Here is a 144,179-nt window from a genome sequence, read left to right as displayed (position 1 = left end):
TTATCAAAGTCATTTGCATACATACAAGGCATTGATTCAAAAGAAGAGAAGAAGATGGGAAGTAAAGCAACAAGAATTTCAAGTCCAAGAAAAGGCACATGCATGTGGAAGATTTTGGAGAAACTTGAGAGGCAAGCGGGTTGAGAATTTTGGTAACTTGAGTCTAGTGGATATGTACACACATTGTAGGCAATTATCTGAGCAAGCAAATACTGAAAAAATGCCATTTTATGGTTCACTCCCATGTATGCCGTCTTTTTTTACTATTGAGGATGTATGCGGTGGGCTTGAAAAGTTGGCCACTCGCAAAGCGGGAGATCTTCAAGGTATCAAGCCGGAGATGATCAAATGGACGGGAGATTTTACCCATGAGTGGATGTGTGATATGTTCAACCTTGCACTTCAACATGGTATGCCTTATGATTGGAGTACTAATTGGGTTAAGCCTTTGCATAAAGGAGGGGATGTAAAGAATGTAAGCAACTACCGGACTATAATGATTGGGTCTCTTATGGCAAAGTTGTTTGGGTGCATAATGGAGATGAAATTGAGTGATTGGGCTGAAGAGAATGACAAGCATGCAAAGGGACAAGCGGGTTTTCGTCGATGCCATAGCACCATTGATCATCTTGTCACTCTTCGTGTTCTCATGGAGGAAAGTCGGTTGAAAGGCAAGCGATTGTATTGTTGTTTTGTGGACTTTAAGAAAGCCTTAGATATGATTCCACGTAACAATTTGTGGAGAAGGATGGAAGAACTCCAAGTGCCAAGTGAGTTTATGCTTGCGGTTTCTCGAATCTATGAGAAGGTGATTTGTCAATTGCACATGGGAAGAGAAATTTCAGAAATTTTTGTAAGCACTATTGGGGTTAAACAAGGATGTCCATTGTCACCAACTCTCTTTGGTCTATGCATCGATCAATTGGAACAAATGGTACTTGACTTTATGCAAGAAGAAGGCATTGAAGAGGTCACTATTTGCAATGCGGTAATCATGCTTTTGTTGTATGCGGATGATGTAGTGCTTCTAGCACACACTTTAGAAGATGCACAAAAGCTTATGGTTGTCCTTGAGAACTTTTGCTTGCATAGTGGGCTGATTGTAAATGAATCCAAAACAAAGGTTATGCTTGTGAAAACCAACCATAAGGAGAAGCCATGCATTGTGTACAACAACGAGACACTTGAAGTTGTTGAGAGCTTTAAGTACCTTGGCCTTGAGGTTCCATCCAATCACAAGTGGCATGAATGTGCTATGCGTCGTTTGGAAGGGGGAAAGAGAGCATATTATGCATTTGAGAACATGTGTAATGCGGGAAACATCAAGTGTTGGGTTCTCAAGAAGTATCTTTTTGATGCATTGGTGACACCGGTTCTTCTTTATGGAGTTGAAGTGTGGGGCGGGATCATCTCAAAGTCTACTTGGAAAGAGTTTGAGAATGTCCAAAAGCGTTTTCTTACAAACTTTCTCCAAGTTAAGACACAAACACCATACATGCTCCTACTTCTTGAGTCGGGATCTCTTCCAATTGAGGTTATGGGCATGGAAAGGGTTGTGGAGTACATGATAAAGATGCGTCAAAACCCCTCACATCGACTTCCTACAATTGCATGGGAAGCAAGCAAAAAAGTTCAAAAGACGCATAAAAGCAAGATCTTGAGCACGGGATGGATGCAAGACATAAAGAAGTGGTTTGGGAGATGGGATGCATTACACTTGCTACATGATGCTTCAATTGACTCTCAAGTGAATGAAGCTTTTCTACAACGCCAATGTATTACGGCTTGGGAGAAATCCGGTGGGTCACGCTTCATACATTACACCACCTATATTGCCCCCAACTACAAAACCATGTTCTTCGCTGAGAGAGGAAACCGTACTGACACTTACATGCTTGAGCCTATTCCCTTGTCCGCGATACGCACTATCACAGCAATTCGGCTTAGCTCCCATTTCCTTCGATGCGAGATAGGGCGTTGGGGCAATGGAGAAGAGTCAAATCGATTGTGCACATTATGCTCACTGCAAGTTCGAGAGTCTGAGTACCACACACTACTAGAGTGCTCATCTTTTGATCACATCCGAACTTGCTTCTCTCACATTTTCAGCCATAACTTAGACCTACACACTTTCCTCTCCCAGCCAAAGTGTGGGCTCTCCATTGCGACTCTCATCACTACAATTTTGGAGCATCGAGAGTCACTCATCAGCCATACACATACTACATCACATGTAACTTTGGTCCCATAGGTCATATTTGACCTCCGAGGACGATAATAAAATCTATCTATCTATCTATCTATCTATCTATCTCTCTCTCTCTCTCTCTCTCTCTCTCTCTCTCTCTCTCTCTCTCTCTCTCTCTCTCTCTTCCTCTTGCACACTTGTACACAAGGATAAGTATACACCCAAATCATTTAACACAAAGTTTACTTTTAACAACACGAAAAAATTAAGGATTTTAAATAATCCAAACTAATTTTTCAAAAGTCAATACATAACAAAAAAAGGAGTCACAAAACTATCGCATCATTGGGCTTTAAGTTTGGATACGTGTGTTTGCAGCTAAGAGCATTGTAGACATCCACTTTACCTAGCACTACATGATGTATGAGCATGTTTTCATTTTGGCGCAATCCAAGCACTCTCAAGTAAATGAAGTACAAATGCTTGCAAGCCAAATAAGATTTTTTCTTAGTTTCTCTGTCGATGAAATCAGGGCATGTGTAGCTTTTGCTGAATGGTTTCTTTGTCTCCTTGAAGAATGTGCAAGCTCTATAGATGCATGTTTCTAATGTAGCATCATTGACTACTCTTATCAGTTGTGTAGGACTAGGGGAAGCTCTCTTCTCAAGTCTCTCCAACAAAGGACCCTTTCCAATATGTTTACTTTGAGAGTAAGAAATTGCATTTGTGCTTTGTAGTATTGTTTTAGGCATATCTAAAGTACATACATAATATAATGAGATTTTCCTTTTGAATCCCTCATGTGCAAGCTAGCTCCCATGCTTACTCTCAACCAAGTTGATTCTTGGAGTGTTTTCTCCATCATTACTTCTTTTCATTGCTGTCATGATGCTCCCCCAATGTGCAATACACACCTCCCACTAACTCAACCACGAGTCCATTGCAGGGATATTCTTATCCATGCAATGCCCATTGTACCACAATTGTCGACGAAGGAGACACAATTTTACCTCTCTAGAGGGGGCTAAACACCAATTTCACACATTTCTTTGTGAGTTTCTTGAAATGAAGAAACAATGTACTTTGTTGTGTGTGTCACCATGTTTTGTTTCCAATGAAAAAGGAAAGATTTCTCTCAACTTTATAGAACATTATTTTTCCTACCATTGAACACATTGCAAACTGCATTCCAATAGGCTTGTGATTTGTCAGCTAATCCACGAAATCTGGTTTCTTACATCCATGCCCCTCCATAACTTCATTTATACATGCTCAAAAAAGGATTTGTGCTTCCATGTCCTCCTCTTTCATCCCACAAGTTGCAATAGTGAGGAGGTCTTGCATGTTGTAAATGAGAGAAATTCATCTTATTATATATATTAATAGTCATGTTTGAAGATATATCAAACTTGAAAAATATGCTGTTACAAAGAAAACCTTGGATTGTATATATGGCATGCCATGGTCACCCAATCCGCCACCCTGTGATTGTGATCAAATTACATCCAAGCGTGTCGAAGATCTCCACCTCCACTATAACTCAACACAAAGCACCTCTCCCCTTTTGCTCCTTGCCCTAAAAAGCTACTCCTATGAAAAAAAACATATGTACAATCCCCTTTTAGCCACACAAGGGAATCCACCAAAGCTCTCTTTTGTTGGGCCACTTCCTGTTACTGCCAGGGATCTACAAAACTTTCAATATAGAATTTAGTTACTTTGAAAGAATATGCACAAACAAGAGCAACAAGAAGTCATCCTCATCAATTGTCCTCGACTAGTAGGTGGGCCCATTGCTTGAGCAACATTTAGAAATTCTTGCTCATCAAGCACATGGAGAGATCCCCCTTCTTGCATCAAGTTGTCATTGCAATTTCCTTCGCCACACATTTGTATCTTTTGCACACCTACGTATCTATCTACATTGAGAGCTCATGAAAGCATTTCTTTGGTTTTATGGGTAAGTATGTGTTGGGGTTAAAGGCAACGTGCCTTTTCTCGGGCCAGACGTCCAGTGTCCGGCCATCCACTGAACATTTCTTGTGTATATACAAAGAATAAGGGGCAGCTCATTCCTTGAGTCTTGCTCCAACCACACAACATCTCTCCCTTATCCTTCTCCCCTTCTCTGCATGCACGCATTCCACACTATTGCACTCTTTAGCTGGGATCAAAGCGTTGGAGTGAAGGCCTTGCATCATTGCAACATCGCACTGAAGAATACAATGAAGCTACAAAATTTTCTAATCTATTTTGCAGTAGAGATTTGACTCAATAGAAAGCTAATTTTGAAAAGCAGGTACATTGGAAGCGCTTCAACAACTATTGCTTTCCAAGACGACTCTTTGTTTGCTTGCGTTTTGCGACTTGCCCAAAACAAACTTGATGTGCTGCTTGCCAAGCGCCAGCCTCTTCCTGGAGGGATTGTGCAGCATCAAAAAATCAAACAGAGGGAATAAATTCGGCTTGTGGACGCTATGGGTAGCCAAGAGAAACATTTGGTGGGGCTCTTTATGTAGATGGAGATTTAGAAGGGGCTACCAGGTCAAGCAAGGCCACATGCCAATCATGCCAAGAGATGGCAAAAAGAGCGAGCACAAGGCAGGGGAAACCGATGGAGTAGGCCATGTGAGGGCTAAGCCAAGAGAGTGCAACCGGCAATCAACAAGGGTCCGACACCTCGGAATGCTAAGATGAGAAAACTTGAGATGGTGATAAATGCAGAGCAGACAGATGGCATAGAGCTGGGAGCGGGAGCAACACACAAATTTAGCAAGGACAAGTGGTGATTCCTCAACGATGTTGAGAACCCGATAAGGACATAAGTTCCACGACAAAAGCTATACAAGACAAGGACAAAAGTTGGAGAAGCAATGCCAAACGAAGATCACAGTAGACATGATTTATATGATGATGGAGATCTAGGTAGACATAATCGGCATGAGAGAATCTATAAAAGACAACGAAACCATGATAGACAGGATGAATATAGAGGAGACCGGTTGAAATTTTTCAAATTCCACATCGATTTTGTTGTATGTCTAACAGACTGCCTATAGGTCATGGGTAGACAGCTATATATTTTTTTCGATCTGTTTTGACTTGCAAAAACAGCTCATTTCAAGCTAATTCCCGCAACCTTTGTCCATTTTTTTGTCCTCTACAACTTTGCAGAAGGAAGTTTATGTAAATTTTGAATGGTTTGAGAGATATTGGTTGACAAATAGCAGGGTGTTCTCGTGGGAGAGTGTTATGCTGTGAGCTCATATATTTTGAGCTTGTTGCCGTCATAGAGCTTTGTGTACATGGTGTTGTGGCAGTTCATAGGCATTTTAGGATGTATATGGGCTGATTTCACAGCCATTGTGGATGCTTATTTGATGCCCGGTTAGTGCATAGTTTGGTGTATTGTATTGCCCTGTAGTTGCGCTTGTAGTGTGCTTTTCGGACATAGTGCTCCGTGATTTACCATGGCAGTCTAGGATGATTTGAGCTCCTTCTTTTGAGCATCATTTGTGCCTTGATTTGGCAGTGGTTATGCATCCAGGTTCATGCCATTGGATTTGCCTACTGACATAATGTATGTGTCAGACAGTTTTGTAGATTAGGAGGGATTCGGCATGTGTGGTCTCATGCGATGATATGCACAGTTTGTGTTGAGCTTTGGGGATAGCTCACATGTGTTGAGTGTAGATTCATTGCACATTGGCTCTTGTTGAGCATGTTCTTTTGGCTTTGGTTATTTTGGGTTAGATAGCCATTTTATATTCAAACTCTGGCAAAACATTGTCATGAGTTCTTGTTCTTATGCACATGGTATTGATTGATTTTGCCTTGAGTTTGGCACTTAGTGTGGCTACGAGTTACAGGTAACCAAACACTTAAGCTTCGATAGTGGTCGAGACTTTCTTACACTCGCTCTACAGGTTCTAGGTACATTTTTTGGAATTGAGACTTGCATCAATGTTGTGACAATTGTAGAGCATAGTGTGGTTATACTACTGGGGGAGATTTTATGCGTTGAAGCACTTGAGCACTACGAGTGTTGATGGTGAGATTTTTGAGAATGTTTTCTCCCCACAGTGAGCTCCTTTTAATCCAGGTTCGGTGCACTTCTCCTCGGCATTGGTTTATGCATTTTCCCTTGTAAATGTTGTAGAGTGAGAGCTCTTTGCCATTAATTGGTGTGATAGTGGTCGCACAATCTCCCACTTTATTGCAATTTTGGCATAATTATGGTTGAGATTGTGCTTGAGAATTTGCTCAATTTATAGGGGAGACTCTGCCAGTTTTCTCCTAGGATTTCTCTCCATAATTTGGTTTCTTGGGTGTCAGGCACTGCTTAGAGAGCAATCTTTCCAGATGCATTGCAGTTCATTAGTGATTGCTAGCAGTGCTCGAAGTGTCTCGGTGTATCCTATGCATTTACTGAGGTTCGAGACCACATAGTCTTGATTTCATTTTGCTGGCATGCTTTGAGCAAGAGATGAGACATGTCTCTTTTGTGGGTGAGCTCCACCATGCTCACAAGATAGAGCATTTAGCTTGCAGGACATGCCAGAGAGACAGAGGTAGAGCGGCAATGCTCTAGTGATTCACAATAGTTGTCATCAGAGTAGAGCGGGTCTGTTCTCTAGAGACATAGACATAGATGACGGACATGGAGTTCTTTGATATGCTCATGCTAGGGGCTGATGAGTTGATGATAGGGCACACAATACCACCTATGGATGAGAGGGAGTCACCCATCTCAATGTCGACGATGTCACATCCATACATGATGAGCAGTCTTGATGATGCAATACATGTAGATAGCACTGAGGAGGCTAGTATAGCCAGGTTTGCGCAGATTTTGTCAGCATTCGGACGTCTCATGTACAACCTACTAGTGTCGAGGCTCGACCTAGCACCTACAGTGGGAGCATTTGTAGCAGAGATTATCAGTCGTATGATGACTGACACTAGCATGGTGCATAGTGGAGTTTTGCAGACCATACAACGTTTTGCGAGATTTACATGCAGGCTCTAGCGTGGATATGCACGCTCGCCTATCACAATAGCCAATACGGCTGCATGTAGGTCAAGTGAGACCCATCGGCCATAGGTTTAGAGAGTCTCTCACCTGTTTTCTTGTACATACTAGTAGTTTAGCTAGTAGGCCCCACTTATTGGCACATTCACCTTTAAGTGGGAGGTTATTGGGATTAAAGGCACCGTGCCTTTTCTCAGGCCGGATATCTAGTGTCCAACCATCCACTAAACATCCTTATTCTTGTGTATATACAAAGAATAAGGGGCAGCTCATTCCTTGAGTCTTTCTCCACCACACAACATCTCTCCCTTAGCTTTGTTATTGTGTTTGGCTTCATCACTGTGCTAAAAAAAGACAAAATGCTATTTGTTCCTCTTTCTCTACCTGCTATCCAAAAGTATTACTCTACTTGCTAATGATTAGCACACCTCACTCAAATTGGAGAAAGTGAGCAAGGGGGCATTGGCATTGTTGGTGATTATGCCCAGGAGGATGCAACTTGCTCGATTGTTGGAATTAGGGTTACAAGAATTCACACACAACTTGGAGAAGATGAAGAAGCTCAAGGCACACAACAGAGAGTATATTTCTTAGTGTGAAAAAAAAAGAGAAGATAGCCCTAGAGTGATGGGCCTTTATACAATGCACAAGGGAAAAAACCTCCTAGTGAGGGAAAAAGTAGCCTGATGGTCCAAAGTGTGTTCACACACATCACTACCACATATATGGTAACATAGGTTGATGTGTGACATCACCTAAAACCTACGTAGGTTGAATATTTGCCTCATTGGACTTAAGTTTATATTGCCACCATTGAAAAGAGGCAACAAGGTATTAAAAATGTCTTGTGAGATTACACCTATCTCTGTAGTACATGATAACAAGGGTTGAACTACAACTTCCACCAAAACTAGATCTCAAGAAGTCAAGATACATTTTGACTATGAATTATATAACCTATAATTCTTGCTTTTAGTAGTGTAACCAACAAAGATGCATTTGGAAGCCTTATCGTATAATCTTGTATGTTGGTGTTGTCGCACTAGAGCATAAGCCAAGCAACCAAAAACACACAAGTGACCATTAGATGGCTTCTTATCATGTCATGCCTCATATGGACTCATAGACTTTAAAGCTTTGGTGGGACACCTATTAAGTATGTCGGCAGTACACATGAAAATCTCTAGCTAGAAAGCATGTGGCAAATCTTGTCTTATGACCATACATGGGGCATCTCCATAAGTGACCTATTTTTTTCTTTCAGTAACACCAATGTATAAGGCATTGTACATTGGTAGTTTATCCCACACCCAACCAAAATGCATCAAATTCTTTTGACATATACTCCCCTCTTGATCAAAACAGAGGGTGGCCACAATACAATTGGATACATTTTCAGTCACAATAGCAAAAATTGTTTGAAGCACATAAACACTTTGAATGGGGATTGCCATTTTTTGAGCTAAAACCCACGAGCTAGCGAGCCAAGGGTCAAAATCCTTAAACAATTTATCCTATTGTGATAGAAAATCTTGATGATAACAAACTATATTTTTAGTTAAGATTTATCTACTTATTTTTTGATGCCATTGCCTTTGATTATAAAAGCTATTGTAACCTTGCAATAAAATTTTCCACTCAGTAGGATAGTAAAGCGTTGCCTTAAAACACATAATAAACACTGATATTTTAAATTGATTAGCTTGGACCTTGAGGGAAAAAAAATACGGGAGATATAAAGTACAAAAAGATAAAAATTGGCCAAGGGAACCAAATTTGTACTACATAATGGTATTTTAATTGTATTAGGTGAGAATTAGAGGTACAAAAGGAGGAGATTTGAAGGACAAAAAGATGGCCACATCACCAAGGCACCAAAAACTAGTATTATCAAACTCTTGAGAGTGCAATATGGAGCTTGTCTTTTGTCAAAGCAACCTGGTGGACTAGCTTATGGATTTCCAAGTCATATCGCAGGTAATGGAGAAGGACACAATAAATATGTTTAAAAGGCATGTAACACTCTACTCTGCACAACCTACAAATAAAATCCTCACAAGAACAAGATGAGAACACATATATTATCATAGTGTATGGAGTACCTTTCCTCCTTGACCCAAGAGTGGCAAAAAAAAACTCAACATACTCCTTTTGTTAAATAACATGTGTAGGTAGCAACTCATATTCCAATGGCATTAAAGAATCAATCCTACTCTACTTATCCTGATTGTTTGATCTTCTAGTAATAACTTTTTGGCCTTCTTTGTACTCGGACTTTAGTGTTCACAATATTCTCATGTGCTTGTCTAGATGGGTTTAGGGCACCCATTCCCTATAGGCCATCAAGAACAAATCTTGCATCTTGAAGACTTTGAATTTCACCCGTAGTAAGTGATGTGCCTTTTACCACCAACCATTTAGTACCTGCAGGTGATATCAATCCATAAATAGCATTTGTTGGCTCCCAAATATGCTCAACACTATCACCACAAAACCATATCATATGCTGTCAAATGTTAGATTCATCTCATGATAATCTAATTCTTCCATAGAAAGAAGGTGATAGAACTTGATTGGTTGCACATCCCTTTGAATCTATGTATTTACTACGATTAGCTTTAATGGAATTGAGATATCCTTGACATCTAACCATACTCCCTAAATTGGTCCCACATATTGCCCATGTTGTTTGTCTCACATCTACCTTTGCTATTTGAATATTATCATCTCGTTGAGGAGCAAAACTGGCAACACGAGGAACATATTTGTTGTTGCTAAGGGATTGTCACCTTTTGAAACTCTTGCCTATGTGAGTCAAACTCATGAACCAATGATTCAAGTGATTTGGGTCCATTCTTTCTAACTACTTGGTGGTATTTTGATAGTTAACGACTACCTCAACAACAATACCAATTCTTTCTTATTATGATAGTATTTTGACAGTCAACATCTACCTCAATAGCAATACCAATCCCTATAGCAACTTCATTTGTGAGGACTAATATATTCCTTTCTGAGTATGTTTGCTTCATCATAATTGTCTCAAATTTTATAAGCTGGGTCTAGCTTCTATGTGTTGCCCGTTTAAGAAAGTGAGATGCCGTGCACCTTTATAGGCATGCACCAATGAGATCTGACACACATGTCTCATAGAAGGACATATATCTCACACCATTGTTGTGGCCAAGCAACTCGCAATAATAGATTTAGATAGGTGACAATGGGGAACCATATATCTATCATCTTCATCCATTTCTTGGAGAAAATGTAAGAATGTTTAAGAGAAACAAAAAAATAAATAATTATTGACAAGATTTTCACAAGAAAGACAAGCTAAATCTTTAGAATATATTATCCCTAGTGGAAAACTTTGGCATGCCACCATGAAATCCAAGTTTTCGGCATTCTTTTATAGTTTGGTTTTGTGTTACCCTTCTCCAACCCCTCACATAGAAACTTCAGCTCCATAGTAGCACTTTCAACAGATAGAGCATTTTTCCAAGCCCGACACCAAATTTTGAACTCCTATTGATACTCTGGTTGGAAACATTTTCTTGAACATTTATCCAAGTTGTCTTCCCAATTCCACCATGAACCATGAATTCAGCTCTTGAGTAGCCCTCTATTTTCAAGACTTCATTCAATAGTTGCCAAAATAATAGTTAGCCTTTGTATCCTCATATCCAAACTCACCAATTATGGTTATTGTTTGAAGTTCTTGCATGTATTGATTATACACACGACATCCCATGGTATGCCAATCTCTAATCATCTTCACATGGTCAACGGATACCCAACAATGGTATACCAATCTCTAATCCTCTTCACATGGTCAAAACATACCCAAAAAATTGTTTGAAGTTCTTGCATGTATTGATTATACACATGACATGCATGGTCAAAGCATACCAAACTCTCCAGATGGTCGGACAAATCACTTTCTAATCCATGTTCTAAAACACACATACTATCTTTGTGATCCCTTTTCCACCTTGAAAATTTATTGCAATTAGAAGAAAAGCATTATTAGTATGATTATTAGTAAGAAAAATAGGTAATCCAAGTGAGTGCAAAATTTTGGTACTTAATAAAGGTTTAAGTCTTTGATATAAGTCATTAATCTCAATATATGTCATTTGGCCATTGTCTTTTGTAGATAACACAACCTCCAACATGAAGTCTTCTCCTAGCTTCTTTGCAAAGCAGCCTTAGGTCTTAAACTTGTACCTTGATGCAATATATCTTGCAGCCTTTGTTTCAAATCAACCAGGTCTTAATAAAGGTTTAAGATTTTGAAATACCAGCTCAATATCTATCATTTGGCCTTTTTTTTTGTAGATATCACAACCTCCACCATGAAATCTTATACTAGCTTCTTTGCAAAGTGTTAGTTCTTAAACTTATACCTTGATGCAATATATCTTGTGGCCTTTGTTTCATATCAACCAGGTCTTATTTTGAAGACCCTTCACTAACCCTATCCATATGATACCCTAGATGAATGACACAAAACATCTGGCTAGCACACTTTCTTAGACTTACTATCCCACTAGATCATGAGGTGTGTTGTGGCATCTGCACTCCAAAGGTGCCCACTAGATTTGGGACGAGATTATAACCCGATGTACATAGGACATATTTCAAGGTACGCATAATACTACATAGTCAAGCTAAGATACACTTTTTGACATTCTAGCTAGTTTAATCATATAGTAGAGGTCACATTTTAGAATTAAACCTGAAGGCAAAGGGGTTTTGTCTACTACATGCATTGTAGTGGACAAAAGACCTAGGTCCATAGTATCACAACAACATGGTTCTACAAGGGCACCTATGACACCCTATGGCCCTAGAGTCATATGATCTCTTATTAGATTACACACTCATGCCATAAGGTACCAAAGTAAAATATCAAGAGCAGCATTTAGGCCACTTAAGGGCACCAACATGGCCACACTGGTAGCACTATGACTCTATGACCATGAGATATCTCATTAAAGTAGAGAGCAACCTATGCTCCCAGAGATTCTACTTTAGAGCTTCTACCTCTAATTTAATGAGAGATACGTGGGTGTGCACGTATGTAGGACCCATGAAAATAGGTATTGACCAATAAAAACAAGATTATAATCTGATGGTCTTAATCTCCATGCACCTCTAGACCAAGGTGTACGGGGTATTGGGCATGGCTAGAGAATGTGAGGTAGTTTACACTATGCCAATATAGAAAATCTAAAAGGGACTTTTTTGCCACTGCAGGGCACCTACATTGAAACCATGTACATAGATACTCTCATTACATTCGAGTGAACCCTGTGGCCCTAGTCCAGTGGCCCTAGTCCATAGGGTGCCAATGTAGAAGCTTTAAAGGGCACTTAGAACATTCAAGGGAACCTACATGGGTACCATGGACATAGGAGCTCTCATTTGGTTAAGAGGGCACCATGTGGAACTAGAGCCATAGGATGCCAGCGTAGAAGTTCTAAAGGGCACTCAGACCATTCAAGGGTACCTACATGTGAACCATGGACATTGAAGCTTTCATTTGATTAGAGGGTCCCCTATGGACCTAGGGAAATAGGGTGCCAGTGTAAACGCTCTATAGGGACAAAGCACCTGCATGGGTAACATGGCATCCTTATGACTTTAGGGCTATAGATACTATCATTGGAAATAGTGGGTGATGAATTTAAATTAGAGATCTTATGGCCTTAGGGCCATAGGTATATTGGCACCCAATGGACCTAGGGCTATTGAGTCCCCTCTATGCTACTACGGAACCCTACGGCCGTAGGTCCACAGTGTAACGACAACAAAGTTTCTACAAGGGCACCTATGCCATCCCTCTATGTTATTGAGGAACCCAATGGCCCTAGGTCCATAGTGTGCCAACAATCGGGCTCTACAAGGGCACCTATGCCTTCTCTCTATGTTATTGAGGAACCCTATGACCCTAAGTCCATAGTGTGACAACAATCTTGTTCTACAAGGTTACCTATGCCACCCTAGACCCTAGGGTCATATGTAGCTCTTATTAGATTAGAAGCACCCTCCTAGGGCCATAAGGTTCCAAATTAAAAGCTCTAGAGGAGCATTTATGCCACTTAAGGGTGCTTACATGTTCACACTGGTAGCCCTACAACCCTAGGACCATAGGATCTCTCATTAAAATATAGATCAACCTATGGTCCTAGAGCTTCTACTTTGGCACCTTATGGTCCTAGGGACACACATGCTACCTCTAATGTAATGAGAGATAATATGACCCGGGGGACCATAGGGTGGCCTAGGTGCCCTTAAAGAACCATTTGATTGCACCATTGGTTGCTAGGGTTAAGGACTTGTAGGAACATTACAGAATGGGACATATTCTCAGGTACGCATATTACTACGTAGTCAAGCTAAGATGCAATTTTTGACATTTTAGTTACTCTAGCCTTACCGTTGTCGGAATGTGTGTGGTCTAGCTAGGAAGGTGCAAAACCTCTGACTGTGAGAGTTCGTGATGAGAGTCACAAACACTTTGTGAAAAAGCGTTTGTGGAGAATCATCAACCCTCTTTCTAAGGGTGACAGAGAATCTCAGAGTGTTCGTGACAGCAAAGTCACAAACCCTCTTTCCTATCATGCTTGGAAATTGCTTGTTTTCGTAGTTGAGATTATGATGAGAGGATCATCAAATCACATTCAATTTCACTTTGAAAGACCATTTGAAAACACTAAAGTTTCAGCCATGAAACCTCAATGCTCATACAAGTACAATTCTTAATCAAAACCCAAACCTCTTGCATGGTATCATGTAGCCTCGCTCCCAATTACATACTCGTAGCATCAAACAGTTGAAAGGAATGCTCGAGCTTCCACCTTCACGACGATAATTTTTTGATTTTGCAAAGATTTATGAGCTTCTAAAGTGAATCCCACACACCATTTTGATAAGGGGAAACCCTAATTCACTCCCTCACAAGCTCAGATACAAGATTGCGAAGAGGCGGCGGGACTGCCCTACACATAGATTGAGCAACCATGCAAGCCATTACACAGTAGTGATAAATTGCAGGTTTTCTCTATCAAAATCCCCCTTCTCTCTCTTCCCCACGGAAATATGAGCTGATGTATCAATTTTTGGGCCATTTTGCCACTTTGGACCAAAACTAGGCCATTTTCAGCTCATTTTTGAGCCAAAAAATGTCATTTTTTATGCGAAAAATCCCAAACGGAGTCAAGAAAACCCCTAAATTTGTGGGATCACACACATAAGAATAAAAAGCATAGATAAGTATCATTTTTCACCAATATACCATTTTGGGTCACTTTCCATGCAATTTTGCAACTGTGCCTGTTAGTTGCTATTTTTGGAAGTTTTTGCTCGCATCAGTCTTTGTAGGCAAGATGGGTGTGCCACCATGAAACACTTGGACTATGTACATTGTCAAACAAAATTAGGCATCTTATCAAGTGAAAAAGCAAGCAAATGAGCCACATCCAGGGCCACGACTCCCCAGATAGGTATGTACATGATTGCGACCGCAGTAGCTGCTTTAGCATACATGCGATATGTACATTATTGCTTTTCTTTCCATGCATCGAGAAGTGTCAAAAGTGAGGTGCATTTTTTTATTTCACACTATGTACGTGCCACATCACAAAATCCACCCCCTCTGAACCTGCACATCCTCCGGCATGTGCCAACATTTTTCCTATATAGGTTTAATCTTCATTTTTCCTATATAGGTTTAATCTTCATTAAGATCCACAAATATTTAGATGTCATTTTTATTTTCTGCAAAGTCTGGAAAATCATCCTCTGCTTCTTCATCCTCATCTGTAGCAATGTCATTAGGTTCTTCATCATCATCTTGTTGTGAATCAAAAGGATCATTATCATGTCTCCTCTTAAACATCTTGATTCTTTTGCCCGCTATGGGAATTTTAAGCTCTATTCCATCGAGCTCCCTCAAAGTATATGTAGCATTTCCATGCACATGTTTGACAACATAGGGACCAAACCACCTTTTTGTAAGTTTTCTTTGTGTGGTGTGTTGGTTGTCAAGGCTACTGTCGTACATTAGGACCCAATCACCCTCTTCAATAGGCTTTGGTCAAAGCCTATGTCTATTATCAAACCTATCTTTATTCTTTAGTCTTGCATCCTTCAATCGAGCTTTAGCAATGTCTATGTCTTCCTGTCTTCTTTCCAATTGCCTTATGCGCAAAGCAAGTAGACTTTCCCTACTTACACCATCTTCCCAAGGTAACATGTTTAAAGTAGGAACTACATCCTCAATTGGCATGACTGGCTTATGATCGTACATCAATTCAATAGCCATGTAACCAGTCACTGAGCTATGAGTTGTACAATCATCCCACAAAGCATATGGTAGCAACCTTGGCCACTCACGCATTCTACCTTTGCATGCCTTAGCCAAAGCTTTGACAATAGGAGGATGTCCTCTTTCACTTTTCCCATTTCCCTTTGGATTATAAGCACAAGTCAGGGCTAGCTTGATACCAATTCTTGTAAAGAAATCCCTTGCTTCATCTGCATCTAACTCACCTCTATCAACAACTATCTTTCCCACACAGTCATAGCGGCAAATTACATCTTCAAGCAAAAATTTACAAATAGCTTCTGTAGTTTTTTTCCTCAATGCATGCCCTTCCACTTGGTTTGTCAAGTCTTCTCGTGCAAGTACCAAGTATCTCATTTGCCAAAGTCCTAAAGGCATTGTGACTAGATCAACATCCCATTTATAGTGCATGGCTAATGGGCCCGGGGCGGTCACTTATCAAAAGCTTCCTATATCACGTGCGTTCAAGAGGTTATTAATAATACCTCAATATACATACTATATTTACACTACGTGCCGATTTAAAAAAACCCCCACCCCCCTCTGTATGTATACATTTTGATACATTTTGATCTTTTAATAATCCTCTCCGGTTAACTCACGTGATAGCATACACATTCTAAAAAATGACCACCACAGGCTAATGGGTATGTAGGATGCAACCCATTACGATGACGTACATTGGAATACATTTGGCATGTGACACAAGACTCCACAAAATCCGCTACATCCTTATACATGCCTTTCCACCAATATCTCTCTTTCACTTTGAAAAAAGTAGCCCATACACCTTGATATCCAACATATAGGCTTTCATGAAGCTCTTTGATAACTTTGAGCTGCGTAGGCTTATCACATACTACTCGTAATGGAGTCCCATCTCTTCTTTTAGGATGTTTCCATAAGTAGCCATCCCTCAAGAAGAATCCATATGCTTTCTTTCTGATCCTTTTGAGTTCTGACTCACTCCAATCATCTTGCTTTTGTAAAGTACTCGGGTAGCGACCTATGAGCAACCATTCATCCTCATAGAACTCCTCTGAAAAGGATTCAAGTGAAGATACAATGCATATATCATCACACTTTGCATGAGAAATTGTGTAGAATTTTGTGCCCACATCTTCTTCCTCATCAATCATATCATCCTCATCTTCATACCTTGCCCTTGAAAGCATATCTGCCATTGCATTATCTTTTCCTGCAATGTGATTCAATTCTGGGTTCAAGGACTTTATATAAGCAACCCACCTAAGCATAGCAATATTAGGAGTAGAGCAGCTTGCAATCATCCCCAGAAGTGGTAAGCAATCAGTCTCCACAACTACAGATGCTCCAATGAAGTACTCTTTGTCACACTTTAATGTTGTAACCACCCCCCATAACTCCCTTTTTACCTGTGGATATGCTCTTTGGAGAGAGCTTAGAACCTTGGCCCCAAACCTCACCAAATACCTGTGTTTCTCTTCATCGTCTTGTCCTACTACCCATCCAATTCCCGTTGGACTAGTGTCCACTGTCATAATCACTGGTCTTCCACACTCATAGTCAATCTTCCTCAAAGTTGGTGAAGACAACAACAATTGCTTCAACTTCCTCATAGCTTTTACATGTACATCATTCCATTGAAACCTTTGATTCTTCCTTAGCAATTGATAAAGAGGATCTACAACATGTGCATAATGTGGAATCCATATGAGATAGAAGACATGCACCTAGAAACCTTCTCACCTCCGTGATATTTACGCATACTTCCTTCATCCTCTGTATTGCATCCACTTTAGTTGGACAAGGCTGGCGGCCATTACAAAGATGTCCCACGATCAATATTTCTTCAACCCAAACACTGACTTTTGCCGAGATAATGTAAGGTTCACTTCTTCCAGCCTTATTAAAATTCTATCACAATCATTGATGTGGTTTGCTACATATTTACAACACCCCCTCGAATCCAGAGCCTCATCTTTTTTAGCTAAGTCGCATCCTTTGATTGGAACGTCATCAAGAAAAGGCATTGTAATTTGAGGTATGAATTCACGAAGGACTTTGTTCATACCGTTCATCATGTGCGCAACCGAGTTGGTTTCTCCCTGCGGTAAGGTGCACATCCTTACCAAACCCAAGGGTGTTCTCATGGTAGTCAGGTCCCTGCTTTCCATTGCTAGTTGGGACTGATCATACCCTGAGTACAAAGCCCCCATAGAATATATTGCCCTCCCTGAAAATGCTTCTGCAAACTCATCTACAATTGGCCCTATACCCATATTCCTGATTGTGACTTTGTTGATAGGCTGCATGTCTTGAATGAAACGTAGAGCTCCATTTTTCTTTGGTACTGTGAACCATCTGCTTGAGTAGGGGGCACATGAAGGTTCCAAAATCCCCATCTTTATCTTTTTATTAAGTAAATCTATAAGCATTGGAAAGAGTGCTTTTGGCACTGGAACTGGTTGTAGATTTCAAGGCATATGAGATACAGTGAATATTACCATTGGTTTGATTATAGATGGATCCACACACCCTATCTCATGCGGCTTAAATGTAAAAGCTTTTCCATGTTTGGAGAGTGTCTGTTCAAAGAATTTTCTTTCAATCTCTGTCAAGGAGTCATTGCCTCCAATTTTTAACATCTTCAATGACTCTTGCGTAAACTTGCGTCCAATTCTTTTGCGATCTCGGCGACTAGGTTGCAAAGAATCCTGGTCCATCATTTCCTTGCAATCTATAGGCAAAGGCAATGCCACTGGTTTCACCTTCTTTGCTATAGTTTTGTACTTCGTCTCCACTCGCACTTCTAGATCTTTTTGCACATTGAAGAACTCCTCATCTTTTTGCACATTGAAGAACTCGCACTTCTAGATCTTTTTTGCACATTGAAGAACTCCTCATCTTTGAAAGACTCAATGATTCTATACATGTCCATAGAAGCTACTTTTACGAGATCATTTCCTTGTTGGAAACTAGAACTTGTTATAGCACTGAGATCAACCATAGTATCTACAAAACAAACCTCCTACAAAACACGTGAAATGTACTCGTCTTCATCTAGCAAATTATGGTTTTTTTATTTTCTTTGTACACTATTTACATATTGTTTTTGTCCTTTCTTTAAATCTCCAAGCTTTGTGAAAGATATCGATCCATCCTTTGCTACTAAGGCACCTGTAGAAAAAGCTTCATCTCCCTTTGGATCAAGCGAGAACCTTTTTCTTTCTGTACCACTGCACTCCCACTTTACAATGGTACTCGGCCAAAACCCCTCATCTCCCTTTGATCTTGAAACTCCTTGCTTGGTTTTGGTAGAGAGTGGTCCCTTAAGCTGTCACGATTTTGCTCATGGTGAACGCAAACTGTCGAGAAGACTTTATTTTGCTGGTTGTGTTATCTACAATGGATGACTAGTCCATTTGGTGCTTGAGAGCCTGAGGCTGCCACAAGCATGTCTTCACATTAGTCCTATCAATCTTCCATAGTAGAGTGACAAGCTCTACTTGGTGTTTGGGAGACGTCGTCTTCGCAAACTTGATATAAGTATGCATACTACTTCATTTTTGTGCACAATAAAGAAAAAGAGAGTCTTATAAGACAAAAACTTTGTTCATTTTTAACATTTTGTACATTTGCTTACTCTTGGGAAGCATTGTAAGCATTGACAAGGTTTAGGTTATCCTTTAATTGTATGCCTTGCATCCATCTAGCATCTTCAAAAGGATAATTCTTAAACTTAATAAGATATCGTCGGATAGTCTTACCGCCTCTTAGTACCTTGTCTTCATGTTGGAGAATGGACTCGGGCTGCAACACCTCCTCTTGGTCCTCGATGTCCGATGGGTCTTCAATAGTTGGTTCTTGAGGTTGGTCTCGTTTGTAAGGCTTTAATAGGCTCACATGGAAAGCATTATGTATGAGCCAACGATTGGGTACCTTGAGTTGATAGGCCATCTCATTGATTAGCCTAGGAATCTGGAAGGGACCATAGTACCTTTTTGCTAGTTTAGCATAGTACTTTTGGTGTCCCGTAGGATTCTTGACCGTCGTGTGCCTTAATCAAGCCTCGGGAAATTTTAATAAGACCCAATCATTTTCTTTAAAGGATTGGGCTCTTCTGTGCTTGTCAGCAGCACCCTTTTGCCTTTTTTGTGAGATAGAGATAGCATCCTTAATCTTTTGAAAATATTCTTGTAGGTCTCGGCTATACTCATCTGCAGCGAAGATCTTCCCATGTACCTTAAGTAACAAGGGATAACTTTGATGGATCCATTTGGATGCCATCTTGAGAGATAATGTGACCTAAATACTAAATATCTTGCAAGAAAAATTCGCTTTATTTAGATTAACATAAAGTTTATTCTCTCTTAAAACTTGAAATATTACCTGGAGGTGTTGCTTGTGTTCATCTAATAAATTAGAGTAGATGATAATATCATCAAAGAACACTCCATTGAAGGTTCAATGAGGCCTGAACAGCTTCTCCATCAAGCAGTTGAATGTGGCTAGTGCATTCGTCAAGCCAAAAGGCATGACAATGTATTCGTAAAGACCAAATGTGGTGCGAAATGCGGTCTTTACAATGTCTTGATCAACTATCCTTATTTGATGATAGCCACTCTTTAGGTCAATCCTACTGAAGTTGGTCAATCCTTGTAGCTTATCAAATAGGTCTTCTACCCGTGGAACGGGAAACCTATTCTTGATAGTGATCCTATTTAGTGCTCTATAGTCGACACGCGTACGATATGTGCCGTCTTTCTTTTGCACTAATAGCATAGGTGAGCAAAATGGAGATGAGCTAGGCTTAACCATGCCCTTCTCAACTAACTCATGTACTTGCCGCATACTCTCCTCTTGTTGAGCTTGAGAAACTCTATCAGGAGGTTTGTTAGGCAGTGAACTTCCTAGAAGAAGTTCAATTGCATGGTCATCATTACCTCGTTTAGGAGGTAGCTCACAAGGGATGTCGTCAATAAAAACATCTTGAAACCCCTTGAGAAAATTGGATAACTCTAATTCCTTTTGGTTGCTTTTATTTTCTTTTGCTAAAGCATTAGGTTTATTTTGAGAATCTTTAACAAAAATCATGTACACGGAAATAGAGCTCTTTATTGACTTGGTGAAAGCTGGTGTATGTACAATGGGGATAGTGTTACCCATTTCCTTAGCATCTATATACATATGTTTTTCCCTGAACTTAAAGGAGATTCTCCTTTCAGGGAATTTAACATTGCCAGCCAGGCGATCAAACCATGGTGCCCCTAGGATTACATCCTCATGGTTGAGAGGAGAGATAAAGAAGTCCTCTTTGTCCACATAGCTTTGGACATGAAGCCTCAATTTCCCGATTAAGGGAGTGACTGAAGCTTCTTGCCCCTTGAAAGCACTGTCTGCCGGTAGGACATCTCCCATCAAATAGGCTTGTATGCCTAGCTTGGTGGCCAACTCTATAGATATAAAATTGTGAGTAGAACCAGGGTCAAAGAGAATAAAATAAGTTGGCTCAAAATCTGTCCTGTGCCGAATCTTTCCATATTTTCCATGTTTGAAGCCCTTGCTTTGAAGTTTTGGCATTTCCTTTCAAAGTCAATCCCGACTTTCCTCACTCAAATTATTAATTTTAGTTGATTATTTGTCGTTTTTAGCTTTTTAGTAAAGGAAAATTAGTTACAATGATTATCAGTTGGCCAAAGTTTTGCCAAAATTAGTGTAATCACTCATACATACATAATGTTAACCCGGCATTTAGATGGTGTCAATATGGATCTTGATTATGCCTACTAAGAGTTATAAGGCTTTGAAAAACTGTTAAAAGGAAAAGAAAAGAGAAAAAAATGGTGCTAATATAAACAAAATGATTATCTTGCTACATTTTTTTCCCCCTTCCTAGAGTGAGTCTCCCAGACGAACATGTGTCAGAGTGCATGGGAACGAAGTATGTGTCTATGCATAGCTGTATATTGTGGCTCTATGATGCGAATTGAGGATATACATGTGGTAATAAAATGTTGTGCAAGATATGGGTTTTGAACAATAAGCTTAGTGGCTTTTGATGGTGAGGTTATGTTGAACCTGCGTGGTCCGAACAGAAGTAATTGTAGAAGACGCGCCCTTTGTTTGACAGTGGCCTCTAGAAGTTGTGACCTTGTCTTGTCTTGTGATTGCGGCTATCTTTTGGTCACCCACTAAAATTGCTTGGATATGGTCTTCATTGTCGAGGCATCCCGTGATCAAGTTGGTCTCGGTTTTCGTACCCACTTGGCTTCTTTTGGTTGTTGATGTTAAGATTGGATTGGCCTAGGTTGCTTGACAAAAGCCTTGGGCGGTTTGTCAAGGTTGGGTTTCGATTGATGCATCATGGGTTGTAACATTTAATGGCCTAAAAATTTGTGTGTAGCGGAAATTAGCATGAACATAGTGGGCATTTCATTAGAATAGATTCCTAATGATAATTACAAGAGTGCTTGGGTGGAGAGAGCAACTAAAAGCATAACACCTCGTTAGATAGCATGAACAATACTTTCAAAAGAGAGAGAAATTAAGCTATTGACAACAGTTGAGGAATGGATTTTCATGGAGCCGGTCCCCCTCCAAAAGGCTTTGTATTATGGTTTCTCCCATCAAGAGAGACATTGTACAATACAATTCTTTGTGTTCCTTCAAGACTAGCTAGTGCAATGAAGATGAAAGCTTCATGCACTAAGCAAAACACTTATCAAAACACAACATCAATTATCCCTGGTCTCAGACCCAAGACCTCACACACCTTCAAAGATGGTGAGAGCTAGCAGGGTATGAGAGTAGATTGAGAGGAACTACGAGTATTATTACGAGAAAGATGTATATCTCCTCACATAATCACTCATAATAGCATAGCTTACCTTAGTAATTAGCATGGTAGAGGAGATGAGCATGCATTGAAGCTTGGCTCTTGGTTGGATTTGCATCACAAATCCAAGAGTTGTTGGTGTAGGCCTCCCTTCTCACAAGCTTGGAGTAGGTGGTAAGCTTTCCATTAAAGCTTGAGAAGGAGAGAGAGAGAGTCTTCTTTACTTCACACATGAGATTTTGTCAGTGTGTGTGTGATAATGCCTTGCAAAAAATCATCCCCCTCTCTCTCTTGGTCGACCCCTCTTGCTATTTTCTCATGCTCTACTCTCATTGGACCTCCCCAGGCCTAGCCAATGGTAATTAAGCAGTATAAGTGATAGTTTTCTGACATGTGTCCCCCTTTCCCATTTTGTGAGAGCTTTAGGTAATTTAATAATTCAACTAAACTCTCATTGGACCCCTTTGCCTCCTGGCCAATAGGAATCAGGCAAGCCATTGGGTTGTTGAATGCTCATTGGACCCTTTGGGAGATTGTCCAATAGTCTTCTAGAGGACTGGATTCTCATTGGTTCTTTTAATAAGTGTTTTTAAATTAATTAAACTAGATTTACTCTAGCCTAATTCTCATTGGTCCACCTCCAAGGCCATCCAATAGGAATTGGGTACACCTTGTGGGCATCTGGCCTAGGGAGCTGACATGTGTCCCTCATTCCCTTTGTGTAAAGGGAGCTTGTGTGTGTGTGTGTGTGTGTGTGTGTGTGTGTGTGTGTGGCTTTCTCTCTCATCCTCTACAAGCAAGGCTCGCCCCCTCCTAAGTAGGGATTGTAAAGACTTTTTTGACACACATTAAGCATCCAATTCCCCCATGGTTGACCTTTGGACACAACCTTTGAATTTTGGAACCTTAGCATTTTGGAAGTCTTGATGGGCTGACGTCGTAACACGCCTAATAGAGAGCCTAGAAGTAAGGCATTACAAATAGCCAAGATCACACAGAAATTTAGTGGAAACGGGGATGTGAGAATCATATCGAAGTGTTTGAACAAATATGCGATTCTCTAGGAGAACACAAGGACCTGCATAAGAGTAATGCTTTAAGCCTAACCTAAGTGGGAAGGCAGGGGATTGGTATAGAACCCTAAGGGTGAAAGAAAAAACGATTTACCCTACTCTTAGAGAACTGTTCTTGAAAGAATACATACGAGAGGGAGTGCTTTGGGTGTAGCCTCTCAGCTCCAAAAAGCCCAACGAGAGGAAGGAGAGTCGGTGAGAGACTTTATTAGTCAAAGCATTTGAATTCTCGTCGTAATCCAAATGAGCGCTTAAAAAATAATCAATTGCTTGATAGATTCATTAGGGGATTACGACATGAGGATATCTACAATGGCATAGCCATTAAAGGTATCACCACTTGGGAAGCAGTCACCACCAATGCGATCCAATTGGAGGATAATTTAATGATTCAAGGAGAAAGAGTGTTTGTTGAGCCTAAATCTATTAGCTCGCAAGCATCGAGGCATCAACCAATGACCTTAAAGCCTATTGCTAAGGAGCCAAAGATATCCGAGATGACTTTAGCATATCTCACCAAGGCCATTCAAGAGAGTCTTAGAGATGATCGTGCTCCCCAAAACAATCATATGTATCCAAGAAGGGAGCAACAATGGTGCTCAATATGCTATGGTCCACATAGTACTAGTGAATGCCCTACTTTTAGAGTGAAATTCAATGGGAATTGCAATGCCTGTGGAGGTATGGTCATCTAACTAAACGATTGCATAGTATTCAAGTGTGCGATGGCCAATGACCAACCTTAGCATGGACAGACAAACCTCGAGTGCCTGCATTGATGTCGGCTCCACCTCTTGAACAAACATCACAACACATGGTCCCTAGGGCCCAAAATGTTGTTCAAACAACACCCTTACCACCTCCAGTGCTAGGATCGCAACCACCACATCCAAGAATCACTTCTATGAATCGAGTGGGTTGTGGGTCATCTATTGCTTGTTTGGAAGGCTGTGAGGAAGATATAGACCCTAATATTTCCTATGGGATTGATGCGCTTAAAGAAAGTCCACAATACTACATGGTGGACTATTAGGGACAAGTTAAACTTGTTTATCAAGTAGCTGCTCTTGCTACAAGAGGCCAAAATATCAATTACACTGTCGAGAGATCACCTCTTCAATGCTAAGAGTGTGGAGGTCCACATCGTGTGGCCGAGTGTCCTATTAGGCTACAAAATAACGCCACACTAATGCAAACCAATCAAGCGAGCACGTCTACAATGCCGATACTCATGTGTAATCGATGTGGCATAGATCATTTGATTGCCCAATGTTCGAATAATCCAAAGGCACCAAAGATCACGCCATTAAACTTGATTGAGCTTACCAAGGAGTCATCATAAAGTACACATGTGGTACCAGTAAACGTACTCACACAATTGATGCTCCAAAACAAAATTATATTCTTGAAGAAAGAGACACGACATCAATTGCCCTATCTCAGAAGAAGAAGAAATCTCGAAGGAAGAGATCGCAAAAAGTAGCGCAGTCAGACCCCAGTTCAAAGACCAACATAGGACTGTGACGACCCTATATAAAACGACACTGAAGAGGATCTGATTCAGTGAAACCATGGAGACCAAAACGACCACTAGGAAAGAAACTAACAAGGAAGATCGTCATGAGCCACAATGGCCTGGATCCAAGAAGAAGATAGGAACTTACCCAAACCCTACAGAGGAGATCAAGCGAATCAAGCAATTAAGGAGTTTGGTAGAAGATACCCAAAGGATCTGAAGCCAACACCTAGGCAAATCCAAATTACAAACACAGTGTTCCCTACGCAACAACAACCTCACCAATTCATAGACACTTAGCCATACCTAGTGTCATCCAAGAAGAATGTGACTTAAAAAGTCATGGAAAAGTGGATGTACTCACTTCTTGATGGAAAGAATGTTTACAGAGGGACTACCTGACCCTATCGAAGAAATAGAGATCCCATCTTCCCCACGTCAAGGTAACTAAAGCCCAAAAGGTGCCGTTAAATATTGCCAAATTGATGGATTTCATGGCTTCAGAAGCTAGAACCACCATCATGTCCAAACTATATGGAGAACCTGAGCTATTCTTAGCTCTTCGAGCTTTCTTCAATGGAGAACTGAAGGTCAGGTTACCACAATTTGCACAGATGGATGGAGCTAGGGAGATGCCAATAGAGGAGGAACACTTAGATCCACAACCCAACCTAGATGAGAACCTTGTTGTATAAATACATGTTAACAAGTTAGGACAATACTTTGAGGAGATGAATCCAATGCAACCATACCAATCACTATTAAGGGATTAATTGTGAAGGGAATCCTTGATGGTGGCATTGGGGTTAGCATTGTGACTAAAAATTGATGGGAAACTATGGAAAGACCTCACCTTGCGACCACAACCGTAGTAGTAAAGATGGCCAATGGGTCTATTGTTAAACCTATTGGATGCTAGAGGATCTCAAGATCAAGGTCTTTGGACATAAAATAAGAGTTACCTTCATTGTTATGGATTTCTCCAAGCACACTATGGCATTTGAGATGACCTTAGGACGTCCTTTCACGAGGGAAGCAAAAATGGTGCATGAATGGTTTAAAAACCATGTCTACTTGCAGTTCCAAGATTCTATCATTCGAGTGGATCTTGTCACTGGTCAAGCATATCCTCTGGGAAATAGTTTTATAATTTATCATAGATCTGACACCACAGTTCACTCGGCCCCATTGTAGTATTATTACACATGTAAAGCGGACACTGATATTGGGGAAGATTCTCCTTATATGGATATACTACCTGGGATGACTGAGTCGCACAATGTGGATTGGGTCCACCTAACAGCAACCATAGATACTTGGGGAAACAAGGGGACGACCTGGTAACACATGAGGGGGATGAATGCCACCACTTGTACCCTTAAATATGCTAAGAAGCAATGCATATAGCTTCTGACAAGACTCATCCTAATATAACAAAGAAAATATACAAGTGGGTCCCTAAAGCTTCTTTAGCGACCATAGCTAGTGCTGAAAAACAGAAGCCTTGTAAGAAACGTACCATTCGCTCCAAGAAAAGTAAGAAAAATATGTGATGGATTTCTAAACGACTATTGGAAGCCCAAGGCTACTATCAAGGAAATGATCAAATCCGGGTGCCAAAACGTAGATTGTGTTCTTACCTGTCACATGACCCATGTGCACCCAATCCTGAAGCTCCAAAACAAATTGACGATCGTAGAAGGAAAAAAATCACAGAATGCTACACACCCGCTCTAGAGCTAGTTTGGGTACCGAAGAAGGAACAATTTGTTCCACCTAGCTCAGGAAGGGGGGAGTCCCATGAATCTTCTAGCTCCTCATGTAATGCATCCATAGAGGTAAAAGCTTCTCCCAGCCTCCACCTACAATAGTGGACCTCCATGAGGCTACAAAGGTATCCACCCCTCCCAGTGCTCAAGAATCACCTGATGAACCACTTCAAGTTCGATCCTGGGAGAGTACCTTACCACCTTGCAACTTGATGAGGCACCGAAGGTAATAGAAAACTACTGGCAAAAATCATCACCTATTACCAACTGGAACAATTGGTTTCAGTGGGTGACGAGCAAATTTCAAACAGTATGACCTACCCAAGGAAGGGGGGAAGTCTTCATTTACTTCAGCCTATTGAATTATTTCCCTCTTACCCTTCTTTCCCCTGACCTCTCAATTACCAATCTTAGGGAATGTATATATAAAGCCTTATACTCACAAAAAGAAAAATAGTAAAGAGCAAGAGCAATTAGCAAACGAGTGTGCATAATAAAAGTCAAAACATTGACCCAGACCTACACACTCACATCCGGTACACTGAAACAAAAGCCTATGTCATCAAACACATTTGATCCTCATCACTCAAGTGATGGAGGGTAGGTAGGATTAGTACGATAGGAGTGTTTCTGTTTTAGAGTTTAGTGATCAGCAAATTTGTTCCTTCCCACTGATGTGCCTCCTAGAGGTAGTCTTTGTGTTTCCTCGTGTGTATAGAAACGTGTTGTTGTTGTTAGGATTTGGACTTCGTTCACTCTTCAAATCAAGCGCGATCATCAACACAAATAGGTGTTTCTTGTCCATTAGCATTGCCCCTTATCTTTTTTTGTTTGCTTTAATTGTGATTGCTAGCATAATATTCAATGCATTTGCTTAGTATCAGACATTAGATTCAATGTAGGTTTTTTTCATAATCACTTGTCTAGGTTTAAAAATCAAGCAGTCCGACTAAGCTAGGTGTTAGAGATCTTCTCTTAATCTCATGGGAATGCCTTCCTAATAATCAATGGTTACCGATTTAGGCAGCATTGTGTGAAATGTACTAGGGCTTTCTAGTGGGATTAGTCCCTATTGACCTTTAGCTTAAGTATGATAAAGGGAGTTTACAAGTGTGATGAGCCTGGGGAGGGTAATAGTGTTATATGACCCCCCAAAGTTACAAAATTAAAATGTTGAAAGCAAACAAACAATAAAAAATCAAAGTGCCACAATGTAAAATCTTAAGCTGGAAGAAAAATCTCAGCTTGATTTGGTACTTCACTCACATGTATCATCTATCCCTAGAGGTTTCCCAGTGTGGGTACTTTTTCTTAAAAAGCCAAAAACCCAAGGCATACAAAATAAGCACACACATCAAAATTGAATCACTGTGAAAAGACTGGGGGGTCAAAGAAAAGGAATAAGTCAGGCAATGATTTCATGAGCAATTCCTTTTATCGTAGCTTAACTACAAGGTCTTCTAAGTATAGCCTCTGGTCGGCTCTCGGACATGAAATACTTGGCTCTAGCGATTAAACAACTTAATTGACCAGAGAAAACTTTTTCCAAACATAGAGCAACTTCTACGTGAATTCGCTGAGGAATTCTCTAAAAGGGGAACCAAGCACAAGACTCTGTCCCAAATCTATGCTTTCAAGCAAAAAGAGAATAAAAAGGTGAAGGAAGCTTCGCTTTGCTTCAAGCAGTACATAGAGAGATGTCCTGTATGAGAGTTATTACAAGATGAAATATTATCATTTCTCTTCATTAAGGGCTTAAGAACAAAACTCTCAAGAAAGATCTGCACTTAAATGGATGCACAACCTTTGAGCAAGTCTCTAGAGAAGCTTTGTATCTAGTGGACAATTGTAAGGCTTACGGAGAGGTTACAAAGGATACAGGCAATGCAACTAGTAGTGCCTCTTCCACGACGAGCGAATCCACCACAAAGCTGGGTGTTAAAACTCCAATCATGCCAAATGCTGATCAAATGGTTGGTTAGGAGAATGAGTCAAGGCTATCAACAAAACAAAATCTACGCCAACCACTAGCAGCAAAAAATGTACCACGCATGCAAAAGTGGTATGCAATTGAGAAAAAATGGACAAATCATGACACAAGTTAGTGTTTTTACAACAAAAATTACATGAGAGAAAGGCCATATGGACCTCTGGTAGTGCTACCTTTGCCGCTATCACCGAGATACCAAATAGGCCCGAATAACTCAATACAACGAGGCAGACAAGCCTCAACCAGTGTCGGGTCACTAATCTCCTTTACCCCAGGATAACAAAGCAATCATTAGATACACATAACCGGTAAAAATACGTGCTAATCAGAGAATGTTGTTAGTAGCTTCGTACTACAAAGAACCTGAGAGCATTGCATATGCTAATGAAGGTCGTCTCTTTTGCGGAAGTACAAACGATGTTGTAAAGTCATAGTATGTACCACCACTCAAGAAAAATATTTATACAATGATCAAGAACACTCTCATGTTCATAGAAAATCAAGATTATGGACCATTCTTACCAGGCGAGAACAACCATCGATTGCACCACCAACAACCCAACAAGTAGGACCATGCTATGAGTGTGGAGGCAATTATTGGGCAAGAAATTGTCCACACCAAGGTGAATGTGTTGAGATTTTTGGATTTTGTGATGAATGTGCCATCAATCACCTTCTGGTGGAGTGCCCACAAAATCTTGAAAACAAAAGAGAAAAACAACAATGAACATTGTAGGAGTGTCCAACTTTGAGCGGATCAAAGGCAGCTCCCATAGTTACTATGAATGTGATGATTAGGGCTCAAGCTCAAGAGACTGCCAAAAACAAACCTCTTGAGGAGGAGCATAAACTGCCCATTCAAACAAACAATGAGAGCATATCAGTGAGGACTCAAAGTAAAGCTTGGAAAGCTAAACGAGACTAAATGAAAGCAAAAAGGCTCAAAGAGAAAACTGCCTTAGAGACCGAGCTGCAACAAACTTGAGAACAACTGCAACAAGAAAAGGAAAACAAGGAACGAGTTGAAGGAGCAGTGACTTCTAAAATGTCATCAAGAGGTCATGTCCTTGTAGATAAAGTCCTAGAACCCTTAGATGCCATATTAAAAGCCTATGATTGAAAAACAACCAGACGTAGGAACAAAGATGGTTGAGAAATCCATATCTTGAGGGAGAGAAACAGAGACTCGGAATGTGCAAAAGTCTCATAGAGACAACTCAAGCATTAATCCTTAAAAGGGATGGGGAACTTGAGCACAAAGAACCTAAAATGACTTAGCAAATGAGACTAGAGCTTAAAACATCATTGGATACAAGGGTAGTGGCTAATACCACAAATGACGCCAAGTCACAAGTAATGATGCCAATCCTACAAGTGGATGAACCGTGGCCACAATCCTTGTGAAAAACAATACGGAACAAAAAGGATGGTAGTGCAACTTTCAAGTCTGCACCCATTTTTGACATCAATAAGAATCATGAATTTTACCTTAGGGATATACAATCTCTATACGGAGATGCCGAAACGGAAGCATTTGGGGAGAATAAACCTGAATCATTAAAGACTTTGCCATTTTCCATAGGAGAACATGAAGCCAAATCTGAAGTGAAAGTTGTACCATCTCAAAGGAAAGCAACTCCAAAGATGATGGATACTAAAAGCCTCCACTAAATAATGTTGTCTCTTATACATTGCACGATAACTCTCTCTGAGTTGCTACAAATTAGACCACATCTATGGGGAGAAGTGGGCATAAACTTAGAAAAGATGGGGCTTAAAATTCCTCATCAAGACATCCCGTTAGTTGAACATATGGGTAAAACAATGCAAAACACACCCGAGGCAGAATCAATACCTGTGAACAAGGTAAGTGATTACTGCAAAGGAGAAGAAGGAAACACCACCTTGCCAGTGGAACACAAAGGAGTAAAAACAATTGCAATACTTGATAGTGGGGCTAGAGTGGTCATTTCTACCAAAGAGATATGGGAGAGTGGGGAAAACCGAACAAGAATGAAGGTGCAACTTGCAGATGGTTACACCGAGAAACCGGTAAGTATGATGGAGCAGATTATAGTATCCTCTTGTAGAATTGAATACAAGCATACTTTTGCAATAGTGGATTATGGCAAGGGCAACAATTTTGATATCATTTTAAGAAGACCATTCATGCGTCAACTTAAAATGGTACCAGATTGGGGCTACGACCATATCTACCTGAGGCACAAAGAGATTGCCATGAAGATCAATGTCAATGACCATAGCTACATAGATGTTATTCGAACTCCTATAGAGTATTTTGGCTCAACAATGATCAATGACAAGAAAATACTTGCATGGTTGAAAGGCAAAGCACATCTTTGGATGTGTGGAGCTTCAGAATGTGGAAGCTTGAGTAAAGAAGATTGTATCCTAAACAGACTAGTGGAAGACAAGGACTATATTCCATAACCATTTTTGGAGGATTTATTTGAGCCATTTGGATGGGACCAAATACTGGCTACTCTAGATGTGTGTGTCAATGGAATGACCCCAACCATTCTACAATGAAGACGACTATGACATAGAAGGCTACAACCTAGTTTTGTGTTTTATGTTTCTTGTATTGAATGAAGTTAATGAAACATGTGAGTTTGAAAGTAAAAAAGTCAAAACAGATAGCTATTTCATGGATCATGGTGTGAAAGCACAAACGAAGGAAGAAAAGAAACCACAAGAACATGTCATCATTTGACCTACCTGAAGAGTCAACAATAGGTGCTCCAAAGAGACCGACTATGAATAATGCACAATTGAAAGCACATGCAGAAGTAGTGTTGTTGAGCTCCAAACAAAATGTCCAACAAATTCAAGATAAATAGAAGAACGGGGATGAGACAAAAGATCAATTGTTGCCTCAGTGATCAAATTTAGCTTATGCGGAGAAATAGGACGCAAAGTTACGTGCTTCGTCACAACAAATGCTCGTGCTACAAAGAACTTGATGTCTTATGATACTTGGATACTGATGGGAAATCCACCAATCAAAGAGCTGGAAGAAATAGTGTACACAATTTCTACAGTAGCAAATCCTAGATTTGGCATGGAAAAAGCCGTACTCAAGTTGAGTTCGGGAGCGTATAAGGATGCTTTCTACATAATAGACTCCCATCATAGCAATGAGAATTTAGTCCTAACAAAAAGCTGGATGAGCATCTTCTTTGGACAACAACAAAAAGCTTCAACGCCAAAAACAACAACAGTCATCTGAAGCATCCCAAGCCCTTGAAGAAAAAAAACAGTCAACCATAACGAAAAAAGGTAAAGCTAAAGCAAGCATTGAGACAGGTCAGCCTTGCCAGTCAACTTTACCTTCCACAAGTCTCCAACAAACCTCATATGAAGCCTCTTCATCAAAAGCCAGACTGTCTACAATGCAATGGAAACCAGATTCTAGCCTTGCAGGAGACGCCGAGCTCCTCAAGCTTGACAGCTAGATCAACCTTGTTGAACAAGGAGGTCCAAGATCTAAAGGAGGCCCTTGCTCAAGAAAAATATGACAGATATATCATGACAGCAGGGCATAGAGCACTGCACAAAACCAAAGACAAAGAGATTGAAGATTTGAGAAAGCAGTTGGCATAGGCACAGGGAGATTTGGAGGCTCTAAGGGCAACACAAGCAAAGCCCGAACAAACAGCCCCAGTGGAATTTGAGCAGACAGGAGGAATTGAGCATTTCACCTTTAAATCTCACCAAACAGATGTACCAAGTACAAGCACAAGAAAAGCAATACAAGAATCTGAAGATCCATCCACAACATCTCCAATTTGAAAAAAGAAGAAATTCAGCGCTAGATCTCAGAAGTCAATGACCCCTCACACAAGGAGTATCTGCAATATGAGCTGAAAGTGTTGGAGTTAGCTGTTCTGCTTATGATCACTCTAGATGAAGTGGTGAAAAACCTTGGGCATGAGATGATCAGCCTGTCATTGATGTGGCAGGAGGACAAATTATGGAAACAAAAAATGTTGACTGCCCTTGAGCCAAACAACAGAGAGGATTACAGGGATGTTCCTGTCACCGCGCTACAAGTTCAGACTATCATTGACAATCAACCCCTCTGGAAAAATAAATGGTTTGAGCAAAGACCAACAAATGAAACGTACTATAGAAATGCTCCACAACATCTCAGGATTGACCCAACTTACTGTCCCATCAACAGAAGACGATCCTGGGAAAGCTTTTACTCTTGGCAAAGCAAAAGACCGATAGTGTTGAATTACCCCGTCATAACAAAGCCAAGCAATAACAACCCCCCATTAGAGAAGTATATGGTTCAGACACTCAGAGGGGTCATCAACATGATGAAGGAGATCCCAGATCTCGCATGCCAGATGCTTGTGAAAATTACCAAGATACTAATCACCCGCATAACGACATTCAATGACATAGAGGCAACGAAGCATCCTTGGCAGGTTTTCGTGGAAGGCACAAGAGGTCTCTGCTGGAATATGGAGACAGAAATCCCAAGCAAAAATGTCATCATCGGATTATATGCGAGAATCATGTTCCTACCCTCACACTACATGCAGACCTTTGAGGAGACATTCATGATAGGCTTCTTTGAGGTAGACTCCTCTATATTTAATCCCATGACCAAAGATCTGCCAGTCCCAACACATAGCCTATCAAAGCACTCTCAGTAGTTATCCCTTCAGAGTTGGTGACAAAAGTGGAGACCGAGGCACGGGCACAACAGTTCAGGCACCTCACTGGGATGCTAGAAAAGAGACTGATCAATAACTAGAAGACAGTCAAAGACAAATTGCACGAAGACGTGCAATGAATAGGAAGGGGGGAATGTTTGGTGGACACAATGGACTGACACATAAAAGGCGGATGTACACCAAACCTTGTTGTACTCGCTCATTTTGTCAAAAGAAGCGGTGTAGTTCTACTAATGAGGAGTCCCAATTGTAATATATTTTGTCATGCCCCCTTAGCCTCTCTGAATCTACACCCCTTGTAAGTGGCCGAATGGCCGTGGGAAAGTCCCGCTAACCCTTAAGTCAAAACCCTTAGTTTTTGACTAACACACTATCATTAGCTTGTAGAAGTATTGGACGTCCATTGTGAGAGCCTCTTGTTGCTACAACTTGTAATCCACTTTTCTCCTTGTCTGATAATCAAAATTCAATTTCAAATAGCACATCGTGTTCCTTGTCTATTGCTCTACAATCTAAGTGGAATACTCCTCTATATTTAATCCCATGACCAAAGATCTGCCAGTCCCAACACATAGCCTATCAAAGCACTCTCAGTAGTTATCCCTTCAGAGTTGGTGACAAAAGTGGAGACCGAGGCACGGGCACAACAGTTCAGGCACCTCACTGGGATGCTAGAAAAGAGACTGATCAATAACTAGAAGACAGTCAAAGACAAATTGCACGAAGACGTGCAATGAATAGGAAGGGGGGAATGTTTGGTGGACACAACGGACTGACACATAAAAGGCGGATGTACACCAAACCTTGTTGTACTCTCTCATTTTGTCAAAAGAAGCGGTGTAGTTCTACTAATGAGGAGTCCCAATTGTAATATATTTTGTCATGCCCCCTTAGCCTCTCTGAATCTACACCCCTTGTAAGTGGCCGAATGGCCGTGGGAAAGTCCCGCTAACCCTTAAGTCAAAACCCTTAGTTTTTGACTAACACACTATCATTAGCTTGTAGAAGTATTGGACGTCCATTGTGAGAGCCTCTTGTTGCTACAACTTGTAATCCACTTTTCTCCTTGTCTGATAATCAAAATTCAATTTCAAATAGCACATCGTGTTCCTTGTCTATTGCTCTACAATCTAAGTGGAATCATTCTCAATCCTACTCTGGTTTGTGCCGTATTGTTTGTGAGCTCAATGCATTGATTTGAAGTCTTAAATGGTTGTTTTATAATGTTTTGACCTTGGGTAAGTGTTTCTAAGCTTAGGGGGGTAGTTCTGTTTCAATTCTTTTCACATTTTTTTTTATGGATCGTGATTTATATACCTTCCTAGATTGCTAGCAGAACCTGGTATAATTGTTCCCCTAGGTGTTGTGATACCTCTCCTTAAGTTTTATTACATACCAAATTCATTTGGATGCCAAAAAGGCGCGATGACCTAGAGCGGTGAGATAAAAAATATACTAATTTTCTGACTAGGAAGTGGTTGATTTGCTTTTGTCGCAATATGTATAGCCCTCTGAGTTCACTTTGATGATATTGACACTCTCATTAATTCTCTGTGCCCCATCTCGAGTCGCTTCCTTGCATATTGACATTATGTTAGTACAAAAATCTATGCTGCAGACGATCGTCTCGCGACGACCCGATAACACCATCCCTCTATGTTATTGAGGAATCCAATGGCCCTAGGTCCATAGTGTGCCAATAATCCGGTTCTACAAGGGCATCTATGCCTCCTCTCTATGTTATTGAGGAACCCTATGACCCTAAGTCCATAGTGTTACAACATTCTTGTTCTACAAGGGCTCCTATGCCACCCTATGGCCCTAGGGCCATATGATCTCTTATTAGACTCGAAACCCTCCTAGGGCCATAAGTCTCCAAAGTAAAAGCTCTAGAGGAGCATTTACGCCACTTAAGGGTGCCTACATGGCCACAATGGTAGACCTGCAACCCTAGGACCATATGATTTCTCATTAAACTAAAGATCAACCTATGGTCCTAAAGCTTCTACTTTGGTACCTTATGGTCCTAGGGACACACATGCTACCTCTAATGTAATGAGAGATAATATGACATGGGAGGCATAGGGTGGCCTAGGTGCCCTTAAAGAACCATTTTGATTGCACCATAGGTTGCTAGGGTTTAGGACTTGTAGGCACATTACAGAATGGGACATATTCTCAGGTACGCATAGTACTACATAATCAAGCTAAGATGCAATTTTTGACATTTTAGTTAGTCTAGGCTTAGTGTAGAGGTCACATTTTAGAAACTAACCAGAAGGCAAAGGGGTTTTCTCCACTACATTCATTGTCATTTAGACCTTGGTGTGCACATATATTGCACCCATAAATATAGATATTGATCAATAAAGACAAGATTATAACCCGATATACATGGACATATTCCTAGGTACACATAATAATACACAGTCAAGCTAAGATACACTTTTTGACATTCTAGTTACTTTAAGCTTATGGTAGAGGTCACATCTTAGAATTAAAACAAAATCCAAAGGGTTTTGTCCACTACATGCATTGCAGTGGACAAAACCCCTAGGTCCGTAGTATCACAAGAACATGGTTCTACAAGGGCACCTATGCCACTCTATGGTCCTAGCGTCATATGATCTTTTATTAGATTAGAGACACCCTCATAGTGCCATAAGGTGCCAAAGTAATTCTCTAGAGCAGCATTTAGGCCACTTAAGGGCACCTACATGGCCACAATGGCAGTGCTATGACCCTAGGACCAAAGATCTCTCATTAAAATAGAGAGCAACCAATGCTCCTAGAGCTTCTACTTTAGAGCTTCTACCTCTAATTTAATGAGAGATACATGGGTGTGCACCCCATGAATACAAATATTGACCATTAAATACAAGATTATAACCCGATGGTTGTGATCTCTATGCACCTCTAGACCAACAAGTTGTGCGTGTATTGGAAACAGCAAGAGAATGTGAGATAGTTTACACTGTGCCAATGTAGAAGATCTAGGGCCACATGGCACATACATTGAAACAACGTACATAGATACTCTTATTATATTTGTGTGAACCATGTGGCCCTAGGTCCATAGGGTGCCAATGTAGAAGCTCTAAAGTGCACTCATGCCATTCAAGGGAACCTACATGGGTACCATGGACATAGGAGCTCTCATTTGATTAGAGCGCACCACGTGGACCTAGGGCCATAGAATTCCAATGTAGAGTCTTCAATAAAAGGTACCTACATGCGTACCATAAACATAGAATCTCTCATTTGATTAGAGGGCCCCCTTAAGCACCTAGGGCCATAGGGTGCCAGTGTAGACGCTTTATAGGGACATTTAGCCACTCAAGGGCACCTACATGTGCACAATGGTTTCTTTATAGCCATAACACCATAGCAACCTTCACTAGATTAGAGGGCCATAGGGTGCCAATGTAGAAACTCTAGACGAGCATTTGAGCCATTCACAAGCACCTACATGGGTAACATGGTATCCCTATGACTATAGGGCTATAGGATCTCTCATTGGAATAGCGGGCAATCAAATTTAATTAGAGATCCCATGGCCTTAGGGCCATAGGTATATTGGCACCCAATGGACCTAGGGCTATTGAGTCCCCTCTATGTTATTGAGGAACCCTATGGCCCTAGCTCCATAGTGTGACAACAACAAAGTTTCTACAAGGGCACCTATGCCATCCCTCTACGTTATTGAGGAACCCAATGGCCCCTAGGTCCATAGTGTGCCAACAATCTCGTTCTACAAGGGCACATATGCCTCCTCTCTATGTTATTGAGGAACCCTATGACCCTAAGTCCATAGTGTGACAGAAATCTTGTTCTACAAGGGCACCTATGCCACCCTATGGCCCTAGGGTCATATGATCTCTTATTAGATTAGAAGCAAACTCCTAGGGCCATAAGGTTCCAAAGTAAAAGCTCTAGAGGAGCATTTACGCCGTTGAAGTGTGCCTACATGGCCACAATGGTAGCCCTACAACCCTCGGAGCATAGGATCTCTCATTAAAATAAAGATGAACCTATGGTCCTAGAGCTTCTATTTTGGCACCTTATGGCCCTAGGGACACACATGCTACCTCTAATGTAATGAGAGATAATATGAACCGGGGGCCATAGGGTGGCCTAGGTGCCCTTAAAGAACCATTTTGATTGCACCATAGGCTGCTAGGTTTTAGGACTTACAGGCACATTACAAAATGGGACATATTCTCAAGCACTCATAGTACTACATAATAAAGCTAAGATGCAATTTTTGACTTTGTAGTAAGTCTTGGCTTACTATAGATGTCACAATTTAGAAATAAACCAGAAGGCAAAGGGGTTTTCTCCACTAACATGCATTGTCATGTAGACCTTGGTGTGCACATATATTGTACCCATGAATATAGATATTGCGCAATAAAGACGAGATTTTAACCCAATGTAATATTCCCAGGTATGCATAATACCACATAGTCAAGCTAAGATACACTTTTTGACATTGTCGCTAGTTTAAGCATATGGTAGAGGTCACGTTTTAGAATTAAACATGAAGGCAAAGGGTTTTGTCTACTAAATTCATTGTAGTGGACAAAACCCCTAGGTCCATAGTAACACAACAACATCGTTCTACAAGGGCACCTATGCCACCCTATGGCCCTAGAGTCATATGATCTCTTATTAGATTAGAGACACGCTCATAGTGCCATATGGTGTCAAAGTAAAAGATCAAGAGCATTATTTAGGCCACTTAAGGGTGCCTACATGGCCACAATGGTAGTGCTATGACCCTAGGACCATGAGATCTCTCATTACAATAGAGAGAAACCTATGCTCCGAGAGATTCTACTTTAGAGCTTCTACCTCTAATTTAATGAGAGATATGTGGGTGTGCAGGTATGTAGGACCAATGAATATAGGTATTGACCAATAAAGAAAAGATTTTAATCCAATGGTCCTAATCTCCATGCACCTCTAGATCGAGGTGTACGGGTATTGGGCAGGGCTAGAGAATGTGAGGTATTCTACATTGGCACGAGGTATTCTACATTGTGCCAATGTAGAAGATCTAAGGGGACATTTGTGCCACTATAGGGTACCTACATTGAAACCATGTAAATAGATACTCTCATTACATTTGAGCGAACCATGTGGCTCTAGGTCTAGAGGGTGCCAATGTAGAAGCTCTAAAGGTCACTCGGGCCATTCAAGGGAACCTACATGGGTACCATGGACATAGGATCTCTTGTTTGATTAGAGGGTGCCATGTGGACCTAGGGCCATAGGATGCCAGTGTAGAAGCTCTAAAGGGCACTTAGGCCATTCAAGGGTACCTACATGTGTGGGACATGTGTACCATGGACATCGAATCTCTCATTTAATTAGAGCCCCCCCTATGGACCTAGGGAAATAGGGTACCAATGTAAATTCTCTATAGGGACATTTAGCCCCTCAAGGGAACTTACATATGCATAGTGGTTGCTTTATAGCCATAACACCATAGGAACTTTCGTTAGACTAGAGGGCAGTCTTTGGACCTAGGGCCACCATAAGGTGCCATGTAGAAACTCTAGAGGAGCATTTGAGCCATTCAGAAGCACTTGCATGGGTAACATGGCATCCTTATGACTCTAGGGCTATAGTGTCTCTCATTGGAATAGTGGGCAATGAAATCTAGTTAGAGATCTTATGGTGTTAGGGCCATAGGTATATTGGCACGCAATGGACTTGGGGATATTGAGTCCCCTCTATGTTACTACGAAACCTTATGTCCCTAGGTCCATAGTGTGACAACATCAAGTTTCTACAAGGGTACCTATGCCATCCCTCTCTGTTATTGAGGAACCAAGTGGCCCTAGGTCCATAGTGTGCCAACATGGGGTTCTACAAGGGCACCTATGCCTCCTCTATATGTTATTGAGGAACCCTATGACCCTAAGTCCATAATGTGACAACAATCTTGTTCTACAAGGGCACCTATGCCACCCCATGGCCCTAGGGTCATATGATCTCTTATTACATTAGAAGCACCCTCCTAGGGCCATAAGGTTCCAAAGTAAAAGCTCTAGAGGAGCGTTTATGCCACTTAAGGGCGCCTACATGGCCATAATGGTAGCCCTGCAACCCTAGGACCATAGGATCTCTCATTAAAATAAATATGAACCTATGGTCCTAGAGCTTCTACTTGGGCACCTTATGTCCTAGGGACACACATGCTACCTCTAATGTAATGAGAGATAATATGACCCAGGGGCCATAGGATGGCCTGGGTGCCCTTAAAGAACCATTTTGATTGCACCATAGGTTGCTAGGGTTTAGGACTTGTAGGCATAATTACAGAATGGGACATATTCTTAGTTACACATAGTACTACATACTCAAGCTAAGATGCAATTTTTGAGTTGGTGGTTAGTCTAGGCTTACCGTAGAGGTCACATTTTAAAAATAAACCAGAAGGCAAAGGGGTTTCTCCGCTACATGCATTGTTATGTAGCCTTGATGTGCATGTATATTGCACCCATGAATATAGATATTGATCAATAAAGAAGAGATTATAACCCAATGTTATATTCCCAGGTACACATAATACTACATACTCAAGCTAAGATACACTTTTTGACATCCTAGCTAGTTTAAGCATATGGCAGAAGTCACATTTTAGAATTGAACCTGAAGGCAAAGGGTTTTGTCTACTAAATGCATTGTAGTGGACAAAACCCCTAGGTCCATAGTATCACAACAACATGGATCTACAAGGACACCTATGCCACCCTATGGCCCTAGAGTCATATGATCTCTTATTAGATTAAAGACACGCTAATAGTGCCATAAGGTGCCAAACTGAAAGATCAAGATCAGCATTTAGGCCACTTAAGGGCGCCTACATGGCCACAATGGCAGCGCTATGACCCTAGGACCATGAGATCTCTCATTAAAATAAAGAGCAACCTATGCTCCAAGAGATTCTACTTTAGAGCTTCTACCTCTAATTTAATGAGAGATATGTGGGTGTGCACGTATGTAGGACCCATGAATATAGGTATTGACCAATAAAGACAAGATTATAATATGATGGTCCTAATCTCCATGCACCTCTAGACCGAGGTGTACAGGTATTGGGCATGGCTAGAGAATGTGAGGTAGTTTACATTGTGCCAATGTAGAAGATCTAAAGGGACATTTGTGCCACTGTAGGGTACCTACATTGAAACCATGTAAATAGATACTCTCATTACATTTGAGTGAACCCTGTGGCCCTAGGTCCATTGGGTGCCAATGTAGAAGCTTTAAAGGTCACTCAGGCCATTCAAGGGAACCTACATGGGTACCATGGACATAGGAAATCTCATTTGATTAGAGGGTGCCATGTGGACCTAGGGCCATAGGATGCCAGTGTAGAAGCTCTAAAGGGCACTTAGGCCATTCAAGGGTACCTACATGTGTACCATGGACATCGAAGCTCTCATTTGATTAGAGGTTCCCCCATGGACCTAGGCTAATAGGGTACCAGTGTAAATGCTCTATAGGGAAATTTAGCCCCTCAAGGGCACCTACATGTGCACAATGGTTGCTTTATAGCCATAACACCATAGGAACTCTCGTTAAACTAGAGGGAAGCCTTTGGACCTAGGTCCATTAAGGTGCCAATGTAGAAACTCTAGAGGAGCATTTGAGCCATTCAGAAGCACCTGCATGGGTAACATGGTATCCCTATGACTCCAGGGCTATAGGATCTCTTATTGGAGTAGTGGGCAATGAAATTTAACTAGAGATCTTATGGCCTTAGGGCCATAGGTATATTGGCACGCAATGGACTTAGGGCTATTTAGTCCCCTCTATGTTACTACGGAACCTTATGGCCCTAGGTCCATAGTGTGACAACATCAAGTTTCTACAAGGGCACCTATGCCATCCCTCTATGTTATTGAGGAACCCAATGGCCCAAGGTCCATAGTGTGCCAACAATCAGGTTCTACAAGGGCATGTGTGCCTCCTCTATATGTTATTGAGGAGCCCAATGACCCTAAGTCCATAGTGTGACAACAATCTTGTTCTACAAGGGCACCTATGCCACCATATGTCCCTAGGGTCATATGATCTCTTATTAGATTCGAAGCACCCTCCTAGCGCCATAAGGTTTCAAAGTAAAAGATATAGAGGAGCATTTACGCCACTTAAGGGTGCCTACATGGCCACAATGGTAGCCCTACAACCCTAGGACCATATGATTTCTCATTAAAATAAAGATCAACCTATGGTCCTAAAGCTTTTACTTTGGGACCTTATGGTCCTAGGGACACATAGGCTACCTCTAATGTTATGAGAGATAATATGACCTGGGGGACCACAGGGTGGCCTAGGTGCCCTTAAAGAACCATTTTGATTGCACCATAGGTTGCTAGGGTTTAGGACTTGTACATTACAGAATGGGACATAATCTCAGGTATGCATAGTACTACATAATCAAGCTAAGAGGCAATTTTTGACATTTTAGTTAGTCTAGGCTTAGTGTAGAGGTCACATTTTAGAAATTAACCAGAAGGCAAAGGTGTTTTCTCCACTACATGCATTGTCATGTAGACCATGGTGTGCACGTATATTTCACCCATGAATATAGATATTCACCAATAAACACGAGATTATAACCCGATCTCAACCTGATGTACATAGGACATATTCCCAGGTATGCATAACACTACATAGTCAAGCTAAGATACACTTTTTGACATTCTAGTTACTTTAAGCTTATGGTAGAGGTCGCATTTTAGAAATAAACCAGAAGGCAAAGGGGTTTTTTCCACTACATGCATTGCAATGGACAAAATCCCTAAGTCCAGAGTATCACAACAACATGGTTCTAAAAGGGAACCTATGCCACTATATGGTCCTAGGGTCATATGATCTCTTATTAGATTAGCGACACCCTCATAGTGCCATAAGGTGCCAAAGTAAAATCTCTAGAGGAGGATTTAGGCCACTTAAGGGCGCCTACATGGACACAATGGCAGCGCTATGACCCTAGGACCATAGGATCTCTCTTTAAAATAGAGAGCAACCTATGCTCCTAGAGCTTCTACCTCTAATTAATGAGAGATACATGGGTGTGCAGGTATGTAGAACCCATGAATATAGGTATTGACCATTAAATACAATATTATAACCCTATGATCGTGGTCTCCGTGCACCTCTAGACCAAGATGTATGGGAATTGGGCACGGCTAGAGAATGTGAGGTAGTTTACACTATGCCGATGTATAAGATGTAGGGCCACATGGCACATACATTGAAACAACTTACATAGATACTCTTATTATATTTGTGTGAACCATGTGGCCCTAGGTCCATAGGGTGCCAATGTAGAAGCTCTAAAGTGCACTCATGCCATTCAAGGGAACCTACATGGGTACCATGGACATAGGAGCTCTCATTTGATTAGAAGGCACCATGTGGACCTAGGGCCATAGAATTCCAATGTAGAATCTCTAAAGGGCACTCAAACCAATAAAAGGTACCTACATGCGTACCATAAACATAGAAGCTCTTATTTGATTAGAGGGCCCGCTTAAGCACCTAGGGCCATAGGGTGCCAGTGTAGACGCTCTATAGGGACATTTAGCCACTCAAGGGCACCTACATGTGCACAGTGGTTGCTTTATAGCCATAACACCATAGGAACCCTCTCTAGATTATCCTTTGGACCTAGGGCCATAGGGTGCCAATGTAGAAACTCTAGACGAGCATTTGAGCCATCCATAAGCACATACATGGGTAACATGGCATTCCTATGACTTTAGGGTTGTAGGATCTCTCATTGGAATAGTGGGCAATCAAATTTAATCAGAGATCCCATGGCCTTAGGGCCATAGGTATATTGGCACCCAATGGACCTAGGGCTATTGAGTCCCCTCTGTGTTATCGAGGAACCCTATGGCCCTCGGTCCATAGTGTGACAACAACAAGTTTCCACAAGGTCACCTATGCCATCCCTCTATGTTATTGAGGAGCACAATGGCCCTAGGCCCATAGTGTGCCAACAATCTGGTTCTACAAGGGCACCTATGCCTCCTCTCTATGTTATTGAGGAACCCTATGACCCTAAGTCCATAGTGTGACAGAAATCTTGCTCTACAAGGATACCGTGCCACCCTATGGCCCTAGGGTCATACGATCTCTTATTAGATTAGAAGCGCCCTCCTAGGGCCATAAGGTTCCAAAGCAAAAGCTCTAGAGGAGCATTTACGCCATTGAAGTGTGCCCACATGACCACAATGGTAGCCCTACAACCCTAGGACCATATGGTCTCTCATTAAAATAGAGATGAACCTATGGTCCTAGAGCTTCTACTTTGGCACCTTGTGGCCCTAGGGACACACATGCTACCTTTAATGTAATGAAGATAATACAACCCGGGGGACCATAGGGTGGCCTAGGTGCCCTTAAAGAACCAATTTGATTACACCATAGGTTGTTGGGGTTTAGGACTTGTAGGCACATTACAGAATGGGACATATTCTGAAGCACACATAGTACTACATAATGAAGCTAAGATGCAATTTTTGACTTGGTGGTTAGTCTAGGCTTATCGTAGAGGTCACATTTTAGAAATAAACCAGAAGGCAAAAGGGGTTTTTTCCTCTACATGCATTGTCATGTAGACCTTGGTGTGCACATATATTGCACCCATGAATATAGATATTGATCAATAAAGAAGAGATTATAACCCGATGTACATAGGACATATTCCCAGATACGCATAATACTACATAGTCAAGCTAAGATACACTTTTTGACATTCTAGCTAATTTAATCTTATGGTAGAGGTCACATTTTAGAATTAAATCTAAAGGCAAGGGGGTTTTGTCTACTAAATGCATTGTAGTGGAGAAAACCCCTAGGTCCATAGTATCACAACAACATGGTTCTATAAGGGCACCTATGCCACCCTATGGCCTTAGAGTCATATGATCTCTTATTAGATTAGAGACACACTCATAGTGCCATAAGGTGCCAAAGTAAAAGATCAAGAGCAACAGTTAGGCCACTTAAGGGCACCTACATGGCCACAATGGCAGTGCTATGACCCTAGGACCATGAGATCTCTCATCAAAATAGAGAGCAACCTATGCTCCCAGAGATTCTACTTAAAGACAACATTATAATCCGATGGTCCTAATCTCCATGCACCTCTAGACCGAGGTGTACGGGTATTGGGCATGGCTAGAGAATGTGAGGTAGTTTACACTATGCCAATGTAGAAGATCTAAAGGGACATTTGTGTCACTGCATGGCACCTACATTGAAACCATGTACATAGATACTCTCATTACATTCAAGTGAACCATGTGGCCCTAGGTCCATAGGGTGCCAATGTAGAAGCTCTAAAGGACACTCAGGCCATTCAAGGGAACCTGCATGGGTACCATGGACATAGGAACTCTCATTTGATTAGAGGGCGCCATGTGGACCTAGGGCCATAGGATGCCAATGTAGAATCTCTAAAGGGCACTTAGGTCATTCAAGGGTACCTACATGCGTACCATGGACATTGAAGCTTTCATTTGATTAGAGGGCCCCCTACGAACCTAGGGCCATAGGGTGCCAGTGTAGACGCTCTATAGGGACATTTAGCCACTCAAGGGCACCTACATATGGACAATGGTTGCTTTATAGCCATAACACTGATGGTGGTAGCCGGGATTTAAGAATCAGTCACACGAAGAGTGTGTGATGCCAAGAAAAAAGCCTTTTGTAAAACTTCTTTATACTCGTGCCAAGGACCTTGCACACTATCCTCTTCCCTTGCCTTGGCCTCCGAGTGAAAAGAACTTACTATAGAGTCCTTATCTTCCGTGCTCGCTCCATGTCTCCGTGCATGCGAGAACTTGTTCTCTACCCACCCAATATGATCAAATGTCGGGCCTATGCGGTCGTAATTGAAAGCATAGTTAGCTTTTTCATGGAAAACATAATCTAGCTAGTTGCGATTTTTTTTTGTTAAGATAATCCTTACCTCTCCACTTTCTCTTGGCTACTTGTGGCGAAGTGTGTCTTCAATGGAAAAAAGGTAGAAACTTGGACTCGCTCTAATTCTACGAGACTCCTCACATCTGTGTGTGTGTGTGTGTGTGTGTGTGTGTGTGTGTGTGTGTGTGTGTGTGTGTGTGTGTGTGTGTGTGTGTGTGTGTGTGTGTGTGTGTGTGTGTGTGTGTGTGTGTGCGCACACGATTACAATTTCAGCCAAGTTGCACGATAGCAAAGAGCTCCTTTATTGATCAAAGCACTGCAAAGCACTACATCTTTCACGTAGGTGAACACATCTGGAGAAAATAGAGGATTCCCAACACATTCCAAGAATATGGGTACCTTGCAACCAATGCGATCAAACTAGCGACAGTTTGGAAAAAAAGATCATCAAGAAGTTACTGTGCTTTCGTAGGACACCACACTTGGCTTATATATTGATCAAAGCACCTCAAAGCACTACCTATATCATGTAAGGACATAGGTCTTTATTGTGCAAGCATAAGTGAATGCATATAGAGAAAGGTATTTCCTTTGCATCAGGTTAAAATAGCCAAGGGCTTGGTTGCCATAGCCATGATGGGCATAGTCTGCAATCAACACATTCCAAGAGATGACAATTTGTAGAGGATGCCCAACACATTTCAAGAACATGGGCATACTCTGCAACCAATACGGTTGAACAGAAGACAATTCGAATAAAAAAGCTCATCAAGAAGTTCTTGTGCTTTCGTAAGGACACCACACTTGGCCTACATATTGATCAAAGCACCACAAAGTACTACATCTTTCACGTAAGGACATAGGCCTTTACTGTGCAAGCATAGGTGAACGCATCTGGAGAAAGGCATTTCCTTTGCATTAGGTTAGCACAGCCCAGACCTTGGTTTCCATAGTCATGATGCACATATTGTGCAATCATCACATTTCAAGACATGACAATCCATAGAGGATGCCCAACACATTCCAAGAACATGGGTATACCTTGCAACCAAGGCGGTTGAACAGATGGAAACTGGGACAAAAAGATCATTAAGAAGTTCTTATGCCCAACACATTCCAATCAATGACATGCAACGACCTGCTGCAATTAAAACAGCAAGAGCTGTTGATGGAGATGCACATATTCGCTATATAAAGTTGCGACGACGTATTGCGTTTAAAAAAGTGAGAGATGGAGCTGCTGCAAACTGCGACAAGCTATTGAGATTAAAATAGCAAGAGCTGCTGATGGAGATGGACATTCACTATATAAAATTGCGGTGATGACTTGCTGTGATTGAGAAGAGTGAGAGCTGGAGCTGTTGTGGCATTAAAACAACGAGAGCCACTGATGGAGATGCACAAATTCACTATATAAAACTGTGAGGCTCGTTAAAAATAAGGATGGAGCCATTTGAGAATCACACATGTGGAAGAACATGCTACCATATTTTTGAAAGTACCTCTTAGCCATCGGAGTAATAATAAGTTGACAAAAGACATTATACCTAAATGAGTACATAAGTAAATACATAATCCTAGGATGTCCATGCATTTCATGTCTAAATGATGAATAAATGGGTACATAATCCTAGGATGTCCATGCATTTTACGTAGTAGTATTAGTCCCATAGTTGCTACTTCTTAACATCAATATTACATCTCAAAGTTATTAATAAAGGTCAAATAATAGATTAGAAAAAAGAAAAATTTAATGAAATATTGACAAAACTATGATATTATTAATAGCCATATTTAGAGTTTACAACATCCTAGAGTTTCTTAGAGAGCTAGAATTAAATTGACAATGACATAGTTGACCATCCAAGCTCCAGACAAAAGGGGAAGAGATGTTACCTGCCACCATCCAAAAGCAAAAAAAAAAAAAAAAACTTTAATTACAACTAATTTGTAGACAGGTGTCAATACCCATCCTTAGTTGTTATCCATGTCATAGGGGTTGTGCGCGGCTGTCGCATGTGTCAATGCAAGGGACTTGCCGATACACTATGTGCGAGCCACAATGGCTTCATGATTGCAACTAGCCTAAACTAGTAAGCTCAAAGATGACGATGGTGTGTCACTCATCGCTCTACGGTTACCGTCGTGGAGGATTCCTCGCCATGAAGAAGAGGGAAACACCGCTATGCCGCGCTCAACCGCCTCGCCGCCGTCGTGCAGCCACAATGCTCGATCACACACACACACTCTCTCTCTCTCCCTCTCTCTCAAGCGCACACACACACACACACGTACACAAGGGAGACAGAGAAGGAAATGGAGTAAGAGCACTCTTCTTGCATTGCACAAATGAGAGAATGAGGTATTTTAGGTTTAGATTGACTTTTATATGGGCTTGTCCGTTCACATTTGGGCGCCCACACTTAGCCAATCTTCCCCAAACATTATAGCTTCCAGTTTTAGAGTGCGCCTCTCATGGGCGATCACTCTTAACCATTCCTATTGGACCGACAATCCTGGTACCTGACTCTACTAAATAAATAATATGGTGTCTATCGTAGGTGATAGGAATGTGCGTGAGGGTTAACATGCCCCCCTTCCTGCCGTCCTTAGAAGAGCTCGTTCGTCGAGTTGGAAGAGCCTTTGAGATGAGTGTCCCTAGCCATTTTTTAATCACTGCAAAATCAAACAAAATTGGCACAGTAATTGCATTCTTATATACAATTAAAAAGCATATGCAACCATTTGTTAGCAATAAACATTAAATTGTAATATAATCAAGCGCATAAACAATTGTAAAGGTCAAAAACTAAACAAGTCTAGGGCTGCTAATTTAACAGTCGGAAGGCACTAAAGATCGACTATTAATACCATGGGCAACCTTCTCAGTTTTCTCTGGTCAATTAAGTTGTTTAATCGCTAGAGCCAAGTATTTCATGTCCGAGAGCCGACCAGAGGCTATACTTAGAAGACCTTGTAGTTAAGCTACGATAAAAGGAATTGCTCATGAAATCATTGCCTGACTTATTCCTTTTCTTTGACCCCCCCAGTCTTTTCACAGTGATTCAATTTTGATGTGTGTGCTTATTTTGTATGCCTTGGGTTTTTGGCTTTTTAAGAAAAAGTACCCACACTGGGAAACCTCTAGGGATAGATGATACATGTGAGTGAAGTACCAAATCAAGCTGAGATTTTTCTTCCAGCTTAAGATTTTACATTGTGGCACTTTGATTTTTTATTGTTTGTTTGCTTTCAACATTTTAATTTTGTAACTTTGGGGGGTCATATAACACTATTACCCTCCCCAGGCTCATCACACTTGTAAACTCCCTTTATCATACTTAAGCTAAAGGTCAATAGGGACTAATCCCACTAGAAAGCCCTAGTACATTTCACACAATGCTGCCTAAATCGGTAACCATTGATTATTAGGAAGGCATTCCCCATGAGATTAAGAGAAGATCTCTAACACCTAGCTTAGTCGGACTGCTTGATTTTTAAACCTAGACAAGTGATTATGAAAAAAACCTACATTGAATCTAATGTCTGATACTAAGCAAATGCATTGAATATTATGCTAGCAATCACAATTAAAGCAAACAAAAAAAGATAAGGGGCAATGCTAATGGACAAGAAACACCTATTTGTGTTGATGATCGCGCTTGATTTGAAGAGTGAACGAAGTCCAAATCCTAACAACAACAACACGTTTCTATACACACGAGGAAACACAAAGACTACCTCTAGGAGGCACATCAGTGGGAAGGAACAAATTTGCTGATCACTAAACTCTAAAACAGAAACACTCCTATCGTACTAATCCTACCTACCCTCCATCACTTGAGTGATGAGGATCAAATGTGTTTGATGACATAGGCTTTTGTTTCAGTGTACCGGATGTGAGTGTGTAGGTCTGGGTCAATGTTTTGACTTTTATTATGCACACTCGTTTGCTAATTGCTCTTGCTCTTTACTATTTTTCTTTTTTGTGAGTATAAGGCTTTATATATACATTCCCTAAGATTGGTAATTGAGAGGTCAGGGAAAGAAGGGTAAGAGGGAAATAATTCAATAGGCTGAAGTAAATGAAGACTTCCCCCCTTCCTTGGGTAGGTCATACTGTTTGAAATTTGCTCGTCACCCACTGAAACCAATTGTTCCAGTTGGTAATAGGTGATGATTTTTGCCAGTAGTTTTCTATTACCTTCGGTGCCTCATCAAGTTGCAAGGTGGTAAGGTACTCTCCCAGGATCGAACTTGAAGTGGTTCATCAGGTGATTCTTGAGCACTGGGAGGGGTGGATACCTTTGTAGCCTCATGGAGGTCCACTATTGTAGGTGGAGGCTGTGGAGAAGCTTTTACCTCTATGGATGCATTACATGAGGAGCTAGAAGATTCATGGGACTCCCCCCTTCCTGAGCTAGGTGGAACAAATTGTTCCTTCTTCGGTACCCAAACTAGCTCTAGAGCGGGTGTGTAGCATTCTGTGATTTTTTTCCTTCTACGATCGTCAATTTGTTTTGGAGCTTCAGGATTGGGTGCACATGGGTCATGTGACAGGTAAGAACACAATCTACGTTTTGGCACCCGGATTTGATCATTTCCTTGATAGTAGCCTTGGGCTTCCAATAGTCGTTTAGAAATCCATCACAATATTTTCTTACTTTTCTTGGAGCGAATGGTACGTTTCTTACAAGGCTTCTGTTTTTCAGCACTAGCTATGGTCGCTAAAGAAGCTTTAGGGACCCACTTGTATATTTTCTTTGTTATATTAGGATGAGTCTTGTCAGAAGCTATATGCATTGCTTCTAGCATATTTAAGGGTACAAGTGGTGGCATTTCATCCCCCTCATGTGTTACCCAGGTCGTCCCCTTGTTTCCCCAAGTATCTATGGTTGCTGTTAGGTGGACCCAATCCACATTGTGCGACTCAGTCATCCCAGGTAGTATATCCATATAAGGAGAATCTTCCCCAATATCAGTGTCCGCTTTACATGTGTAATAATACTACAATGGGGCCGAGTGAACTGTGGTGTCAGATCTATGATAAATTATAAAACTATTTCCCAGAGGATATGCTTGACCAGTGACAAGATCCACTCGAATGATAGAATCTTGGAACTGCAAGTAGACATGGTTTTTAAACCATTCATGCACCATTTTTGCTTCCCTCGTGAAAGGACGTCCTAAGGTCATCTCAAATGCCATAGTGTGCTTGGAGAAATCCATAACAATGAAGGTAACTCTTATTTTATGTCCAAAGACCTTGATCTTGAGATCCTCTAGCATCCCAATAGGTTTAACAATAGACCCATTGGCCATCTTTACTACTACGGTTGTGGTCGCAAGGTGAGGTCTTTCCATAGTTTCCCATCAATTTTTAGTCACAATGCTAACCCCAATGCCACCATCAAGGATTCCCTTCACAATTAATCCCTTAATAGTGATTGGTATGGTTGCATTGGATTCATCTCCCTCAAAGTATTGTCCTAACTTGTTAACATGTATTTATACAACAAGGTTCTCATCTAGGTTGGGTTGTGGATCTAAGTGTTCCTCCTCTATTGGCATCTCCCTAGCTCCATCCATCTGTGCAAATTGTGGTAACCTGACCTTCAGTTCTCCATTGAAGAAAGCTCGAAGAGCTAAGAATAGCTCAGGTTCTCCATATAGTTTGGACATGATGGTGGTTCTAGCTTCTGAAGCCATGAAATCCATCAATTTGGCAATATTTAACGGCACCTTTTGGGCTTTAGTACCTTGACGTGGGGAAGATGGGATCTCTATTTCTTCGATAGGGTCAGGTAGTCCCTCTGTAAACATTCTTTCCATCAAGAAGTGAGTACATCCACTTTTCCATGACTTTTTAAGTCACATTCTTCTTGGATGACACTAGGTATGGCTAAGTGTCTATGAACTTGGTGAGGTTGTTGTTGCGTAGGGAACACTGTGTTTGTAATTTGGATTTGCCTAGGTGTTGGCTTCAGATCCCTTTGGGTATCTTCTACCAAACTCCTTAATTGCTTGATTCGCTTGATCTCCTCTGTAGGGTTTGGGTAAGTTCCTATCTTCTTCTTGGATCCAGGCCATTGTGGCTCATGACGATCTTCCTTGTTAGTTTCTTTCCTAGTGGTCGTTTTGGTCTCCATGGTTTCACCTGAATCAGAATCCTCTTCAGTGTCGTTCATATATAGGGTCGTCACCAGTCCCTATGTTGGTCTTTGAACTGGGGTCTGACTGCGCTACTTTTTGCGATCTCTTCCTTCGAGATTTCTTCTTCTTCTGAGATAGGGCAATTGATGTCGTGTCTCTTTCTTCAAGAATATAATTTTGTTTTGGAGCATCAATTGTGTGAGTACGTTTACTGGTACCACATGTGTACTTTATGATGACTCCTTGGTAAGCTCAATCAAGTTTAATGGCGTGATCTTTGGTGCCTTTGGATTATTCGAACATTGGGCAATCAAATGATCTATGCCACATCGATTACACATGAGTATCGGCATTGTAGACGTGCTCGCTTGATTGGTTTGCATTAGTGTGGCGTTATTTTGTAGCCTAATAGGACACTCGGCCACACGATGTGGACCTCCACACTCTTAGCATTGAAGAGGTGATCTCTCGACAGTGTAATTGATATTTTGGCCTCTTGTAGCAAGAGCAGCTACTTGATAAACAAGTTTAACTTGTCCCTAATAGTCCACCATGTAGTATTGTGGACTTTCTTTAAGCGCATCAATCCCATAGGAAATATTAGGGTCTATATCTTCCTCACAGCCTTCCAAACAAGCAATAGATGACCCACAACCCACTCGATTCATAGAAGTGATTCTTGGATGTGGTGGTTGCGATCCTAGCACTGGAGGTGGTAAGGGTGTTGTTTGAACAACATTTTGGGCCCTAGGGACCATGTGTTGTGATGTTTGTTCAAGAGGTGGAGCCGACATCAATGCAGGCACTCGAGGTTTGTCTGTCCATGCTAAGGTTGGTCATTGGCCATCGCACACTTGAATACTATGCAATCGTTAGTTAGATGACCATACCTCCCACAGGCATTGCAATTCCCATTGAATTTCACTCTAAAAGTAGGGCATTCACTAGTACTATGTGGACCATAGCATATTGAGCACCATTGTTGCTCCCTTCTTGGATACATATGATTGTTTTGGGGAGCACGATCATCTCTAAGACTCTCTTGAATGGCCTTGGTGAGATATGCTAAAGTCATCTCGGATATCTTTGGCTCCTTAGCAATAGGCTTTAAGGTCATTGGTTGATGCCTCGATGCTTGCGAGCTAATAGATTTAGGCTCAACAAACACTCTTTCTCCTTGAATCATTAAATTATCCTCCAATTGGATCGCATTGGTGGTGACTGCTTCCCAAGTGGTGATACCTTTAATGGCTATGCCATTGTAGATATCCTCATGTCGTAATCCCCTAATGAATCTATCAAGCAATTGATTATTATTAAAGCGCTCATTTGGATTACGACGAGAATTCAAATGCTTTGACTAATAAAGTCTCTCACCGACTCTCCTTCCTCTCGTTGGGCTTTTTGGAGCTGAGAGGCTACACCCCAAAGCACTCCCTCTCGTATGTATTCTTTCAAGAACAGTCTCCTAAGAGTAGGGTAAATCGTTTTTTCTTTCACCCTTAGGGTTCTATACCAATCCCCTGCCTTCCCACTTAAGGTTAGGCTTAAAGCATTACTCTTATGCAGGTCCTTGTGTTCTCCTAGAGAATCGCATATTTGTTCAAACACTTCGATATGATTCTCACATCCCCGTCTCCACTAAATTTCTGTGTGATCTTGGCTATTTGTACTGCCTTACTTCTAGGCTCTCTATTAGGCGTGTTACGCATATTCTCAGCAATAGATCGACCAATAGCTTGAGAAAATGTTGCCAAGTTACCTAAGTGAGCAGGCACCATGGGTGAAGGTGCTCCAGAGACTACATGTGGAGTAGGTATTGGCATTGGGCTTGGCGCATAGGAAGCCCTTGGGTTCCACATTTGGCACCGTGGGTGAAGGTGCTCCAGAGACTACATGTGGAGTAGGTATTGGCATTGGGCTTGGCGCATAGGAAGCCCTTGGGTTCCACATTTGGTACAGTGTTGTGCCATGTGGCAGCCCAAAGTTCATATGTGTGGCCCTAGGCATAGCAGACGTCGAATGTGACATACTAATGCCAGCCAGCATGGTCCCATGGAAATAAGAGCTTGGGTATTGTGGTTGTGGAGCATAGGTTGTTGAAACAATGGGAGGGGTAGGAACTACATGAGTACAAGGACCCATGGGTGTATACGATTGGTACACACTTGTAGGTACTATTGCCGGCATTGAGCTACCATGTAGCGGTGCTTTACTAACAAATGAGGTCCATGGTGTGTTTCTTGGCATGTCCATCATTGGGGTAGGCATGGTAGCCGTGGTGTCATCAAGGGAAAGATGAGGTAGGCTTGGAAAAGTAAAGCTATCACTTGTGGGCTCAGATTGCACTGAGACCCCTGGCAAAACAACATATGGGGATCCATCATACTTACCAAGGGAGTCTCCATTTGTGATAAGGTTGGTTGTTTAGCCTTCCCTGTTTCTTGGCATGTCCATCATTGGGGTAGGCATGGTAGCCGTGGTGTCATCAAGGGAAAGATGAGGTAGGCTTGGAAAAGTAAAGCTATCACTTGTGGGCTCAGATTGCACTGAGACCCCTGGCAAAACAACATATGGGGATCCATCATACTTACCAAGGGAGTCTCCATTTGTGATAAGGTTGGTTGTTTAGCCTTCCCTGTATCCATTTGTGATAAGGTTGGTTGTTTAGCCTTCCCTGTTTCTTGGCATGTCCATCATTGGGGTAGGCATGGTAGCCGTGGTGTCATAAAGGGAAAGATGAGGTAGGCTTGGAAAAGTAAAGCTATCACTTGTGGGCTCAGATTGCACTGAGACCCCTGGCAAAACAACATATGGGGATCCATCATACTTACCAAGGGAGTCTCCATTTGTGATAAGGTTGGTTGTTTAGCCTTCCCTGTATCCAAGAATCTCATGAGACACGTTGAAGGCATGTTGATCCCCTTGTTCTGTCTCTCTAACTCAATAACCCTATGGATGACCTCACAAATTCTTTGTTGTTGATCCTCCACACTAGTAGCACCCATTGTGGATTGTAGGACACCTAACCAACCCATGTGATAGGTGTGACCTGTGTATAGGTCGGTTAGAGTTTTCGTTTGTAGTTCATACTCCCAGTTCTCATTTAAGAACACTCCATCTAAGCTTGAGGTGCTAGGGGTGTCCTTTGAGCTAGATGCAATGTTGCTCTCTATGGGTTGGCCCTTAGCAACTGCTAAGTCAAGAGCACTCAATTGCTCTCCTAGCAAGGATATTTACATAGGCGCTTTCGCTTTTAACTCTCTTCGTTGCTCCGCCTTGCGTAAGCTCTCACTTTTCTTTTCCCTAGCCGCAATGATACATCGCTCAACCTCTTGCACTTTGGCAAGGCTTCTACCATTGGGTAATATAACCTCGGAGGGGAATAGCTTTGAAGAGTCAGGGTGTGCAGTGAATGGAGCATTCACGTGCACACTCTCCAAGAGCATGGGGTCAACGTTGGTCATGAATGGCGAATTTACTTCCCCACCCCCCTCATTTACATAATTAGCTCCATGTTCGAAGTGAGTGGCTCTACTAAAGGTTTCCTTCAAGCGGCTAAGCACACTTAACCCGGATAAGGTCGCCGTGGGATAAGGTCATTGCGGCCGCGCTGTGTGCGCGAGCACACACACACCTAGCCTATCTACTTACAACTAATACAACTATTGTTACACACTAACACACTACTATAGTAACTCATTAGCTAACATATCTACTTACTGTACTTTACACAGAACTAGTATTATGGATATACTACCTTAATCCTAACACCTTATCACAAAGAAAACACCTTATGAACAGAAACAACATAAGGTTTTTTTAGGATAAGGTCGCCGCGACCGTGCTGTGCGCGTGAGCACACACACATCTAACCTACCTACTTACAACTAATACAGCTACTGTTACACACTAATACACTACACAGTAACTCATTAGCTAACATATATACTTACTGTACTTTACACAAAACTAGTATTATGGATCTAATACTGTAATCCTAACACCTTATGAACAGAAAAAACATAGTACCTTTTAATACTTTATTAACAAAACAATACACAGCAGCAAAACAAACTCCTTCTCAACACATATCTTCCTTCTCTACCTTTCCTACATTTGAAATTGCACCATAACGCAGCACAGAGTGCCATTCAAGCTTAGTGTATAACATTTCCCCGGCAATGGCGCCAAAAATGTGCGCATCTATTGCACGCGTCAATGCAAGGGACTTGCTGATACACTGTGTGCCAGCCACAAATGGCTCCAAGCATGCAACTAGCCTAAACTAGTAAGCTCAAAGATGACGATGGTGTGTCACTCACCGCTCTACGCTTGCTGTTGTGAAGGATTCCTTGCCGCGAAGAAGAGGGAGACGCTGCTACACCGCACTCAACCGCCTCACCGCCGTTGTGCCACCGCAATGCTCGATCACACACTCTCTCTCTCTCAAGCGCGCACGCACACACACACACACACACTCGTACACAAGGGAGACGGAGAAGGAGATGGAGCAAGAGCACTCTTCTTGCATTGCACAAATGAGAGAATTAGGTATTTTAGGTTTAGATTGACTTTTATATGGGCTTGCCCGTTCACATTTGGACGCCCACACTTAGCCAATCTTCCCCAAACATTATAGCTTCCAATTTTAGAGTGCGCCTCCCATCGACGATCACTCTTAACCATTCCTATTGGACCGACAAGCCCAGTACCTGACTCTACTAAATAAATAATACGGCGTCTATCGTAGGTCATAGGAATGTGCGTGAGGGTTAACATGGGCATGTATAGATAACTTAATCATAAACTTGGAAATTCATCCTAGTATTATTAAATGCGAGAGAGAGAGAGAGAGAGAGAGAGAGAGAGAGAGAGAGAGAGAGAGAGAGAGAGAGAGAGAGAGAAAGAGAGAGAGAGAGAGAGAGAGAGTCAATAGCATTTCCCAAGTTTAACCTCTTCTACTTTGTCTCGATATAGAGAGAGATAAGGTCCATAGAGTGTGTCAATAACCTTTCCACATAAATTTATCCATTAGATACTTATAAAATCTCTATGAGACTCCACCTACTTGAAGATTCAAGGGTTGTATAGTTATAAGTTAGAGATTTAGAGACTTGCAAAACTTACAAATCTAGAGGTAAATTGTCTATATTTGATGATTTTCACACTAAATTTCTAAAATTTTTGTAGGTTTCTCACCTTCAAGTTTAAAATTTAGGCAAATTTGTTGTTAAGATAACACTAAAGCTAGGTTTCTTTCAAGTACTGAGACGCAGGCTTCTGCGATTGCTTATTTAAAGCTGGCATTCTATGGTCGCATAGGTTTTGTTCTTGGTGGAGTGCCTACCAACATAGTGGATTCTCAGGTGTTTTGTTTCTTCACGAAGGCCATGATTGTATACCCGAAGTACTTGCTATGATGATGGCTATTTTGGGGCGCCTGGTATGTAGTCTCTCTATTCATTTTCTTTCTGTTCGTTCTCCTAGACAGAAGCTGTTGATAGTGAGGGAGCACTCGTCCCCTGCGTGGTAGTTTTCGAAACTAAAAGCAGAGGCAGAGCAGCGAAGGTGAAGGCAACAGCGGAGGCAACGAAGGTGAAGACAGAGGCGATGGCCGAGATAATTGCAGAGAAATTAAAGCTTTGAAACAGAGGTGCGACTCCGATGCACAGAGGCAGTCTGTGCATCGGAGTTGCACCTCTGTTTCAAGGCTTTTAATTTCTCAGCAATTATCTCAGCCAGAGGTGCGACTCTGATGCACATAGGCAATCTGTGCGTCGGAGTTGCACCTCCGTTTCAAGGCTTTTAATTTCTCTGCAATTATCTCAGCCACTGCCTCTATCACAGAGACAAGATTGGAGATTTTGCAATATAAGTACCAATTAAACGCAAGAGGCATCCCGTAGCTTTTTACCAAGGCTCTTACAAGGGATGCCCATCTCTATTGCTATAGAAAGGCGCAGGAGGAGCAGTTATCGGAGGTGCAAAGAAGATTTTATAAAGATTTGACCACTAATTGGTTTCCTCAAGAAAAAAAGGAGCTTTGGCAAGTTTTTCTCGAGATGCCTACCATGACTGACTTCAAAGAGGACATGCAAAATGTCCTCTTTTCACATGATCTCGACCTTCTTGTTACGAAGGTAGTGCACTACCTTCCATGGGGAGTTTCACCATTTTCATCATGGTGCAATAAGGCAGAGGGATGGATTGCTTTGGTACGTGAACACATCCGGAAAGGAATCCATGCTACTACCGTGGATCCTTTGCAATTGGAAGGTTTTATGTGTGCTATGGCGAAAAAGATAAATCTGAATGTTTGATTTCTAGATGAATGCGAGGTGATTGAGGGTGCCAATGAAGATTAGATGCACTTTGTATGCGGAACTTTACTTGTATTCAGCTGGTACAATTCTCAAAAGGATATGATATGGCATCGACTTAATTGACATGTATCCAGGGAGTATGCCACTTTGAATTTTGCTAACAAGTTAATCGACATGCTCTGGCTATGCTAGATTTCTGGTATTTGTGTACAGATTTTTGAAATTTTTTATGGTTTAGGTGTATTTCGGTCATGCTAAATGTTTGGTGGCTATATACAGATTTCTGAAATTTTCATGTTTTATGTGTACTCTGCTATAGTCTCTCAAAAAGCACGTTTTTGCCATGCACTGCTTATGCTAGATTTTTGGTGGTTGTATACAGATTTTTGGTACGTCAGAGGTTGGAACATGTTATTGCCTAACTCTAATTCGTTAAGACATCAAATGCTCGTGGTTACACAAGTAGCTTTACATCATTTATGGCAAATGATGTTTTTGCATTATTTCATTTGTTTTATTGCCATGCAGTGGTTATGCTAGATTTGTGTGGTTGGATTTTTGGTACGTCAGAGGTTGGACTATGTTACTGCCCAACTCTGGCCATAAATGATGTTTTTGCATTATTTCATTTGTTTAATTGCCATGCACTGGCTATGCTAGATTTGTGGTGGTTGGATTTTTGGTACGTCAGAGGTTGGACCATGTTAGTGCTCAACTCTCACTTGGGGGTGTGGGAAAAAAAGGGCTTAAGGATACTCACCTACCCCTAGGGTAAAGGGGCCAATAAAAAACCACCCCCCAAAGAAAGGACAATGACAACCCCAATAATAAGACAAAGCTGAACCAACTTTGTGCAATTCAAAAGAATGCTCAACGTTCATCTTATTTGAAATGCAACCTTTTCATTGGGCAATGGATGACTTTAATCCTTGTTGGCACCCATGTCTTTCTTTTGGGGTTGGTGTGTATTCTTTTTCACACCCATTTTTGTTACACAGGAATGCATAAATGGATTAATAACTTTCGGCTCCGATCGTAAAAAAAGTTGAGATCAATTTTTTCGTGAAACTCTCAACGAAGCGAATCAAATGAGCTACTGATTCGTTATAATTGGGCTCAGAGATCGGAGATCTAGGCTCCCTCTCTTAGGTGGCCTTAAGTTGGGGGTTTTACCCTAATCTTGGTGTGCAGGATACCTAACGTTAAGCGAGTCTATCCCCAATATGTAATAACCCTTAAGTTGGGGGTTTTACCCTAATCTTGGTGTGCAGGATACCTAACGTTAAGCGAGTCTATCCCCAATATGTAATAACCCATTCAGTAGCCAACACCCGGCTCCTCGGCTCCTACTGCATTATCTCACTATCTTGTACGCTCGCTCTTGCTCACGCTTTCTGGTGCACCCACCGTCTTCCATCTCCTTCCCATCGAGTGTGTGTCCCGCACCGAATGTCTACGTGCATGAAAGTCTCTACCTGCTAGCCCTTCCCTCTTTCGATTTGTGTTTGTGTTCCGTCTCACAGACATCAGCTTGCAGCTTATACTGGCTTTTATTAGTATGTATGTCTCTGTCGCCAATCGAGATTATCAGCTTTGTACAAATGATATGCTGGGATCTGTAAGTATTGCTTATGAGTGTTTTCTTTAGAACTTCTTTCTGGAGAGATTGCGTCCTATGGTAATTGCTTGACTCAAGATTGCATGGCTCAAGTGGGCTTAGTAAGACCTTTGGAAATTGTTGTTTGTCCCACTCGGAGGAGTTCAATATCAATGCATTGTTGCTTATGCTGGCTGTTCTTAGTATGCTGTATAGAATAGTATCAATGTGTAGCAATATAAGCAACATGCAATCGGATGCAGAATGCGAGGGGGTTATTTGAGGCAGCAACGTCTGGTAGCTAAGCCTGGCCTTCTTCTGCAGTACAGCCACGAGCTCTTATACTGCTACTTTGCAAAAGAGCAACGCCCATGATTACAACTAGCAGCTCAAGAGGACCTCCAAATGAGAAAAGCTCAAACAACAAGCTCAAGGTGAGATCCATTATGCATGCATAGGATTGGGCTAGTCTTCTACCTATTTTTGTAGATTGAAATCTAATGTGTATACTTATGTATTTTAGGTTACTAAGGGACGGCGGTGGACGTATGTCATTGGCGATGGATGTGACTGAAGGGCATGAATAGGAATGCTCCTCAATATGGTGAGGGTCTTTGATGCTCACTCAGTAATTATGACAGTGCTCAGTGTTGATTTATAATGTGAAACTGTTTACTGCATCAGAGAATTTGAAACTCTTTTAACAATAAGATTTGAACAATATAAATACACTCTTAGAAAACAGTGGAGATGATATGAACTTGAAACATTGTTCTTGTAGTTGATACACATGAAACTTATAACAATAAAACTCTTGTAGCTTTGGATTTATGATCAGCAGGGACCAAAAAGGGAACCAAGATATTTGAACGCGGCTGGTAAGATAGTTAAAAAATTTACATCTATTTGAACAAAAAGATTCAAAAGATACTTGAACGAAAAGATGTGTATGAAAACAATGCAGGTACATTGTGTTAAGGAAGGGAGGATATGAAGTTGGTAGGCAAAATAACTTTGTAATCAAAGTCTGGTCTTTAAATAGGGAGGACGTCTCGGTCTCATTTCTGGTTGCGTTTTTGGATTCGCATTTTTTCCAATCGTCTTCGAGCAAGGGCATGGTAAGGTGTGTCGAATTTTGTTGTTGGAAAATTTTGTAGGTTTCTCACTTAAAGTTTAAAATTTAGGCGAATTTTGTTGTTGGGATTACAGTCATAGTTACAGGGAATGGCCATTTTCAGGTTCCCATTCCCCGTTCTCATCCAAATTTCCCGTTCCGGGTCCCCGTTCTGTGTATCAAACGTGAGAATTCGAAACAGGGGAAGGCATTTCGCGGATGTTGCCGTTCTCCGTTCCCCGTTCTGATTTCTCGTTGCGGGTAACTATGATTATAGTAAAGCTAGGTTTCTTTCGAGTACTGAGAGGCAGGCTTTTGCGATGGCTTACTTAAAGTTGCCATTCTATGGTCGCGTGGTCGCTAGGGCTTTGTTGTAGGTAGTGTGGGCTTTGCAGCTGGTAGAGCCATTATCCAAGGATTCTCAAGTATTTCTTTACTTGATGAAGGCCATGATTGTATACCCGAAGTACTTGCTACGATGATGGCTATGTTAGGGCGTCGGGTATGTAGTCTCTCTGTTCAGTTTTTTTTCTTTTCGCTCTCCTAGGCTTTGCAACATAAGCTGCTGATAGTGAGGGAGCACCTGTCTCTGCGTGGTAGTTTTGGAAACGAGAAGCAGAGGTAAAGGTAGCGAAGGTGAAGGCAGGGGCAGAGGCAAAGGTAGAGGCAGAGGCAGCGGCTGAGATAATGCAGAGACATTAGAAGCTTTGAAACGGAGGTGCGACTCCGATGCACAGATTGCCTTTGTGCATCGGAGTCACACCTCCATTTCAAAGCTTTTAGTTTCTGTGCAATTATTTCGGCCACTGTCTCTATCACAGAGACAAGATTGGAGATTTTGCAATATAAATACCAATTAAACACAAGAGGCATCCCGGAGCTTTTTATCAAGGCTCCTACAAGGGATGCCCATCTCTATTGCTATAGAAAGGCGCACGAGGAGCAGTTACCGGAGGTATAGAGAAGAATTTATAAAGATTTGGCCACCAATTGATTTCCTCAAGCAAAAAAAGAGCTTTGGTAAGTTGTCCTCGAGATGCCTACCATGATTGACTTCAAAGAGGACATGGGAAATGTCCTCTTTTCACATAATCTGGACCTTCTTGTTACGAAGTTCACTACCTTCCATAGGGAGTTTCACCATTTTCATCATGGTGCAATAAGGTAGAGGGATGGGATTGTTTTTGTACGCGAACACATCCGGAAAGAAATCCATGATACTATCGTGGATCCTTTTCAATTGGAAGGTTTTTATGCGTGCTATGGTGAAAAAGATAAATGTATACTGATTCCGATTTTATTCCGGTTATACTGAATGTCTGGTTGTTGTATACAGATTTTTGAAATTTTCATGTTTTATGTGTATTCCGCTACAGTCTCTCGAAAGTCTGGTTTCTGCCATGCATTGGTCATGCTAGATTTTTGGTGGTTGTACATAGATTTGTGGCACGTCAGAGGTTGGAACATGTTACTGCCTAACTCTGATTCGTTAAGACATCAAATGCTCGTGGTTACACAGGTAGCTTTACATCGTTTATGGCAAATGTAACAGACTTGGACACTGCAAGCCAAGAATCAATCACGACAGCACCAAATAACCACTTTAAAACAACTCATAGGTCACAATAGATTTGCGGTGGCCTGGCGAAGTTCCGTGCCTAGAGATATTGGCCCCAAAGACTGGCGCCCCTCTCGGTATTTCTTTATGTATTAAAAATCAATGTCAGAGTACAAGAGGAGTTAGGGTTTCACTGTTAGACCATGTTCCCGCCCAACTCTGGCCAGAAATTATGTTTTTGCATTATTTCATTTGTTAAAAAGCCATGCACTGATTGTGCTAGATTTGTGGCGGTTGGATTTTTTGTACGTCAGAGGTTGGATCATGTTACTGCCCAACTCTGACTTGAGGGGGAGATTTGATGTATGAAATGCTGGAATTTTTGATGGGGAAGAATTTCATTAGAGTCGCTAGACATCGCTCAACAAGTGGAAGTGGAATGATGACGTGGCACCATGGTTTGAGGAGTGTGCGGAGGATTTTTCCAAATTATGTGGGAAAAAAAAGGGCTTGAGTAAGGATACTCACCTATTTCTATTCGTGGTGTGCAGGATACCCAAAGAGAGGATAAAAACTAACGTTAAGCGAGTCTATCCACACCTAGCTCCTCGGCTCCTACTGAATAGGTGAGTATCCTTACTCAAACTCTGACTTGGGGGGGATACTCACCACGATTAGGAATAGGTGAGTATCCTTACCCAACTCTGTCTACGTGCATGAAAGTCTCTACCTGCTGCCCCTTCCCTCTTTCGATTTGTATTTGTGTTCAGTCTCAAAGACATCACCTATCTTTGTAGATTGAAATGTAATGTGTATACTTATGTATTTTAGGTTACTAAGGGATGGCGGCGGACGTATGTCATTGGCGATGGATGTGACTGAAGGGCATGAATAGGAATGCTCCTCAATAGGGTGAGGGTCTTTGATCCTCACTCAGTAATTATGATAGTGCTGAGTGTTGATTTATAATGTGAAACAGTGTACCGCATTAGAGAATTTGAAACTCTTTCAACAATAAGATTTGGACAATATAAATACACTCTTACAAAACAGTGGAGAAGATATGAACTTGAAACATTGTTCTTGTAGTTGATACACATGAAACTTATAACAAAAAAACTCTTGTAGCTTTGGGTTTATGACCAGCAAGGGACCAAAAAGGGAAACAAGATTTTTGAACATGGCTGGTAACATAGTCAAAAAATTTACAACTGTTCGAGCAAAAAGATTCAAAAGCTATTTGAGCGAAAAGATGTGTATGAAAAAAATTCAGGTACATTGTGTTAAGGAGGGGAGGATATGAAGTTGGTAGGCAAAATAACTTTGTAATCAAAGTCCGGTCTTTAAATAGGGGAGGACGTCTCGGTCTCATTTCTGGCTGCGTTTTTGGATTCTCATTTTTTCCAATCGTCGTCTTCCAGCAAGGGCATGGTAAGGTGTGTCGAATTTTGTTTTTGGAAAATTTTGTAGGTTTCTCACCTTCAAGTTTAAAATTTAGGCCAATTTTTTGTTGGGATCCTAAAGCTAGGTTTCTTTCGAGTACTGAGACGCAGCTTTTGCGATGGCTTACTTAAAGCTGGCATTCTATGGTCGTGTGGTCGCGTGGGCTTTGTTGTAGGTGGTGTGGGCTTTGCAGCTGGTAGAGCCATTATTCAAGGATTCTCAGGTATTTCTTTACTTGATGAAGGCCATGATGGTATACCCGAAGTACTAGCTACGATGAAGGCTATGTTGGAACGCCTGGTATGTAGTCTCTCTGTTCATTTTCTTTCTTTTCGCTCTCCTAGGCTTTGCAACAGAAGCTGCTGATAGTGAGGGAGCAGCCGTCCCTGCGTGGTAGTTTTAGAATCTAAAAGCAGAGGTAAAGACCGTGAAGGTGAAGGCAGAGGCAGTGAAGGCAGGGGCAGAGGCAAAAGGAGAGGCGGAGGCAGCGAAGGTTCAGGCAGAGGCAGTGACTGAGATATTGCAGAAACATCAAAAGCTTTGGAATGGAGGTGCGACTCCGATGCACAGATTGCCTTTGTGCATCGGAGTCACACTTCCATTTCAAAGCTTTTAGTTTCTGTGCAATTATTTCGGCCACTGCCTCAATCACAGAGACAAGATTGGAGATTTTGCACTATAGATACCAATTAAATGCAAGAGGCATCCAGGAGCTTTTTCTCAAGGCTCTTACAAGGGATGCCCATCTCTATATCTATAGAAAGGTGCAGGAGGAGCAGTTATCGTAGGTATAGAGAAGAATTTATAAAGATTTGGCCACCAATTGGTTTCCTCAAGCGAAAAAGGAGCTTTGGCAAGCTGTCCTCGAGATGCCTACCATGATTGACTTCAGAGAAGACATGCAAAATGTCTTCTTTTCACATGATCTTGACCTTCTTGTTACGAAGGTCACTACCCTCCATAGGGAGTTTCACCATTTTCATCATGTAAAGAAATCCATGATACTATCGTGGATCCTTTGCAATTGGAAGGTTTTATGCGTGCTATAGCGAAAAAGATAAATCTGAATGTTCGTTTTGGAGATGAATGCGAGGTGATTGAGGGTGCCAAGGAAGATTAGGTGAACTTTGTATGGGGAACCTTACTTGTATTCAGCTGGTACAGTCCTCAAAAGGATATGATATGGCATCTGGTTAATTGACATGTATCCCGGAGAGTATGCCATTTTGAATTTTGGTAACGAGTTAATTGACATGCTCTGGCTATTGGCTATGCTAGATGTTTGGTAGCTGTAGACAGAATTTTGAAATTTTCATGTTTTATGTGTATTTCGCTACAGTCTCTCGAAAGGCAGGTTTCTGCCATGCACTGGTTATGCTAGAGTTTTGGTGGTTGTATATAGATTTTTGGTACGTCAGAGGTTGGAACATGTTACTGCCTAACTCTGATTCGTTAAGACATCAAATGCTCGTGGTTACACAGGTAGCTTTACATCAATTATGGCAAATGTAAATGACTTGGACACTCCAAGTCACGAATCAATCACGACAGCACCAAATAACCACTTCAAAACAATTCACAGATCAAAATAGATTTGCCTTGGCCCGGCAGAGTTCCGTGCCTAGAGATATTGGCCCCATAGACTGGCCCTCCTTTCGGGTTTTTCTATATGTATTAAAAATCAATGTCAAGAGTACAAGAGCGGTTAGGGTTTCACTCTCAGACTCTGCGTCCAGACTCCAAATGCTCTGAGAAGTGAGTCCCTTACCGCATATGAAAAGGTTACAAGGGATGCCCAATCGCAAAGCCCCAAAAGCTTGCAAGCAAAACCAGATTCTCTCTCTCTCTCAAATGAGAGCAAGTAAAATTTAGCATGTTCTTTCTCTCTCTCAAAGCGTAGCAGAAAGCCAGCAATAATGTGTCGCTAGCTGCTTTTCTTCCAGCCCGCTTTTTCCGCCGCAAATTACGGAATCCTCCGTACATTGATGCTTGGTACTGGTGCCAAAATTTAGTGTTTTCTACCACTTAGGGTTTCAGCCAGCAGTGAGGGTTAGGGTTTCTGTAAAATTAGGGTTTCTGTAAAATTAGGGTTTCTGGCAGAAATTAGGGTTTGCAGGATTTTTAGGGTTTATGTCAGAAATTAGGGTTTCTGTTGTCGGTAGCCACGTCATCACTTTGTGACAGCAAATGATGTTTTTGCATTATTTCATTTGTTTAATTGCCATGCACTGGTTATGCTAGATTAATGGTGGTTGGATTGTTGGTACATCAGAGGTTGGACCATGTGACTGCCCAACTCTGTGGCCATAAATGATGTTTTTGCATTATTTCATTTGTTTAATTGCCATGCACTGGTTGTGCTAGATTTGTGGTGGTTGGAGGATTCTCAGGTATTTCTTTACTTGATGAACGCCATGATTGTATACCCGAAGTACTTGCTACGATGATGGCTATGTTGGGACGCCTGGTATGTAGTCTCTCTGTTCATTTTCTTTCTTTTCGCTCTCCTAGGCTTTGAAACAGAAGCTGCTGATAGTGAGGGAGCACCCGTCCCTGCGTGGTAGTTTTGGAAAATAAAAGCAGAGGTAAAGGCAGCGAAGGTGAAGGCAAAGGTAGTGGCTGAGATAATTGGAGAGACGTTAAAAGCTTTGAAACGGAGGTGCGACTCCGATGCACAGATTGCCTTTGTGCATCGGAGTCACACCTCCATTTCAAAGCTTTTAGTTTCTGTGCAATTATTTCGGCAACTGCCTCTATCACAAAGACAAGATTGGAGATTTTGCAATATAAATAGCATTGAAACGCAAGAGGCATCCCATAGCTCTATCACAGAGACAAGATTGGAGATTTTGCAATATAAATAGCATTGAAACGCAAGAGGCATCCCATAGCTCTATCACAGAGACAAGATTGGAGATTTTGCAATATAAATAGCATTGAAACGCAAGAGGGATCCCATAGCTTTTTATCAAGGCTCTTACAAGGGATGCCCATCTATATTGCTATAGAAAGGCACTGGAGGATTAGTTACCGTAGGTATAGAGAAGAATTTATAAAGATTTGGCCACCAATTGATTTCCTCAAGCAAAAAAGGAGCTTTGGCAAGCTGTCCTCGAGATGCCTACCATGATTGACTTCAGAGAAGACATGCAAAATGTCCTCTTTTTACATGATCTCGACCTTCTTGTTAGGAAGGTCACTACCTTCCATAGGGAGTTTCACCATTTTCATCATGGTGCAATAAGGCAGAGGGATGGGATTGTTTTTGTACGCGAACACATCCGGAAAGAAATCTATGATACTATCGTGGATCCTTCGCAATTGAAAGGTTTTGTGCGTGCTATGACGAAAAAGATAAATCTGAATGTTCGTTTTGTAGATGAATGTGAGGCGATTGAGGGTGCCAAGTAAGATTAGGTGCACTTTGTATTGGGAACTTTACTTGTATTCAGCTGGTACAGTCCTCAAAAGGATATGATATGGCATCAGGTTAATTGACATGCATCCCAGAGAGTATACCACTTTGAATTTTGGTAACGAGTTAATTGACATGCTCTGGCTATGCTAGATTTCTGGTGGCTGTCTACAGATTTTTGAAATTTTAATGGTTTACATGTAATCCGGTTATGCTAAATGTCTGGTAGCTGTATACAGGTTTTTGAAATTTTCATATTCTATGTGTATTGCTACAGTCTCTCGAAAGGCAGGTTTCTGCGATGCACTGGTTATGCTACATTTTTGGTGGTTGTATATAGTTTTTTGGTACGTCAGAGGTTGGAACATGTTACTGCCTATCTCTGATTCGTTAAGACATCAAATGCTCGTGGTTACACAGGTAGCTTTACATCATTTATGGCAAATGTAACAGACTTGGACTTGCCAAGAATCAATCACGACAGCACCAAATAACCACTTCAAAACAATTCACAAATCACAATAGATTTGCCCTGGCCCGGCGGAGTTCCGTGCCTAGAGATATTGGCCCCAGAGAGTGGCGCCCCTTTTGGTATCTCTATATGTATTAAAAATCAATGTCAGAGTACAAGAGCGGTTAGGGTTTTACTCTCAGACCATGTTCCTACCCAACTCTGGCTCGAAATGATGTTTTTGCATTATTTCATTTCTTAAATTGCCATGCACTCGTTGTGCTAGATTTGTGGTGGTTGGATTTTTGGTACGTCAGAGGTTGGACCATGTTACTGCCCAACTCTGACTTGGGGGGGAGATTTGATGTATGAAATGTTGGAATTTTTGATGGGGAAGGATTTCATTAGAGTCGCCAGACGTCCCTCAACAAGTGGAAGTGCAATGATGACCTGGCACCATGGTTTGAGGAGTGTGCGGAGGATTTTTCCAAATTATGTGGAAAAAAAAGAGCTTGAGTAAGAATACTCTCCTATTGCTAATCCTGGTGTGCAGGATACTCAAAGAAAGGGTAAAAACTAACGTTAAGCGAGTCTATCCACACCTGCCTCTTCGGCTCCTACTGCATTATCTCACTATCTTGTACGCTCGCTCTCGCTCACGCTTTCTTGTGCATCGATCGTCTTCCATCTCCTTCCCATCGAGTGTGTGTCCCGCACCAAATGTCTACGTGCATGAAAGTCTCTAGCTGCTGCCCCTTCCCTCTTTCGATTTGTGTTTGTGTTCAGTCTCACAGACATCACCTATTTTTGTAGATTGAAATCTAATGTGTATATTGATGTATTTTAGGTTACTAAGGGATAGCGGTGGACGTATGTCATTGGCGATGGATGTGACTGAAGGGCATGAATAGGAATGCTCCTCAATAGGGTGAGGGTCTTTAATCCTCACTCAATAATTATGACAATGCTGAGTGTTGATTTATAATGTGAAACTGTTTACTGCATCAGAGAATTTGAAACTCTTTTAACAATAAGATTTGAACAATATAAATACACTCTTAGAAAACAATGGAGAAGATATGAACTTGAAACATTGTTCTTGTAGTTGATACACATGAAACTTATAACAATAAAACTCTTGTAGCTTTGGATTTATGACCAGCAAGGGACCAAAAAGGGAAACAAGATATTTGAACCCGGCTGTTAAGATAGTTAAAAAATTTACAACTGTTCGAGCAAAAAGATTCAAAAGCTATTTGAGCGAAAAGATGTGTATGAAAACAATGCAGGTACATTGTGTTAAGGAGGGGAGGATATGAAGTTGGTAGGCAAAATAACTTTTTAATCAAAGTCCGGTCATTAAATAGGGGAGGACGTCTCAGTCTCATTTTTGGTTGCGTTTTTGGATTCTCATTTCTTCCAATCGTCGTTTTCGAGCAAGGGCATGCTAAGGTGTGTCGAGTTTTGTTGCTGGAATATTTTGTAGGTTTTTCACCTTCAAGTTTAAAATTTAGGCGAATTTTGTTGTTGGGATTACACTAAAGCTAGGTTTCTTTCGAGTACTAGGACGCAGGCTTCTGCGATGGTTAACTTAAATGTGGCATTTTATGGTCGCATGGTCGCGTGGGCTTTGCTATAGGTGGTGTAGACTTTGCACTGTGTAGTTGGTAGAGCCATTATCCAAGGATTCTCAGGTATTTCTTTACTTGATGAAGGCCATGATTGTATACCCGAAGTACTTGCTACGATGATGGCTATGTTGGGACGCCTGGTATGTAGTCTCTCTGTTCATTTTCTTTCTTTTCGCTCTCCTAGGCTTTACAACAGAAGCTGCTGATAGTGAGGGAGCACCCGTCCCTGCGTGGTAGTTTTGTAAACTAAAAGCAGAGGTAAAGGCAGCAAAGGTGAAGGCATAGGCAATGGCTGAGATAATTGCAGAGACATTAAAAGCTTTGAAACCGAGGTGCGACTCCGATGCACAGATTGCCTTTGTGCATCTTGCCTCTGTGCATCGGAGTCACACCTCCATTTCAAAGCTTTTAGTTTCTGTGCAATTATTTCGGTCACTGCCTCTATCACAGAGACAAGATTGGAGATTTTGCAATATAAATACCAATTAAACGCAAGAGGCATCCCGGAGCTTTTTATCAAGGCTCTTACAAGGGATGCCCATCTCTATTGCTATAGAAAGGCGCAGGAGCAGCAGTTACCCGAGGTATAGTGAAGAATTTATATATATTTGGCCACCAATTGGTTTCCTCAAGCAAAAAAGGAGCTTTGGCAAGCTGTCCTCGAGATGCCTACCATGATTGACTTCAGAGAAGACAAGCAAAATGTCCTCTTTTTACATGATCTCGACCTTCTTGTTAGGAAAGTCACTACCTTCCATAGGGAGTTTCACCATTTTCATCATGGTGCAATAAGGCAGAGGGATGGGATTGTTTTGTACGGGAACACATCCGGAAAGAAATCCATGATACAATCGTGGATCCTTTGCAATTGGAAGGTTTTATGCGTGCTATGGCGAAAAAGATAAATCTGAATGTTCGTTTTGGAGATGAATGCGAGGTGATTGAGGGTGCCAATGAAGATTAGGTGTACTTTGTATGGGGAACTTTACTTGTATTCAGCTGGTACAGTCCTCATAAGGATATGATATGGCATCGGGTTAATTGACATGTATCCCGGAGAGTATGCCACTATGAATTTTGGTAGCGAGTTAATTGACATGCTCTGGCTATGCTAGATTTTTGGTGGCTGTGTACAGATTTCTGAAATTTTTATGGTTTACATGTAATCCGGTTATGCTAAATGTCTGGTAGCTGTATACAGATTTTTGAAATTTTTATGTTTGCTCTGTATTCCGCTACAGTCTCTCGAAACGCAGGTTTCTGCTATGTACTGGTTATGCTAGATTTTTGGTGGTTGTATATAGATTTTTGGTATGTCAGAGGTTGGAACATGTTACTACCTAACTCTGATTTTCGTTAAGACATCAAATGCTCGTGGTTACACAGGTAGCTTTACATCATTTATGGCAAATGTTATAGACTTGGACACTCCAAGCCAAGAATCAATCACGACAGCACCAAATAACCAGTTCAAAACAATTCACAAATCACAATAGATTTGCCCTGGCCCAGCGCAGTTCCGTGCCTAGAGATATTGGCCCCAAGGAGTGGCGCCCCTTTTGGTATTTCTATATGTATTAAAAGTCAATGTCAGAGTACAAGAGCGGTTAGGGTTTCACTCTCAGACTCTGCATCCAGATGCTCTGAGAAGTGAGGCCCTTACCGCGTATGAAAAGGTTACAAGGCATTCCCAAACGCAGAGCTCCAAAAGCTTGAAAGCAAAAGCAGATTCTCTCTCTCTCTCTCTCTCTCTCTCTCTCTCTCTCTCTCTCTCTCTCTCTCTCTCTCAAATAATAGCAAGTAAAATAAAGCATGTTCTTTCTCTCTCTCAAACTGTAGCAGAAAGCCAGCAATAATGTGTCGCTAGCTGCTTTTCTCTGAGCCCGCTTTTTTTCCGCTGCAAATTCCGGAATCTTCCGTAAACTGTTGCCACGTGGCATTGGCGCCAAAATTTAGGGTTTTCAGCCACTTAGGGTTTCAGCCAGCAGTGAGGGTTAGGGTTTCCAAAAATTAGGGTTTTTGTAAAATTAGGGTTTTTGGCAGTGAAGGTGAAGGCAGAGGCAATGGCTGAGATAATTGCAGAGACATTAAAAGCTTTGAAACGGAGGTGCGACGTCGATGCTCAGATTGCCTTTGTAGTCGCACCTCCATTTCAAAGCTTTTAGTTTCTGTGCAATTATTTCGGCCACTGCCTCTATCACAGAGACAAGATTGGAGATTTTGCAATATAAATACTAATTAAACGCAAGAGGCACCCCGGAGCTTTTTATCAAGGCTCTTACAAGGGATGATCATCTCTATTGCTATTGGACGCTGAGTTTGCCGATGACTCAGCCTTGTACATAAAGGGCCAGGAGGCCAATCTGCGCAGATGTGAGGAGGCTTTGGAGACTTTCTGTTGTGCATCGAGCGCAATGATCAACTGGAGAAAGACAGTGGCTTTCTCGGTTGACAGTGCTCTTGCGTCAGATTAGATGCGAGGAGAGGGTTTCAGGTGGATTTCTCCAGGGACTGCATTTCGGTACTGCATTTCGGTACTTGGGTTGTCAGGTTGGTTCGGACTTGTCCCTCGAGCAACAGATTGCTCCTCTTCTCCTGTCCATCAGGAGAAAGCTGTTACATTGGAGCTCAACACGACTTTCGTTGGCTGGTAGAGTAGTAGTTGCCAACCAGGTGTTGTTGGCAACTATGTAGTACATCACTTCTTGCTGGATCTTCTCGAGTTCTTGTATCAGCCAGGTAGAGAGGCTGATTAGGAACTTCCTTTGGTCAGGTCGTGACACTCAGGTTGCCCGAGCCAAGGTGGCTTGGTCGGTCATCACACTTCCTTGTCCTCAGGGAGGGCTTGGGATCATTGAACCAGCATAGCAGAGCAGAGTTCTTGGGAAGTTCGTAGTCAGAGGACTTCTTCCAGGACAGGAGCCCTGGAAGAAGTTCTTGCCGGAGAGGCTTCGTGCCAGGGTGCCTCAGTCAGGAGGCCCTTGGCAACCTTCGACCAGATGGATCTTTATAGAGTTGCACCGAGTTGGTTTGAGCAGGAGATTGGAGGACCGCTTCACTGTGAGTTTGCTTCGATCTTGGGAGCTCTTACGGCGTGGCCTGGAGCAGAGACAGCCGACGTGAATGGAGGAGCGCCTACGGCAGCCCCTCGTCTGGAACCCCATGGTTAGCACTCAGAAAGGCCACTTGGTTGGTAGTCGACCTCATGTTTCTTGGGGTCCCATGGCAGCAGGTCCAGCGCGCTCTCTAGGTGACTGGCTAGAGTTCACAGGTTTGTCAGAGGAGGTGCAGGGTTTCCAGTTACAGGGCATGAGAGGGGTGCAGAGCATGTGTCAGGACATCTCAGAGTCAGTTCCAGCTGAGTGGCTCACGCCTCTCGAGCCAGTAGCACCCCTGTGGATGGGAGCCTTCACACGACTAGAGGTTCTCATTTCAGTCAGGGCCTGCTCAGAGTCTATCTCAGCTCTGTTCTTCGAGCTTCAGGGTGGGGGACGACTACAACGAGTTGCAGTAGAGGCCTCGCAGGTAGCAGAGTGCTGTTTTCAGAGGATCCGAGTAGTGGGCATCTGTGGGAGGACCTGCGTCATAGACCCTGACCCAACAGTTCTTGAGACATGACACTGGAGGCTATGGGCTTGTGAGTGTAGTTCGTTGGCACGAGTACAGTGGGATCCTGGTGAGTGGCTATGGAGGGACCCCTTCTCTTCTGTAGACCACCCAGGAGTCCCGTTCTTTTGAGTACACTGTTCGAATGGGACGTCATATACTAGCAGCACAGAGAGGGGCCCTCCCCACTGTAGCACGTCATTGGCAGGAGGAGGGTCTAACAGTCGAGTTCTTGGCAGACTTTTGGGAGGGGTTGTGGGACTCTAGACAACCGAGGCGAGTCACGTTGTTTCAGTGGCTGGTCAAACATAGAGCCACAGCAGTAGGGAGCTGGCTAGTGCATAGTGGTCTCTCGGCCACATGTGCAGCTCGTGACCATTTGGTGGAGAGTCAGCGTCACTGTCTTTGGGACTGTCCCTCAGCCTAGCAGGTGTGGCTACGAGTTCTTCGGCTGATGCCTGCTCTCTCCACGGCTCGATTGTACACTTGGGGGACAGCGGCTTGGTCCACCCTCACGGGCCCGGCACTTCAGTTTGAGCTATCTTCCACCAGCAGGATGATAGTGATGCAGGGGGGACGACCTACACTCCAGCCTGCTACTGAGCTTACTCCACAGGAGTGGTGCAGTGAGAGAGAGGAGTGTTGGGAGCTCATCAGTGGCCTGACACTTTGGTTCATCTGGCGGGCCCGTTGTTTCCGCATCTCTGAGGCTCGCCCTGTGCCACCAGCAGAGATTGTTCGTGACTCTTTGCTAGAGCTGATCCATACTCTCAGAGGACAGCTTGAGGGACTACGGGGCAGCTCCGACCGCATGCGGGAGCGCCGTGAGGCTTTCCTTCGACTCTAGCGCCTTGGGCCTTTCTACACCATAGTCCAGGGGGTGCTCAGATGGCACTACTGTCCACCTGTGTGGCTCTTCCCTCCTCCCATCTCTTGATTTAGCCTCATTGTATATATGCTGTTTTTTCATTGGGAGAGTCTCCCCATCATGCTTGTTGTAGCCCTCTCTTGCAGAGGTGGTTGTAGCCCTATGGGCAGTTTTCATTAACTAATAGAAGGATCTTTTTCTCGGAAAAAAATAATAATTTATAAAGATCTGGCCACCAATTGGTTTCCTCAAGCAAAAAGGAGCTTTGGCAAGCTGTCCTCGAGATGCGTACCATGATTGACTTCAAAGAGGACATGCAAAATGTCCTCTTTTCACATGATCTGGACCTTCTTGTTACGAAGGTCACTACCTTCCATAGGGAGTTTCACCATTTTCATCATGGTGCAATAAGGCAGAGGGATGGGATTGTTTTTGTACGCGAACACATCCGGAAAGAAATCCATGATACTATCGTGGATCCTTTGCAATTGGAAGGTTTTATGCGTGCTATGGCAAAAAAGATAAATCTGAATGTTCGTTTTGGAGATGAATGCGAGGTGATTGAGGGTGCCAATGAAGATTAGGTGCACTTTGTATGGGGAACTTTACTTGTATTCAGCTGGTACAGTCCTCAAAAGGATATGATATGGACGTTGGTTGTTGATGTTCTGCAAATTTCCTACATTAGACTACCAAGAGTTACAATTTGTGGAAAGGAACTGTTGATACCTACCTTGGCACAGCTCTGTGGCTGTTCGTCAAGGCCCATGCGATCAAGGTAAATATTTGGTATGTCGTGATGACTATAGTTGGGTTAAGGCTGATTCCTCTCAAGGTCTACTTTCTTAGAGATAATCTCGCCGTCAATGCTTTCAACCAAAATGTGAGTAGATGAGGTAATATGTACCAAGGTTGCTCCATCTTGACTTGCACTGGTCTACATGGCGGATAGTTTAATATAGAGTAACATCAAGATATATGTTGGTTTTTTTAAGTATGACATAAAACACCTTATTGTTTGAAAGTTGAATCTTCTCAGGGTTCACTTCATTAGAGATAGTTGAAGGAGAATTATGTCCGTCATTGATTTCAACCAGAATTTGAGGTGATGATTTACTGTGTGCGAAGGTTACTGTATGCTGATTTGCAATGGTCTACATTGCTGATAGTTTAGTACAAATAATAACATTACTTATGTTAGTTTTTATTGAAGTATGACTTGAAATACCTCATTGTTGGAAGCTCTCACTGTATGCTACCTTTGAATGTGACAATAATATGAGAAATCTTCATCTTCTAGATGTTGGGAGTAGTTGATTCCGTGCATTTCTACTACTCCACATGTTGTGGAGAAGTCTTGATCTGCTTGAGTCGCCATAGACCTAAGCGCCAAAATAGCTTCATCTTCTCCATTTGCTGCAAATGGCATGGCTGGGACGCGAGAATCAATGTCCTCTGTAGCAGTGGTTTCTTCCTCTTCCACTATGTTCATGTGATTACACGGCATATTTTCGAATTTCACTGCACAAGGATCAAGTGGCCCAATCCCTGTGGCCTTAAATCCAGCTTTGATATTGGTTTCTGTGAAAGATGAGTGTATGGTTTCTTCCTCTTCCACTATGTTCATGTGATTACACGGCATATTTTCGAATTTCACTGCACAAGGATCAAGTGGCCCAATCCCTGTGGCCTTAAATCCAGCTTTGATATTGGTTTCTGTGAAAGATGAGTGTATGGCTTTGGCAGCAATAGTAGCTAGCTCGATCTTGCTAGCTTGCCTTGAAGAAGTCCTTAAGTGCCAGATGTCTCTTTCCTTTCTAAATTGAGCTTTCAAAGGTTTTAACACTGATACATCTAGTGGTTGAAGTTTGTGTGATGTGTGAGATGGCAAAGTAACGATATCAATACCTGATGCATGTGCCTTTGCCACCACACCTAGAGAGACGTGGCTGCCATGACCGTCTAGAATGAGAAGATGTCGACTCTCCTTTCCATAGTGTGCAGTTATTGCTTTGTCAAAGTGGTCCAGCCAAGCTTGAAAGAGTTCGCCTGTCATCCATGCCTTTCTCTGCACAGCCATGGCTGCACCTTCTTCACCGTTTTGAATATAGTTGCTAGTGATTCTGCTGCCTTTAAATGTGTAAAATGAAGGAATTGTATGTCCCGCAGCATTAACGCAACGCAGAACCGTCATCCACTCACGAGAGTCGCATGCGATGCCATAAATTGCCTTCGCTCCTTTTCTTGCCAACACCTTCATACCTTTGTCTCTTGAACTTTGAAAGCCTGTTGCATCAGCATTCCGAATGTTGGAGGGGGGATATTTGTGTGCTTGATATAACTTGACGAGGTTATCATGCAAGGATCTCACTATCTCCGGCCTGAATCGGGCTGCCCTAGATTGGTCCAAACTCTCTGAAACTCTGAATACCAATTTTGGGTGTCTTCTACGAAATGCGTCCCACCAACTTTTGCCGGGAATGCCATTTGAAAAGGGTGTGTGTCTGATCTGGCAGATTTTAGCAACTTTTAGCTTCACATCTAGTACCTATACGCCATACCCAGAATCACATTTCAAAAAGATCCATTTTAATAAAGCCTCCTCCTCTTCTACAGTTAGAACTGTCGTTGGCCCCCCTTTTTTTTAAAGAGTCCTTCCCTCTTCCCAATTTGCAATTGCTGTTTTGCTCATGCCAAATTGCATCGCACATTTCTCCAATGGTAGACGTCCTCGTGCCTTGAGGGGGGCCTTAGCCATATCCTCTTCAGCCCATGTCTTTTGATTGCGTTTCTTTTTAGTTGTGGTGGTTGGATTCTCGAGAATAGGTTGCTGAATCTGTGGCTCCGGAGTTTTTGGTTTTGGGAATTTTGGTTTGGCTTGCAAGGCAAGTGGGGGTTGTTGATTTACCAACTTTCCAGACCTCTTCTTTGTTCTCACAGCTTCTACTCGTGAGGATACTTTAAAGGATGGGCTGGAAGTTTTTTTTGAGTGGATGTCTTGCTTGTGGTTTTCACATTGTGTCCCTTCACAACTTTTGTTGGTAGTGCCATGTTGTACCTGCAGACAAAGCATATATTGGAATGTTGCTTTCAAGGCATGATGCATGCTAAGTTGTGGAAATTAATGAACTGCATGTTTGTAACATTTGACAAGTTACTTGCAGCTGTTGAAAGATAGTTACCTGCAGCTGTTGTTATGAAGTGCATATTTGTAAACATACCATAAATTGGAACATATGCTGTTTTATCTCAGATCAATGCGACTCCTCCTTCACAGAAAACTTCCTCTTGGGTATTCGTTGTGTGACCCCCTCAGGGTTGGCTGCCTGTTTGTTATCGACTTGGATACATTTGTCACTCGTGGGATGATAAGTGGAGCTTTCTCTGTCTCAGGGCTGGCTGCTCGTTTGTTATCTATTTGGATAGGTTTGTCACTCTTAGGGCTGATAAATGGAGCTTTCTTTCGTGGTATCTTGCAAAGGAAGACTGGTAACACGTACTTTTCCACAGCAGCAAACTCATCCGCCTGTTTTGTGCAACAAAAGTGAGGTGCATAAGTAGCCGTCTAATTGAGGATGCCTCTCTATTAGACAAGCTTTACATTCACAAGGAGCAGTGGATGTCATTTTTGCCTGTCAAAGCGGGAAGTTTTTGATTGAAACCTTGTGGTAAGTGAGGTTGCATACTTGAAAGAGCTTGGAGTAAGAGGTTTCTCTCAGTGAGTTTGCATTAGCTGGGATATGCCAAGCACGGTGAGAGAATACTGGGGTATGCTTGCAGGGTGAGACCATACATGAGTTGGGGAATGGTTAGCAGGGTGAGAGACTGTATCTTTGTACTGGCTGGAATAAATAAGGAGTTGCGCATTGTTATCATTATCATTTGATATTTGGAGTATTAAATGCTGAGTTAATTTCGTTGAATCTGCATTGGTTAGTAAATTTTATACGGGTCTGTTCATGATTACTGAGGATGGTCTGCTGTAATTACGTGCAGGTGTGGTTCCTGATTCAGACTAACGATGGACAAAAGCAAAAGGCCAGTCTCAGCAGTAGTGTCACGAAATGCATCCTGCAGAGGGGGGCGTGTATTGGAGTGGCGGGATGGAGCAGGACCTGTTGTGATTGAGTGTATGTCGTTTTGTCTTTTCAAGGACACATTGTAAAAGGTTTCTATTAGTGGATTGAGTTGCGGCTATTTCCCTTCCTTGTTCTTCACTGATTTTTGTCGTCCTTGTTCTTCACCTACTGGCCCCTCTACCCTATAGTTTTAAGTTTGAGGATTAAAAACATACGCACCGGTCGCAAAACTTGCAAAACCTACCAATTTAGAGGTAAATTGGTTATATTTGAAGATTTTCACACTCAACTTCTAAAAATTTTGTAGGTTTCTCACCTTCAAATTTAAAATGTAGGTGAATTTTGTTGTTGGGATTACACTGAAGCTAGGTTTCTTTCGAGTATTGAGATGCAGGCTTCTGCGATGGATTACTTAAAGCTAGCATTCTATAGTCGTGTGGGCTGATGGAGTGCCTACCAACAGGGTGACTTCTGGTGGGGGCTTTGCAGCTGGTAGAGCCATTATCCAAGGATTCTCAGGTATTTCTTTTCTTGATGAAGGCCATGATTGTATACCCGAAGTTCTTGCTACAATGATGGCTATTTTGGGGCGCCTGGTATGTAGTCTCTCTGTTCATTTTCTTTCTTTTCGTTCTCCTAGGCTTTGCGACAGAAGCTGCTGATAGTGAGGGAGCACCCGTCCCTGCGTGGCAGTATTGGAAATTTGAATGTTCGTTTTGTAGATGAATGCGAGGTGATTGAGGGTGCCAATGAAGATTAGATGCACTTGTATGGGAAGCTTTACTTGTATTCAACTGGTTCAGTTCTCAAAAGGATATAATGTCAGTTTTTTGGGTTCTTTTCATCGGGTAAATTGACATGCATCTGGGAAGTATGCCACTTTGAATTTTGGTAACAAGCTAATTGACATGCTCTGGCTATGCTAAATTGCTGGTTGCTGTGTACAGATTTCTGAAATTTTTATGGTGTACATGTATTCTGGTTATGCTAAATGTCTGGTGGCTGTATACAGATTTCTGAAATTTTTATGTTTTATGTGTATTCTGCTACAGTCTCTAGAAAGGCAGGTTTTTGCCATGCACTGGTTATGCTAGATTTTTGGTGGTTGTATACAGATTTTTGGTACGCCAGAGGTTGGAACATGTCACTGTCTAACTCTGATTCGTTAAGACATCAAATGCTCGTGGTTGCACAGGTAGCTTAACATCATTCATGGCAAATGATGTTTTTTGCATTATTTCATTTGTTTAATTGCCATGCACTGGTCATGCTAGATTTGTGGTGGTTGGATTTTTGGTACATCAGAGGTTGGACCATGTTACTGCCCAACTCTGATTCGTTAAGATATCAAATGCCTGTGGTTTCACAGGTGTGGTTACTCGGGGAGCTCTACATCATTTATGGCAAATAGGTTGCTTTTTTAGCGTCGATATCAACCGTCCATGTTCATCGAGCATCAATCTCGACCTTGCAATGCAATTTTATCCCCAAAAAATACCCATTCTCTCTATCCACCCCATTATTGTTCTTCTGACACTTGACCCTTCAAACACAGTTGTGACAACAGAATCGTCATGATGGAGGTCTGTTGACTGGTTCGGCTCACTAGATCTACCAATTGCAATCTGGAACATTTCAACACAACAATAGGGTGCCCTTTCATTTGGAATGGACCTCACATGGAACAACATGGATATGTTGGCTGTCTCACAAGAGGCATGCATGGCTGCTTGCTAAAAGGCTCATCTGGCATTTGATAATGTATTACAAGTGGAGAAAAATGTTAATGCAGTCTATATCTTATTGGTCAATTTATTAGATGCAATTTGGCTGCCACATTAACTTTTTTCGTGCCACCCTCACTTGCACTGGTTTATGGCTCTATGTGGATGCGGGTGCCATGAAACTTCCGAATTTGATCATTTGCTTATTGATGCAATGGCGTGCCATTGTCAGTAATAGTGAACACGTCTTAATGGCCATCAAAGGTAGCAAGTTTGACCTAAACGTTGCGATGTACGCTAGTGCCTGTGTTTCATATGTTTTTGAATTATTAACGTTAATGTCTATTGCCTGTGAACCTGGCAAGTACCTTCATGGTCGAGTCAAGCAAGCAGAAAGGGGATTTTTCATAAAGTTGGGCAGACAAGTTTTCTGGAACATAGGCTCTCCTGCAACATCTTTAGCAACTTTGATCGCTTGGTTGGACTTTTTTCTTTGTGGTTCTTCACACCACAATATGGAAGGAAAGTGTGTTGCATGTAAGTGGTCAGCTTCCAAAAATGCATTCATCGGATTCTTGCAGGTAATAGAAGTGTTTCTTTTGCCAACATGTAGGTTTTTGAAGGAGATTGTGATGGTTTTAAAACCTTGTACTAATGGTGGTCCTCGAATCTCCATATCTAGGGTATATTGCACGTGTATTCTTGTTGTGATATGCTTGCAGGTGCAAGTTGCATGACAAGGACGGAGGTTCAACAAAGGAATCTGCATAAGTGGCCCCGATCGAGACAGCATTGGCGATTCAAGAGCCCTATCAAGCAAGGCCCAATCATTCTCCTTAAAGGTCAAGGCTCTTCTTTGCTTGTTAGCAACAGTCTTTTGCCTTTGTTGAGATATGGATATAGCCTCTTTAATCTTGTTGAAAGATTTTTGTAAATCTGAGCTATACTCATCGGCAACGAAGATCTTTCCATGTACCTTAAGTAGCAGGGGACTTTTGGATCTTCCCTCTATGATCTCAAAAGGTGCTTTACTTGTAGAAGTATGTACAGTATTGGGAGCGTTGATCTACTTCCATGACATAGGCTTTGGTAGATCAAGGATTGTAAGGTTGGCTATCTTGCTTTGGCCATTCGTTTTATCTTGCTTTGGCCATTCGTTTTCGTTTGTGGATGATAGGCCGAAGATAAGTCGAACCTTGTGCGTAGATTCTCAGAGAGACTCTTCTTGAAATTATTGGTCATTTTAAGATCTCTAGCCTACACGATAGATGTTGGCAAGCCATGGTATTTGAAAAGCTGTGATATGAAGAGTTGCCATTTGGTGTGCCTTAATAGTCTGACAGGTATAAAATGGGCTTCTTTGCCAAACCTGTCGACTATTGTCCATGTTCTTCCATTCCCATGGATAGACTTTCGAAGAAAAATTCCATGGTTATGCTCTACCATGGTGAATTAGGAATTGGCAATAGCTGAAGCAATATAGGTTTTGCTTCTCTCTATCAAAATTCGTCTTTTGGCATACCACGCATTTTGAAACATACTCTTGTATGTCTCTCTTCATGGAAGGCCAGTAGAAGTACGTTTCTACTTCTCATAGGGTAGATTGAAACCCTCTATGCCCCGCATAAGGAGGGACATGGGATTCATACATTATTTTCTCGCAAAGTGAGTCTGTGATGCTTATTGTATTACCAAAGAGGAGATAACTATCCTCAAGAGTGAATGGTTGTTCGTTCTTCCCTAGTGCAAGGGCTGATATGACATCTTTGAAATCAGGATCAGCAGCATACTCTATGACACTCGTGTCTAACCATCCATAAGTGGTATGCAGATGAAGCAAGAGAGTGGAGAGGAGGGCCCTCCTTGTTGGGACTTTCATTGTGACAGCATAGGATTCCATTGAAACCAAATGCTCAATCAGTTAGATTGTAGAAGTTTTGTTGACGTTAGATGGCTGAAATTTATAATTTTTAAAGGCTTATTAGAATGGGAAGTAAAAAAAGGCATTGGAGTTTGTTAACCCCTTGCTTTGGCTGAGAGATAATATAGAAGGCTTTGCAGCCTCATTGAGAATGGCATAAATCTGTTAATTCACTGCTCTCACCATTTCCCCGTGCGCTCTCTTCCCAAGAACGTGGGTAGTTTGGGGTTTCCCCCTCCCCGTGCGCTCTCTTCCCGAGAACGCGAGCATTGGTTTTCCCCCCCGGTGCGCTCTTTTTTCGAGGATGTAGTATTGGGATTTCTCCCCTTCTCGTGTGCTCTCTTCTCAAGAATGCGGACTTTCATAAAAAATCCCCCCCCCCCCCCCCCCCCCTTAACGTTGATCTTTCTTGCCCAAGAGCATATCGTTGCCTTCCCGAGAGCCTTTTGTGCGAGCTTGTTACCGAGGTCTGCCACGCCCTGCAAAATGTGCATCGTCTCGAGGATGCATCTTGTCTCGATCGTGTAAGTTGGATAATCCTCTCTTTTAATTTGCATCCAAATAATTTACCGGTCTTTTATTTTCCCACATCAAATAATCATTTCAATATAGAAAAATCATTTGGAACAGTTAGATATTAGTTTTTATGACATTACCTCTCTTGAAATCATAGTCATCCTCGACTATGCGGTAGAGAAGGGAAAGTCTTAGTCATCCATTGTTCTTAGATGTTAGAGCTTATCCCAATTTTGAAGAAATTATCCCCTTCTACACATTTAGTCTTGAGTGCTCCTCATTTCTCTGTATCTGAGGTAATCGGATACCTGAGTTGAATACCAGATGTATCCGAATCTGAATCTGAACATGACTATTTACTGAGCTTAAAAACACCTTAAATTTCAAGCTGTAATGTGTTATTAGAGTCCATCCCAATTTTGAAGAAACTATCTCCTTCTAGACATCTAGTCTTGAGTGCTCGTCATTTCTTTGTATCTCATGAAATCTCATATCTGAGTTGATAACCAGATGTATCTGAATGTGAATGTAAACGAATATTTATTGAGCTTAAAAACATTTTAAGTTTCAAGTTGTAATGCGTTATTTTTCTTTCCAAAAGAACAATCATTAATCAATGTCTAATACAACAATTGCCAGCTAAAAAGAGGAAGAAGAAAATTTTTTTTCTTCCCGTTACCGTTGCGGCGATCTCTCATGCGCGCGACCTTGAATTAAAGTAAACTCCCAAAATGGTAAAAAAACTCCATATTTTTAGGTCACCTCCACAAGCGTCAACTCCAATTGGCAATATCTTTACATCTCAAGCACCGATTGAGGAGCTGTCACTTCCGGTCGACTTCATCATCACACACTACCTCTGCAAACCCTAGCGAGCCCCAAAAACCAACAGATGGCACGCTTTTGGAGGCGGTCAAAACATGCCAGAAGTAGCCCCCGTGAAATCTTCAAAAGCTCATAACTTGCTCTGCGGGACTTCGATCACCAATCCACATTGAGCACTTTGAGCAGTTTGAGCTCCACATTCCAAGCATGAACCCCACATTTTGAACACTTGGACCTGCAATCCCAATTGGCCCTGTTTGGAGCCTTCTTGGCCTAAAAACCCGAATTGATCATACATTTTCACTACCACTTGCCTGCCCAGGGCCTTCACACCTGCTTTAACACTCCAGCTTGCACTGATAGGCATACACATCCTTGCATGTGTCCTCTGTTATGGTTAACACACTTCAGTTGCACCAACGTGTGGCAGGTGGTTAGAGCCTATGCACGCACATTGAGGAAGATATGTTGGATTTTGTGGTCTCTTGGTGTTGATTTGTGGAAGAGGAAGCTTGTTGTCTTCAAGTGAATTGGTTGGCTTGCTCCATAATTCCCCAAGACCGGTGCTTTCTAGCTATGGGTGGTCTGTCTTGGGTGGGGAGTGCCAACAAATTTCCCAAGGGATCACATGGCTTTGTGATGGTGATTTTTGGAGGTTTTTTTGACATGTTTTTTCTTGCCAATATTCTATGTTGAGTGCTATTGGAGACGTTGCTATAGAGGTGTCCCTTGTTCTTATTTTTCCAACAACATTATAGAGATGTATCAAAGAAAGGAAAGAGAAGGTGGATGATGCCACAAGAATGCCAAATTTGAGTATAGGTCATTATGAGGATGATTCAAGTGGCTTGGAGCAAACCCTTGATGAGGAGTTTAGTATACCTTTGTGAAGAGACCAAGTGAAAGAAGGGCACATGGCATTGATCTTGAAGAGTAAGGAATCTTATGTAGAAATTGATTTGTAATAGTTACGTGGCTCGCCATTGTCCATATATGGCAAAGATTGTGCAAGATGGAGAGCATTTTTTGAGGATTTTGTTGGATATCTGAACTAGAATCAAATTATAGATGAGAAGATGGTTGTCCTTGAATTTAGTGCCAATTTCAACGGAAAATATGTGGTTGGATGTAGATAACTTTAAGAGATGAAACACAATGCAACTAGTACAGTGAGAAAATACAAAGCTAGATTGGTAGCAAAAGGGCTATGCATTGATTTACGGCATTCATGATAAGGAGTATCAGTCTCATGGCTAAGATGTCTACTATTCATATCATTACTATAGAAGTTGCAGCAAAGCGTTGGGTTTTGCATCAAATGTATACGAAGGTGCATTGTTGCATGGTGCCTTGCAAGAAGAGATCTATCTAGAGCAATCATAGGAATATAGAAATGTGAGACATCTTGATTATGGATGTAACTTGAGGAAAGCACTTTATTGCATGAATCCCCAGAACTTGGCATGAGAGGATTGTAGCTTGCTTGGTTACTAGTTTCTTTTGTATGACATGAGACAGCATACGTGAAGATCACTATGAGTGCTACTATAGATGGACTTTTACAACTTGGTCTACCTACTCAGAGTGATGGCCCTTATCTTGCTAGCTCACTCTAGAGCAATTTCACATTGATGATTGCATATACCCTTTTATTATAATGTATTTCCTACTTACGTTTAAAGACCTTGTCATCATTTTGAAGAGTGAAGAAGATGAAGCAGATTTCAGATTCTCTATTGTGTGCTCTCTTGGTTGTGTGCATGTGCTTGCAAGGGTTTAAGCTCTTTCCTTCTGTAAGGTCCCTCCCTAAACCTTAGAACCATTTAGAATTTTTTCAGCCTAGAAAATAATTTCGAAAAGCAACACCGACAAAGAATATATACGGACAACGAGACTTTACTCCAGAATAAAAAGACACGGATATTTCAGATAAAAAATTACGTCATCCCTATATTTTTCCTTTAAGATTAAAATTATTTTTATACTTCTTCGTGAAAATCCGCGTGGGAACTGATCTAGATCGAGAACTAGGAGAAAAAGGGACTAACTTAATTGAAAGGTAAAGTTAAGAGATAAGAACTAAGAAGAAAATTGGGGTCCAATAGCATTTGAGAAGAGAAATTGGGGTCCCATAGCATTTGAGAAGAGAAATAGGGTCCAATAGTATTTGAGAAGAGAATTTGGGGTCCAATAAGGACCCCCTCTCGTTTGTATTTTTACACACACATATTGTTAAGCTACTTGCATACTTGCCATGCTCAAGACTATGCTTAAGTAACTCAAGGTTTCCATTAAATCTTGCTCTTGCTCTCTCCCTCTCTTGAAGGCCAAACCCTCAACTCTCTTCCTCTCTTGAAGGCTAAAATCCTTGAGGGTTTTGTGAAGAAGCTCCTCTCTCTCCTTCCTCTTCACCATAAATCCCTTCCTTCCTCCTTGAGCTTCACATCTTTTCAAGAAGGACTTCAACCCCATATCCCTCTTGCTTAGAGGAGATAATCTTCATTTCTAGTAGGTTTAATTAAATGTGTTTTAATACTAGGAAGGTTTATGTGCATCATTTTAGGTTTAAACTTTAATGGAAACCTTGCAACTAGGGTTAAATGGTAAGAGTATCTACGCATCATAAAGTTAAGCTTCAAAGGTAGATTGGTACTCGTAAGCTAAGCTTTAATGGTAACTTTGCACTTAGATGTAAGCTTTAGTGATTACCTTGTATTTTTAGGTTTTAAGCTTTAATGGAAACCTTGCAATTAAGATAAGTGATAAGAGTATCTATGCATCATAAAGCTAAGCTTCAAACGTAGATTTGCATTCGTAAGCTAAGCTTTAATGGTAACTTTGTTCTTAGATATAAACTTTAACGATTATCTTGCATTTTTAGGTTTAAGCTTTAATGGAAACCTTGCAATTAGGATAAGTGATAAGAGTATCTACGCATCATAACGTTAAGCTTCAAAGGTAGATTTGCACTCGTAAGCTAAGCTTTAATGGTAACTTTGCACTTAGATGTAAGCTTTAGTGATTACCTTGCATTTTTATATTTTAAGCTTTAATGAAAACCTTACAATTAGGGTTAAGTGATAATAGTATCTACGCATCATAAAGTTAAGCTTCAAAGGTAGATTTGCACTCGTAAACTTAGATTTAATGGTAACTTTGCACTTAGATGTAAGCTTTAATGACTACCTTGCATTTTTAGGTTTTAAGCTTTAATGAAAACCTTGCAATTATGGTAAGTGATAAGAGTATCTATGCATCATAAAGCTAAGCTTCAAAGGTAGATTTGCATTCGTAAGCTAAGCTTTAATGGTAACTTTGCTCTTAGATGTAAGCTTTAGCGATTATCTTGCATTTTTAGGTTTAAGCTTTAATGGAAACCTTATAATTAGGGTAAGTGATAAGAATATCTACACATCATAACGTTAAGCTTCAAAGGTAGATTTGCACTCGTAAGCTAAGCTTTAATAGTAATTTTGTACTTAGATGTAAGCTTTAGTGATTACCTTGCATTTTTAAGTTTTAAGCTTTAATAGAAACCTTACAATTAGGGTTAAGTGATAATAGTATCTACGCATCATAAAGTTAAGCTTCAAAGGTAGATTTGCACTCGTAAATTAAGCTTTAATGGTAACTTTGCACTTAGATGTAAGCTTTAGTGATTACCTTGCATTATTAAGTTTTAAGCTTTAATGAAAACCTCGCAATTAGGGTCAAGTGATAAGAGCATCTATGAATCATAAAGTTAAACTTCAAAGGTAGATTTTCTCTCCTAAGCTAAGCATTAATAGTAACTTTGCACTTAGATGTAAGCTTTAGTGATTATCTTGCATTTTAGGTTTAAGCTTTAATGGAAAGTTCGAAAACTCATAAATTATAGGATGATATTCTAACTTCTTAAAATGAAAAGCTAGGTACCATAAGAAAAGAGTAGTTGTCTAAGCTCGATAGAAGTAGTTAAATTTTTGGTATTGAAGAGTATTTCTGAAGTTTTTAATTTTAAGTTTGTTTGCAAATACGGGAAGGGGGAGATAGGGGATAACTTTGCGGAATTGATCTCCGTGTTGTTTGAACCGAAAACTTTACAAGCTTCCATGGAAATGCCCCATGGATGGCAAAGGATTGCAAAAACCTGGGAATCGATAAAACGGGGATTGAATTTAAAAAGTTAGCATTTCCAAAGAGACATTAACCATCAAATGTTTATGGCAAAAACTCGCTTGTATTTTCTAAATAAACTTGGCTGGTAGATAATTAATGAAAGTAAGAATTAAGATTGATAAATGAATGAACCTGAAAATTATCAACTAAGAGTTAAAAGGAATCTCGAGAGGTAATAGGGATAGCCCATTGCAAAACATAGATTTAACTAGGAGTTTTGAAGATTGTTTGGAAATGACCGGGAACCAAGATAGATCTTCTTGGGGTCAATTTGATTGAAAGGCCGGCCCATTGAGAGGATTCTCTTGGGGAACTTGTTAGAGATTAGCCCTTTTCGGCTAGCGCCATGTAACCGGAAAGTTGTTATATCTAGGTCATTCATGCCCGAGGGATAAGGGATGAATGGATTTGTTTTATTTTTGCCCGATCGGGTGAAGTACCCGCGGTATCTTATTGGAAATCGGCCATAATCCGGGTATGGCCTGATGCCAATAGTTGGCTGAGAAGGTTATTCGCAGGGAGGATGGTGTGAATTTAATTAAGGAAATTTGTTCGACTTGGTTGCTTGAAAAGGAACTGGAAAGGCTAAGAATATAGGGGCTATCCTGTGCATCTGTCACCAGATGGTGCTATACCTCTTGAAATAAAATGTTTAGGAAGGAATGATTTAATTACTTGATGAGCCTTTTCCAAACACTTATTTCTGGAAAATATTGTGAAGGTGTTGCCATTTCGATGGCTTGTAACCGATTATCTTGGCTTGAATGGGGAGGTAAGATGAATCGGTTCAAACTAAATGTGTTGTATGATTAGTTAGGAAACTAGTTACAAGCTAATTATAGCAGATAAAGAAAAGAAAATGAACTAAAAGTTTTTAAATAAAGATCTGGTGGGAACAACTAGATGAATTTTCCTGAACGAGGGTATGCAACAAATTGCATGCTGCTTGTTGTTTGATGATGTCTGATAAACTACTGTCTTCCTGATTTTGTAGTAGTTAAGTACTACCTCGGGAAGGGACTTTCATGAAATGGTTCGGTGGGTGGGCGGATCCGGAGGGTCAGATGGCCGGATGTTGATTTAAACCTTTTATGTTAAACGCTAGGACTACGTGGGAAAAAAATAGGTAATGGGGGACGAGCGAGACCAGGTAGGATTGCGAGATCCCTCTTCTTAGGGGAAAGTGATAACTGTCGTGCCTGCTTGTCAGGGAAAAGGGTTATTGCCATGAACCAAGGGAGAACAAGAAAGCAAGAGCAGATCCTCAAGTTAAAGATCAAGAGAATCAAGACTAAGGACCACGATTTTGGGTGCGGAAAGCTGTCAAGGACAGATTGATTATGAGAAACGGATAATCATTGAATGAAGGGATGTACCCCCTTGGGTTGACAATCGAGATAGGTCGGAGTTCTATCTGAGTGTCGGTCCCAAGTGAAAGGGATACTTGCAGATAGATCTAGGTCATTCCCTGGAACGGTGTGGAGGACTGAGAAAGTTGAGTAGGGTCGAGTCTGGGTATGGCCCTCACATTGGGTTGGCGTTCGAGATAGACCGGAGTCCTGTCTGAGTGTCTGTCCCAAGTGGGAGGGATACCTGCAGATAGATCTACGTCATTCCCTGGAACGGTCTGGAGGACTGAGGGAGGTGAGTAGGGTCGAGTCTGGGTATGGCCCTCACAAGTGGTATCAGAGCCTAATTTTGAATCTTGGACCTTGGAATTTAGAATTTTGGATTTAAGATTAATGCATGAGAGAAAAAAAACTCTGTCTAGCACCCAAATTTCAGTTATATTACAAAATGAAGTCTTGATGTTTCCAATAATTATTCAAAAATTTTCAAGTTGGCTTGGGATCTGCCAGAAGAAATTCAACGGATTATCTATGAGAAGATGAAAATTGCGATGCTAGAGCGAAGGCTCGCTATGCTGGAACATTTTGGGAAGCTCATAAATGAGAGATTTATGAAGGTTGGAATTTATCAGGATTGGAAGATTACATGGAATGGCAAGGATGACATTTTTGTTTACATCAATATGATGAAAAATTGAGTACTTATCCACTGAATTGAAGAAGTCTTGTTGAGTGCAAGAGTTGTGGATTTTTCAAGTTTTCTAATGTTAAGACCATGAGAATTCAAGATTACTTTAAAGCGTACCAAGATAACCTTCAGATAGAAGGATTTTTTTTTATCAAGTGAAGAATTGGATTGCCAAATTGCAAGTCATAAGAAAGTATCTTAAGAGTGCAAGTGATGATCAAGTGTTTTTTTTTAAGTCCCACCAAAAGAAATCCCTTAAAGATGGGAAAGTGCAAGAGCTAAGCTCACAAATTCTACGGATCATTCAAAGACTTGAGAAGAATAAGAAAGAAAACTTATGAGTTAGCCAAGAACTTTAAAGTGAGAATCTTTATGCAAGACTATTGTAGACGGAAGACCATTTGCAGAAATTAAAAGTACACAGTAAAGAGAAGTCGTTAAAAACTCATTGGCAATTGAAGAAGAGAGACTGACATTTGAAGAAAAGGAAATACTGACAATACTCAATTTTTTCAAAAAATGTTATTTCTTCAATTAAAGCCAAAAAGGATTACAAGGGAGGCCGGAAGTAATTACAATGAGAGGTAAGAAAGTTTACAACTCATGAAGATCCTTTAATATATGGTCACATAACCAAGTATCGCAAGCACCGCACATGTTAGGACGCTCACCCTCTGGAATGGTTCTACGAGAAACAGCTTGAGCAATTTCTCGGGTATGAGCTGAGAGGAGAAAAGGACCTCTAAGAGGAAGACTACAGCTGGTATCAAGGCAAATCTTAGAATGGGGGATAAACTGCACAAGTAAGAACAACCTTGCAGAGAAACCCAGTATCTCGTGTCCTATCGACGCAGTAGTATCGAGGGCCAAGTCCCAGAGCTTCTGTAACCATAGCAAGTTGGGTATTGTTGCGGAAATGGTCTCTATCCCAGAGAGTCACTCTTGTGAGATGTCTTCATGTCTTCCATATCGTCTGATCGACACACGAATTTGACTAAGGGAAGAAGAGATCTTTGTATCGCTCTAAGAACTGTCTTTTAACTGTCTCATCTGCACTCTGCAAGTGAGAGATGCATACATGAAGAACCAAGTCTTCTTGCCAAGACGCCATTAGATAAGAAAATGACTAAGTTATAAGAGAGTGAATATCGCAAAAATAAGAGGATAACAATTGCTGGTAAAGAAGAGATTACCAATAGCTTATAAAGAAGAAGTAGCGTATTGAAAAAGCCACAAACGCGATGACTTATTCAAGAAGATGGCTTATTAAGAAAGATTTTCCATGACTCCAATATTATATTAGCAGATTTTGGGGATGAAGAAGTGTAAGAGCGAAGTCAAGTTGAAAGCGTTAACAAGAAGTTACGTTGCAAGACGTATCCAAGAAGCTTTGTCAATTACGTATTTTATTCGAATTGAGGATAGCTCTTTTTTTTTTTGTTGAGGAGAGATGCTGCCTTCAACAGACTCAAAGACCTCTTGACCAGCAGTCCTATCCTCATCAACCCTGACTAATTCACTCCTTAGCTCTTCTTTACCCGACGAAGTTCAACAAGATATTTAGGTAGACCCCTATTTTAAATCTCTTCTACAAGAGATTCAAGCTCAGAACCCGAGAAAACACTTAACTGACTATACCTTAGCTGATGGTCTTCTTTACTACTTGGAAAGCTTCAGTCCCTACATATTCCTCAGATGAAGTGGGAATGTCTATGGACTTTGTTACAAGTCTTCCAAAGACAACTGGAAACTATGATTCTATTTTTGTCCTAGTAGATAAGCTCTCTAAGGTGGCTCATCTAATTCTAGTCAAGCAGATAGCCACCACCATTGACATAGCCCAAGTATTTGCCAAAGAGGTAGTAAGATTACATGGAATCCTTGCAAGAATCATCAGTGATCGGGATGCCAACTTTACTTCTAAGTTTTGGCAAGCCATGTTTCGATCTCTAGGTACCCAACTGAATCTCAGCTCAGTATATCATCCAGAGATTGATGCTCAAACTGAGTGAGTGAATCAAGTCATTGAAGATATGCTTCGAGCATACTGCAACCAATAGTCCCAGAAATGGATCAAGTTTTTTTTTCCCTAGTTGAGTTGCTTATAACTCTTCTTACCATCGCAGCTTCGAAATGTCACCCTTTAAATCCTTGTATGGTCAAGAATGTTTAGTCCCTCTTCGATTAGCTGACCCAGCTCTTCGATTTTGTGGTCTCTTGGTGTTGATTTGTGGAAGAGGAAGCTTGTTGTCTTCAAGTGAATTGGTTGGCTTGCTCCATAATTCCCCAAGACCGGTGTTTTCTAGCTATGGGTGGTCTGTCTTGGGTGGGGAGTGCCAACAAATTTCCCAAGCGATCACATGCCTTTGTGATGGTGATTTTTGGAGGTTTTTTTGACATGTTTTTTCTTGCCAATATTTTATGTTGAGTGCTATTGGAGACATTGCTATAGAGGTGCCCCTTGTTCTTATTTTCCCAACAACATCATAGAGATGTATCGAAGAAAGGAAAGAGAAGGTGGATGATGCCACAAGGATGCCAAATTTGAGTATAGGTCATTATGAGGATGATTCAAGTGGCTTGGAGCAAACCCTTGATGAGGAGTTTAGTATACCTTTGTGAAGAGACCAAGTGAAAGAAGGGCACATGGCATTGATCTTGAAGAGTAAGGAATCTTATGTAGAAATTGATTTGTAATAGTTACGTGGCTCGCCATTGTCCATATATGGCAAAGATTGTGCAAGATGGAGAGCATTTTTTGAGGATTTTGTTGGATATCTGAACTAGAATCAAATTATAGATGAGAAGATGGTTGTCCTTGAATTTAGTGCCAATTTCAACGGAAAATATGTGGTTGGATGTAGATAACTTTAAGAGATGAAACACAATGCAACTAGTACAGTGAGAAAATACAAAGTTAGATTGGTAGCAAAAGGGCTATGCATTGATTTACGACATTCATGATAAGGAGTATCAGTCTCGTGGCTAAGATGTCTACTATTCATACCATTACTATAGAAGTTGCAACAAAGCGTCGGGTTTTGCATCAAATGTATACGAAGGTGCATTGTTGTATGGTGCCTTGCAAGAAGAGATCTATCTAGAGCAATCATAGGAATATGGGAATGTGAGACATCTTGATTATGGATGTAACTTTAGGAAAGCAGTTTATTGCATGAATCCCCAGAGCTTGGCATGAGAGGATTGTAGCTTGCTTGGTTACTAATTTCTTTTGTATGACATGAGGCAGCATACGTGAAGATCACTATGAGTGCTACTATAGATGGACTTCTACAACTTGGTCTACCTACTGAGAGTGATGGCCTTTATCTTGCTAGCTCACTCTAGAGCAATTTCACATTGATGATTGCATATACCCTTTTATTATAATGTATTTCTCACTTATGTTTAAAGACCTTATCATCATTTTGAAGAGTGAAGAAGAAGAAGAAGATTTCAGACTCTCTAATGTGTGCTCTCTTGGTTGTGTGCATGTGCTTGCAAGGGTTTAAGATCTTTCCTTCTCTATCTCCTCAACACATTAGTGACGCAATTTCATGGTGATGGGATGGTCATCTTACTTGAAGGTTCCACATTCATGTCTACCTCAAAAGGTGAGTACATTGGTACATCAGACACAAAAGATCGTGTGCATCCAACTTTCTCATGCTCGTCCAACAATTTTGTCTAGCCTACTCATTCTCTTTGTTTGAAGGATACATCCTCAAAAATTTCTAGGTGGCATACTGATATTTCATTTGTAATTGATTTAGAACACTTTCTCGTGTTACCAGGGGTTTGATCATCACCATTAGAGGTGGGATTCTCAAATGTCTCCCAAGTGGCATATTTGGATCTTGATTTTAAGTGTTCTTCACATGTTGCTAAATGATGGATCACGAATGCGATGCGTGTGCAGAGAGAGAGAGAGAGAGAGAGAGAGAGAGAGAGTAGAGGGGCAAGAAGCAACCCTCACTCCTTATACTTATATCTATATAAAGAATTTAGATAAGAGTCCAATGGTTAGTGAGTCAATAAGTGGCTAGACATCGACATCCGACCCGAAACAAGGCCACTTAAAAGAAAAATGTCCCAATAAGTGGGCTCTACTAGCTACCTACTAGCATATACAAAAGAAATCTAGGTGAGAGACTCTCTCAGCCTATGCCCACTGACTCGCTCACTCAATCTATATGCAGTTGTATGGGCTCTAGTGATAGATGAGCATGCAAATCCATACTAGAGCCTGCATGAAAATCCCACAGTCATCTCTATATGGTCTACATGGCTCCACTAAATCATCATAGAACTCGCGATACATATTGCAAATGCTCCCACTATAGCAGCTAAGTTGGGCCTTGAGACCATTAGATTAGACACAAGACGTCCGAATGTTGACAAAATCTGCACAAATCTGGCTGTGCTAGCCTCCTCAACACTATGTGTATGCATTGTATCATCGGGAGTACTCATCATGTATGGATGTGTCATCGCTGACAGTGGCATGGCTACGTTCCTCTCATCTAGAGGTTAAACTATGTGTCCTGGCATCAACTCATTAGCCTCTAACATGAGCATGTCAAAGAACTCCATGTTTTCCATCTCTGCTTGTGTCTCTAGGAAGTAGAACCCCTCTACCTCTATTTGCACAGACTCTGACAACACTTGATATGTCTCATTGGAGTAATCTCGCTCCACCTCTAACTCTGCAAATTCCAATGACATGTCCTACATCGCTATATGCTTTGTCTCCTGAGCATACTGAAGCTCACTCACAAATGAGACATGTCTCATCTCTTGCTCCTCACACATAGATTCTACCTCTCTAGTTCCTCATAGCGCTTTTCTCCTGCAGAGGCTCATGCCTTCCTCTGCTCCTACTCTCTCGTGAAGAGGAAGTACACGTGCAATCAAATATTCAGAGATCATAACATGAAAATCGTTACCTTCAAAGTCTCGATGCTCAAAACGCAACTCGGTTCTCGAAAAGAAATTCCCCAGAAGAGATCTCTACATAGAAAATCCTTTCTTCCAATCCTACACACAAAAGAGGTGTGTTCTCGGGTTCCTTCTCATAAATCAGCCCCGTCTATGACGTTTATGGGTTGAAAACAGAGAAAAAACTTGTCGCGATGGAAACACGCTCCGTAGGCACTTCTTTGCGAGGGAACTCGCGCACTCGGTCTTGGCGACATCGGGTACACTTGGGGCAGTCCTGGGCATCACTGGCAAACGTCTTCTTTGCAGGTGAACTCTGCAACAACATCTCCTTCTTGCAAAAACTGATCCTCCCCTCAAAGTGAGGGCATGTGATGCTTTTATAGCTCCTGGCCACGGGGGCACGAATAGCTGCTTGTGTAGAGATCACGGACGTTTTTTTTTTCCGTGCGCTGTTCTGCCAGAAAAAGAGAGAGAGAAAACGCTAGCTGATCTGTTGCCTTATTTATCAGATGGGTGCCCACTTATTAAGTGGGCGTCCGGCATATTTTAAAAATATTTTGAATCTGCCCAAAAACTCAATAAAACCTTACAAGTTAAAAACAATGCTTTCACAGCACTTCACATGCAATCACATGCACATTTGCAATGCGGACATAGACTTCCTCGCAGGAAAGCATCTGCTTTCCCGAAAAGCAATCCCGCTTTCTCAGAAAGCATCTGTAATAACAGACTTGGACACTCCAAGTCAAGAATCAATCACGATAGCACCAAATAACCAATTCAAAACAGTTCACAGTTCACAATAGATTTGCACTGGCCCGACGGAGTTCCGTGCCTAGAGATATTGGCCCCAAAGACCGACGCTCCTTTCAATATTTCTTTTGTATTAATCGGTGTTCAAAGTACAAGAGAGTGGTTCGGGTTTCACTCTCAGAGTCTGAGTCCGGATGCTCTGCAGAGTGTGAGCCCTAACCACTTATTTATTGTTCACAAGGGTTGCCAAAAGCAGAGCCCCAAAAGCTTCAAATCAAACGTAGAGTTTCTCTCTCTCTCTCTCTCACAAACTCTTTTGAGTTAAAAAAAAAAGAAAAAATTAATCTCTTTCTGTCCCTTGCATAGAGAAAAGCAAAACTGCCGCAAAAGCTGGGGGACTCTCGTACTATGCCACGTCAACATGTTGCATATTTCACGAGTTTTCAACCCTGCTACCTTTTAGGGTTAGGGTTAGGGTCAGGGTTAGGCCATAATTTAGGGTTAGAGTTTTTTGGCAGGTTTTAGAGTTAGGTCAAAATTTAGGGTTAGGGTTTCGCAATTAGGGTTTGTAGATTTAGGGTTTTCAACAGCAGTCAGGGTTTCCTTCTTGGGCAACCAAGTCATCACTTTGTGACATACCCCTCACTTGAAAGCATTGTAATCGCCCTTGATTATGCCTGCAAAACAAACAAAGGCCATAAACCGTCTTAGCAGACACTGATTGTTAGTACCTACGTAGTAGGAACACACATCTAGCACATGTACCAATCGACAGTCACATCACAGGACATCACATGACATTCAACATTCATTCGGATCTTAGACCATGATTTATCGGCAATGTAGCTACCAATCGCATCTAGATCTAGTCAGGACCTCATCGATGCCCGATTGACTAACCCCTATTGCAACCATGTCTATTCGAGATCAAGTAGACCAAAATGCTGCAATCATTTCGTCTACCAGTTCCTGCACTTAAAAAGAAGTCAAGAACAAATCAGTATCATAATTAGGAGTTCCATTTCAAGTCATACAGCAGAATACTGTCAGCTTTCAATATCCCTGAAGCTCAAAGAGACATCAGTGACTCAAGTATCTAAATCAAGGCATCTGTTGATAGCGGAGCGGAGTGACTCCCGTCTTGTGCATCCCACTGCACCAGATCTCCGGCCAAGCTGAATTCTGGGTTCCATTTGGAGTAGGCTATGCTAAACCAAAAGCATAGAGGTAAAGTTTTACAATGTGAGGAGTATTTGCTAGGTCCTCCTCCTCCATTCACTTCACATCTAATGCAGGATAGTTCTTGAACTTAACCAAGAATCGCCTTCGGACTTTACCTTTATTCTTCGTATCTTTATGTGCCAAAATCTATTCAAGAACAAGGATCTTCTCGTTTTCTTCCACTACGGGTTGCTCATCAGGCTCCCCATCATCAAGCACATCACCTTTGAAAGGTTTCAAGAGACTCACATGAAATGCATTGTGAATCCTCCAAGTATCAGGCAGTTTCAGTCGGAAGGAGACATCATTTATCTTTTCAGAGATCTGGAAAGGTCCATAGTATCACATACTGAGCTTTGGAAAAAGCCTCTCTTTTCCCTTTTTCTTTCTCAGGCGTTCCTTTTGAAAACGTAAGAGCACCCAATCATCCTCCTTTAATTTCAAGTCGCGTCGATGACGATCCGCTTCCTTTTTCTGTCGTTCTTGAGATTTCTGCAAAGCCTCGCGGACCTTGGCAAAAGCCGTGTCTAAATCGATTGTATACTCATCAGCTTCAAAAATCTTATCTTTCGTGCTTAGGAAGGGTGGAACCTTTGTAGCACCTTCAATAATCTCAAATGGCACCTTCCCCGTCGAAGAGTGTATCGTGTTATTGTAGGCAAATTCCACCAAAGGTAAGTACTTTTCCCTTCTGATGTGTGATATAAGACTTCAATAAATCTAGAATCATTGAATTGGCAATTTCAGATTGCTCGTCAGTCTGCGGGTGGAACGATGATGAGAACTGCAACCGCATGGCAATGTTCTCCCAAATTGACTTCCAAACTAAACTCGTAAATCTGGGGTCTCTGTCGGAGACAATCGTCTCATGCATGCCATGTAATCTAAAAATCTGGGCCAAAAACAGTCTCGCTAAGTGATCCCGTTTGATTGTTTTCTTCACTGGAATGAAATGAGCCTGCTTGTTAAATCTGTCAATAACAGTCCAGATACCATCATGACCACTCTGTGTTCTCGGGAGATAAAAAATGAAATCCATTGCAATACTTTCCCAGGGGCGGGTGGGTATGGTAAAGTATGTAACAATCCCTGTGCTTTATGCCTCTCAAACTTGACCTTCTGGCATACCAAGCAACTGCGCACAAACTCTTCCACATCCTTCTTGAATCTCTGCCAAAAGAAGTATCTCTCTACCCCTTTCATGGTGGTATCAATGCCGCGGTGACCCGTCAAAGGTGGACAGTGGCATTCACTCATAACCTTTTCCCTCAACGGCTGTGTAACGCACAACATGGTTTTTCTCATCAAGTAGCCATCCCGAATGGAGTATCCCGATACTGTCTCCCCATCCTGTATCCGTGTGAAAACATCTGCAAAATCTGTATCCGTGGCATACTTGTCGACCATATCCTCGAAGCTCCTATGATGTATCGCAGAAATAGCCAAAACCAACGGCTTTTGAGACAAAGCATCTACCACCACATTCTTCTGTCCCTGCATATGGACAATGTGGAAGTGAAACTGTGACAAGATGTTTGCCCACCGCATCTGCTTTTTCGAAAGCTGCTTCTATGACAAGAAGTAGCGTAAACTCTGATGGTCTGTAAAGACAATAAAATTTGCTCCGAGTAGATAGTGCTGCCACTGAGTAAGAGCATGGATAACTGCCAAAAGATTTTTCTCATATATTTGTGCTGTCATTTTCGACCTTGAGAACAATCGGCTCTGGTAAGCAATGACATGGCCTTCTTGCATTAAGACCGCACCCAGACTACGACCACAAGCATCACAATATACTTCAAATGACTTTTGCAAGTCTGACAAAGTCAAAACTGATCCTGTAGTCAATTTCTCTTTCAATGTCTGAAAGGTAGTCACCTCTGTGGATCCTAACAAGAAAGGGACTCCTTTCTGTGTCAAGATATGCAAAGGGGAAGCAACCTCTGCAAACTTTCAAATGAACCGCATGTAGTACGAACATAGTCCCAAGAAGCTTCTAACTTCATGGAAATTCTTCAAATCGGGCCAATCACGGATAGTCTCTATTTTGGCCGCATCCATTTTCACTACTGCTACTGAGACAATGTGTCCCAAAAAGTGTATCTCTGGTAGGAAAAATTCACTTTTATTTGCATTAATTGCTAACTTGTGTGATCTCGTAATGCGTGAAAGGCCTGAAGCAGATGATCTCTGTGTTCTGCCTCATTCTTGAAGAAAACAATGATATCGTCAAAGAAAGTGCCAACAAATAGCCTGTGCTCTCGAGAAACGCTATCCATCATCCGGTTAAATGTCACAGGAGCATTGGTTAAGCCAAAAGGCATCACCAAAAACTCAAATAACCAAAAGTCATCCGAAAAGCTGTCTTATAGAAGTCTCCCGGCGTGATTCTTATCTAATGATATCCACTCTTCAAATCAATCCTGCAAAAGTACGAGGATCCGTGTATCTGTGGAGTATATCATCGATTCTAGGAATTAGGAATCTGTTCTTGATGGTGGTTTTGTTGAGAGCTGTGTAATTGATGCACATTCTCCAAGATCCGTCTTTCTTGAAAACCAACAACATTGGAGAGCAATACGATGAAGTACTAGGCTGGACAAGACCCTTTTCCAAGAGGTCTTTCACTTGGTTTATAATCTCTTCAATCTATGCTCGGCTCACACAATAGGGTGGCCGGTTCGGTGGTGTGCTTCCAGGTATCAGATCAATTGTATGATCTTCAGGCCCTCTAAAAAGCAATCGGCATGAGTGTGGAGAAAAATCTTGGCGTTCTTTTGTTCAGGTCAAAACATTTTCAAACTTTATCCATCGTTCAGTTCTTTCCCAAAAGAATGAGTAAAGAACTAAAGTTCATTAAGTACAATCTCTGACACCTTCATTTGTCAAAGTCGCTTTCTCTTTTCGGTAGTCAACCACGGCGTAGTTCTTGTGGAACCAAGGGATTTCGAGTAGAACGTCACTCGCGTGCCCTGAACGCTCCTGTCATTGCAATTTTTTTTTGCCAATGCTCGGTGTAATGGCAACATCCCGTCCGGGTGCCACTCAAACTACCTCCGCCTGTGGCCTGATCCTATCGGGAGTAATTCCAAATCGAGCCGCCAATTCCAAGTGAAAAGAAGTTGGCCTTGGCTCCTTCAAAAGAGCTTCCCAATCCTTCACTTTGCCCCAAAAGCGTCAAAGTTTGTACTTCCATTCATTCAATTCGGTTCAGGTCCCACGCCATGTGGTACTAGTTTTGCTTTTTATCTACCTTTTCTGCCACGTCTCTCACCTGCTTTAGAACTTTTTGGCCTTTCTTCATCTTGTTCATTCGGTGCCTTGTTAGGGTACTCGCGGAGATATGTCCATGTTCCCCGCATCCAAAGCACTTCTCCTCCTCGATGAAGCGAGCTCTCTCCTCAGGAGTAAACTTAGGTTGTGCATCCTTCTTTTCTGGGTTGCTCTTTCTCTTTCTACTTTCATTCGCTGAAGTCTGTTCAGCTCGTTGTGTCATGACCTCATCGTTGGGGTAGGTCAGACTGCCAGAGTGAATGGAAAAACCCCGCTTTGCATGACTCATCAACTCATGAATAGAAGCTGACTTCTGTTCCAAGCAGTGATCTTGGCTCTCTGTAGGTAGACCCAAGGTAAACCGCTCAATCTGTTCTCTGAATGATATCTTCTTGAATGAAGAGGCGGGTAGAAAAGAGCTCTAGAATCTCTCGCAATAACCATCCATTGTATCTCTCTTGGTCATCCGAAGATGGTTCCAAGCAGCTCGTATATCTCGTTCATACTCTTGTGTTAGCCAAGAAGAAATAAAAAGCTTCTTAAATTTTAGCCATTTAACTGGCCCAGTCTTGTTTAAAAGAAGCGTGGATCACCACCGAGCATTCCCATTAAAAATAAGAGGCAGCTCTTCAAATCTTGGAGTGCTCTGAGTAGCGTCCTCCCGCGAAAGCGATGTAAAACTGTTGTATAAAAGACAAAGCCTTCGAAGCATCTTTATATCCTGAAAAAGAGTCAAAATTGATCGAATGTCCACCTTCCTTAAACTCTCGGACTTTCTTGCTTTTATCTTCCAAAAAGTCAGACTGGTTGGCTTTATAAAAATTCTTCTTGTCGCGTAAAAGTTGCCGTCATCAGAGTTTGAATTGTTTGTAGACGAGTCCTCTATAGAACTGTCACTCACTGGGTGAGATTTAGACTTCTTTGCTTTTTTCTTGCCCTTTCCAAAGCGTTGTTTATTGCTTCACTTTTTGCCTTTTCTGTCTTCTTTGCTCGAATCTGAAGAGCTAGAAGAACTGTCGAAGAAGAAGAAGAATAAGAAGAAGAAGAAGAAGAAGAAGAAGAAGAAGAAGAAGAAGAACTGGGTACTCCTTCAAATCGAACACGCTTCTTCAGTTGCTTTGCCTGTTCAAATGTCGACTGACGACCCAAGTAACTCGAGAAGTGAGTGCCTTTCTTCTGCTTTTTGCCGTGCTTTTTAGCTTTGTTCTGTGCGTCAAAAAGCTGACGAATCCGTGCATCAACCACCTCTTCTAACTCCTTCTCTATATACTTCTTGGGAACAGGAGGTTTCTTGAGAGCGGGTTTTGGGGGTGGTGTTGTGGTTCTCTAGCACTCTGTATGCACCTCCTCCAAAGAGGTCTTGCTCATATATTTTGCTATCTTCATGTCCTTGGAAAAATTGAGCATCATCTTTGTTGCATCGTTGATCAATTGTCGGTGCTCCATCTCTCGATGCTCTGCCTGAGAAGGCCGAGACGGGCCATACTCCTCTCGTGAATCTTCGTTGTGATCCCTTCCTGCATCTCTTAATGCAGAGGGAGTCGACTGATCCTTGTCTGAAGCCATAGGTGCCGCGGAAAATAAATAAATTGGGATCGGATTTCGCGTAGAAGAGAAATCGGCCGTGCTCTGATACCAATGTAACAGACTTGGATACTCCAAGTCAAGAATCAATCACGACAGCACCAAATAACCACTTTAAAACAATTCACAGTTCACAATAGATTTGCACTGGCCCAACAAAGTTCCGTGCTTAGAGATATTGATCCCAAAGACTGGCGCCCCTTTCGGTATTTCTTTTTTATTAATCAGTGTTCAAAGTACAAGAGAGTGGTTCGGGTCTCACTCTCTGACTCTACATCGAGATGCTCTGCAGAGTGTGAGCCCTAACCACTCATTTATTGTTTACAAGGGTTGCCAAAAGCAGAGTCCCAAAAGCTTCAAATAAAAGCAGAGTTTCTCTCTCTCTCACAAACTCTTTTGAATTTTAAAACAAAAGAAAAAACTATTCTCTTTCTCTCTCTTACGTAGAGAAAAACAAAACTGCTGCAAAAACTGGCGGACTGCCGTACGGTGCCACGTTTGCATGTTGCGTATTTCACAGGTTTTTAGGCCTGCTGCCTTTTAGGGTTAGGTCAAAATTTAGGGTTAGGGATTTTGGCATTAGGGTTTTTAGCAGCAGTCAGGGTTTCCTTCTCTGACAGCCACATCATCACTTTGTGACAGCATTCGGTTTTCCTCAAAGTTTCCTTGAACCCATCTTCATTCAAGTGATTGCTTTTCCTTGTGCACAATTCTACCATAGTTCAGAATTTCCACTTGACTATGGATATCCCCTTTCCAATGCACCTGTCGCCCACCTTGTGACGCATCAGGAATACCCATCACCTAGTCCTTTCCTACCAAACTTATGGTACAATCTCCTTCGTGATGCTCTATGTCACCCATCCTACGACGCATCAAAGATGTCCGTTCTCTGATGGTCGGATACTTCTTCCCGACGCTCCCTGTCACCCTTCCAATGAGACGCATCAGAAGTATCCATTCTTGGTGGACTTAGAGATATTCCTGTTCACAGTGCTCCCGTCATTACTTTGAATGACACACTAGGAATACTCTGTACTCGGATGTCTCCAATGAGAAAAACCCTCTCACTTAAAATTCCAATAATTCATTTAGAATTATTTTTCTTGGTGTTCCAAGTGAGAAAACCCTCACTTATAAATCCAATAATTCATTTAAAATTATTTTCCTATAAGATAAAGCCAATTTAGCAACAGGTTGCCTTCTCAAACGAGTTGACCTGCGTACCCAATGATCTACATTCTCGGGCAACGGTTGTACATCATGAGGCAACTCATTTTTAGCTCTATCATGCTATTGAAAATCATTTTCAGCCAATTCAGGTGGCTGTCCATCCTCATTAGGAGCATCAATATCATGTCCTACCTCTTCTGGCTCAAGGTTAACCAGTTGATTATCAATTTCAGCTTGCGGTAATGCATCATTAGGCTCTTTTTCAACATCAATGGGTGGCACGAAAGGCTAAAATCTGATTTTTATTTTGTCAGCATTATATTTTGTAGCATTCTTAAGCAATTTTGCCTCACTGAACAGTACATTTCGGCTGCAAATTACCTTTTTAAATTGTGATAAACACACTCTATAGCCCATTTCACTTTCTTCCCCATAACTGTCACGTGCACATCTAAACCTATGTGTATGTGGACAAGCTACTTCATGTCTAGGGTTCACTTTAGCTTAGAAAGTGTTATGGCACTTTTGTGAGCCTGTTTGCAAACCGTGCATGCCCAGGCACTTAGAGTAGACGCATATCTTGTGGTTGCACATAGCATGATCATCAAATCACCATCAGAACCCATCAGGAGCATTTTTACAGTGCACATACCTATTTTCCTTTATTTTAGCAATTTTTCACTTATTCTTAATAAGTGGCTTTGTTTGGAAATTGGGTAGGGCAATTTGGCCAAGTCTATATAAGGAAACCTAGCGTCAACACTTTCTGGCAGAAGAGGCAGCAGGGACCAAGCGTCCAACAGAGCACCTTCTCAGCAAGACTCCCCAGCAGGCAACTTAGCGTTTTCAGCCACCAAGAAAGCCAATGTTTTTCAGCATTTTCAAATCAGCCCAGCGTTTTGCAGTTGCAGTTGAAGCATGGAGACAGCAGATCATAGCAGACTCCCTGGCGTTTTTGCATCAAGCAGCAGATCACCAGTGTTTTTGCATTACAGACCAACCCCATCATTTTTACAGATTCTCGGCAACAGAACCATCTTTTGCTTTAGCATTTTCAGTTTTCAGCCTATAGACACCGCAGAATAGCCTCCAAACCTCGCAGATCTCACCTTCCCATAGCAGATCCTCGCCGCATGGCTAGATCAGCCAAAGTTTGCAGATTCAACCCGCTAATCATAGATTTCAGCATCTGCACTTTCAACGCATCGTTGTCGCATCATCGTCATCGCCGTCATCATCGACATAGAGTCAGAATTCGGTAGATACAAGATTTACGGATTTCAGCCATTAGCGTTTTTAGTTTTCAACCCGTCTCGTCGCCATCCTCATCGACGTCGACATCGTCGGTGTTGAGCCAGCAGAGGATCACACCCACATTTTTGCTCACACTCATCATTTTTGTAACCATTGATTGTAATAAATGTCTTTCCGACATTGATTTAGATTGGAGCCATTCATTAAGTAACGGGACTCAATTGAGTTTCCAGTTTGTAATTCCGAAGTAATTTCACTTGCTGATGTAATTAGTTAGAGATGTTCTCACCTCCAAGGCTGAGGTATATAAGCCAAAGTTTTGTAACCTAAAAGGGAGAGTTTTATTTAATCAAAGTGAGTTTTTGGAGCGCCGTGACTGTGTCTGAGAGAGAGAGAGAGAGAGAGAGAGAGAGAGAGAGAGAGAGAGAGAGAGAGAGAGAGAGAGAGAGAGAGAGAGAGAGAGAGTCTTATCTACTTGCTACGCGAGCTACGGAGCCGCCATTGGAGAAGCGACACCGCCATTGTGTTAGCAACGGCGAGAGCTACGCACAAATACCAAGAGTGCGCGCTATCGGCTTCTATGTGTGGTAAGTTCCTACGAGCTTCGGTGTGAGTTTTCTTCCAACTCGTGTGTCGGAATGGAACGTGCATCATATCTATAGAACCACAACGAGTAGAGCTACGCATTAGTACCATCGGGGTCAAGTTTTGATCACCTGTATTTTTCGGACTGTCTTCATACGCGTTTACCGCACGGAGTGATTATAGGTTGATTTTGCAGTTCAAGTCTTTAGGGTGTTGTTCTTACCTAGTGTATAGACTTCCCCTTGAGTTTGAAATCGATTCAATGATTCTAGATCCTGTTTCGTATAGCATTCGTTCGTAGTACGGATTTCAGTCACTTGTGTATTTTAGAACTTAGATTTGATTTCCTTAGTAGTGATTGTCATTAGAAGGTCGAGTAGGTGATTTGACACCCACCTAGTTGTTTCCATGCGCCTGCGGGTCAAGCTCCGTCCTCGTCTGAAAAATTCTGTTGTTGGTTGAGTTCTCGCTATTTAGCTTCCGCTAGCGGCGTAACCGCCTTAACATTTGGCGCCACTGCCGGGGACGAGAGCCCTAAGTAGGTGACCTTAGACTAATCCTACGAGGTGAGTCGTATAAACTACTTTGTATACTTTAGTTAGAAAAGATCTAGGAGTGGTGGACTCCAAAGATCTCGAGAGATACTAGGAAGTGGGGTATTCCTGGGTCTTCCGTGTTGACAGTATTTTTAGATTAGCTTAGATTTGTTTGTTGTTTTGCTGGTGTTGAGTAGTTGTTGATAGAAGAAGAATTTGCTAGTCTGTGAGTGACAGTGGATCTCTTTAAAATCACAATTACCAAACCCATTTTATGATTAGGAATAGCTTAGGTAGGACTTCATTTGATCCTGATCTAGAGCTAGTAATCATTGGAGTATTTGTTTGATATGGTTGATTGCATGTTAGATCACTAAACCGTCGAGTTAGTAGTGAAACTTGCAATAAACAAAAGTCAGAGAAATTTTCTGTGTATCTGGGAGCTGCTGAGCACTTGAGAAAGCTTTAGGAAGGATTCTGTGCCAAAAAACTGGAAATCTGTAACTTTAGACATCATACGCGTATGATGTCTAAATGACCAAACAGAGACCAAAACAAAAATTTTGACTTTACAAGAGTGTTCAAAAGGGGAGTTATACCCTAATTTCAACTTAAAACAAGAGCATTAACACTCAAAGAAACCCAAAAAGACAAGTCGGAGTCCAAGAAACGCAAAGAATAGGAAATTTTGGATTCAGATCTTGTTTTTACATTCAAACCTGACAAAAACACTTGAAACTCAATTATAAACATTGGAAAAGGCTTAAAACCAAAAATAGTCAAAATCTGGGAAAAAAGACATCATACGCGTATAATGTCTTTTAGCACATCCACTGCTTAATTTTGATATCTGACCTGACAAGATTGTTACAAACACTGTAGAAAGCATAAATATCAAGTCTTGACCCAAATTGATGAAAAAAACATCATACGCGTATGATGTCTTTGACCTAATTTTGGACATATTTTGATACTTTGCCAACACAGATCCATTGTAATAGCTGTCTAAAGGTTATATTTCAAGTTTCATTCCATTTGGATCATAATTGACCCAAAACAAATCAAAAGCGAAAAATTGCCAAGAAAAGCCTAAATTAGCCATAACTTGCTCAAACAGAGTTCAAACTGAATTTTGTGAGTGGAAAGAGCATAAGGGGGCTACTGAGAGTGAGCATAACCAAAATAGTCTAAATCTGTGAAAAAAGACATCATACGCGTATAATGTCTTTTTCAGCATAACTGCAACAAAATTCTCACTTGATGAAACAGAAGTTGTCCAACTGACAAGATTAAACAATTGACCAAGGATCAATCACTTTGGATCAATTCTGAACACAAAAACTTGGGAACACAAATTGTCGAGACGGAGAAGTTAAAGTCCTTTAGGGGAATTGATGAATTTGAGATCGGGCAGGAATCTCCAGAATAACCAACCAAAACAAGGGGAACAAGCAAGTGTCATATCAACCGAGGGAAGTGTAAACCAAAGTTGGGTGCAACCATTAGAGCCGATCTTTGAAGGAAGTGTTTCTGATACTTCTTCGGAGAGATCTTACGAGATTTTCACCGAACACTTGGAACACTTGAACCTGAACAACATAGAAAATATGGCAGCAGGATCATCAAACCCTTCCGCCACAATGAAGCTATTGTTCATAAAATACCAGTACGACAATGAGCAAGGTGCCAAGATCTACAAAGATGGAATGGACCGCTATTGTGTCAAGATAGAAGAGAGACCTAGTGAGTTCAAGGACTTAGTGCCTGTGAGCTATAGCGGAGATAGATATCTAGATGACGAGGGTACCATGTACTTGGTTGTCCTAAACCCTAACATTGTGGACAAGTGGGGATTGATGGGCACCAAAGCCAAAGTAGATGAAGAACTTGAGGAGAAAGCACCAATAATGAACTTACCTGATGCGAGGTTAAGAAGAGAGAATGAAACTACAAGGATCAACACTGATAACATCTATGTGGAGCTATACAAATATAATAATGGGGAGCAAGATCTCTATTATAGATGTGAAGAACCCTACACCGGAGAGTTGACAGACCAAAAAAGACTTTATGTATTTACCTACACAGAGGGATCGGAAGTGAAAATTGCCGCTTACGACAAGAATGGGAGACAATACTCAACAATGGGCAAGAAAGAATTAGAAGGATATACATACTTTGGGGGACCACTACATCAGTATTATGTTACTTCTAGCTCACAAATACCAGCACCAACAAATGGAGTGCAAAACCCAATGACAACAGGAGGACAAAGAACTCAGGTTGCTGACTCTTTCAGTCAACCTCAGTACTCGAAGCCCGGACCAATGGGATCATTACATTCCAGAGAGTCAATGGATACGAATCGAGGTAGTGCAGTTCCAATCCCCACATATACCACTCCAGGTCCAAGGTTCGAAGCGGAACCATCACATTTACCTCCTAGTAGTAGATTCAGGGCAGGGGAACCGACAAGGGTAACCCATGAAGTCCATGATGCTAGAGAAAGCTTTAGCCGGGACACAGGAGCAATGAGATTGGTAGCAGACCATAGACGTATGAGACCATCTCAAGTAGCGAAGTGTATGCCAAAGAAGTATGGTGGTTCAGGAGATCCGTATGCACATGTGTCACTCTTTAAGCAAGTCTTAAGAGCTGAGTAGATAACAGATTTCCATACACAATACGAGGGATTTGGTCTTACTCTAGAAGGTACGGCATTGACATGGTTTCAACCACTGAACATAGGGGGATTCCATGACATTGACCATTTGCTAAGAGAGTTTGCTGAGGAATTCTCAAAACGAGGGATTAAGCACAATACGGTCTCACAAATATATGCTTTTAAACAGAGAGAACACGAAAAAGTGAAGGAAGCTTCACTTCGCTTCAAACAATACATTGAGAGATGTCCAGTATGTGAACGACCACAAGATGATAGACTATCTGTTCTCTTTATTGAGGGACTGAGAAACGACACTCTCAAGAAGGACTTGCACTTGAAAGCTTGTACAAGTTTCGAGCAAGTAACGAGAGAGGCATTGTACTTAGTGGATAACTGTACGGTTTATGGAGAGGTGTCAGCGGATACAGATTTTGCATCCAGTAGCTCCTCCTCCGTAGCGAGCGAGACTACCACTAAAAAGAATGTTCAAACAACAACCATGCCAAATGTAGAGCAAATGATAGAAGATGCTCTAAAAAGGATGGCACCATACCAAAAACCATTGCCAAAAACATTGAAATGGTGTGCTATTGAACAAAAATGGACAAACCATCCAACAGAGGAGTGCTATTACAACAAAGGGTATGTAAGGGAGCGTTAGTATGCACCTCCTGCTCAATTAGCACCACCTCAAGTACATCCAGTACCTCGATACCCAACGGGAAATGTACCAGGACCTATGGGGATAGAAAGACCGCAACCGGTATTGGGACCACAACCACCTTTACCAGGAGCAAGACCAGTAGGCATTAGATATGCACCAACCTTAGAGAATCAGGAAGAACAAGACTTAGTGCCTGTTCAAGCCTATTATGAAGAATCAGGTGCACACATGTCTCCAACTGTGTATTACCCACCAGAAGAACCCAAACAACCAGAACCATGGGGCATGATTAGGAATGTTGGAATACCAACAGTTATAAGTGCTTCTGATGAAGAGAGATACAATTTGGACGCAAGAACATTGATGTTCATAGCTCATGGAGGGTTAACAGGACAAAGACCATCCTATCCACAAAGGACGAATCAAATGGGACCAAGACCAGCACTAGGACCCTGTTACAAGTGTGGAGGTGACCATCTGATGAATGTTTGTCCACATACGGAAATCATTAGAATTAACGCTTATTGCACTGAATGTGGGGTTACTCACTTCATTGAGGATTGTTCAAAGAATCCAAACAAAGTGCAAAAGACGACATTGAATATGCTAGAAACTATTCCTACTAGCAGTGGGTCTGAAAATGAAACTCTGATACCAACGCAAGTTGTTACTAGAGCTCAAGCTAAGAAAACCACTAGGGAACCTGAGAATGGAAAATTAGCGACTGAAGTGGTTAGTCAAGGACCGCGGAGTCAGAGAAACACATGGAAAGCTAGAAAAGCACGCATGAAGTTGAGAAAAGAATGTGAAGACGCTATTCTAACTGAGGAACTAAAGCAAACTAAAGCTAGATTAGAAAAACTTGAGAGTCAAAACGGGAAACGAGAGATGAGCCCGGAAAGAACGAAACAAAAGAGTATCAAAGAAACAACGAGCTTAAGCTCAGGGGGATCAGTGCTAGTCGACAAAGTACACGAACCATTGGACGCACTGATGAGAGCTTACGAAGCTAGGTTAAAGACCAACCAAACACAAGAACAGAGGTGGATGACATACCCAAACGCGGAATTGGAAAAGCAGAGACTTGAAATGTGCCAGAGAATGATCGAGACTGCACAAGCCTTATTAGAACCACCAAAAGAAACAATGAATTGTGGAACGGAAAGCCCAATTCAGCAAGAGACTATCATTTCACGGGTAGTTGAAAAGACTCCCAGTGCACAAAAGCCTGAAAATACACACAAGGATGACCACATAGTATTGAACACAACCGATCAGGAGATAGAGAGTTTTCATCCAGTCATACAGAGGTCTTACGGAAAAGATGAGGATCACAATGAATTTTGGAAACAAGTGAGAGAGGCAAACTTTGCAAACAGGCTAAGTTGCCAAGCTAATCAGACAAATTGGGAAAAGGACATCAGGAATCCTCCCATAGTGGAATTTGAGGCAGGATCTCAAGTGGACTTGGATCTGTAATCTTACTGGGGAGATGGAGGCTCTGTTAGAACAATGGAGAGCAAACCTCACTCACTGAATACCTTACCTTCATATTTAGGAGAGTATGAAGCAAAATCCGAGATTAGAGCACTTCCCTCACGAAGAATCTCATCAGAAAAAATCATGGACTCGCAAGGATTGATAGAGATCTTGTCAACACCAGTGACATGCACTATCACTCTAGCTGAGCTTTTGAGGCTAAGACCACATATGTGGACCACTGTAGGAAAATGCTTGGAGAAATTTGGGATAAAAGACCCAACATCGAGACTGCAAGAGGGAATACAAGAGTTGAGCAAACCACAAAAGAACGCTAAGCCTGTACCCTTAAACAAGGTCGGAGAGTATTGCGAAGGTGAAGAGGGGAATACAACCTTACCAGTTGAATTCCAAGGAGTGAACACGATGGCAATACTAGACAGCGGAGCTGGGGTAGCCATTGCTACAAAAGAAATCTGGAAAAAATGGGAGAAACCAGCAATAAGGAAGACTAGGTTGAAACTCCAATTAGCAGATGGACACATGGAGAAACCTATGGGGTTATTAAAGAAAGTCGTACTGACTTCTTGCGGCATTGAATACGAACATACTTTTGCTATTGTCGATTTTGGCAAGGAGAATAACTATGATATCATATTGGAAAGACCATTCATGAGACAGTTGAAAATGGTCCAAGATTGGGGCTACGATCACATATACCTGAGAAATATGGAAACCACTACATGTGTGAACCTGAGAGACCATAGCTACAAAGATGTAAACCGAACACCGGTAGAGGAGTTTGATTCAGCTACTTTGGCGGGATCCGAATTTCCAGCTTGGTTAGGTAAGCCCAAGGAATTATGGATGTGTGGAGCCTCGAAATGTGGAAGTCTGAGGCGAGAAGAATATGTTTTAGAAAGGGCTATCGAAGACGAAACTTATATAGGAGAACCCTTTCCAGAGGACACACTTGAACCATTAGAATGGACACACATTCTAGCAACCCTAGATGTTTGTGCAATTCCGGATGGTCCCACAACGAAATTTTGCGACAAGGACGGGTACGACGTGGTTCCGTACTTCATGTTGAGAACTGTACTCGAAAAAGAAACTGAAAAGAACGATACACTGGAAAAGGAAGATGAAGAGGAGGTGTTTCACGACATTCCCGATCATCCAGAGTGGGAAAATGAAGCAGACAACGAGTCAACGGACAATTCAAGCGGAAACGAAGAAACTATAACGGATGTCCGATTTTATGATTTTCCAAACCAAACTAAACAACGCCAGAAATGCTATAGAGCAAAGAGAAAAACAAAGGGGGTTAGAACCAATCCGATGCCTAGAATAAGAGGAAAAAATCAATTCCTAATGCTAGTAAAGGCGGAAGATTGTGTTAAGGACAAGATTTCTGGAAGAATGAGAGGCAATGATCAAAAGAGCTTACGAAAAGACAAAAGAGGCTCAAGAAATCAAGTTCAAAGGAATGGAACGAAAACTGAAACAAAAAAATCAGAAAAGAACAAGCGCAAGAGAGAACACACGGAGTCCAAGTTAGAACGTAGAAACAAATACAGAGAGCTCAAGAAAACTCTGAAAGAAGTTTGGACGATAGAAATTGAGAGTGGAGAGGACGAAAACGCCAAAATCAAGGAAAACATGGATGTTCCCTCTCACTACAGGAAATTCACAATTGAGGATAGAAAGGTGGTATTAACCCAACCTATTCAAGAGAGAAGGGAGAACGAATCTTATGACGGACCGGAGGATGCAAAAAAAGTGGATTTAGCAGCTTCAGGTGAGACACCTAGACCGGTGTACATAGCCACAGATTTGTCTCCAGGCGAGGAAGAGAGACTTTTGAGTCTTCTCAGAGAGTACAGGGATGTGTTTGCATGGTCTTATAAGGACTTAAAGGGAGTTGACCCATCGATATGCCAACACACAATCCCACTAAAACAAGACGCAAAGCCTAGCAGACAGAGACCATACACATATAATGATACGTTTGCTAAGCGAATCAAAGAAGAGATAGATAAGCTAATGGAAGCTGAATTCATATACGAGATTGAACACACCGATTGGGTATCTCCGATTGTGGTGGTACCCAAGAAGAACGGAAAACTCCGAGTGTGTGTCAACTTAAAGAAAGTGAATGCTGCAACAATCAGGGACAATTATCCCTTGCCGATAACTGATCATGTTCTAGAGCATGTATCAGGGAAAACAACATACTCCTTTCTTGATGGTTTTTCAGGATATAACCAGCTAGCCATAGCACTGGAAGATCAACATAAAATAGCTTTTGCAACGGAGTGGGAAATTTATGCTTATCGGGTTATGCCTTTTGGTCTAACCAATGCTCCCGCAACCTTCCAGAGGCTGATGACACATGCTTTCAAAGAATACTTAAGGTTGTTTCTAGAAATATACATGGATGACTTATGTGTACATTCTCTTCTGAGAGATGAGCATCTAGAACACCTAAGAAAAGTATTTGAGAAATATAGGACATATCGCATTTGTCTCAATCCTGAGAAATGTGTGTTTATGGTCCGACAGGGCAGAATTCTGGGACATATTGTCTCACAAAACAGAATATCCACGGATTTAGAGAAGATAAAAGTTATAGTGGATATGCCTAGACCAACCAATGCGAAACAAGTACAGAGCTTTATGGGACATTGCGGATATTATAGACGATTCATTTACATGTACGCTATAATAGGCCAACCACTTTACAGGCTAATAGTGAACTTTCAATGGACAGAGGAGTGTGAGGAATCATTCAAGAAATTGAAAGAGGCACTCATTACTGCTCCAGTCTTGAAATCACTAGATTGGGAGAAGATATTCCATGTGCATATAGATGCTTCGGCATATGCAATAGGATGCATTCTGGCTCAGCCAGAAGAAGGAAACATGGATTTTCCTATCTGTTATGCTAGTCGACAGCTCAACAATGCAGAGAAGAATTACACCACAACAGAGCGAGAAGGATTAGGAATGATATATGCTATGAAGAAATTTCGGCATTATCTTCTAGCCAACAAGTTTGTGTTTTTTACGGATCACCAAGCCTTGCTCTACCTAGTGAATAAACCATGCAATACTGGGAGAATAGTGAGATGGTTCATTATCTTACTGGAATTCGAATTCATGGTAGTAGTAAAGAAAGGAAAAACACATCTTAGAGCTGATCATCTTTCGCGATTGACGAATGGACAAGACCCTATAGGAGTAGATGACGACATGCCAGACGCGTACTTGTTCAACATAGAAATGATACCGAAGTGGTCTCAAAATGTCGTTAACCTATTAACCTATGGAGGAGAGTTTGATAAAAGAGAATACAACCAGAAACATATTGCTATTCAGCAATCCAAGAATCTTCAATTGGTTGCAGGAAGGTTGTATCAATTGGGAAATGATCATGTTTTACGACTATGCATCAATCCTGAGGAATATAATATATATCTGCGCGAAGCACATGTTCAGGAATGTGCATTTCATTGTTCAAGAAGGAACACATATAGGAATTTGTTACAATTGGGAGTCTATTGGCCAGGAATGAAAGAAAGCGTACATGAATATGTCACTGTATGTATTGTATGTTCATCAAAACCACCAGCAGAGTATTCGACATTATATCAGATAATGATCGCTCCAGAATGGAGTCAGTATATTGTTGAATATCTCACAAATAGAACTTTCCCAGAAGGAACGTCAAAAGCTCGTCAAAAATCTGTAGAGACAGAAGCTAGAGATTACGCTTTAATAGGAGATCAACTCTATAAGAGAGGTAAAGACAACCAGCTTAGGATTTGCGCATCAGAGACTGAGTATGTGATAATACTAGAGCAAGCTCATGGAGGAGTAGGTGGAGGCCATTTCTCAGGTGATAAGACAGAAAAACTTGTCTTAGCCGCAGGAATATGGTGGCCAACATTACACATGGACGCTGAAGAATACGTTAAACGGTGCGATGCCTGTCAGCGGACCAAAGTACCACTTAAAAGAGATGATATGCCGCTTAGACCAATGATGGGGGCAAGAGCTTTTGCAAAATGGGGGATTGATTATGTCGGACCCATTTCACCTCCTGCATATAAGACTCATGCACAATACATCGTTGTGGCTACAGACTATCTAACAAAGTGGGTCGAAGCAAAGGCAACTCAAAAAGCGGATGCCAGGACCACGGCACAATTTCTATATGAATACGTCTTTGTACGATATGGATTGCCAATAGAAATTGTGAGTGATCGAGGCACACATTTTATAAATGAAGTGATAGAGATCCTTCTAGATGAATTCATGGTAATCCATAGGAAATCAGCTCCATATCATCCACAAGCAAACGGACAAGCTGAAGCAACAAACAAAACCATATGCATGGTCCTCATGAAGATTGTATCTGAGTCGAGAACTGACTGGGACCAGAAGTTGCATTCAACATTATGGGCATATAGGGTAGCATATAAAACATCAATAGGAACGACCCCATATAACATGGTTTTTGGGCTAAATGCTATCTTACCAATAGAATTCTTGATTTCAACCTTAAGGGTGGCTAAGGATCTAGAGTGGACAGGACACGAGATTTCTGATAGAATAGATGACCTGGAAAAGCTAGACGAGCTTCGCCTAAAAGCAGTAGCTTCTATCTACGCTCAAAAAAGGCGACAAAAAGAATTTTTTGATAAACATGTGCGGACTAAAGAGTTTAAGGTTGGGGACTATGTCCTAATTTACACTCTGAAACAGCATGCTAAGAAGCTTAAAAAGTGAGGGATGGGACCTCTAGTGATTAAAGATCTATCACCAAGTGGAGCCGTCAAGCTTGCTACATTAGACGGAGAAGAAATGCCCAATTGGATTAGTGGATGCAGAGTGAAAAAGTATCTTTTGCTGCTAACCCAAGACATGCTTCTCAAAATACATCAAGAAAAGCTGCGTGTCCAGAAAAAGAAAATGATTTTGGAGGAAACGCAAGCCAAGGCGAAGGAAAGAATGGAGAAAAGAAGACTACTACGTCAGAAACAGCGCAATGAAGGAGCAATACGAATAAACGCAGTCAGTATAACAGAAATGGATAATGACAAAGAAGAACCCATCATTGAATGCAAAGTAGGAACCAACCAAATCAAAGCCAGAGCACTATTGGATTCAGGAGCTCAAACTAACCTACTTTCACTCAGTTTGTATAGACAATTGACAAATGACACTAAACTACAAACTGCCAAGCAAGAGTTAAAGAGTTACTCTGAGAATTCAATCAAAACTGTCGGATGCACAGTTTTACATATACAGATTAACCAGTATGTGTATCCTCATATGTTTTACGTGGTTGAAGACCAAGCTACACAACATCCATTATTGCTAGGACAACCATGGCAGAAGCAATACAATGCAATGATTGACTGGAGTTCTAAATCAGTGCTTATCAAATACGAAGGTGAAAGTCAATCAGTTAAGTTCACCAAAGGAGAAGAGCCAACTCCAAAGGACGAATCCAAAGACAAAGGTAAACAACAACCAGAGAAAAAGAAGAAGCAATGGCAACCAAAAGTTTCTATACAACCGGATTACTCTTCGACGAGGAATTCTCAACAGTGGATAAGGAAGACAAGCAATAATATAACAGCTCAACCTTGGAAAAAAACGGAGTCAAAGTTGGTATGGAGACCAAAAAAGGTTGTGCCAGAGAACACAAAGGTGGAAAACAGAGTCTTCAATACCAGACAACAGAGTGATTCCAGACAATCAAGGACAGTGAAACAGATCTGGATTCCAAAGAAGTTCATGACGGCACAAAGCTATAGCAAGCAAATTTGGATCCCAAAGATTTGTAAACAGGAACTCCCTTCAGTACAATCAACGGAAACTCCTAGGTATTTCAAGTCGAGGAAATCAACACAAAGAACAAAGCAGGTTTGGGTCGCAAAGAGTTTGTGGCAAGCACAAGTGAAGCGAAAGCAGATTTGGATTGTAAAAAAGAACAACAAAGTAAAGAAGAATCCATCTACTGATTCTACTACCGAAGTGCCAAAACCAACCCAAAACCCGACCACCAATCCTTCAATCAAACAAAGAGCAGCTTTATTGGAAAGACTGTTGTATCATCGCTCTACAATTGCATTGGGAACTTATGACCAAAACAACTACAATGCTTCGCCCACAGACACTTCATAGTCGTCCGGGAGGACTCAGACTAGGAGGGGGGGAGGTATACAGGTATACAGGAGTTACAAAGCAGGTACAAGCACCAAAAACAAAGAAAAACAAAAATTATATTACAAGGGCAGTATCTTACATGATTTTGCAATTTTTATGTTTGATTGCGGATATTGATAATATTTATGCCCTTATATACCTTGTTTTGCAACAAGAAGAGATCAAATGATGAATTTGGGTCTCTAGACGTGTAAATATCACTAAATAAGAGTGTGTTTGGAGCTAAAAAGTGGAAAAAAGTGGTAATCCAAGTCCAGAAATCACTAATAAGTGTATATTCATATACACAGGGTTACCAGCTATTTATTGTGTATGTTTGGAATTTTTTGGCTTCAATTTGCTATTTTTCTTTATTTTTTATGATTTTCTTAATAAAAGTAAAAGAAAAATAAAAAAGCAGATGAAACGAGATCAGAAAAAAGAAAAGAATAGATGGTGATGATCCTAATGACAAGGACAACCCATGGTAAAAATTGAGTACAATTCAGGAAAAGTTGCGGGAAGCCCGAAATGACAGAATTTTGGCAAAGTGGACAGATTTCTCAGAAACAGGTCAAACGGAGTCCAAATTGAGAAATTTCAAATCCTAAAGTGCATTTCACGACGAGATAGGAGCACATGTCAAATTTGGTAACAAGTGATCCGGGAAGTCCGAAGTTAAGTATTTTTCACTTCACTTTCAAGCTCATTTCCACTATTACCTTCTTGGAGAGAGCAAAGAGCACACAGGAGCATCCAACCTTCTACAGCCTTCTACGACTGCTACGAGAGCTCAGAGGACACCAGACATGAGAGGTAGACTCGTTGGCATAAGCTTTTGATGCTTATCATTAACTTTTGTCGCGAAAACTAACCAAAACCAAGAAACAAGAGCAGACAGGGAATGCGGTAGAATGCTAGGTAGTGGCACAACCGCCTAATCAAACCTTGCAAGAACTTATAGGTGGGTTACCCTAGTATAGAAGATGGGTTTCTAACACTCAAAGCTCGAGAAAGAATGACTGAAAAAACCCTAGGTCAACAGAGCCTGCAAGAGGCAAACAGGAAAAAGTTGTCGAAACGACACGAAACTTCACAGGAAGTTCAACCACATCAAGGACAATGCAACCATGGAGTATCTCCAGGTTTGGACCACCAAAAGTAGGTCGGAACAACCGATTCGGCTACGGACACACAAAGCGTCATTTTGGCATAACGGTTGAAATTGATGACCGAATGAAATGAAACTTCACAAGCAGCTTCAAATATACATGGATGACTTATGTTTGCAAGCAAAACCCAAAAGAAAGCTGATTCACTTACCGATGGTGAAAAAGACGCTTTCGGGCAACCAAATGGAGAAAGATGGAGAACGGGGAGCCAAAGTCAAGTTCAACCAAATAGATGGCTTCACAACATATCCAATGAGCTGGAAATGCAACTCTCGAGAAGAAAAGTTGAAGAAATTCAACCCCACGGCAAAGAGACGACTTCGGAGACTGAAATGCATATAAGGGGGCTTTTTAGCTAAATTGATGACTTTTTTAAGTTGAAAACTAGTTAGCAGGGCTTAGGGCACTAGCACAAAGCATTCTTTGCACAAAAAGACCAACATTTCAAGAAAAGACATCATACGCGTATGATATCTCACAACATGAATTTCACATCCATTTCAACATTTGAGTGCATAGCCTCATTCCACATGTTAATCACATCCTATGAACCAAGTATCATGAGAATTGGAGTTAGAAAACCCAAGGAAAACCAAAAAGACGCAAATTAGGCCATAAAATTGATTTTTGGTCCTAATTTTGTCAAAATAACTCCAAACTCAATGAAACTTTGTAGGATTGTTGATTAACACATCTACAAGCTATCTGGAACCAAAAAGCACCATTTTGACACAAAAGACATCATACGCGTATGATGTCTATTTGCACTTACAGAGCCAAAATTGCTCATTTGTCATCATACATCCATTTTATATATCTAATACATGCTACATATGAAATTTGGAACCATTTGGTCAAGTGGATCACCCCATTAGCCCAATTGAGGGAAAATCCTTCACATAAAGCCTATTTTTGGCCCGAATCCAACATACTCAAGTCCAAACCAAGATTTGAGTAGGGACAGTCCTTCACTAGTACATGGGGAGTCCACAGAACCAATCCCATGAAAAATTGATGAAAAAGACATCATACGCGTATGATGTCTCCAGAGCCATTTTTAGCCCAAAATCTATCCAAACTTCATAAATCCACTGAATAAGCCTATCTAAAGCCAAATCCAAGCTTATAGAGAAATTTGGTCCAAAAATACACTAAAAGATATCATACGCGTATGATGTCTCACTATGTGATTTTGGCACCTCAGGGCTTCAACCACCAAACAGAAGTGATCTACATGCCATTTGAAAGTGAACCACCAAGTTTTATCCAATTTGGATCATAAAATCCAATTCCCTTTCAAAATTTTTCCAAGAGCCAGAACTGGACTAAACTGGCCAAAACTTGACCAAATGGGATCCAAACTCAAATCCAAGCATATGATACTCATATGTACACTATCAGCTACAAGCACAACCAATATGAAGTCATTTTGACACAAAAGACATCATACGCGTATGATGTCTCCAGCATGATTTTGAGCCCATTTTGCATATTTTTTCACCTACCTTGCATCCTTAGGCCCTGAATAGCTCATGTTTCAATTTTCAAGTCATTTGGATAGTTAAAAGCTTCATTTCGGCTTTCAGTACTAAAAAGACGCTAACTTCTGAAATTGGAGTTACAGGATCCATGGATTCCGCCAAGTTATCGGCAACGAAGAGAAAAAGACCGACAATCAAAGATGCTCTTGCAAAAGCGGAACCCTTTGACATTCCAGCAGAAACCCTCAAGCCAACCAAAACTTGGGTGGAGGAAGCAGTATTGGAGAAAGAGGGAATAAAGATCTAGCAGGGGACTTTCAGAGATCCTCAAGGACAAGCGGTGGATGTACCGATGATCCCACAGGATTTGGTAGATTATAGTAGGTCAGAAGACATCAGCAGGTACCTGGAAAGGGCAGACTTGCACAGTTTCTTCACCTCGAGACCATCAGGTGTGGATACAAGAAGAGTGTACGAGTTGGCAACATCCATTCAGAAGGATGGGAAAGCCACATTGACAGCCATGGATGGAGAGAAAGTAGAAGTACAGATCACTCCACAGCTCATTGCAGACGCATTGAAGCTGCACAACAAAGGGAGCTCTGTCAGGGAAAGAAGGGAGGCCATAGAGGTCTATGGATCCAAGAAACAGAATGCAACCTATGGAGATATGGCGGACCAAAGAGCGGCAACCCTTTTCCGACTGTACAACCAGTTTCTCCATGTTTGTAGTAAAAGACCGCAAAAGTATACGACACCGCCCCATGCCATTGCGACCACCATCACATGGGCATTAAAGAGCAATATGCCAAAAGAGGTGAATTACGCTCAACACATCCACGAGCAAGTAATTGCCATGCACAACGAGAAGCCAAAGTACATAGGAGGAGCGGAAATTCTGACAAGAATAGCTTATGAAGCTATTGGAGCTAGAGATCAGTGGCCAAAGGTTCCCTCCTAGAATGAGTGGCTTAGAGAAGCCGACGAGGAGGAAGAACAGCCCGAAGTATCCAAGAGGGCGTCCACAAGAGCACACCGGAAACTAAAAATAGTTTCAAAACCTGAAGAGGAGGTGGACGAGCCGCTTATGAAGAAAGTAAAGAAGAAGGTTGCTCCCAAGCAAACCAAAAGTCAGAAAGTGGCAAGAATGGAAAGACTAGTGGAGCAGTTTAGAGCAGAAAGAGCTCTAAAGGGTGACTTTGAAGAAAAGTGGGTGCCAGACCCCACCAAAGTCGGAACTAGCTCAGCCAGATCACATGTTGATCAATACGATCAATATATTAAAGCTTATGAGGAGTCAGAGGCTATACTGGAGCAGCAACCTGTCGAGCCATACACTGAAGAGGAGGTACAACTTTTAAAAGCTGAGCTGAAAAAGGACGACAAGGGGAAAGGGAAAGTAGATGAGTCTACTAAATCTCAAGAGAAAGACGGGCAAGCCGACAAGGGAAAAGCCAAGGAAGCTGAGGACAGATACCCTTCTATGACTGATGTACCAAGCCCGAAGAAGATGAAAAATATCGTGGAAGAGACCACAATAGAGATGGACACAGATGATTTGGAAAAGCCGAAGGCCAAGACCAAAGAAAAGGAGATAGATCCAGTTCAACAAAAGAGAAATGATTATGAGGATCTGGTAGCGATAGGATACACTGAAGCAGAGGCCCTTGAGGCAGTTTATGGGATCACCCTACAAAAACAAGATGATCGGAGAGGGACGGAGGAAAAAACAAAGAGTACAAAAGAAAGTGAAGAGAAACTGGACGAACAGAACGTACTATAAGAGCCGAAGCCAGTGGAGGTGGTGGCAGAAAGAGCTTTAGAGTTGACAGATGAAGATGAAAAAGACATGCACATGGTGCATGAACTGCTAGGCAAGATCAAAGAAAGATCCAGGGCAAAGGAAGTAGAGATTGAGACAGCCAAACAAAGGGAAGCAGAGTTGCAGAGGAAATTAGAGAATGCTATGACTGAATCTGAAAGTCATAAAGCATCACTCCATGACGCGGAAAACGAGAGAGACGGCTTGATACTCCAGCTAGCCGAGGCTTCAAGAGAGGTAACAAGTGCACAGGAAGCAAAGGAGCGGATAGAAGATGAGTTGGAGGCAGCCAAGGATGAGCTCATTGAGCTAAGGGAAAGAGTCGAGCTCCAAGAAAGAACAATCACTAGACTTAGGACTACCCCTAGAGCTAGCAGAGCAGGAACCGAACAAGAAGGAACTCTCGTACCAGCTTTAGAAGACCAGATCCGAAGCTTACAAAGAGAGCTAAGATTAGAGCAAGTGCAAAGGTTGCACATTGCAGAGGGATCATTGGCCGCAGAGGAGAGGCTCACATTAGAAAATCAAACACTATGGACAGAGAATGAGGCCCTCCGCAAAAAGCTCCAAGATCTACAAGAGCAACAAAGAAGAGAGACAGAGACACCACAAGAAGAATCAGGTGGAGCAGCCATAGAGCTACCAGAAACTGGAGAGGCAACCACAATTGAACATCCAGCCCCAGCTCACGAGGTGGCCTCGACTTCAGGAATCTCTGAAGAAGAAGAACAAAGGCTCCATGACCAAATAGAAAAGTCAGCAGAGGAGAGTGCCAAGGCGGAAATGGAATGGGAGAGGAGACTCCTCATCTCCATTAGACTTCAGGGATTAGACACAAAAGTGCTCCATGAAGAGTGGATGCAACCCAGCCTGCCTTTCCCTTTGATGAAATTTGAAGTGCTAAAGACGCAAAAGAGAATAGAGGAGGAGCAATATGTTGCTCTTTACGAAGGCGACATCACAAAGGAGGAACAATCAAAGAAGATAGTAGATTCACAACCTAGATGGAGGAAAGGTTGGCTGAACAAATACCCAGCCTACCTCATCTACTTGGTGGATGCACCAAAGGAGATTCGGGAGAATGCAACCTTCTGCCCGGGCCAAGAGTCAGAAACTGGAAAGAGCATGGCAAGATTGCAGAAAAGAAGCCAAATTGGCTTAATTATCCCAGGATGCCAGGACCAAAGGCAGGAGAGAGAATAGGTAAAGCCTACATGGTGAAAACCCTAACGGGCACCATCAAGCTCTTTACTGGCTCTCCTGACCTTTCGTGTCAGATGCTCAAGAAAATCTGCAGGACTCTCTTAGCTTGCATTGAAGTGTTCGCGCCAGATAAAGCCACGACCTCGAGTCTACTATCGACGGCCGACACAGTGACTGATATGATATATGATCTTTCATTGCAGCCTTCTCCAAAAGTGTTGCACCTCCTATACCAAAGGATTATGTTTTTGCCTAGCTTCCACATGCAAACATTCGAAGAAGCTTTCAACACCGGCTTTTTCACTCACGAAAGCAAAATATTCGGCCCAACCTTGACCATCGGCAACCTACGATACGAATCACATTTGCAGATGCTCAAGACGACAGGACTTTATTGACCAAGCATAAAAGTCATGTCAGGGACGACATGAACGCGGAGGGGGGGGAGTGTTGAGCCAGCAGAGGTGCACACCCACATTTTTGCTCACACTTATCATTTTTGTAACCATTGATTGTAATAAATGTCTTTCCGACATTGATTTTGATTGGAGCCATTCATTAAGTAACGGGACTCAATTGAGTTTCCAGCTTGTAATTCTGAAGTAATTTCACTTGCTGATGTAATTAGTTAGAGATGTTCTCACCTCCAAGGCTGAGGTATATAAGCCAAAGTTTTGTAACCTAAAAGGGAGAGTTTTATTTAATCAAAGTGAGTTTTTGGAGCGCCGTGACTGTGTCTGAGAGAGAGAGAGAGAGAGAGAGAGAGAGAGAGAGAGAGAGAGAGAGAGAGAGAGAGAGAGAGAGAGAGAGAGAGAGAGAGAGAGAGAGAGAGTCTTATCTACTTGCTACGCGAGCTACGGAGCCGCCATTGGAGAAGCGACACCGCCATTGTGTTAGCAACGGCGAGAGCTACGCACAGATACCAAGAGTGCGCGCTATCGGCTTCTATGTGTGGTAAGTTCCTACGAGCTTCGGTGTGAGTTTTCTTCCAACTCGTGTGTCGAAATGGAGCGTGCAGCATATCTATAGAACCACAACGAGTAGAGCTACGCATTAGTACCATCGGGGTCAAGTTTCGGTCACCTGTATTTTTCGGACTGTCTTCATACGCGTTTACCGCACGGAGTGATTATAGGTTGATTTTGCAGTTCAAGTCTTTAGGGTGTTGTTCTTACCTAGTGTATAGACTTCCCCTTGAGTTTGAGATCGATTCAATGATTCTAGATCCTGTTTCGTATAGCATTCGTTCGTAGTACGGATTTCAGTCACTTGCGTATTTTAGAACTTAGATTTGATTTCCTTAGTAGTGATTGTCATTAGAAGGTCGAGTAGGTGATTTGACACCCACCTAGTTGTTTCCATGCGCCTGCGGGTCAAGCTCCGTCCTTGTCTGACAAATTCTGTTGTTGGTTGAGTTCTCGCTATTTAGCTTCCGCTAGCGACGTAACAGCCTTAACAGTCGGCAAGTACATTGCATTGTAGAGATTTGTGCAATCAATAGTAGACCGCTCTTGCCATAGAGAGTGGGACCTTCGGAGGAGGGTTTGACAACATTCTGGTGTTGTACTCTTCTCTCTCTATCTTTCAGTCTCAGCACTTTCATTCACAGTGTTTTCCACTTTTTTTGTGACCACTTGCACTCTCTCACTAAAGGAATGGAAGGCTCTCCCTTCCGTAAGAAAAAGGAACCCTTGAGCACAATTCTGAGCACTCATCTTCAGTAAAGTTCAACATTCACTTTCGTTGCACCTTACATTGGTATCGGAGCTTTGGCAGTGTTTTGTATCACTCAAGGAAAGAACCACAAGAATTTTTTTTGCTTATTGCGGTCGCACGTAACCCAAGTCCACTTGGGCGTGTCAATTCCTATTCATGTTTTTTGAAGAGTGACAGGAAACCCAAGAAAGAAGGGCTTGTCCAGCCTCCCCTTGTTCCTCTTTTCACTCATTGAGAGCGGACGGTGCACTTAGCGGCTGGCCAATCAACGTGAGGTGGAAAAAAGCAAGCTTGGACATGATGAGACAACAATAAGCATGGAGCGAAGAAAGAAAGGCAGAATTAGATTGTGAACGCGAAGAAAGAAAGGTAGAATTAGATCGTGAACACGAACAAAGAATGACAGTCTTAGAGCATAAGCGCGAGCAAGCACGCTTGGCGGCCGAAGATAAACGAGCGGCCTTGGAGTTAGAGCATGAAGCACAAAGAGACCAATGCATGCACGAGTTGGTCCTACTATTTTCTAATGTGCAAGTGCAAATTGAAAAGAATCAGGAGAAGGAGACTCTCTCAGTCTCTTCTTCTCCAAAGCACAACACATATGATTTGTATGATCAAGATGTGATTATTCACGAGCATCATGATTTGCATGATAATGATGTGATTGTTCACAAGGATGATGGTTTACTTGATACTTTTTCTAGTGAAGGTAACCTCATTGCAAATTCAGTCAATCATGAAGAACCGATCTTGGCTCTCGAGTCGAGGTCCCAAGAAACCCCACATGAAGTATTATGTGTGCAAGTGATTAGTCAGCATGCATTGTTTCAGTGTTTCAATCGTGATGGTTTCCTGTACTTTAGTCATCGTCTTTATGTATTCCCTTTTCATAGGCAAGCCATATTGTACGATGAACACAATTCACAAGCACGGATGTATGCAGATTACTCATAAAAAGATGAAATGTTTGCATTCAAGAAATTCACGTTCCATGTCTGTTCCTTGGCATGACACAGTATCCAAAAGAGCACAAAAAGGATTGAGCATCAAGCACCGGCATTTCTATTGTGATTTGTGTAACAAACTGTTGACGTGTCATAGCCTAAAGAATGGAGCCAACTTGCAGATGTCGACCGAGGGGCCTAAATCCTTAGAAGAACAAGTAACATAAGAAGAAGTCCTACCAACTTATGGGGACCCCGTCCGATGGGGCCCCAAATGACATAAAGGATTAAAATAAAGCAAGACCCACACACAGGAAAAAAAAAATGATGACATGGCAAATTTTTGAAAATTGCACTGACATGATGACGTGGTAGGCTGTACGGATTTTCGTAAATTACGTTGGCAGCTTTTGGCATTGCTTTTTGGACAAGAAGCTTTTGAGTTTTGAAAGCTTTTCACTATAACTCCTTTTCAGACCAAGGGCCTTTAAATATGAGGTTAGGGCTCATTCTCTGGCATGCTTCCTGGCAAAGGTGCAGAGCCTGGAGTACCGGCTTGTACTGTGTTGATGCAATATAAAGAAACACTGAAAGGGGCACCAAGGTTTGGGACCAATACTCTCTGGGGTGGAATTCCGCCACTCCGTGTCGCGCGTTGTCTCTCTCTTTCAGTTCAGTTGTTATTGAAGTGCTAAAAGTCTGGTCAGTCTGTTCTTTTCTATTGGCACGTTGTGATCGCGTTGTGACAATTTGCCACAGTTGATAGATTAAAATCAGAAAGACAAGTTCCGATTCCAATTTTTGTGTGTGTTTGATGTACAGTTTGTCACTCCATCTTTTTTTTCATCTACATTGCATGCACAGTCTTTAAAGAAGACTAGAATTTTTCCAGTCAAATGTTCATGTTTTTGAGTTGGAAATGGTTTCAGGAATTTTAATACTCGGAGATTCTTGAAGAAGGTAGATCCACGACTATAGCCAAAGTTGGAGCTTTGATGCAGCCACAAATGACTTTGTGTCGCTTTCAACATGGCCCAAAGAAGCAAGCGTTGCAGACCTTTGTGAAGTTCAAGTATCGCACGACCCGCACATCACAGTGGGCCGACGAAGAGTCCTTCCCAAGATTCATCCAAACACTATTGGTGATCTCCCTCGACGCCATACAGTTCGGTACCAGTACCTCACTTTAAAAAGGAGGGAATGTCACGTGCACATCTAACCCTATGTGTATGTGGACAAGCTACTTCATGTCTAGGGTTCAGTTCAGCTTAGGAAGTGTTCTGGCACTTTTGTGAGTCTGTTTGCAGACCATGCATGCCCAGACAATTAGAGTAGATGCATATCCTCTGGTTGCACACAGCATGATCATCAGATTACCATCAAAATCCATCAGGAGCATTTTTATAGTGCACAAACCTATTTTCCCTATTTTAGCCATTTTTCACTTATTATTAATAAGTGACTTTGTTGGAAAACTGGGTAGGGCAATTTGGCCAAGTCAATATATAAGGAAACTTAGCGCTGGCACTTTTTGGCAGAAGAGGCAGCAGGGACCAAGTGTCCAACAGAGCACCTTCTCAGCAAGACTCCTCGACAGGCAACCTAGCATTTTCAACCACCAAGAAAGCCAGTGTTTTTCAGCATTTGCAGATCAACCCAACATTTTGCAGTTGCAGATGAAGCCTGGCAACAATAGATCATCATTAGGAGAAATATGAACCTTGCATGGATCTTGTAAGGAATCCTAATTTTTAGGGATTAAGGCTAATGTTGTTTGGGATTGAGGGGGCAAGGGCATTGAAGAAGGTAGTTTTGAGTAGGCTTTTCTAGCCTTTTTTAAAGACAAATATAAGATGTGGACCTAAGGGGTTACTTTCTCTCTTTAGCTTTTTTAAAGTGAAGGAAGGATAGGGGTGTGACCACATCAGCAAAAACGTGGGTCACTAAAAGTCAAAATTTGACTTAAAAAATAAATAAATCATTTTTATTTATTTTTTACTTAAAACTCCCTCCCAACATATATACATATCCAAAAATCATTTTTTGACACATTTTTTAATCCACAAGCTTAGAAAGTCCATTTTTTCAAAAATCTTTTCTCCCAAAAAATAAAAAACACTTTGTTCTTTCCTCCTTCTCCCTCCTCCCTCGTCTCTCCCTCTCCTCTCCCTCGCTGCCCCTACCTTCCTCCTCCTCCCCAATCTCTCCCTCCCCCCCCTCCCTCCTTCTCTCCTCCCATCTTTCTCAATCTCCCTACCCCTCCCCCTCTATCTTTTCATCATTTGCTTCCTCACGCAACAACTTTCATGTTGCTCACGGACATCACAAATTGTTTGCTTCCACCACGACGTACTCCACACACCAAAAGCATACATATTCGCTTACCCACGGTGTTTGCACCAAGACCGCTAGTGAGGGTGATCAAAGGTCATCACAGGAACGTCGCACCGCTTGTGAGACCAATGTTGACATTTGGGTGGACGGGCATTTATACCCTTACGATCCTATGAGCCGCTTCCATCCATCCTTTAATAGCCTTTCAACATTTCTTCAATTTCTTGGGAGGGGAGAAGCAGGCTTGTTAGGCTATTGCAAGAGGTTGTGTATGGGTGCAGGTGCTTCTTTGCATATGTGGATGCACGAATGTCAAGCTCTTCACCTCAAGACGACGGCATTACAAGAGAGTGTTGCCTCTTCAGAGAGGGTGGTTGAAACTCTTCAACAACAAATGCAAGAAAAGGAGTCCCACATTAACAAGCTTGCCAACACCATCACATACTTGAAAGAAACACCCTTTGGTGCAAGGGAACGCAAACGCACGTATTCATCCATTGAAACTCTTGCACATTCGGGAGGAGCACGCAAACGACGAGTGATAGCCACAAGGTGATTTGGCCTTTACTTGCATAATACATTCTTACTTCACACTATTTTCTAAGATTTATTTTTGTTGGTTGCTAGAAACTTCATCCAGGAGGCATGCGGTGGAACAAGCCAAGATGATCGAGTCAACCTTCTCACTAGTTGTCTCAATACCCAGGATGTGATTTCTATCTGACAATCATCTGGAGGTAAGCACATTAAGGATGCAATCACCAAGGACCTTATGCGTAAATTGAGAAATGTGGTTAGTAATGATGACGTGCAACAAGCTTGTGATGAGGCTGGAATTAGCACCAAAGCCTATCAAGCTATTTTCAAACTCCTAAAGGATACCCTCAAAGAGCATGGCGTTGTGAAAAACCTATTTTCCGTTTCTTACAAGGTCAACCTCGCAAAGAAGGCATTGAGACATACCTACACATTGTGGACACAATGTCAACTTCCCCTTATGCTTCGTGCACAATAAAGACAAGGGAAAAAGGTAAGAAACAATCCATAAGACCTTTGGAGAAGGGCTTCCCTTACACAATGTGGAATAATATTTTTGTGGACCTTAGAAGACTTCAACAAGCCGTGCTTAGATTTTACGAGTTACCTGAAGAAGGTGACACACTTCAATTTTTTCTTTGGTATTGTTCTTATCATAGACTTGAAGTTTAAGGTCTTGGCACTATATATTTTATAGTGCTTGGCACAAAGGTCGCTTTTGTGTTGAAACTCGATGAGTGTCAAATGGCAGAAGGTTAGAGAGGCTAAGTGTCACTCTAATGAACGAGGCCCTTTTGCAAACCAAGTGAAGGGATTCAGTCAAGCCATCTCCCACCCCGTCTTTTAGCGTGCAATCAGAGAAAGACATTTGGTGGTTGGGTGCTATTGAGGTGCCCAAAGAGACCAATGGAGTACTTTCATGGATTTTTGAGAGAACTCCATGGATCACATAAGTAATACACTCCCAAATTGCAGGTTTTAGAAGTTGGAGGTTGAGGGTTTTGGTAGTTATGATGTGGAGTGGCACTTAGGTGGGGACTTGAAGATCATAAAGTGTTTGCTTGGCTGCAAACAAGGGGCTTCTTCTCTCATGCCTTGTCCATTTTGCACTCTAGGGTACAAACCAAATGGACAAAAATCACATAAGAGCATTGCAAAGGTCGGTTCTATGCTTCCATGGCAATGGCATGGAGAACAAGGGTTAGATTGTCGTGATGTCAGAGATGAAGGTAGAGAATGGGAAGCGTTTATTCCTAGATGTCCCATGCTTAATGCCCCAGACCATGATCAAAAGGACCATCCTTGGAATCCAATCTTTCCATTTCCTCTATCGAATGTAAATTTTTGTACATTACACGCATTCATGTGCATTTTTGATAGGCTATTGAAGCTCCACATTGACTATGCTTTCACAATGAAACCATTGGAAAAGTCCCAGGAAGCGATCGAAAGAGTGGAGGTACTCTTGAATTCCATTGGCTGTCACGGTGGAAATGTTTCTATCGTTGTTGCAAAGAACACAGGGAGGCCCATGAAATTGCTCAACAAGTGTTAATGAGTGGACAAAAAGCTAGACACTTTTTGAAGAAAGTTTCCCAAGGAAAGCCAAGTTGATATGCTGCTCAAAACAGCTCCAACTAGCAGGCAGGTAACCTTTGGGAGCTTTGGAAAGAGTTATACAAAGCTACTACTGACAATGATTCAAATGGCGAGCTTGCAAACAAGCGCAAGAAACTTTGGGCACATTTTGATAAAATGGTCAAGCTTATGGGCCTTAACAGCACAACAGAAGAACAACGCCATTCATTTCAAGAAGCCTTGGTGGATTTTACCAAGGTCTTCACCCTTTCTTGGGGTGAAAATAACATCACACATTACATGGTAAGCCATGTTACGTGGTGAATTTATTACAAGGGATTGTTTTTATTAAATAATGTGGATTGTTTACTCGTGTGAATATCATATCTTGTTTGCACATGGTGCATTTTTTATGCACAAGTATGGATCGCTTGAAATTTTTAGCACTCAAGGCGTGGAGAAGTCCCATTATCGAGCAAGGGGAGTGTACTTAAAAAATACTCGACATGGTGGTGGTGCAATCCAATTATCTGGAGGAGATGTTCAACTCGTTTTTTCGCACAACATTTTCTCGTAAGCTCACAATGGAGCGTGCGCGACAATCCAAGATTGCTATTGAAGTGCGGAAATGGAGTTGTCAAGAGCATAGCAACAAGTGGCAAATGTCGCAAGGTCCCACCAAGCATGCTGCATGGCGGCGATGCAGAGTGCGACAAGGATCAAAGCGGATTTTGCACGAGTCACTACACGTGAACGCAGGGTCCAACTCTTAACGACATGTTCATTTAAAAAATAATAGCTTTTTTTCAAAATTAGTGTGAACAGGGCCCTTTTTAAATGGGCCCTTATAAATATTGCATGCTCTCATAAACCACTCATTTCTTAAGAACATGTAAGCTCTTACCATACAAAATGGTGCTCACCAAACAAATCGCGAAAGAGCATCCGCCTGCCAACAAAAACACCCTCCAAGGATGTGAGAAGCCGGCATGGCTTAAAGGCATAAGAAAACGGCCACGAACACCTGGCCGTTCTAGGAACTCTTCTTGCAGTGGGCATGGTAGTAGGACATCAGAGTCATCGAGCGCTGTTGAATCTCCACGTCCACAAGAACAAACACCTAGAAAAAGAATGAAGCAACGTGCCCAATGCTGGAGAGAAGAAGAGACCCAACAAACAACAGAGTCCGATAGGGAGGAGCCATCGTGCCACCAATCACAAACAGGACCATCCAGGACTCGAGTGGTCCATATAGACATTGAATCAAAGAGTGAGCCACCATGGCTGCGGGCTGATATACCGAGCACACACCGGGTGCCCGTTGGGGGTAAGACACTGCCTCGAGGCCAGGGAGCTCTCCCCACAACACAAGATCAGAAGCCAAGGGAAGAGGATGAATCAGAAGAGGCTGCATATCCAGCCCCTAAGCATGTAAACAGGTGCAAGTCAAAGTTTTTCAAGAAGCCTAAATGCCACCAGCCAACAAATGTGCAAGTGTCCCCAAGATAATTGCAACGGCGTCGAAAAATAGCAAGGGCATCGCAAAAATTCTCCAGTACCAGAAGACTACAGAGCTTTTGATTCGACGCGTCCCCTTTGCTTGCACAGTGAAGGAGGTGCTTCACGGCTATGGAAATCAGTATAGAATGCAAGCAATAGCGCTGGAGGCTATTCAAGAAGCTGTAGAGGCCCACATCATTTCAGTGTTGGAAGATACCAACCTATGCGCCATTCATGCAAAGTGAGTGACAATACAGCCAAAAGATATGTAGCTTGCACGTTGATTGCGATGAAACTTTGAGCATTAGCCAAAGTTACCCCTCTTTTGTATTGCACACCCGTATCTTTGTAATGAGATGACTTTGCAATGACAATATGATCAACAGTTGTGTCTACTGTGTCTATTATCCATGTGTGGCCCTTGTGGCCACCCTTTTTTTTGCAATTTCAAGTTTTGTTTACCCATAGGATATCAAAAAATTTAACATATTGTGAAACCAGGTGTCTATGCAACATTAAATTAGGTTTTTCAAATGTCCAATGTAATTGGGCCTTTTTGTGCAGGGATGTATTAGGTAGTGAAAAGAAGTGGTTTCTCTGAAGTAATGAATTGCTTTTAGTTAATTTATGTTTTTAAAGTATCCTAGGGGGTAGAGAAGCCTAGCAGGTTCCAAAAAAGGGTGGCCACAAGGGCGCGCAAATGGGCCATCCAAAAGTTGGATGGCCCATTTGCGCGCCTGGTAGGCTTCTCTACCCCCAAAGATACTTAAAAAACATAAATTTACTGAAAGCAATTGGTTTTGCATCATTACTTTAGATGGAGCCTTGTGGCCACCCTTTTTTTGGTAGTTTCAAGCTTTGACTACCCCATAGGATATCAAAAAAGTGAACATATTGTGAAACCAAGTGTCTATGCAACATTAATTTAGATTTTTCAAATGTCCAATGTAATTGGGCCTTTTGATGCAGGGGTGTATTAGGTAGAGCTAAAGTAGGTGATAGAGTGCTTGAAAACTTAAATTCAGAAATGATTTCACCTTTTCTAGTGTCCTTGAGTGCAAACATATGCTCCATATGTCAAAAAAAGGGTGGCCACAAGGCTCCATCTAAAATAATGATGCAAAACCAATTCCTTTGAGTTAATTTATGTTTTTTAGTATCCTAGGGGGCAGAGAAGCCTACCAGGTGCCAAAAAAAGGGTGGCCACAAGGGCGCGCAAATGGCCCATCCATAATTGATGGATGGGCCATTTGCGCGCCCTTGTGGCCACCCTTTTTTTGGCACCTGGTAGGCTTCTCTACACCCTAGGATACTTAATAAACATAAATTAACTGAAAGCAATTTGTTTTGCATCAATTACTTTGAAGAAACCACTTCTTCTCACTCAAATGTGTTTTATACTTTCCTCAGTATCACGTGCATCCAACTTCCGTTGTGTTGTTACTTCAAGCAAAAAAGACACAGCTTATTGAAACATATCACCAATTACAACAATTTTTAAGATTGACAAATCACATTTAGAAGAATTTACAAGATAGAGAGACAATTCCGAATATTTTTTATTACTTCCAAAAAGGTGAGTTTACATCATGTATCTGAGGAGTTCATAATTTTCTTGACCATTTCCTGGCGCCTATCTTGCGTGTAAGGCAACTCCCCAGTCAAGAGGGATTGCGCTATGGACTTTGGGTCAATTGATCCAATGGAAGCATGTATCCCTATCTGGGCAAGCACTTTACCATAGAAGCCAGCGCCAAACGCTGTGCATACAAGGATCTACGCACTAGGAACACAAGATGCACAGTTTGAGCAATGGTGCTCAAACAAAAAAACTTGCTCAAAGCTTTCAACGACCAAGTCATAAAATGGGCTTGGGGAGTAAATTTATTATGGCTAATGGCCACATCGCCAGGGGGGAGTTGTCCTAGGTAATGCGCAAGGGAAGACTGAGGTCCAAAGCCCGTCCGCTTGCCACCCGTCCTTGCAGCAAAATCATCAACCTCCACGACGTTCTGTCATAAACCAATGAAGGTTGATAAAAAAGACAATGAAGGATAAAATAATAACATGAAAATTAGGATAGAATTTACCTCCTGCTCCTTGTCGTCCTCCTCTCTGTTGCACTTTGCATCCAAGTCAATGCTCCCATGCACCGCAACTACAAGCTTTGGATCATCAGATGGGAGGTTGCATAATGGCATAGGCATCCTAGCGGCCTCAACCTTGGCTTGCGTGGCTTGGAATTCTTCCTCAGCCATGTGCAACTGCTCTGCTGCCAGGACCTCAACACATACAACTATAATAGTGTCAGCAATAGAGTCCCCAACTGGCAAGAGCTTGCTTTTTAGGGCATCTGGCGTATTGTATAATGGACATTTGGAAGCATGTATCCCTATCTGGGCAAGCACTTTACCATAGAAGCCAGCGCCAAACGCTGTGCATACAAGGATCTACGCACTAGGAACACAAGATGCACAGTTTGAGCAATGGTGCTCAAACAAAAAAACTTGCTCAAAGCTTTCAACGACCAAGTCATAAAATGGGCTTGGGGAGTAAATTTATTATGGCTAATGGCCACATCGCCAGGGGGGAGTTGGCCTAGGTAATGCGCAAGGGAAGACTGAGGTCCAAAGCCCGTCCGCTTGCCACCCGTCCTTGCAGCAAAATCATCAACCTCCACGACGTTCTGTCATAAACCAATGAAGGTTGATAAAAAAGACAATGAAGGATAAAATAATAACATGAAAATTAGGATAGAATTTACCTCCTGCTCCTTGTCGTCCTCCTCTCTGTTGCACTTTGCATCCAAGTCAATGCTCCCATGCACCGCAACTACAAGCTTTGGATCATCAGATGGGAGGTTGCATAATGGCATAGGCATCCTAGCGGCCTCAACCTTGGCTTGCGTGGCTTGGAATTCTTCCTCAGCCATGTGCAACTGCTCTGCTGCCAGGACCTCAACACATACAACTATAATAGTGTCAGCAATAGAGTCCCCAACTGGCAAGAGCTTGCTTTTTAGGGCATCTGGCGTATTGTATAATGGACATTTGGTGCTTTTTCATAGCACGCTCAAGAATTCATCCATACGCATGCCAAATTATTTCTCTAAATCATGCATAAACACATACTCCTCCCAATCCACTACCACTAAGGAGAAGCGGGTGATTTATACCTCTTGGATAGCCACATTCGTCAATGGTAGTGGCACTGGAGTGTCACTAGGGCCAGCCACAACGATGAATTTCTCAACCACTTCCTCAAGCCCCCTGGGGTACTCGCGCTGAAGTGTCTTTCCTTCCGCTGCAAGGTTCATGGGGATAACCTCCTGCTCCTTGGTGTCCTTGATAAAGGACGCAACCTGAAGGTCTGGTAAGCAGAGCTCCTCCAAATCAGGTTCCTCGCTCACCGTAAGAAGATAAATGTTGCTAGCTGAGAAAGGTACTCCACCCCCAACTGGCGCTTCTTACAATAAGCATCCAATGATCAACAAACTATGATGTATTGAAAACTGGTGGAAGGATTCTCACCTTGTGACCTTGTAAACAAAATTGTGCTTGTTGAAGGGCCTCAAAACTCATAATAACCAAATGTTCTCGCACATTACTGAGAGTCCAATGCTTGTTCACTTGGACTACCTCCAAATCATCGTTGGGCATCTTCACTGCAATGTCAAAGCTTGCAATAGCGCCGTCTACACTCTGTAAGGGAGTCCACACTCCAAGATTGCACATCCAACGATAATAGTGAAATCGTATGTACGTGGAGGTGGGGGATTTCAAATAGCGCATTCCAAGACCTGAAGCTCCAACCATACAGTGGTACCGGTCCCCATTGTGCATGCCCTCCACAAAACCCCAGTCCTCTTCTAAAAGCCTTCCTAATTCCTCATAATGCACATCTTTACATACAAGCGTTGTGGTAGTCTCCACAAATCCAAGCTCTTTAAAAATGTGCACAAAACAATGAATAGGCAAACACCAACTCAAGCCCACAGACTTAGAAGCTTTAGAGTATTTCAAAGAGTTTTGGACATCTATTATCATCTTTTGCTTGAAAGATGCTACCGACCACAAATCTGGCACTGGCCACTCCATACTTAATAAGGAAGTTACTTTGATGGGTTCAAGCGTTCCAAACTCTTGTGTAGAAGTAGACACAATATAGGAGTGAACATAGAAGAAAATCCTTCTTTGAGCCAGTTTGGTTGGGAAAAGATGTGTGAACATTGTCGCTTCAATATCCGCATGTATAGCATTGAATGTGCCGGAGAGACTATGTAGTGGCTGCTCCTCCACCAACGTGGATGAAAATATGTCTATAAATGCATGGCAAATCTTAAGTATGAATCCATAATAACGTTACACTATGATTTCACACCTAGTTTTGTATTCTCAAAACATGTATTTACAATGTGTTGGAAATCGAGGTGGTTGTTGCAATTGCATGCTTGACATTGAGAAAACATGTTGCATAATGGCTACGGTCCCCTTGTCTTTGCGGTTCTTGAAGCCAAGGAGCTTTCCTTTCCAATGATGGTCCAAGTTTGCACAATTCCACACACGATGAGGGCCAATAGCAGATGGTTGCATGTATACCCAAGCACCTTTGGTGAACTCTTGTGGCACCCACTCATCATCTATACCTAAAGATAGTGTTGTGGCATGGAAGTGTTGTGACCTCATCCTTTGGACGCCTTTCCGAAGTAGAGTTAGCCATGGTTGAGCAAAGAAAATTTAGGAGGAGGAGTAGGACCTTGCTTGCTGCTACAATGTAGGTGGGATAAAGTGAGAGGAGAAGGTGGTTAACCCTTGCTTGGTGTGGCAATGGGAGGAGAAGGTGGATAACCATTGCTTGGTGTGGCAATGGAAGGTGGTAGGGGAGAAGAGAGGAGCTTTCTTGCTACATCAATGGAGATGGTGTAGAGAGAGTGTTGGAGTAGAGGATGAGTGTGATGGTTGCAACCAAGGAGGGGTTGGAAAAGGGGTTCTAGAGAGAGAAAATCACTTTTTGCCTAAGGACTACTTTTGGGGGGTTCTGGATAGTAAAAAAAGATTTCTTTAAAGTTTTCAATTTTTTTTTGAATTTTAGGGTTTTTGTGTGCATGTTTTGACTTTTTGATGTCAAAAAATGCTTTTTTGACCGTAAAATAGATTTAGGGGGGTTTTAAGAAGATAAGATTTGAGTTTTGAAAATTTTGAAAAATTTCAGAATTTTGGGATTTTTTCAAAACCGGATAAAAAAGGACGGAAGTTGGAGGTTCCATATGGCCCACTCCTCCCCCACCTTCTCACTAGGTAAGAGCCCATTAAGAAGTGTAAGAGTACTTTGTCCCCCTACATTTTTGAGCGCATAGAGTGTGTCCACCACCCTCTTCTCATTGGCTGGCATCTAATTAACCTTAATCCCAAAGGACCCCTACAAAATTCATATTTTTCCTAATTTAATAGACTCCCTAGCGTTTTTGCATCAAGCAACAAATTGCCCATCGTTTTTCCACTGCAGACCAACCCCAGCACTTTGCAGATTCTCGGTGACAGAACCATCATTTGCTTCAACGTTTTTAGTTTTCAGTCTATAGACACCGCAGAATAGCCCCCAAACCTCACGGATTTCACCTTCCCACAGCAGATCCTCACCGCACGATTAGATCAGCCAAAGTTTGCACATTCAACCCGCTAATCGCAAATTTCAGCATCACGTTTTCAGCGCGTCATCGTACATCATCGTCATCGCCGTCATCATCGACATAGAGTGAGAATTCAACATATACAAGATTTGCAGATTTCAGTCATTAACGTTTTCAGTTTTCAGCCCGTCTCGTCGCCGTCCTCATCGTCGACAAGTCCATTGCATTGTAGAGAATTGTGCAATCAATAGTAGACCGCTCTCTCCATAGAGAGTGGGGCCTTTGGAGGAGGGTTTGACAACATTCTGGTGTTGTATTCTTCTCTCTCTATCTCTCAGTCTCAGCACCTTCATTCACAGTGTTTTCCACTTTGTTTGTGACCACTTGCACTCTCTCACTAAAGGAATGGAAGGATCTCCCTTTCGTAAGAAAAAGGAACCCTTCAGCACAGTTCGGAGCACTCATCTTGAGAAAAGTTCAACATTCACTTCCGCTGCACCTTACAATAATTTAGAAAGACTCCTTTAATGGACTTCATATCAAGCTTTGTTCTCAAGTCATTGTGTACATGAACAAAAGCTTCGCAGCCAAATACTCTCAAATGATCATAAGCGGCAGTTTGCCAGACCAAACCTCCTCTGGAATCTCATCTTTCACCGTACTATTTGGAGAGCGATTGCAAATATGAACTACAGTTTTTAATGCCTCTCCCCAAAACTCTCGGGAAAGATTAGCCGTGGATAACATGCAATGCACTCTCGCATAAAGTAGGGTTGTACCTCTCAGCCACACCATTTGAAGATGGATTATAAGGGGCTATCAACTTAATCCCATTATCATCACAAAAACGCTGAAATTTAGCATATACATATTCTCCTCCATTGTCCGACCTGAGACATTTAAGCTTAGCAATAGCAAGAAACTTGCTAGGCAAGGCTTTGCATCGAAGATAGTATTAAGTACCTCTTTTAGATCCTTTTGCAACAAGCATAGAGCCCATAGCAACTTCCATGAACCCCAAGAAAAAATGGTAGTAAAACCATGTGCATCTAACTGGCCAAAAGATGGCAAACTTTTCTTAATGCTTGGTACAAACCTGACATCATTCAATACAAGCTCTTGACCATTGTTAAGAGCCAAACGCACGGTACCCATTCCCTCAATTGAAAGCAAAATTATCACCAAGGTACACCTTGCCATAATTGCCTGCAACATATGTAGCAAAACACTCCAAAGATAGAGTCACACGGAAAGATGCACCAAAATCTACTATCCAAGACTAGGATAGGCCATCATTAGCACTAAGCAATTCATCAATGACATCTTTCTTCGAGATAAGCATGTCTTCTGCATTAGCTATCACCAAGTCTGAGGGGCATGGTTCTGTAACTGAAGTGATCAAATCCTTACGAGGAAGAGAATTCGTGCTCGCTGCTGCTGCTCGCACTCCACCCCCTGTCGCCATTGCTCCCCTCCACCCACTGCCCTCGTGCTGCCCCCCTGCATGCCCTCTCACGTGCAGCATCCTTGCCTGCCCCTGCGTGATCTCCCAACCCGCTGCCACACCTGCTACCTTTTGCCAGCCACGTCCGCTGCCCACCCCTTCCCTGCTGCCCATTGCCAGCCCCCCCCTCTTCCTGCTCGTCCCGCTGCCCGCCCGTTGTCCCCCCACCGCAACCCTTTCCGCCTGCCATGCTCGCCTTCCTGCATTTTACCTTTAGCCATTGCCCCCCCCCCCGCTCCATTTTATTTTATTTTCAACCTCTCCTGCTTGTCGGGTGTTTCCGACATCCTTGACGTGCTCGATCTCGCAGGAGTTTCCCTCTTCATCGACGTTTCTCCACCTCTTCTTCACAATAGCAGACACATATGGAGGTTCATGCTCCGCCACATAGGAACTCCAATGAAGTCCCCTTGCCCAATCCCACTGAGCCCACCATTTGACTTCCTCTTTCATCGACAGAGCAAGCGAGCCTAGCCACAGAGGTAGAGCTCCTGCAGGCGACTTCTGTCATCTCCAAGATTCTCGGCACCAGACCTAGCAAAGGAGAGATGCGTGATCTTCTCTAGGCCTGCCTTCTCGCAGAGGTGGGCAAGATCTTGGACGTTCAGATCCTCATACGAGGCTACTACCAGATCGAGTTTGAGACCTCCGAGATGGCATCCAAGGTTATCTCCATGACCCCTTTGACCATTCAAGCAGTTCGAGCCCACTTTCGACAGTGGAGACATTGTTTTGACCCTGCTTCAAATGTTTTGGTAGAGGAGGTAGACATTCCCATCTCCGTCTGCTTTCCTAGTTTGCAACGGGCGTACCTACCACTTTTATCCAGGATAGGCTCAGTGATTGGGACTGTCTTGGAGACACCTCGCATGACAGCCTCAGTAGCTGCCAAGGTGGCCAACATTCCCTCAGTTCGTGTTCTAGTTAGAGATACGCACACTCTCCCGAAGGTCATCCTTCTTCCTCGGGTAAGTGGGGGTTGGTTTAGACAGAGCGTGGAGTATTCAGGCCTCCTGAATCAGTGCTTCATTTTTCGACAGATGGGCCATCTAGCGAAGGCCAATCCACGGAGGAGGCCCCGACCTACACCACAGGCCTCTAGCCCGAGCCTGCAAGGGCTGGCCAGTAGCTACAGGCAGAGACACAGATCACACACGCAAAGCCACCCTCTGAGCCTGGGCTCCAGCGGAGGAGGGATGGCAGCAGGTCAATGGTCGATGATGGTAGGGGCCGCAACGACAGCCTCGTACTCAAGGTGGTCCAGCGGTGTTGCCCCAGTAGCAGTGGGTTCCCACGGGGAACCGATTTGGTCATATTGAGCAAAACGAGGTCTCTGTCCAGTCCCCACCTCAGCTTCACCCTCGACAACCCCCCCCCTTCCCCCGAGTTCCCCCCCTCCTCATCAGCCCCCCCCCTCGCCTCCTGTTCCCGCCGCCTCTCCTCCTTGCCCCTCTATCTTTGTCGATCCCCCTCGCCCCTCTTCTCCCCCACCCCCCCGTCCCCCTGCTCTTACACCCACTCCCTCCCACTCCAGTTCCTCAGTCGACCCAGGGGGCAGGACCATCCCCGGCTGCTAGGAGATCTGTTGGAGTTGCCTTTGCCACGAATCGCTTGGCGAGAGAGGGACAACCTTTCTTGCGACCCCCTCTATAGGTATAGACTTCTCCATTTGCAGCAGTCCTCGTGGTCTGAAAAGCTTCGACATTCAACGTCGATGGGACTTCTTTGACTGCAACTTTACATGATTTCTTGACGACTCCTCTATAGACTATGAGGCAACCTGCTTCAGGGTTCATGTTCTGTTCCTTGCAGCTAGGGGGATAGAGGCCTTGGACTGAGCGGTTGGCTTCTCTTTTCCCCTTTGCGACAGGGACCAGACTAAGTGGACTCTCAACTCAGTGTTGGAGTGGCTTTAGACATAGGCTCCCTAGAGTTCTCTCACCACATGGGAGACCTAGGAGTTACAGACATGCTTCGAACTCTGTGGCCATTGGTCAAGTTTGCTTTGACCCCTCTAGATGCAGCAGGATGTAGACACATTGTGGTTCACTTCTTTGCTAATACACAGTTCCCGCCATGCTATGTACACATTCACGAGGACTACTAAATAGAGGAGGTTTCTTCACGCACGGCTCGGTCTACTTGGGCTTGGGCCAGGCACTCTTTGCAGTCACGCCTATCTAGAGGACACTCGGATGCAGATTACTCCCCATCCAAGCCAGCCTCAAAGATAGCACGTTTAGCTGTTGCGGCAACATCTGTTCTCTCTTGCTCCCCATGAGGATCGTCTCACGGAACGTGCAGGGATTAGGTGGGCCCCAGTTTCAGTGTCAGAGGGGTTGATTGTGTTGAGAGCTTCAGTGTTGCCTTGTGGGAGGAGAGATTGATCTTCTTATTCTACAGGAGCATCATCTGTGTGAGAGCCGCATTAGACGATGTGGTCAGCTCTTGTGTGGACGATATGATACTTTTTGGTCAGTTGATTTTGGACCTGGAGGCATCCAGGGTGGGGTATGTATGACTATTGCGGAGTCTCTACAGATGTCCATTGTGGGCAGAGGGATTATTGTGCCAAGCAGGGCTCATTGGATCACTATGTAGGTTCAAGATTTCCTTGTAGGCTTCCTAACATATATGGACCCGATGTGAAGAGTACACGAGCAAAATTTTGGTCACAGATTGTTGAGTCTCTGTTGCAAGAAGAGCAGTGGTGCATTGGGGGTGACTTCAACAGGTTGGAGGACCCTTCTGACAAGATTGGTGGTAGCCACGCTACTATGCAGGGAGCTGAGTTGGTAGCTTGGGAGAGGTTTTGTATCTCTAAGGGTTTTGGATGTGTGGCAACACTCTAGCTTTGTGAGGCCCCCAGACAGCCTGGACTTCTCTCGTTCGGACCGTAGAGTGGGAGGAGTGAAGCTATCTCGGATAGATCGCTTCTACACTAGTGACTTTTTTTGTGACTTGGGTGGGACAGTTGGAATTCTGGCAAGGAATTCCTTCTCGGACCATGCACAATGATCCTCACAGTGGCAGATAGGCAGAGGCAGGGGAGCATGATGCTTTGTATCCCTGAGAGGGTCTTGCTGGACTCTGCACTCAGAGAACGAGTGGACGCTCTTTGGATAGAGATCTTGGACATGCAAGATTCTCCTGCTGACAGAGTGGCTCAGGACTAGCTCAACTTAGTCGGTTCTTTCTCTAGGAGTCCTTAGCTCACCTGGCTGTGTTGAGAGAGAAGGAGTAGCATCTCAGATGGGGTGCTGCTTCCTTGCAGAGGATGCAGGAGTAGCATCCAGACAGTCCTTGGTTGGAGGAGCAGTTACATCAGGTCTTGGCGAGTTAGCACAGAGGAACGGCGCCATGAGTTTGCTTTCCATAGACAGGCATCTCAGTGGACGCAGGTGGGTGATAGAGTGACTGGTGATTTCTTTGAGGCAGTGGGACCTCGGCATACGTATGCCAAGGCCAGTTACTTGAGGAGGCTCGACGGGTCAGTTGCTTCTGAGCCAGAGGACATGCGTGCAGTTGCTACTAAATTTTACAGTGAGTTACTATCTGCAGATCCTCAGTCAGAGCGTCAGGATGGATTCAGGGATCAGGTGTGGGCACAAATGCCTTTCCTTGGGACTGAGGAGATGTGTCAGAGAATTGAGCTACCACTTCAGCTTGAGGAGTTGCACACGGCTCTTAGTGCACTCCCCCGTGGTAGCTGTCTGGGTGAGGATGGCTTGACTCCCAATTTTTTTCTTGGAGTACTGGGACTTGCTTGTTCTAGATATCTGTAGTGCTTTCCAGTACATCTTGCACACAGGAGAGATGCCTGACAGCATGAGTGAGGGTCTGATCTACCTCATTTCCAAGGAGGGTGGCTCCTTGGATGAGATTCGACAGTGGAGCCCCATCACCATCCTCAACTCAGCCTACAAAACTCATGCCAAGGCTCTGAATTTGAGGATCCAGCCACTTCTAGAGAGCATTATACATGGGATTCAGACTAGTTTTGTCAAGGAGTGTAGTATCCTTGACAAAATCTTTACTTTTTGGGAGGCTTCTACCCTAGCAAGGCTCTGTGGTGAGGATCTGGTGATTCTTCTTCTTGATTTTAAGAAGGCCTACGACAGAGTTGACTGGGACTTTCTGGAGGGCACTCTACGCAGGATGGGCTTTTCAGATGCTTGGATCAAAGGGGTGTCATCTTTGTATAGACGAGCACACATTCAAGTACTTTTGTCAGGAGGTAGAGGTGATCGTTTCATGCTCACACGTCGGTTAGACAAGGCTGTCCTCTTGCCCCCTTCCTCTTTTTGTTCTATGCTGAGGTGATGAGCAAGTTTTTGGTGTCTAGCAGGTTGGTTTGCGGGGCTTAGCACTTCCTGTTTGGGGAGATGAGCTATTGGACGTTGAGTTTGCCAACGACTCATCCTTGTACTTGGATGTCCAGGAGGCCAACCTTCATAGGTGTGAGCAAGCTCTTGAGACCTTCTATTGTGCATCTGGCACATTGATCAACTGGAGCAAGATAGTGGCTTTCTTGGTTGGTGCTGTTCCTGTGCCTGATTGGATGCCATGTGAGGGTTTCAGGTGGATTCCCCTAGGGATTGCAGTTCAATACTTGGGCTGTCAGGTTGGTCTGGACTTGTCTCCCGAGCAGTAGATTGCTCCCCTCCTCCTATCTATCAGGAGGAAGTTGTTACATTGGAGCTCATCATGACTTTCTTTGGCTGGTAGAGTTGTAGTGGCCAACCACGTGTTGTTGGCGACTATGTGGTACATCGGTTCTTGCTAGATCTTCTCAAGTTCTTGTATCATCCAGGTAGAGAGGCTGATCAGGAACTTCCTTTGGTCAGAACGTGACACTTAGATAGCCCAGGCCAAAGTGGCTTGGCAAGTCATCACTCTTTCTTGTTCACAGGGAGGGCTTGCGATCATTGACACAGCACAGCAGAGCAAAGCCCTTCTTGGGAAGTTCATAGTCAGAGGACTTCTTCCAGGTGAGGAGTCATGGAAGGAGTTCTTGCTACAACGGCTATGTGCTAGGGTACCTCAAGCGGGAGGCCCCCGGCAACCTTCGACCAGATCGATCTTCACAGAGATGCGCTGAGTTGGTTTGAGCAGGAGAATGGAGGACCGCTTTGCTGTGAGTCTGCTTTGATCTTGGGAGCATTTGTGGTGAGGCCTGGAGCAGCGACAACCTACTTGCACGTAGGAGCGCCTATGATAGCCCCTTGTTTGGAACCCCATGGTTAGCACTCAGAGAGGCCACTTGGTTGGTAATTGGCCTCATGTTTCCTGGGGTCCCATGGCAGCGGGTCCAACACGCTCTTTAAGTGATTGGTTAGAGTTTTCAGGCTTGTCAAAGGAGTTGTAGGGTTTCCAGCTACAGGGCATGAGGGGGGTGAAGAGCATGTGCCAAGACATCTCACAGGCAGTTCCAATTGAGTGGCTCACACCTCTCAAGCCAGTAGCACCCAGGTGGATGGGAGCCTTCACACGATTGGAGGTTCTCATCTCAGTTCAGGCCTACCCAGAGACTGTTCCCTCCCTTTTTTTCGAGTTACAGGGTGAGGGACGCTTACAGCGAGTTGCAGTAGAGGTGCCACAGGTGGCAAAGTGCTGTTTTCAGAGGAACTGAGTGGTGGGCATCTATGGGAGGACTTGTGTCATTGATCCTGACCCAACAACTCTTGAGACTGGACACTGGAAACTGTGGGCTTGGGAGTGTTGTCCATTGGCACGAGTATAGTGGGATCTTGGAGAGTGGCTTTGGAGGGACCCTTTCTCTTTTGCAGACCACCCATGTGTCCCTTTATTTCAGTACATTGTTTGACTGGGACATCACATACTGGCATCACAGAGAGAGGCTCGCCCTGCTGCAGCACTTCATTGGCAGGAGGAGTGTCTCACAGCTGAGTTCTTGGCAACCTTTTGGGAGAGTTTGTGGAATTAAAGACAGCCGAGGCGAGTCACCTTGTTTCAGTGGCTGGTCGCACCCAGAGCTATAGCAGTTGGAAGCTAGCTTGTGCATAGTGGTCTCTCGGCCGCATGTGCAGCTTGTGACCATCTTGTGGAGAGTTAGTGTCACTATCTTTGGGACTGTCCTTTGGCACATAAGGTGTGGCTTCGTGTTCTTCGGCTGATGCCTGCTCTTTCCACAGCTTGACAGTACACTTGAGGAGCAGCTACTTGGTCCACCCTCACAGGCCTGGCACTTTAGTTTGAGCTATCTTCCACCAGCAGGAGATAGTGATGCAGGGGGGGCGACCTATACTCTAGCATGCCATAGATCTTACTCCACAAGAGTGGTACAGTGAGAGAGAGAGTGTTGGGAGCTCATCAGTGGCCTAACACTCTGGTTCATATGGTGGGACGGCTGCTTCCGCATCTTTGAGGCTCGCCTTGTGCCACCAGCAGAGACTGTTCGTGATCTTTGGCTAGAGATGATCCACACTCTCAGAGGACAACCAAGACTCCATGGTAGCTCCGACCACATGCGGGAGCGCAAAGAGGCTTTCCTTTGACTATGGCGTCCTAGGCCTTTCTACACCATGGTCCACGGTGTACTCAGATGGCACTACCGTCCACCTGTGTGGCTTTTCCCTCCTTCCATTTCTTGATTTAGCCTCTTTGTACATTTGGCGTTTTTTCATTGGGAGAGTCTCCCCATCATGGTTGTTTTAGCCCTCTATCACAGAGGTGGTTGTAGCCCTATGGGCAATTTCATTAACTAATAGAAGGATCTTTTTCTCGAAAAAAAAAAGTATGAGGGGCATGAAGCTGCAACCAAAATTTCCTCAATGTGTGACAACTCCTCAATGTCCACACTAGAGGATACATTTGCATTGTCAGCATCCTTGGAGGAATCACCTGCTGATTTTTCCCCTTTTTTCTCATGTTTGTTCTTCTTTTCTTGCGCTTCCTTCTTCCTATCCTACTCTTTCTTGAAATACCTGCAATCGGGTTTCTTGTGTCTCTTTCTGCCACATTGATAGCAAGTGACAATGCTTATCCTTTGTCTTATTCTTACTTCTATTTTGAGTCCTATTGGTCGTATCACGCTTTTGATTTCTATCTCTTGCATCGTAGGCAGAACTGCCACCTTCCCTACTAGACTTACATCTAATCTCTTCATTGAGAATAGACCCCCTCACACCTCATACGTGAGGGTGGGACTGTTGCTCAAGCAAACAACCAATGTTTCCCAAGTATCTAACAATGTCATAGGCAAGAAAATAGCTTTCACCTTATCATCAAATTGCTGAAGCCCACTCTCCTGTAACTAACTCAACACACCTATAAAAGCACTCAAATAGAACACCACGCCTATGAACCAGGTGCATTTGATGTGAAAGTTGGTGAATATGCAATTTGATGACTCGAAGTCAGCTTCTGAGCACTTTAGCTTTTGCTATATTGCATAAGCAGAGTCCAAACGCTTGATGTCCGTCAAAATGTCATCATTGATAGCCATTTTGATGTAGGCCATAGCCTTCTTATTCAACCTGTCCCACTCTTCGTCAGACAAACCTTGCGGCTTATTCTCTTCCAATGCATCTTCACAATCCTTTAAGAAAAGGATACCTTGCATGCGTTC

General features: G+C 42.2%; 2 protein-coding genes and 4 pseudogenes across 51 annotated transcripts; all 6 read left to right on the top strand.

Annotated features, from left to right (window-relative positions):
* Positions 1–30,502: 30,502 nt before the first annotated feature.
* LOC147461834 (uncharacterized) lies at positions 30,503–57,920 on the top strand (annotated as a pseudogene).
* Positions 57,921–59,002: 1,082 nt separating this feature from the next.
* On the top strand, positions 59,003–79,451 carry LOC147461830 (uncharacterized). 50 transcript variants are annotated; one of them, XM_086509263.1, is made up of 12 exons: positions 59,016–59,496; positions 59,739–59,909; positions 59,999–60,079; positions 60,317–60,353; positions 60,440–60,598; positions 63,499–63,583; positions 63,672–63,813; positions 65,955–66,057; positions 68,304–68,384; positions 77,558–78,159; positions 78,281–78,835; positions 79,010–79,451. In XM_086509263.1, exons 3-8 carry the CDS (start codon positions 60,055–60,057, stop codon positions 66,035–66,037), a joined length of 531 nt encoding a protein of 176 aa, XP_086365389.1. In that variant the 5' UTR covers positions 59,016–59,496; positions 59,739–59,909; positions 59,999–60,054; the 3' UTR covers positions 66,038–66,057; positions 68,304–68,384; positions 77,558–78,159; positions 78,281–78,835; positions 79,010–79,451. The 50 variants fall into 50 exon arrangements, with proteins under 50 accessions (XP_086365386.1, XP_086365385.1, XP_086365389.1 ...); XM_086509268.1 differs by having other exon boundaries at positions 59,019–59,496; positions 63,499–63,578; positions 63,766–63,813; XM_086509265.1 differs by lacking the exon at positions 65,955–66,057 and having other exon boundaries at positions 59,018–59,496.
* LOC147461833 (uncharacterized) lies at positions 61,071–62,687 on the top strand (annotated as a pseudogene).
* On the top strand, positions 63,897–65,948 carry LOC147461832 (uncharacterized; annotated as a pseudogene).
* LOC147461831 (uncharacterized) lies at positions 66,261–68,338 on the top strand (annotated as a pseudogene).
* An 8-nt stretch (positions 79,452–79,459) lies between the features above and the next one.
* Positions 79,460–81,636, top strand: LOC147461829 (uncharacterized). Its single transcript, XM_086509258.1, has one exon. It carries the CDS (start codon positions 79,460–79,462, stop codon positions 80,099–80,101), a length of 642 nt encoding a protein of 213 aa, XP_086365384.1. The 3' UTR covers positions 80,102–81,636.
* The last annotated feature ends 62,543 nt before the right edge of the window (positions 81,637–144,179 follow it).

Source organism: Adiantum capillus-veneris, chromosome 3, assembly GCF_014529385.1.
Source record: "Adiantum capillus-veneris isolate H3 chromosome 3, ASM1452938v2, whole genome shotgun sequence".
NCBI classification, from domain to species: Eukaryota; Viridiplantae; Streptophyta; class Polypodiopsida; order Polypodiales; family Pteridaceae; genus Adiantum; species Adiantum capillus-veneris.
The sequence above is the reverse complement of the archived record's forward strand: the minus strand, read 5'-3'. Positions and strand labels throughout refer to the sequence as shown.

What these genes read in the sequence shown, in the direction of transcription:
- LOC147461830 (XM_086509260.1), top strand. Translation starts at nt 60,055, where the DNA reads ATGAATAGGAATGCTCCTCAATATG. An exon ending in AAGATATTTGAACGCGGCTG is followed by an intron (nt 60,354 to 60,439) that starts GTAAGATAGTTA and finishes AAAACAATGCAG; the next exon opens with GTACATTGTGTTAAGGAAGG. An exon ending in AGGCTATGTTGGAACGCCTG is followed by an intron (nt 63,891 to 65,954) that starts GTATGTAGTCTC and finishes TGGTTGTGCTAG; the next exon opens with ATTTGTGGTGGTTGGAGGAT.
- LOC147461829 (XM_086509258.1), top strand. Translation starts at nt 79,460, where the DNA reads ATGCAATTTGGCTGCCACATTAACTTTTTTCGTGCCACCCTCACTTGC.